The sequence below is a fragment of the Cupressus sempervirens genome, chromosome 9 (genome assembly GCF_028749045.1).
Source record: "Cupressus sempervirens isolate cs-2001-9-10 chromosome 9, ASM2874904v1, whole genome shotgun sequence".
Classification (NCBI taxonomy): Eukaryota; Viridiplantae; Streptophyta; class Pinopsida; order Cupressales; family Cupressaceae; genus Cupressus; species Cupressus sempervirens.
In genome coordinates, this window is record NC_143126.1 from 752,754,298 (window position 1) to 752,898,476 (window position 144,179).

General features: G+C 36.4%; 2 protein-coding genes across 6 annotated transcripts; both read left to right on the forward strand.

Annotated features, from left to right (window-relative positions):
• Positions 1-23,415: 23,415 nt before the first annotated feature.
• On the forward strand, positions 23,416-106,120 carry LOC149540869 (zinc finger CCCH domain-containing protein 12-like). 5 transcript variants are annotated; one of them, XM_089801934.1, is made up of 7 exons: positions 23,416-23,738; positions 29,288-29,451; positions 31,154-31,219; positions 31,675-31,794; positions 84,148-84,441; positions 84,678-85,010; positions 104,810-106,120. In XM_089801934.1, the coding sequence occupies exons 1-7, from the start codon at positions 23,654-23,656 to the stop codon at positions 105,155-105,157; spliced, it is 1,410 nt and encodes a 469-aa protein (XP_089658060.1). In that variant the 5' UTR covers positions 23,416-23,653; the 3' UTR covers positions 105,158-106,120. The 5 variants fall into 5 exon arrangements, with proteins under 5 accessions (XP_089658060.1, XP_089658061.1, XP_089658064.1 ...); XM_089801935.1 differs by having other exon boundaries at positions 31,675-31,740; XM_089801938.1 differs by lacking the exon at positions 104,810-106,120 and adding an exon at positions 86,220-86,637.
• Positions 59,646-76,874, forward strand: LOC149540870 (uncharacterized). Its single transcript, XM_089800301.1, has 9 exons — positions 59,646-59,939; positions 60,204-60,446; positions 60,635-60,694; positions 74,191-74,381; positions 74,527-74,825; positions 74,968-75,365; positions 75,471-75,694; positions 75,805-75,992; positions 76,089-76,874. The coding sequence occupies exons 1-9, from the start codon at positions 59,646-59,648 to the stop codon at positions 76,700-76,702; spliced, it is 2,511 nt and encodes an 836-aa protein (XP_089656427.1). The 3' UTR covers positions 76,703-76,874.
• Positions 106,121-144,179: the final 38,059 nt, after the last annotated feature.

Genomic DNA, 144,179 nt, shown 5'->3' on the forward strand with positions numbered 1-144,179 from the left:
CCATGCTCCTCATTTGGAAGATTACTGGGCAAACTGCCTTGATGAATTTGAAGTAAAAAAATAATTATGGTCCAGATTGATAGTCAATCAGATTGGTGTGTTTAAGGTAAATCTCAATACTCATGGGATAGAAGAAGATGAAGTTGAGGATGTGATCAACCCATTCTATGTTGAACAAGTTGAATACATACCCATCCCCAAGCTTGACTGGACTAAGAGGGAAGAGGATGACCTAATGTCCCATACTGTAGAAGTGTTGAGAAGAACCGAGAAGTGGTTAAAATCAAAGAATTCTGAATCAACCACTCTTTAAGTCCCAGAAAAACACTCAAAAGCTAAGCACAATAAAGTACAGTGCACACTTAAGGCCATTTCTAACCTTGATATTGCTGGCTCTATTGTAGTTTTTCCTAAAACTGAAGCTAAAGTCAAAGTTGAAGTAAACCCAAAGCCACTTCAACTTCAAGTTCAAGAAGAGGTACCAAAATTCAGAAGAGTAACTCGTTCTAGCACTAAAAAGGCAATGTTGAGCAAAGAAAAGGGAAGAGTCATATTTGACCTAGATCCTACCAAGGCAAAGGTAAGTTTGAAGCAGTCTCCCATTTCCATCATGGCCGATAATACCCCAGATCCTCAGAAGTCCCCTGATAATAGTGGTTCTTAATCTAATACCTTGGCCATAGCAAAAGTTTCTCCTCTCGTAGGTAAAGAACCTACTACCCCTAAATGGCTGGAAACCTCTATTGAGAAGAAAAGGAGCCTAGTACCCATATCCATGCCTATTGATGATCTGGTCAGCAAATGCCTAGGAAAGCCTTCAAAGGCTAAAAGGGCCAAAACTAAGTCTAGGCTGAACTTTGATAAGAACTTGAGACATTGGACAGCTAAACTACCCCCTGAAAAACTCTCTCCTCGGGACTATCAAATAACAACAATCAATCTTGGTAAGGGGAACCACATAGTTGACATGAAGGTTTTTGAAGCCTCAAATAAGAAGATAGCAGATAGAGTTTGGAAGGATGCTCAGGACAAGCAGGAAATGAATGAGGCAATAAAAAACATGGCACAATATATCAATGCCATCCTGCATCCAGAACCCAAACCACTAAGTGAGATGTCAGCAATGATGGATGTATCCTCTTTAGCCAATCAACAATTTCTTGACAATCTATAGAAGTGCAAAGCTATTGCAAAAACATCTGAAGAATGGCTACAATATATCCTAATAAAAACTAAGGAATAGGTTAGACTCTTGGGCAAGGCCTCAAAGGAAACTACCCCCATCATTAAAAAGGTCCAGTCCAATAATGAGAGTTTTGATAAGGAAAGAAATAATTGGGTGAAGATAATGCTTTGGATCAAAGAAATTCAGGGATTCAATTTACAAAAATTCCAAGCTGAATGCCCTGTCACTGGTCTTGATGAGAAAACCTTGTATGTGATAAAGGATTGCATTGAATGGAGAAATGAGGCACTAGCCCAAGCAATCAATGAGATCAAAGAAAACCTCGACAATCTCAGGCTCATGGATGAGATCATTCAAAGTGATCTGAAATGGTTCAGTAAACATTGTGCAGGAAAAGAAAGTGACTCTGTTGCCCCTATGGAAGAACTAGTAAGCGAAATCCAGAGAAAATTCCATGAGGTTCGAGACAAAAAGGTACCATGTAGGGAGGATTTCTCCAACATTTCTCATACTGAGGCTATGTTGATAATCAATCTAAAGCATTTGGAGATGCACGCCAAAAAGATGATGGAGCTGAAAAGAGAGAAAGAAATCTAGAAATAGAGGATGGCGTATGTCAGCTTACCTCATCAATCTATTATCTCTGCATTCATGACCACATATGAGACATGGAAAGTCACGAGGATTGTGGTCAAAGTAGACAGTTCCTCCTGACATGGCAAATGATCAATGGGCAGTTGTTTTTCTTTTTCCTGTTTATTTCTTTCTGTATTTTAGTTGATACAGTTGTATGAACTAAAGACTATTTACTCCTGGTGGGCTAATTTTGGATAACTATCCAACCTTATGCCTATATATATGTAATAGTTAATATTTGTAGGGGTTAATCTCTCCACAGACATAAACAAAAATACTTTTGTTTTGATACTCTATGCTTTTGGAATTTGAAATAGAGTATTTCAAATTTGCAGCAATTGGAGTAAAGTTTTATAATTTTATTTTGCTAAAGCTTCTTAGAGAAAATACTATTGTTTGCTTTGTGGTAATATACATTCTTGAGAACATGTGTTATGTATGGAGTTAAGTTGTGATCACTACATTCTTCTGAAATTATCTATTTTGAATCTTGAAAGTCATGGGAGGTAAAATCTCTATTGTTTTAAATACTTTTTTTTCATCTTTGCATTCAATCATGTACATGATCTTAGTCATTAAAATTAAATGGTTTTTTAGTATCAGTATTTATCTTGTATTTGTAAGATGATTTTGAACTTTTGAGTATTTTCAATAAAATACTCCCTGGAAGAATTTTCCCTCGACTAAGGAAGAACGATTATCTTTTCATGAAGGTTAGCTGCACCTAAATCAATATTGAATAAACATTTAAAGCAGAGAATTCCTAATCAAAGCATAGGAATTCAATTGGTTAGTTTTCATTTTTCTCCCTTGTTCAAATTGTCAAAGATTTTTGGGAAAAAAAAAACTGTTAACTAACACAAGGAATACTAACAAGTCAACTCTAAGGTTACCCTGGTAGTGTTTTAATACTCCGCCCCCTAGTAACTTTTTGTACTGGAATATCTTATTAATTCATTTTAGACCCATTTAATGAAATGTTATCACTTATTAAAATAACCTACAATGGGTTTCCCGCCGGTCTCTTTAGGGCCTCAACCTCCTTTGCAATCCACTTCCCAACCTGATATACAAAAAACCTTCCCTAAGCTCAGCAAAAGAAAAAGATCTCAAATGAATATAAACCACACATCAAATCTTAAACAAGCAACTAGATCATACTAAAATATTACTAATCATAATCATAGATTTCACACGTATGATCATCCTAAAAGGACTGATCCAAAATCAAGTACACATAACCAAATCCATATCATAACATGACATCATCAAAAATAAATCATTTAATCACTTCAGTCCTATACAAGCTACTGGGAAGCAATCAAGGATAACTAATCGAAGACTCAAAGGTTATATTAGGAAAGACACATCATCCACCTCAGTTCTACACAAGAACTGGAAAGCACAGCAAAATATTTGATCAAACTCATCATAGCACACACATGGCACATCACCATAGACAGGTATAAAAGATCATAATCAAAACATCAGTGTGACATCATAGAACAAAACTCCCAAGCCTTTGGTAAACATCACGACTACTCAAAGCTAAGTCAACCCAAGCCCAGCATCAGAAGATCACACGTCGCATACAATACATACAAAAGTGAATTACATACCCATTAGGTTTTTCAAGAACACACAATTTTAATTTTCACTTATAGATTTTTCAAGTTTTTAATTTCATTTTCAAAAGACAAAGATTAAATAACAACCAAGGTTTCAATTTTCTTTTCCAAGTATTATTGTTTATAGAGTTTTCAATTCCAAATAGGGTTCGCACTTTCATTTTCATTTCCAAATATTACAGTTGATAATGTTTCAGTTACAACCCCAAATCTAACACCAAAGAAATCATATATCATAACAAGTATAGATTCATAATTTATTCGGTTTGAAAACACACAAGTTTGAACTTTACAAATAGGTTCAATTCTTCTCATAAACAAAGTTTCACAATAATTAAGGTTTTTCGAGTTATCAAAAGATGTAATTAATTTCCTTTAATAATAGAATCCATTTCCACTTTTAAATTCAATAACCCAATTACCACTCATTTCTAAAAATAACAATGCCTCTATTAAATATTATAAAATAATTTAAATAATAATTATTAAATTATTAACAATAATAATTATCGATTTATTAATAAAACAATACAATTATTAATAAACATAATTACTAATTAATACTATAATAAAAATTGATTCAAATTCATTAAATAACATTTAATATTAATTTCATTAATTAATAATAATTATCAAACAATATAATTTACCATTTAAGGATCATTGATTTATAATTAACTTTAAATATTTAATAAATTATAAACATTAAAAATAATTATAAACATATTAAATTTAATATTAATAAAAAACTAAATTTAATCAATTTAATTAAATTAATTTTTTTATACAATTAAAAAAAAACCCAAGCATATTTTAAGGTCCGTCGGCTTGCCATCCATGGCGGCTGCCACAGGCAACTCTGCTACAACTACAGCAAAGTACTGCTACATCAGCAACAGTACCTATTGCGTGCGCATTAGGCTACTACTGACCACATGGCATGTAAGGCAGTTGGGGGCGGGAGGGGTGTGGGGGGTTTGGTGGCCTCACCCCTAATTAAAAATTTATTATTATTTTTAAATTTATTTATTTTTGTTTAAAAAAAAAAATTAAATTAAATACGACCCCCCCATAAATATCATTTTTTAATAAATTTTTCTTAATAAAACAAAACACCAACCCCCATGCAATTTTTAATATATTTAATAATATAATTACTTAGTAATTATAATATATGATCAATTTTACAATAGAATCCTGATATAGAAATTCGAACTAACCAGTCAAATTCTATAAAACAAAATTTGTTTTCTTTTCAAAACCCAAATCCCGATTTTAACAATCGGATTACAAATTTATAACATCTACCAACAAGGGTTTCTGATTCATATATAGATATATCTCAATCAAAGAATGATAGTTTGCATACAAGGTTTTTAAATTAAATCGTATACAACACAAAATGGAAATCAATTTCCTTTCACACAAGGGTTTCAAAACTAAAATTCATTCACAGATATTCTCAAGAAATGAAGAGCAATACTTCCAACTTGAGGGGTTTCAAATTCAATTCAATTCTGAAAATAGATTAGCAAACATAGAGAAGACAAAGAAACCAAAGAACAAGCATCTACTACACAAACCCACAAGATCCTACCTAGATCTGATGCTAAATAATTGACTGCACAAAACTCACAATCAATTTGCTTCCTTTCGAAAATCCTCTTCCTAGAAATCGGCTCCTCCAAACCTATGTAATTGCATAATGAGCTCTAGATCTCTGATAAAGAGTTCTCCTCTAAATTTGGGGCTCTAATTGTGCAATCCTGCGAGGGAACTTGTTGATCAATTTCTTTTTATATTTTATTATCTTTTACATCTTCATGCACACTTTTTGCAATTTAAAAATATCTTTATTAAATTAATTTTCTTTCTCTCTTCAATTAATTTGCAAGATGTTTTTAATATAATATTTATTAAATTTAACTAATAATATTATTTAGAGTTTATTATTAAAATAAAACTCCTAAATAAATTATTATTAAATTAAATAAATATAAGTACGCCAAAATTAGAACTTTAACTTTATCTTTAAATTAATTCTTTTATTTAATTAATTTCATAATTAATTAAATATAATTAAATATTGAGTTTTCTTTATAAAATTTCTATTAAATTAAATTATTAATTTATCTTTTAATTTGATTTAATTATAACAAAAAATCATCATAGACCCACAAAACCAAATATGACAACCCAACTAAAGACAAAGAACATAATCAAACTCTAGGGTCAAAGTCACGAATTCATGTCACTTGACAAATTCGAAAAGGTGAAACTAACTCAGATACTTCTTGTATGTTCCATGACAATTGGCTTAGGTTAGGATTTGGACTCAAGAGTTATCTCCCCACTCATACCATTGAAATACTACAATAGGGTACGCTCATCCTGGCAATTCAGGGAAGTCGATAACTGGTCCCTACAATTTGCATAAATCCCACACATGTACATAGTCATATATTCTAAACTAAACAAGCAGTGGTAGGAAGTGGTACATCATGTAGATCCTGACTAGTAGGTGACTACGACTCCCTCCCTCAACCACATTAGGAACATCAATCATAAAGTAAAACAAACACGTACACCATGCACATGCAAGTATGGGGTAAGTAACCATAGAAACTGCATATAATTAATCCACCTATCTAACCATCATGAGATAACTGAAATTACTAAACATACATATATCATCATTGAAAGGATAAACATTAGCACATAAAATAACTGAGTAACTCATCACATAATTAAACTAAGTATGAAATACATCTAATTTAACCTACTAACCAAGTATCGATAATCATAAAACACAATAAGAAAAGTCAACTAGGGGTAGGCATTATAGAATTATTATGAAGATATGGTATAAAGGAAAGATGTTTTCCTTGATTATAATAATATCAAGTATCGATTATGCATTGTATTTGTGAAGTGTGAAAAGGACCAGAGTGTTCATTGAATGCGTGCAAGTGATCCAAGGGATTATTGGATGCACAATTTGTGATCTGGTTACAAGATCAAAAGGAATAGAAGTTTGCTTGACAAGACAGAGATAGAGGAAGGAAGTACAATTTGGTTCTATTATCCTGCAAGGAATAATACAAAGATCATTTGGATAGTGAGTTCATGGTCTTGCCCTTGAAGTTGTTTGGATTGTGGGTCCAACTATCTTCCACAACTCCTAATAGGGTTGGCACAACTCCTAACTGAGCTGGAATCTCCTAACAAGGACTCAAATGTATTGAATGTATTCATAGACTCCTAATAGGGTCCATCCTCTAAAAAGGAATATTTATATTAGTACATCATCTTGTGGGTACGATCCCCATCGAGGTTTTCCCTATGATCAAGGATTTCCCTAGTTAACATATATGGTGTTATTGTGTATGAGTATCTTGTTGTGTTTTCAGATTACATTACCCATATGGTTAAGATTGTTTAAAGTTGGCATTGATGTTAATAGTTGTATAACTAATTCACCCCCCACCCTGCTCCACCACCATCTAAGTTATATCAGTGGATTATATATTCTAATAGGAAAAGTGTTATGCACATAGAAAAATATACAAACAAGAATTGAACCAAATTTGCATTGTGCACCTTTTGTCTTTCTTATGGCTCCCAAGTTTTCTATTAACTATTGGAGTTGTAACTCGACAAGGTCATAAGAGTGGTCCTTCTTAACTATCTTGTAGCCTAAATCCACAACTATACATGGTACAATGTTCAATCTACTTGTTTGAAAGAACTTATGTGCAATGACTCTAACTACAAATGCAATTAGGAGATCAATGATTGTATCTATGGTCATCCCTCTCTCATTTCACACTGCCCCTGTATTCTTTTCAAATGCCTTTGCATCACTCCTCATTGTCTTTATTATGTCCAAGGTAGGATACCCTGTTACCCTTTGAATAACTCTCTTTGTGATCTTGATAGGGTCATCTTCAAACCATACAGAGTTGTCATGTGTTTTGCTATGAACTATCTTAATCCACTCTATCTTGAATACGTTAGGAAAATCTAGGGCACAAGTTAATCCTTTTCTCTCTACAATTTTCTTTTCCTCTTTCAACACTCTATTTTCACAGAATTCTCCATACAGGTCTCTGATTCCCATATCTCCTATACTTCCTACCTTACAAGTTTAGCAATACCTTACATCTTGTATCATTAAAACTTATGGCAATATCATAGATAATGCGCCAAATGGGTCTCCTTTATATGCAATGTTAGGAATTACCTAGAAATGTCATTTATTAATCTCATTACTAATCAATTGAATATTAAAAACTTTCTTTCCTTCCTTAACCACAACAACAGAAGAGTTAGATGCCATAACAACTATCTAGGGTTTGCGTAAATTTAAACAACATAGCTTGGCACACAATAAATACCATGAAAAATATGATGTTTAGTGGCAAGTAGCAATTGAATCTAGTATGAAAATGCTTGAATCAATTTCTCCAATTTACCTTATGCTCTTTGTGCTCTCTTTAATCTTGAATGATTGCAAATGAGTCAAAAATCAACCATATAGCCCTTGAAACTTCACAATAAATTCTCAATGCTTACACAGCTATAAGCTCAGCTCCAATAGCAATTTTGACTCACTCGACTTCCATGTAATTCCTACCACGCTTAGCAACCACAATGAGCTTGGGTAACACTATCACCTTCGATAGCTTGACAACAACCAAACTTTCACTTGGCAATAACAATGAAACTTTTCATGCTCAGCAACAACATGAAAACTTATAGATTTCTTCTAAGTTCTAACCAATACTTTGCATCTTACTTCATTCATATATGATCTTTTCAAAAATGAATCCTTGGAATTGATGCATAATTGAACTTTGAAATATCAATCTCACAATACCTCTTGATTGCCTAGTTGGGGGTGGTGTGATCATTTGATCAATTGGATGAAGTGATCTCATCTGAACTCATTGTGCTACAATCTTCCTTTTTCTTTCCTGTCTTGTTCATCTGCACTTTGACTTCTTCAACATCAACCTTTCCTTTTCCTTTTTGAATTCACTACTAGGTGCTTTTGACCTTGTTGGATAATTTATGCTAATGTGACCAGTCTTCAAACAACTAAAACATGTAGTTTGACTCAACCATCTACTATAGTCATTTCTAAAATTTTCTCTAATGCATCTTTCAGCAATATGTCCATACTCTTGACAATAGTGACAACTATATCTTGTATTGTAATTCCAATTGCAGGATCTCTCAGTATGGTTTACCTTAGCTTGTTTGCTTGATGACTAGTTAGGATTGGATCTACACTCATGTGCTCTATGTCCATACTTCTTACAATTGTAGCAGTAATCTTCAGATCTTTGTGTGTTTGATGTCTTGGCTTGCATTCATGTGCCTAATGTCCTTGATTGTTGTACTTATGACAGTTACCCATGAATTTCTTCTTAGGGTTCTAATTTGCATTGTTACTCTTATAAACATTTGATGGATGACCTATCTTTCCACAATTATGACAAGTAGGTTTGTAGTTATTACCTTTTTTGCTTCTTTGTTCACCACTTTTAGATGATTCTCCTTCTTCATTGCTAGTGTAACCCAATCTAGTAGTATCACTATTGGATCTAGGAGACCTCATCAATTGCTCAAAACACTTGATGGCTTCACTAGGCTTGTTGAAACTTTCAACAAATTCTTTTTCTCTTTTCAGATCATTTCTTAGTTGTTCATTCTGCAATTTCAATGTTGTGATCTCAATATCCTTTCCATTCAATTCATGTTTGGAAATCATCATTTGATTCACTATTTTTAGTTGCATTTGAGCAATCCTATTCACCTTTGTTGTCTTCTCTTCCAGTCTATTAGTTAGTATCCTTTTGTCATCTTCAATCATGACTTTGTCTTTTTCAACTTTCTTTTTTTGCTTAGTCACCTCACATAGCAATATTGATTGGACTTCTTATTCTATCTTAAGAATTCTGACCTCTTTAGTTAGGGCACCATTCTTTTCCATCATATTTGCAACTACTACATCAAATTGACTTGATTTTCCATTTGCAATTAATTTAGTAGTGTCAATCTCTTGGTAATGTGCGTTATTCTCTTCAATAGCTATCTATTTCCTTCTCTTCACCAAGTGCTTTAAATCATCTCTTGCTTCATTTAGCTGATGTAGGGAAGGCTAGATCTCAATTTTTTGATTATCAATAGTCTTTTCCAACTTGTAGACTTCCATCTTCAAGATCTTTCCTCAAAGTTGCAAAGCTTTCCTTTTTAGAGAACAAGGCTTTGATACCAATTGTTGGAAATACAATCGGGAAAGTAAACTTTGAGAGGGGGGGTGGGGTGAATCAATCCTTCAAAACTTTAACCATAAAATCAGTCACCACAAATCCAACTCACAATCTGCATGCAAACTAAAATAGCTAGCTAAACATATTCATCCATAGCATAAAAGCAAATAATATTCAACATATATGACACGAGATATTTAGTTACCCAGAAACCCTCGAAAGAGAAGGTAAAGTGGGATGGGGATGACACCCACAAATCTTCACTACTACAGTTATAAAGTGTATCCGATGAAGGTTATAATGTTTGATCATAAACTATGATCTACCCTATGAAAGATTTTCCCTATTAAAGGCTTACAAGATTGTTAGATCTTACCCTGTTAAAGGATTTCAAAACCTGTCAGAATTGTGCCTAATTAAATGACTTAAACTTACAATGAAGTAAGAAACTTGTTAAATAATTTACAACAGCCTATTAGGACTACTCTGTTACGAGATTTAATTGATTCACTTGTTAGAATGTCTCAGCAATGATCCTGCGGTTAGCACTCTACTACTAGATAACAGATCACCTCTTTGCATGTATCCTTGATCCTCTTTGATCAGATGTCTCACTTTTGTCCTCTATTCTCTTTTAATTGATTCTGTAATGTATATCAATTCACAACTCCTTAGCCACCATGAATGCTTTGTTTGTGCATGCAAACTTCTCTCTCCGCACATACAATGTTTTAGGGTTTGTCTTCCTTAAGAAGACTTGGGTGACTTAGGGTTATATATGAATCTCACCCATTTTGTCGCTTAATCCATCCCTCTAACTGATTGGTTGTATGTATTGCATAGGGATCCTTAATATAGATTCATTCTTATTGTCTAGAATCACAAAATAATCCTTAAGTCGGCTCAAAAATGATTTACATAGAAGTTTGTGCCATTACACACAATTATGTCCAAAACTATTTTACTCGACACTTGGAGTCTTTGATGCTTGGCATCCACTGTATCTTCAATGTTGTAACTTGGCCTCTGAATGACTCGTTATTCGTTGATTACTTAGCATTTGAATCACTCGGCATCAACTATCTGCTCGACACTTGAGTGACTCGACACTTACTAGTTACTTGGCACATACTGTATATCTCGCTTGACATATACTATCTGACAAATTATGCTTAGCATACATTACTTGTTTGGCATGAACTAAGTTCTATCTTACAAATAAGTAAATTATCACTCATATGTCAAAACCAATCTAAGATGAACAGTCAACAAGTATGCAAGCCCTAGTATCACATGTATGAAGTTTTGTATAGACTGTGAGCCGACAGTGCCATTGTAATTGTAATTAATTAATTATCTTATTATAATTAATTGGGAAAGCCTCAAGCCCGCCTTAAGGAAATATTTTGAAGATATGGTATAAAGGAAAGATGTTTTCCTTGATTGTAATTTGTTGTGATCATTGTATGAAGTATGAAGTGCAAAAAGGAGTAAAGTGTTTGGTGAATGCAAGTAAGTGATCCAATGGATTATTGGATGAGAGATTTGTGCTCTAGTTACAAGCTCATAAGGAGCTAAGGTCTAGTTGACATGACATAGATAGAGGAAGTACAATTCACATATATTATTCTACAAGGGATAATACAAAAATCATTTGGACAATGGGTTTGTTGGTCTTATCCTTGAAGCTATTTGGGCAGTGGGTCCAGCTATCTTTCACAACTCCTAATAGGGTTGGAATCTCCTAACAGAGATTCAAAGTTTCCTAATAGGGACTGATATTTATGGAATGTTGTTATAGACTCCTAACAGGGTCCATCCTCTAACAAGGAATATTTATATTAGTACATCATCTTGTGGGTACCATCCCCACTAGGGTTTTCCCTCTAATCAAGGGTTTTCGTAGTTAACATATCTAGTGTTATTGTGAATGAGTATCTTGCTATGGTTTTTGATTATATTGATCATATGGTTAAAGTTTAATAAGGTTGATAATTGTGATAATAGTTGGATAAATGATTCAGCGCCCCCCTCCCCCCTAGTTATATTGGTAGACTAAATATTCTAACAGAAAGTTGGTTGTGGCATAAAAGGTTGTGTCATGTGAATTTCGATAACTAGGTCAACATAAGCAAGAACAAAAGAGTGAGAGGCATTCCAAGTCTAAAGAACTTGATATGGGCATGCGTAAAAATTGTCAAATTGGGAAGATGGGAAAGACAAGATTCAAAAGAAAGAACTATCATTTTGAAGAAGTTCTAGAGCTGGTTCATACAGATCTTTGTGGACCCATTGGCATAGAAAGCTACTATGGAGGTAAGTATTTTATTTTATTTGTTGATGATTATTCTAGGATGATGAAAATTGTGTACCTAAAAGATAAATCAAAAGCCTTTCAAAAATTCAAGTGGCATCTGGCTAGAGTGGAGAAAGAAATAGGAAAGAAACTAAAGTGTCTAAGGTCAGATAGAGGAGGAGAATTCATTTGAAATGAATTTAATGAAATATGCAATGAAAGAGGAATCAAAAGATAGGTATCTTCACCTAGTACACCTCAACGGAATGACATAGCAAAAAGAAGAAATAGATCCAATATGGATTGTGCAATAACATTGATGATAGAGAAAAATGTTGGAATCAAATATTGGAAGGAAGCAATCAGCACAATAGTCCATACCTTGAACCAAGTTTAGCTGAAGAAGTACTCAGATCAAACACCTTATGAATTATGGTATGGCTATAAACCTAATGTCTATCATTTCAAAGTACTTGGAAACAAATGTTATATCTTGAAAGAATCCAGGAAAGGAAAATTTGATGTGAAAAGTGATGAAGGAATATTCCTAGGATACTCCAACAAGAGCAAAGCATATAAATGTTTGAATATTTCTACTCATAAAGTCATAGAAAGTGCACATGTGAAAATTAATGAGTTTGCATAAAAGAGTAAAGAACAAAGCAGAAAAGAATATGAAAACTACAGAAACTTTGTCTACTATGAACCTAATACTATACTTGAGATTAAAGCAAATTCAATTGGAAATCAACGATCTTCACCACCCGAGTCCCCTAAATCTCCAATTCAACCCAAGTTGTAGCTAGTGCAAACCGAGTCATAATTAGAAGGACCCGAGTCACAATTAGAAGGACCTCAGTTTTAGCAAGTGAAAACCAAGTCACAGTCTGATAGACCTGAGTTACTAACAATGGGACCCGAGCATGATATTGAGCATGATGAACATAATAAAACAAGTTATAAATCCAAGGAGAAGGCACTTGTACTTTCTAGATACGTCAGAAGGCATCATGCACTTGAGCAAATCATTGGATATCAGTTAAAAGGCACAATAACAAGGAACAAATTAAAAGGTACATGTTTGCTTACTAAGTTTGAACCTAGAACTATTAAAGATGCATTAGACAATGAAAGCTGGATTGAGCAAATAAATGAAGAGATTATCAAATTGAAAGGAACAAAACTTGTACTCTTGTTCCTAGACCCAAGGACAAAAATGTAATTGGCACAAAATGGGTATTTAGAAACAAGTTGAATGAAAATGGAGAAGTTTCAAGAAACAAGGCAAGATTAGTATGCAAAGGTTATGCTCAAGAAGAAGGTATTGATTATGGAGAGACTTTTTCTCCTATTGCAAGACTAGAAGGTGTTAGAACACTACTTTCCTATGCTACACATAAAGTATTCAAAGTATATCAAATGGAGGTAAAGTCAACTTTCTTGAATGGAATCCTAGAAGAAGAAGTCTACATTAAGCAACCTAAAATTTTATAGATCCAAACAAAAGGGATATGGTTTTCAGACTACACAAAGCTTTATATGGTCTCAAACAAGCCCCTAGAGCCTAGTATGAAAAATTGCACAGTCATCTGGTAAAGATTGGTTTTCAAACGACAAATGACAACAACAATCTATTCATCAAGGAAGGACCAGATAAGAAGATAATGCTTGTAGAAATCTTTGTAGATGATACATTATTCACTGGATATGATGATTTATGCAAATCTTTTTCTAAGGAAATAAGTAAAGAATTTGAAATGTCAATGTTTGGAGAGATTAAATTCTTTGTTGGATTGCAAATTCAACAAAAGAAAGATGGTATCTACATTACTCAATAAAAGTGCATCAAGGAGATATTGAAGAAATTTGGAATGGAAGATTCCAAACCTAGAACACCTATGTCTATTGGACATAAGCTTTCAAAAAATGATGACTCGAAAGAGGTAGAATAGATTACATATAGATCAATGATTATAAAACTTTAGTGTGTGGTACACATAAGACTTGATATTGCATTAGCAGTTGGTATGGTGGCAAGGTTTTCTGCTAATCCAAAGGAAAATCATATGATGGCAATAAAAAGAATTATGAGGTATCTAAAACATACTAAAAATTATGGTTTGTGGTATAAGAAAGGAGGCAACTTTGAATTGAAAGCCTTCATTGATGTTGATTGGGCAAGAAGTATTGATGACAAGAAAAACACTAGTGGTGGAGCATTCTTTCTTGGAAAGAGGCTAGTGTCTTGGACAAGCAAGAAACATAATTGCATCTCTCAGTCTACATCAAAAGCAAAATATGTTGCAGCAACAATTAATTATTCCAACATCATTTGGTTCAAGAAACTGATGTTAGGTATGAAGGAAGAAATCAAGGACTTAATAGTTATCTTCTATGATAATACTAGTGCAATCAATATTTATAAGAATGTAGTGATGCATACCAAGAAAAAGCACATTGCAATAAAGTATAATTTTCTAAGAGAATTAGTGCAAGAAAATGAGGTGGGATTGGAATATGTGAATACAAATGAACAAATTTTAGACATATTCACCAAGCCATTACTCGAGGATTCATTTTTCTATCTAAGAAGTATGCTAGGGGTCATTCCCCTATTTGAAGCTCACTAATCAGATTTTCGTGATCCATCGACCAAACATTTTGAAGATTAGACAAGTTGATGTAGTATTGTTAGAGTAGATTGCATATGAATCAATACATCAGGTACATGGCATATACATTCATTGTTGTCTTTGGCATGAGATGTCAAAGAGGGAGAGTTTGATGTCATAATAGATTAGAAAGTTTGTATCAGCAAAGAAGGAGAGTTTGTTGTTAGAGGGAGAAATTGCAGTCAGAGAAATTAGATAGTCATTCCAAAGGAAGAGATTGATGTCAGAGGGAGTTCTTGCTAATAGATGAAGTTCTCATGGATGAGAATCAAAATGAAACTAAGGATATTTTCCTTACTTCTATTTTTCTCTAAAATTTCATTGTACTATGACATGTTATGTTGCCATTAATGCCAACGAGGGAGATTGTTTAAAACAATTATTCAATTATTTCTTGTCTTTGATGTTACACAAAATGTCAAGCCTTACCAAGTAAGTTAGTGTTTTTCAAGCTCACTCAAGTATTGAAGATAGTTTCCTGTGTATGCTGAGCATTCCAGTTACAACCAAGTTTAAAGTTAGTTCTTCCTGAGTTCACTTGGCATCGAAGGCAGATTGTGTGTTAATTGAGTGAATCACTTGATTACCAAAGGAAAGTTAGCATGGATCTTGTGTTAACTAAGTTCACTCGATTACCAAAGGAAAGTTATCATGGATCCTATGTTAACTAAGTTCACTCAATTACCAAAGGAAACTCAGTTTAGAATCAATCCTAACCAAGTTGGATCAATAAACGAAGAGTTTCTCTGAGTTGACTGAGTACTCAATTCTATATTAGTTGACTGACAACATATTAAGTCTGATAGATTTATTGGTTAATTCAAACCGACTTAATGGATGCAATTTCTTTCATTAGAAGTATATTCAAGTTGACTTGACAATATTATTCATATAAGTATAAGGTCAAGTTGAGGATTTAAGGATGTAAGCATGGGATTGAAGAAGATAAATTAAGGAAGCGAATTGGAAGGATATATGCAAGAGGACAGAGTATCCGAGTTGACCAAGCCACAAAGAGCATTCTGATCAAAGAGGACCAAGTAATCAAACCAAAACATAGATTTGAAATCAACAAAGACAGTTGCATCATTAATCAAGTCAAGTAACCGTTACTCTCTAATAATTGTAGTAGTGAAACAAGTCTCCTTGCAAAGTTAGCCTAACAAATATCTCGTAAATCCTCTAACAAGGTGGCATTTCTAGATTGAAGTATCTGAAGACCTCTAACAATGCCACTCCTAACAGGGTGAATTAAATCCTTTAATAGGGTCACACCTAATAGTGTATTTTGTAACCTTTAATCGGGTTAGCTCCTAACAGGGCTCACTTCAGAAGAGTGAAAAATAGTAACTAGTTGCAATTGGTGGTTTTCCCAAATTGGATTTCCACATAAAATTTTGGTGTCTAATGTGTTCATGTTATTTGCTTTATGTTTATGCAACTAAGTTAATTAAGGTTAATCACATTAATATCTTAAGATCTCTATGCTAACTGAGTGGTAATAATATATTCAACATTAATTGAGTTAAAGAAAAATATTAAGTGTTAACTGAGTTAAAGTATAATATTTAGTGTTAACTAAGTTATAGCAAGTTATTGGTTTTATATTGTGTTGAGATCTTAAAGGGACTTTTGGATATTTTTTGTTGTAACTGATTCACCCCTCCCCTCTTAGTTACTCCTTTCCATTTCCAACAACCTCAAGATCTGACCCCAACAAATATTGTATTTGGGCTACCACTTTTATTAAGAACATGCTAGTTGGATTTTGCTCCACATATGCTCCCAAATCCTCTCCAGAGAGATTCGTTCTATGGGATTGGATTTGTACCTCACTTCCTAATGTTGATTGGGTGATGGGTGGTGATTATAACATAGTGGAACAACCTTCTAATCACAATTGGGACTCCCTTTCCCATTTGTCTAACTCTAAATTTTAGGCTTGGACTTTAGCCCAAAACTCTCTTGGTGTGCATGACCCCCTTCATGATAAATTCAACCTCCAAATGCCTCATTGGTACACTTGGAGTAACTATAGTGAAGGATATTCAAGAAAATTGAGTAGGTTAGATCACTTTTATATTTCCTCAAGTTGTCCCATTCTTCCTTCTCATGCCAATGTTTTGGTGTATTTAGATCTCTCCACCACTCTCTCTAATCACCTTCCTATCTTCACCACCCTGATCTTCTTAGACAACTCCTCCATATCCAATGACCCTCCTTATAAAGTAAATGTTTCCCATATAAAAAAATATGAGTGTTTTAATGGTCTTTTATCTATTTGGAACATTGAACCAATACCTCAACAAACTAGCTAGATTAAATGCTGGGAAATAAAAATAGCAAGATGCACCTCTTTCCTTCATGAATAGGGTAGACAAGTGACAACTAAATGTTGTATACTTGGGAAGTCTCTTAAAGGATAGCTTGAACATTGGTGTTCATGTCTAGTGAACAATCCCATGATAGCTCTCTACAACAAACTATTATTAATGCAGAGAATATGTTGCACAAACTTGTTGTTTATAGAGGCAAAGGAACTCAAATTCGCTTGGCTTCAGTGGATCAAATATGGTGATAGATGGTCTAATTTTTTCTTTTAATACCTTCAACACAAACATAAAATAGAATACATTTCTACAATTAGGTTTGTTGATGACACTTTGCAAAGTAACCACTTTGAAATAATGTACATATTTTATGAACAATTCAAAAATCTTTTCATAGATGACTCTAAAGATGGAATTCTTCTCCCAATACTCAAAGATAGCATTGTTGAATGCATCCCAAAGAGAATAGACCCATAATATAATAGATATATTGATCATCTTCTGTATATAAAATAAATTAATGAAGCCTTCCATTGTTTGGCTTTGGAAAAAATCTTAGGAGTTTATGGTCCTCCTGTTGAATTCTATAGAGCTCTTTGGCCTTATATTCATGAGGACTTTTAATATATATACCTAGCCAGAGCTGAGATAGGTTCTTTGGGTTCTACTATTAATCAAATTTGATTAAGCTTATCCCCAAAGGAAAGGATGAAGATATTTTCAATGCATGGAGACCCATTATACTCCTCAACACATCTTACAAGATTATTGCCAAAGCACTAGCAAGAAGAATTAAATTTACAGCCCAAGAAATTATCCAACCCAAGTAGACATGCTTTCTTAGAGGAAGATTCATTTTAGATAATATGGTTCTTTCTTGGGAGATAAATGAATGGGCTAGACAAACAACCCAAGATGCACTAATTATCAAATTGGACTTCAACAAGGCCTATGATTGCATTCAGTGGACCTTTATTTTTAAAATGCTCAATTGGCTGGGGTTTGGGCCCAAACATTGTGCTCACATAAAAATTCTCTTTACGGATGCTAATGCCATAGTGGATGTTAATGGAGCTCTCTCTCTAGCATTTTCCATGTGAAAATCCATATGTAAAGGTTGCCCTCTTGCTCACTTGCTATATGTCCTTGTTGCTGATGCACTTGGATATCTTTTTCAACATGCACTCAATAATAAAATTGTCCATAGTATCAAGCTTCCTGAAAATGCAACTGTGCTCAACTCTCATTTTGTTTACGATAGTATACTTTTCATTCAAAATTCAACACAAGAAGTGGCCCATACCCTTGACATTTTGGAGTTATTTTGCTCAATTTTAGGATCTAAACTAGCCATGCATAAAATAGAGTTTTTCATGACATAAAAGGTAACCCTCACCTACCTTGGATTCCATAGGAGTGGAGAGAAGTTAAGCATAGAGTTATTACTAGATACCTTAGGGTTCTATTTAGAATTTGAGTTTCACTTAAATATATGTGGAAGTGGTTCTTATCCAAATTTGAAAGAAAGCTCTCGAATTGGACCAATAGATTCCTCTCCATGGCTGGTAGAATTCAAATTGCTAATAAAATCCTAATTGTTATTCATGTGTACATCCAATCTTGTTGGCTACCTTCTAACTTAGCCTTCTATAATCAGCTAACCCAACTAATTCATAATTTCCTTTGGGAAAAATGGGGAAACAAAAAAGGCCACCCCATTACTCCTTGGTCTCATTGTATTGAGACAAAATATAAAGGTGGTTTAGGCATTATTGATCCCTACACCCAAGGTATTTATCTTACTACCAAATGGATTGTTAAGGCCTTAGATGGGGATGCTCCTTGGAAGCATTTGGTTCACCGTCAGATACAAATTGCTTCAACTTATAGATCATGGCACTAGTGAATTGGATGAACAAGATTTTACTTGCTCCTCACTTCAAAACATGCAGTTCACCTCCTTTTAACTCCATTTGGAAAGCTTGATAGATGACTACTAAAAAGCTATCTTGGTAGTATCAATCCTAGTGTACCAGTCCAAGTTTTTCTTCTTCTTCTATTTTGTGAAACTATCTTGTTTAGCTTGATAATGCCCCCACTTGCTTTAAATAGATGCCTTAAAGGTAAACATTTGTTTAAGAAAGACATCCAAGTTTTTCAGGACCTTTGGGATTAGGTTGGTTTCAACTACAAAATATGGCTGTAACTTAGAGCTCAATACAAGTTATCTCCTACAAATAAATCTCATCTCCTGCACATTCAAAGATGTGTTCCTCTTGAGCTATTTGAACTTTTGTCAACCCCCTTCCATGATAATTTTCTTGCAAATTGGAAATGACCTCACAATCAAAACTTTCAAACCTTCCCTCTTACAACAATTTATAGACAAATCCTTTCAACCTGCTCCCTCTCAACCTATCTTAACTGTAAGAGGCATTGCAAGTTTTGTCAATCAAAATGGAACAAGCTAAGTGCACTTATTTGGTCATCCAAAGGTGAAGCTCAGGCTCAATTAATAGCTTGGAAGATTCTTCATGTGCAAACCCCAATTTGTGATCAACTCTCTTTTTTATCTCCAACCCCTTCGTGTCCTTTTTGTGGCAAAAATGAAACCATCAAGCATGCCTTCTGGCACTGTACTCATGTTCAACACTTGTGAGAATTCCTTTTCACTAACATTTTCTCTTTTTACTCCTCCTTGGCCATGGAGAGTTGCGTTGGTTGGGCTATCCAAACACCTAAACATCATATCTCAAACTTTTAGGCATGATATATATATATATATATATATATATATATATATATATATATATATATATATATATATATATATATATATATATATATATTGTTGGAAATATTCAAAAAATGATATGTTACTGAGAGGGGAGGGGTGAATCAATAACATCAAAACTTTTAAATCAATTCAACACTTTAACCATATATACTATTCTCAATTCATTCATCTAATCTACTGCATATATGAGAGAACAAACATTTATAACACATGTACATAGTGATTTGGTGACCCAGAAACCTTCCAAATAGAAAGTAAAACTGGGGTGGGGATGATACCCACAAAACTTCGTTACTGCAGTATGAAGTTAACCTGTTAAGGCTTACATTGACCACTTCTGGTGATCTGCCTTGTTAGGAGCAAAAAGGACTGCTAGGTCCACCTTGTTAGAGGATTTACAAACATACACTGAAGTATGCACTCTGTTAGGAGATTTATACAAAGACTGTTAAGTCTACCCTTTTTAAGGATTTATAAAACTGATTCACCTGTTAGGATGAAATAGTAGATCTACTTACAAACATGATTTGCTGAATAGATCCTTCAAGTATAGATCACCTATTGTGACTGATGAATCTTTACTACTCCTTGTAGACCTTGCTGAATATTCTGCTCTTCTGCTGATTCGCTTTCATTCTTCTCAAAACATTATATGTCTATCTTGATACATACATACCTTGTAAATGATATAATACATTACATATATACTATTCCAATAATTACAATTGCAAGGTCGGCTAAAATACAAGTGAACGAAATATTACTGAGTTAGCCAAACAGTAAATAACTCAGGTTCACTGAACTGACTCGGTGACCTTCTGATACACGACATCCACTGCATTACTCGACATCGTCATGCACTTGGTAGAAGTGAAGGCTCAGTCCATACTAATCACTTGATGTAGTTATAAACTTGGTAACCATTGGAGACTCAGTAGATATAGTATCACTCGGTAAAAACTGAATCCTTTGTTTACCTTGCTTTCACTCGGTAAACACTACACTTTCATTACTCGGTAAACATTGCGCTTCCATCACTCGGTAAACATTGCACTTTCATTACTGGGTAAACACTGAGCTTCCATCACTCGGTAAACACTGTGAAGCTCGGTGAACACTAGAATGCTCGGTGTGAACTGTGAAGCTCAGTTAACACTAGAATACTCAGTGTGAACTGTGAAGCTCGGTTAACACTAGAATGCTCAGTGTATACTGTAGATGCTCGGTGAGTGTAGGAAACTGAGTGCTGAGCTCGGTAGCTATACTAATATAGATAAGTGTTGTCACTAATGGCAATAATAACTTAATGCCAACACACACACACACACACACACAAATATATATATATATATATATATGTGTGTGTGTGTGTGTGTGTGTGTGTGGAAATTTCATTGCCTAGCAACCTTTTCCCACACCTTTTACACAATTCACTTGGAAACTATGATTATATGTGTGAATCTTGCCCCACGTCTTACTTTTTTGCAATCCTCAGTTCATACCATCATTGACCTTATGACCCCTTTACGTGAGATTCAAAGTCAATTCAATAATTTTGAAGCAAAAACGACAAGTTGATGGTAAACATAGTGGTATTATCGCTCTTCCAAATTGTTGATTTTATGTAGTGTGGTAGAATTGGATGTGGTCTTCTTCTCGACAGTCTTGGTGGGAGAAGGTTGATTACCCAGCTATAAGGCTACTTTATGACAAGATACATACAAGTGATCTTTGTTATCAGTAATTTGTCTCACTTCTTTGCAACGGTGGCTCCTTTTTTCTCCAATAGGCAGAAAGATGCTAATTTGAATTTATCAACAATTGATTATACTTTCTAGCTATTATTTTTGGTGGCTGTTATTTGTTATGCTATAATGAATCCTTATAGCTAAATGGTGTTATATAACATTGTTGTTGGTTGCTCATATTTAACCATTCATTGTAAAAATTGAATTGTTTTGTATCTTTTTATTCAATAAAAAAGGTGCATATGAACAAATGAGATATCAAATTACTTAAATGTCCTAAATCTAATGAAGAGAAAACAAGTCCATGTTAACAATATTTAGGATTGTCATATGGACAAAATAATTTGATTGAAAAATAGTTATGTCAAAGATTCAACATCACATAGGAGCATGAGGAAAAACACCATCTAGGTATTGCAATTAAAGGAATATTAAAATTTAATTCAACAATTAGGATCATTCTCATAAACTAAAGTATGAGACTTGTAGATGCAGTACAAACCCCAAGTAATATCTAGAAGAAAAAGCTTGTATTTTTGGTAGCAACAAGATAGTTGAAATTGCATTACACTTCACTATCGAACATGCAATGTATGAATATTTTTCAAATGTGGTATAAAAATAATTCAAAAGAAAGAACTTGTATTGTTGCAACAAGGTGATTGAAACTAAATGACACTTTATTATAGAGTTACAACATATGAAAATATTTGTATGTGATATGAAAACAATTTGAAAGTGGAAATTCTAGATGAGTTGTTTGAGGAGGCAAAACTTGATAGAACAACTAGTTTCTTTTAAAAGATTCAGAATAGAAGAGCTAACATTAAAATGGAATTGAACCTTTCTACGCTCAATGATATAGGGCAATTTGTTTATGGATCCATTGATAACTCATAGTAAAATGAGAATACCACGTACTCCTTGTAGAAGATACATAACTGCTCTACAACACGACATACATACCTTACCCCTTGCAAGATTTGAACTTGTAACCTCTCTTTAAGAGCACAACTATTGGATTTGAAAGAAACTTGAAAAATACATTAAAAACGTGACACTTGTTCCCTTAGATTCCTTGATCAAGTGAACTTCATTAAAGTTTCTCCTTCATTTATGCATTCATTTCCCATATTTTTGTGAAACTGAAGGCAAAGAATAATATGTGTCAATGTACCCTTTGTCCTCTGTTAAAGTTAAAAGATTCTTAAAGAGCCAACAAGAAATTGTCTTGCTAAGTGTAAGACAAAAGAGATGATATGATCAAAATTGATAATTGAAGAATAGAGTTTGTAGGAAATTTGGTGGAATGAAGTCTCTCAATCCTAGTTGAACAAGTTCAACCTAAGATTTGTGCTCCCATTTCAAACATCCTAAGAGTAAGATTTGTGCCCCTATATTGAACATCCTAAGATGACTTTGTAATGACTTTGTGATTGAAAAATCCCCCAAGAAAAAAGAATATGCAACACCAATGTCTAAACTTGAAAATAAAGAATTAAAAACTAGCAAAATCCTCGGAGTGCGTCCTCAGTATTCATTCCACAACACCCTTCCATAACGTCTGCCAAACCTTGAAGGTCCCACTGAAATCTCATCAGCCATCCTGAACCGTCGATGCATCGACGCATACCGACAAAGCATTGGGAGGACAGCTGTCTGTCAGCAATTGGCATCCGTTCCGAAAACCAGAGCGGTTTCGAGGACCCGCTTCCGTATCAGTCGGGTCCGCATTGGCGGCTTTTCCCACTACGTGTCGGAAGCTCATACGGGAATAAAATACTAAAGCGGTATTTTAAGGCCTGAGAGCAAAATAAAACAACAATAAACAATTTTTTTTTGCTGTATGAAAGCAAGGACAATTCAATTGCGGGGTTTTGAACAGAATTTTGCCAAACAACGATAAAATCTTTGCGTTTTAATATTCTTTGTGGTTTTTATAACATTCAACGAGTGAATCGGTCTAACGATTGATGCATCCATCGATTGATCGACATCGATGAGTTTCCGGAAGATTTTGGAAAGCTCAAATTTTGATTGTGCTTTGTTGATTGTTTGAATGAGTTGACGTGAGTTGATTGGATGGAATATTATGGAGTAAATTCTGCAATGCAGAGGATCGATACTGCTTCTGATTGGAATTCGCAGCCAGAGAGCAGCCTTGAGGGTATGAAATTTTGTGCTCATTGTCTAGTTTTTCGGGAAAAAATGTGTTTTTGTCGCCCTGAGTGTACTTGATAGGTGAAATTGATTAATCGGATGGATTTAGCTCATCAAAGTTGGTGTTTTTGTGTTACTTTAGTGAGAGATGTTAGTGCTGGATAGTTTTATCTGGGTCTGACCGAGAATTGGAATTCTGGAATGGTTTTCGTTTGGGTCCAGCTGTTTTCACTTAATTCCATTTGGGCTTATATTAGAATTGTAATGTATTTTGGAATGTTGACGTGAGTATAGCTGTTACTCGTACTTCTTTGATTGTTTTTGATTCAGTTAAAGCTGTAAGCTGTTTTCAGTTAATCCCATTTTGGGTTTAGATCAGAATTGTAATGTATTTTGAAACGTTCACGTGGGTTTTGCTGGTAATCGTACTTTTTGATTCGGCTGTAGATGTTTATTTAGCAACAATATCATGTGGATTCAGCTGATTGGGTCTACAGGACTGTAATCACGGTTATTATGTATTTGTTTTTCATTCGTGCGCATTTGATCAGCAATTCCGTGAATAGTTCTCAGCTGGGTTTAGTTGTTTTCGACATCTGAGGGTAGGAAATTTTGTTCATTGTTAAATTGATCAAGTTTTCCGTTTTGTGATAGCATAAGCTAATCGATGGCTTAGATTGTCAGTTGAGTTTAGATGATCAAAACCGTTCTTTTGTTTTACCTCTTTTGGGTTTTCGCCGATCGTTGAAATAAATGGACAATTCCTTTTCCGTTTCCCACACAATTCTGATCTCAATTACGATTTAGGGAAAGTTGTCATTTGGGTTGGGCTTGTTTTTAGACGATTTCACCTGGGTTTAGATCACAATATAGCGATTTGCGTTAAATCATCCAAGTGGGGTTAGCTCGTAGATGTCAGATTCGGGTATTTTTCGTTTTTAGGATTGAACAATAGTAAAAATGAAACGAAAGGATTTACCGGCTTTTATAGCTGTTTAATGGAAGTACGTACCTCACAGAATAGCATGATTTGGCTTTTAGGATTGAACTAATGCTAACAAATAAAATGCTCTGTGTTCAAATTTACTGGACTTTACCATTCTTTACGTCAAGGCTCCTAGATAAATAATGAAATCAAATTGAAAAATAACTCAAGGCGTCCTGTTTGGCCTTTTAGACGTGGATTCACTTTAATGAGTGAAATGATTCGCGTCTATTGACAAATGAGTGGTCTTTTGAATCTGGAGAAGCAATGCTGCACTTGAGCCTGCCAAATCTTGAGTCTGATCGATTAGTTTTCTCACTCCATAGGAGCTTCTTACCAATCGGTTCGAGTTTAATCCCAGATAACTGATTATTTTTAAAAACATATCTTCGAATAGTTCTCATTTTGTTTTAGCCGTTTTTAGATTCTTCGTTAAACTTGTCAATAATATTAATAACTTGAAGAATTGAGGTGGGTTTGACTGTTGCCCGTTATTTTCAAACATTTTTCTTTCGCGCTTAGCTCGCAATTATGGTTTTATATCAGTTGTCCTTTTGAAGCTTCAGCTGTGTTTAGGCGGGGGTTATATGTTGGAACTTCTTTATCATTTTTTTACTTGGGTTAGCTTATTGTTATGGTTTTTGACTCAAGAATAGCACCCCAGTAGGGTCTGAAGCTTTGTGGGAAGAACCATCACACTGTGCTAATACCCGCAACTCAGTTTTATTGTTATGTAACTTTTTCATCTGTGTTTATTGCCTATTTTTATATTCTTTCGCCAAAAGTTAAATAGTAATAGTGGCAGGTGGTAAATTTGATTTGGGATTGTCTAGATACTAGTTCTAAATTTCATTTGGATTTTGCAGCTAAGGAATAAATGTATGATGATTTAGCTAGTAATGGTAAAGCAATCATCAAGCTTATCTGACAATACAGATAATACATATAACTTCAGCTACCTAGGTTTAGGAAGCCCGACCTGCAAAAATCTGGGTAACAATATCAGTACCCATTTGATATAACATCAAGACAGGCTCTCCATGTACAGAAAGCAATGCATTACTTAAGATCGCAGATTTGCCACCTTCAATCTGCAACTGATCACCAAGGCCCAGCGGCATTGTCATGAAAAAAATTCTGAGGACATTTGCTGAACAATTGTTGATCCTTAGTTATGGGCACTTTTAGTTTTTGTATAAGCATGTGGCAGAAATCTAGCATATTAATGAGTTTGATTTGCTATTTTTTTCACTTCACGGAAATTAATTAGCTGCTGTTTTCTTTTTCTAATATTCTTCTTTTTATTTTGTTAAATTTTTATGCGAATGGAAAATTGTATTAAAAAGAAATTTAAATTATGTTACAGAAATAATGATTTCCATATGGTCGGAGCTATGAACAAAGTGAGAAGAAAGAAATTCTAGATCAGCTTCACCAAATCATATCTTGAAGAGAAATCCAAGGAGTCCATCAAATAAGCATAGTCCTGACTACTGATCAAAAGGGGGAGCCATATAAGTGAAGAAATACCATAGCACGAGCAGAAAGACTGTACAAAAGCTGCAAAGAGATAAACAATCACTAGACTGATCCACAACAGAGAAGAGAAGAGAAAATCAGGATTTGATTATTTTTAATGAGGAGCTGTGAGGCTTTGTTTGGAGAAAAATAACTCCATTCAGAGACATTTTGGTTATGGTTTTTCCTCAGAAGTTCACTTAGCAAGACAATCCCCAACCAAGTTCCATTTTTAAGGGGATATAAACAAAGGAAACAACTTCAAATTGACGAGCAAGCCTAAGAATCCGGTCAACTGAATTGCCAGTTGTCAAGAGGACTCAAAGATCTTAAGTTAGAAGAGAAGCCACGTCTAAGGAGTTTCTTCCACAAATAACTTTTTTCTATCCCATCTCACAAGCTTTTACTAGGGCCAATAGGATAGTCGGAGCCTCCATCTAATTATCAGTATTGATTGCCAAAGCAAAAAGAACAAAAATGAATAGACACATCTTGAGCCTAACCAACCTGTCTAACCCTTGCAACCATTGGAGTACTATGTGAAGAACCAATATTGTTATTTTTAGAGAAATTCGAAGTGGGGAGACAATTTATGAGACCTGTTTATTTTACTAGAAGCTTGTAGGATAGGGTGAGAAAAGTAAGAGGAAACAGTTTTAAGATGAAGCTCCAGGCAATTTGAAAGATGAAGATCAAGTGAGACAGTCCTTCATCAATAGAACACCTAGCACTGATGGCCTTCTGAATGGAATCCATGGCCTTTTAAAATATTTGTGAGATGAGATTTCAATGACTGTGGAAAATTTAATGATTATGCAAGCCAATCTGTTGGAGGATGAAAGTGGAACCAAGCTTCCAATCCAACTTGAGAAAGCTAGTTGAATGTGGCTGGCCCATGCTAGTTCAAAAATCAAACATGATAGTAGTATGAGTAACATGAGAAATGAGAAAGTTGCAATTCGGCCATGTGAATTCGTTCCAAATTTTAGTCCACCAAGGAAAATCCTTATTTTTCATTTCAAGGGACGAGTATTCCAAGAACATTGAATAATTTTTGCTAGGATCTTGGTTCCATCCAAATAGATCCACATCTTCAAGAGAACAGTAAAGCTAATTAATGATAATTGAAGGAAGGGTGGCCTAGGCTTTGAGAGGGCCTCTTTTGGCCAAAAACTCGAGTCTTTCTAATGCTAGATCAAAGAAATACCCAGCTCAATCCAAAAACACGAGTTTTTCTAATGCTAGATTAAAGAAATACCCAGCTCAATAGAGCTCTTGAAATCTACTAATTAAACCATCCAACCACCAGAAATACTTGGCTAAAAGTTGGAGTAGACGAAAAAAAGAGAGTAAAGGTGGCCAATGATCCCAAGAATCTTCCTAGAGCTTTTTGTAGATTGATAACTTCTTGAATCTTTGCAACACCCAACATATTTGTATCATCAACAAATTGAAGCTGGGATTGGGGGTCCATTTTTGATCAATTGTCTAGCCATGAATGTAACCGTTAGTGTTTTGGTTCTTGAGAAATTTGCTCAATCATTCAACCATGAGGATGAAAAGGTAGGGGGATAAAGGACCTCCTTGTCCTTGTCCTCTAGAAGTAGCAAAAAGGGAGGAAGGGATACCATTGACAAAAAGAGTAAAGGGAGAACTCACATAGCTCATCACTTATTCTATCCATTTAGAGTAGAAATAGAATGCCAAAAGAATGTTTTTGAGAAAAGACCACTTAACCATGTCATAATCTATAGACATATCTAGCTTGATAAACATGAATTTCTCCTTGAAGTAAGATATAGAGTGAATGACCTTAGACACCTCTTTATGAAGCCCTCTTGCTCTAGAAAGATGAGAAAATTCATATTTCACTTTAGATGATCCACAACAAATTTGGAATGATCTTGTAAGTAGAGAGCAAAAAGAGGAAATTGGTTAAAACAGCTTTTTGGGAATCAATGCCAAGACATTGGTATTAAGTGCTTTGAGTATTTGCTTGTTAGCTTGAGATTCTTGAACTATTTGTAAAAGATTATATCCCAAAATCCTTGAAAAAATTCAAGAAGGAAGCCATCTAGGCCAAGAATCTTACCCTACCTCATTTGGAAAACCACTTGCTCAATCTCTTTAAGAGAGATGAGACTCATAAGTATTTTATTCATATTTGCAGTAATATGAAAATCTTTGCAATCTAGAATCAATTGCTCATCCTCCCGGGCTAGAGGGCTACATTCTTGAAAAAGAGAGGAAAAATGGTGAACTTCCTCAACTCATGAAAGGATTACAGTTAACTCCCCTTGGTCAAAATGAAGTCCCCTTTTTTCCTTGCCTTGACATAATCGCGGAGAAAGAAGGTATTCTTGTCCCCCTCATTGGACCACTCAATTCCCTATAACCACTATTATGTATTCCTCAATTTTAAAGGTGATGGTATCCAAATCCTGAGTCCTCTTGTACTTGATTCTTCCTCTCATAAACATTTCCAAAATGTGATCTATTCCATTGTTTAAGATTATACTTTACTAATCAAAGTCTTTTGAAGGTGTATATAGTAGTTACTAAAGGGGGACTACCCATTTGACCACCATTATGCAATGCAAAAATGTATCACTGGGATGTATTGCATTCACAAATCATCTAATCTCTAAGATTTACTTTTCAATCATAGTCAAGTATATTTTAAAAATATTACTTGGGCTTTGTTAAACACTTTTTGTTTGTGCTGGGGTGACAATTGTAACTTCGAATAAATGTCATTTGGGTTATTTATTTTGAGAAATTTAATTTAGTTCTATGGATTGTAATGGTAACAAATTTTGACAGACTTGGTTTCATTCAGGTGTTGGTTGTACTTCATGATTTATATCATTTGGGTTAACTGTTTGATATGATTTTCATTTGATCAATAAGTTCATTTGGTTTTAGTTCATAATAATACAAATGCTGTTGGTAAGGGCAATTATGTTTAGTGGAAGAGTTTCAATTTGCTAAATCAATCTTAGCATTGGCCAATGTACTGAATTCTAATCTTGTTGGTTATCTGATTTCTGTAGAAGCAATGCGACAAATGAGCATGCAATCTCATGATACTTTGCAAAGAGGATCAGGTCCTTATCCAGAGAGACCAGGGCAGAGTGATTGTCCTTTTTACATGCGTAACAGAGTTTGTGGTTTTGGTATGAACTGCCGCTTCAACCATCCTCCCAACACTAATTTGGTATGCCCTTGCTTGATGCTTTTTCAGATTGATTTGAAAAGCAATTGGATCTTGTAATTTGTCTTCAGTGACTAGATGGATGATGAAATTCTCATTGATATTTGTCTCTCAAAACAAACTGCAAATAAGATGAGCTTTTTTGGACAATAGGTACATATCAGATCATTCCAGGCTTGTCTTGGAACAACACAAAAGCAGGGGAAAGTGACAACAGCCATCTTTCCCTTATTGACTGATACTGGTAATAGGACATACACATGGCATCTAATAGTACCAAGATAGCCAAAGGCAAATAGAACTTAGGAGAATTAAATAGGTCTCCTGCATATAAAAAAATCAGAAAGGCAAGGGAGTTTTCAACTAATTGCCAAAATGGTTGCCAAATCAAATCAAGTAGGCATTTAACTAGAATTGAATAATATAAACAAACAAATTACTGCTAGTTTCAAGTTTTCTCTTTGAGGAGGGACTCAGCATTTGCTTTGTTTGTACCAGTTCCTAGATAGTTTTTAGCAACAAATTCTATGAACAAGAAAAGAACAGACCAATTTGAAATATGATAAAAGTAAGACAATTGTTAATCATCCAAATGAGATTAGCTTTGTTCTCTTGCTATAAGCATGGGTTTATTTTCCATGTAATTAGTATCTTCGTCAGTGTTTTTTTATCCAGAACTTATTCTACATGTCAAAATAGCACACCCTTGCTGGAGTTTTATTCTTTGAAAATTGTGAAATTTATGTTGAAAGTAATACATGATAGTTTTCAGTGCTCACTATTGACATTGTATTTTTAGGAGATTTAGTACATCTTAGAGTTCACATTTTCTGGTTTGTTAGTAGTATATGTAATTTTTTTAAAGTTTTAACATAATATATGGGTTGTGGTGGATTATTAATGGATTGTTCAAGAATCTGTATGGAAAGCATTGGCCGTCTCATTTGGAGTTGATAAGCTGTCTAAGAGAGTGATTTACACTATTTTCATTTGCCCAGGGATGAACATACTGCTGGTCTTAAGGAATAATTTATCAAAGCTTGTTTTGATAAATATATTCTTTAATGCAATTTATAGTTTCATAACAGGCATACTGTTCTTAAGGGTGTTGAGCTTAATGTAAGAAGCACCATTTGGAATTCTTTACTAAATACTCCTTTAGATTGTAATTTAAAAATCTACTATAATAGAAGGAAGTGGCAAATAATTGAGTTTATTATATGCCATTAGAGCTTTAGTCTTTGTTTGCCATTTACTTTTGTCATTTCAATTAGATATCGTAAGGGAGTACCCTCCCAAATCTTGTGGAGCTTGAAACGTAGAGGAGTTCGTATGTACCCTTGTCAGTTAGACCAAATTGCTTAGGATTTTTGGTTGTAATGTCCACCCAAACGTTTAGCTTAGTTTTTAGCCCAAGCAGTAAGCTTTCAATGTTCATTTGTGTATCCTTGGGAATCATAAGGAACCATTTGGATCATCAACACATAGATCTCAGAATATTTATAGAACCAGTGGTAAAAAGGTTTCTTATAATGGATAACTAATAGAGCTTCATGCTTCATAATGAAACAAACAATAAAATTTGCTAAGGATAGACTAAATATGGGTCTCCTTTTAAAATGAATGCTATTTTTCAGTTGTTAGGAAAATGGGGATGAATGTGTTTAATGGTAATACCTATATTAACCACAATGTTAAATATCAGGGTGCTCTAGCTGTAAAAAACAAAGGGGAAGAATATCCTGAACGCCCTGGTCAGCCAGAATGTCAGGTAATAATTTGCTCACATTTGAGGCAAAATAAAATAATTGCTTTGTCATATTTTTTCAGCAAAAATGGTATGTTATGAATGAGTCTTTTGGTTCTTCTAATTCTTTATTGATGTATTTTAGACACCATGTCCGGTAAGAGGTTTTTCGATTATGTAAAAGTCAACAATGTTTTCAATACCCAATTCACAATGTTTCATGAATCATAACACATATTTGTTTAGGAAGTGATCTTTCTTGGCTGTAGATTTTTACCTTGTATTGATCATGTAGCTGGTGTGATTTAATTAGTTGTCATGTTTTGTATGTTCAGGTGTATAAAATGACCCAGTCCCAATTCAAGTTTTGTGTCAGTCAATTTTCTACCAAGTCGAGTCTTATGAATTTACTCATTTGTAGTTGTCAGATGTCATTCTCAAAATATGCCTATTTTTAATTAATAGATGTGTACTGGCAGTTTTTCTTAAAGACAGGAAGTTGCAAATTCGGCGCTACATGTAAATACCATCATCCAAGATACAAGGTGGGAACAGAAAATCAGGTTGCAGTAAATGTTCTTGGCTATCCATTAAACCCGGTTGGTATTGGTTATTCCTTGATTAACTCAATAATGTGGGCGGGAAAACTGTGGTTATGTTTCTTGCTCTTCATATTTTCCCTTGATTGAACTCTGGAATAGTCATAATTTTTTTCATTACAATTTAAATACAGTTACATTGCCTGTTGATCAGACAAAAATAGTTAGATGGTCATGTGTTTCAGTCATCAAGCTATCCAGTGCTTACTAAGGCCTGTAATACAATAAAAAATGGAGTTCATAATATGTAGCATTCAATATCTTACTTGCCTCCTCTCCACTCTCCTACCATGTAACTGACCACTTCTGGATCTTTCTCTACATTCATTCATTATTTGTACATTTTCATCTTAAATCCTATTTAGGAGAGAGTATTGCCGATTTGTTTTATGCATGGTGCTACTAGTTGAAGTAGCTCATGAACTAGCTTTGAATTTAAATGGTCTTACAGTGTTAATTAAACATTTGATGAGTAATTAAGCTTGAAATTCACAAGTAGCTAAAGAGAATCGACGCGAACCATATAACACAATTTTGTACCTGCAACCCTCAGTGTGGGGAAAACCAGTTAAGAGTGCCAATTGCACAGCTTGACTGCATTTCTTTATCAATACACACAATACAAAGAGATCTAAGGAGCACATCTCATGCTTTTTAATGTCTCCACTCTTCCTAATGCTGCTAAGGAAAGATTGTAAGATTATTGTCAACTGAGTGAACATTAAACATTAGCAACTGACTACTGGCTACTACCCACTTATACATTCATCAACTTAATTAATTATTCCTTTCAATCTTGCCTCTAGCTGCTTCTCGTGATTCTTCTTATGCATTCTTGGAGATTCCCCTTCAAATTCTAAAAGCTTTCCAGTTGCCGAAACAGGGAAGATAGCTTACTTTGAATGTTATTGAATTTTCTATTTGAAATGAGTGGAACTGCCAGAAACTGGAGGATTGAATCACCAAACATCAAACATTAGCAACTGACTACTGGCTACTACCCACTTATACATTCATCAACTTAATCAATTATTACTTTCAATCTTTCCTCTAGCTGCTTATTACGTGACTCTTCTTATGCATTGCTGGAGATGTCCCTTTGAAGTCTAAAAGATTTCCAGTTGCCTAAACAAGGAAGATACCTTACTTTGAATGTTATTGAATTTTCTATTTGAAATGAGTGGAAATGCCAGAAACTGCAGGATTGAATCACCATCACAAATTTACACATATGAAAAGGCAATGTCACACAGGGAAGAGTCATGGCATATGCAAAAGCTGCATGACAGTAATGTAAGGGGCAACCTGATGTAACTAGTGGGCTTTCCTCAGTGCTAATATAGTATATTGTTACTCATCAACTTGTTTCTTCTGCCTTCGTTATTTTTAATGTCTTCTTAGAGTCTTAAGAAGGTTGTTTTACTTTTACAATCCTAATGGATCACTCTTTCCGTTTTAAGTTTGTCTTTGGGTCCCATAAAATCTTAGCTGTTTTGAATTTCCAGCGCCTCTGCTTTTGTTTCTTTGCATCTTTTTGCAAAATTGGCTTTCTCATACCTTCCATTCCCCTAGCAAGGTGATGTTTTCACTTAAGTTCTTTTACCAACAAAATGTCCAAATTAGTAGGTAAGGCAATCCTCATTTATTGGAAATATCGCAAGGATCTATACATTCCAAAGAAATTATCCTTCAAATTTATGCTTGTTTCTCCTTCCCACTAAAGAAAAGCAGCAGCAATTCTTTCTCATTTAAAATGGTGAACAGACTTTCCTTTAATAGAGTTGGCTGTTCTAATTCTTTGAAAATGAGATTTGTTCTGTAGCCCCATCACGATTCTTCCTCTAATAGTGTTGATTCATGGCCCTGTGATGATGTGTGGTAACCTCTTGCCAGCTCCCTTATCGACATTTTAATGATGCTTCATCAATTGGTAGTTATGTTTATGCCTCCCTACTTCCAATGGGAGGAGTGACAAGATTCTCTTATTCCTCACTCCATGAAAAGTAAATAAAGACTGAGCTACATTTACAACTTTTAATGCACATGTACGACCTCCTTGCGATGTCAATTCACGTGCTATGATGGTCCCCATGTTCAAATTAGAACCATTTTTCTTACTGTAATTCATTGTTATAGTGGAAACATACATTTTGCAATATGTTATCCTGCTTAAATTTACATGACTTCTTTTTACATGGCTATCCCTTTTTCGTATCTCGTATGCAAAAATTTGCATTGACACAATAATAATGAGTTATAAAATATAGAATGTTCTGAATGAATATGGTTTGTATGCCAAGCACATCCATGATATTGTTAATGTTCATGCCTCTTCTTTTTTGGTGCCAATGATGTTCATAATATACTGCTTTCATATGATAAGTAGACTTGTAACCTATTGCGAACCATGTCCAATTTGCATACAACTGAAATTTGCACATTCCATCTAACTGTATCTATTGTAGCCTCCATTATATATGCTATGCGGCCACATACATGCATAAACAATATTCTAAAATCATTTGGATATCCATAGATATATACAACTGTATGATGTTACAATTAATTCTACATGTCAATGCTGCAGACATGGATTTGCTTATGTTCATGCTGCTACAATTATGCGATTCTGAAACACACACTTTTTCATGCTACAATCACTTTCCTATTACAACTATAACGAGAGATTCAAACCCTGATAATGAGATAAGCAAAATTTAATTTGCTACCCAAAATAATGATTCTTCTTAACACTAGAAATTGTTGCCCAACCTCATGCTATTGGTGCTTCTTTTCTTAAATGCTTTTCACATTTCCTACTTCCTTGCTATTTATAACAGGTGCCCATTAAATGAAAATGTTAATGGATGAAAGGATAAATGCTTTTGACACCATTTGCTTCTCTTTTAATTCCCAAGTGAATTTGTTTCTTAATGTTCACCTATAATGATTATAAAGCTAAAATGCTTCTATGTATAAGTAGTGGTGTTAGTCCTCTTTTCTCTTCCAACAAATGGTACAATAAAACAATTTGAAGTCATGTTCACAGTGCTACTCAGTTCAGGTGGTGCTTGTTCATATAATCTCAATGTAATTTATTGCTCTTTGTAAATCATGCAAGTGCTCAATCCAAGAATCAAATGACAGGCCCTCACTGCTGGTCTTTTGCTATGGTGATGAAATAAAATTGAGAGTTCTCTCCTTGCTTCTTGTGCTCTTGCTTATTGTAACATCCAATTTTTCCTAACCTTAAGTTCCCTTATATTTTAACAATCAAATAGGCTATAAATCATGTTCACATGAATGGGGTTAACAGTTTTAAAAGATTAACTGATTCTTGTGAAATGCCTTAACTAACAAATGATGATTACTTACTTTATTTGATTACAAATACAAATAAACAGTGCGAAAGAGAGATCATTAACTAACTGAAACATAAACTATCACTTCAGATAGCTAGAAAGAATAAATGAAACTGCATATCTATATTTACATATAGCTAGCTGATCTTGAAATCAAGTATAAAGGAAAAGTAAATACCAATCTAAGTCCGAACCATATTAGAATAAGGAAATGCAACCTGTACTATCTTGTGCAAGTCTTGGCTTTGGAGGAGATAAGAAGCATTGTCAAAGGCTTAACCTCCAACCATGTACCTAGTGTATCCCCTCTCACTCTCAGCTGAGAATGGCCTTACCCTGCACGGGATAGGCACAAGAACCACATCTTGTCCTGCCACTTGAGCATCCTGGTGTTAGAGTGTCAATTATACAACCGACTAGACCATGGAATCCTTCCGTTAGCCCATCCATCCGATAGTTAGCTATCCTGACCTCTAGTGCTCACAACAACAACATTTTCCACTAAACCTACCTTAGTCATTGATTTACATGGACACTATGTGCCCGATCACCCACCGCCTGACTTGACAACAAGACTATTGTTGGACTAACCGCCAACGTTCCCCTTCGGTATTCGTGACATGGCTTAACCACTTCCTATGTTCTATAAGTCTAGTGGTTGTATCGGTCATTGACACGTCAATCTTTTGGTGCAACGACAACTCTAGCTTGTAACAAGTGGTATTAGAGCTTGGTCACAGGTTCGAATCTCCTCGGGTAATGCTGACGGGGGGGATTGTTGGACTAACCGCCAATGTTTCCCTTTGGGATTTGTGACATGGCTTAACTGCCTCTTGTGTTCTATAAGTTTAGTGATTGTATCGGTCATTGATAGGTCAATCTTTTGGTGCAACGACAACTTTAGCTTGTAACAACTATACCCTATTGCTCACCATGAGCTGACTTGGTTTACAAATTTAGTTCTTTAAGTGTTCTTTATTGCTTAATTAATCACTAATTTCACTTCTTGACTTGCAGGGATATTCCACATTGCATTCTTCTTAGCCTACACCTTTCATCTTGAACTTGCTTGGTCATCCTTGATGATCCTTGGTGTGACTGTCCATTTTTTATGAATAATTCTTTATAGTAATAAGTTCTCTTTCCAACTAGGGTCTTACATTGATATTAAGGAAATAACATGGCTTACAAGTATATCATTATCGTACTATATTGGTACTTCATCTTGTGTTAGAGGCATACAATGTTACACCTCTGTACAAGAGCGTACAACTTGTGTCATTCTCAAATTGTTTAAAATTTGGAGAGAGATATTCGTATTGCAGATTGAAACATATATTTCAACTCCGCACTAGACAGATCGCATGCATTCTCAATCATTTGAGTTTGGCCATAAAATCCATCAAGTCGAAATTCTTATGAAAACATTTAGAAATCAAACATTCATGGATTTAATTCAAACTAGCAGAGCTTTCAAATATATTTAAGTAATATCATTCATAATTGGCTTGATTAAAGAGCTATATAAGCATGATAGTGCAATAGGAAATGCATTAAAGAATACGACGTGGCAAGTTGTTGGTGTAAGTAGGTGCGTCTAAATCCCCAAACTGTAGGCTACAATTGTTGGTTACTGGCCTTGGATAACACCTCTTAGAGTATGTTGCTGAATATTTACTGTCACTAATTATGTCCGTTGAGCATATAAGGAAAAAATGCCAATCCTTGAGCGGCTTTTTAAATTTTATTTTTTGAGCAATGCTTGTTTTAAAGTTATAATACCATCCAAGAGGAGTTACGTGCATGGTGTTGGTACACATATGGACCCACATTTTAAATTTTTAGTTTCAGGTCTTGAACCTCTTTGAACTACTTTGAACCTGGTTCAAAGTAGTTCAAAGCAGCTCAAAGTGGTTCAGAAAGGTTCATCCTGCAGGCTCATTGGTTGTCAAAGTTGAAGTGCAGATCCTAGTTTCCAATATGAGTTCAATTTTGATGTTTGAAGACTCAGCATCTGCAGATTTGCATAAACAAGCTCAAAGGTTCACATTGCCAAGTTTGAAATATAGTTCAATGCTTCGGGCATTCAGGTTTATATTGACTCCATCATTGATCAAGACCTCAAAGTTCATATGTTCAAAGTGCCCACTAATGTTCAGTTTTCAAGTTCAAAGTTCCAGCGTGTAGTTTCAAACACTCCAAATCCATGACAGAAAGCTTGAAGTTCTGGTTTAGACTCAAAGCCACATTCATTGTTTCAAAAGTGCAGGTCTTGAATATGGCATACAAAATAATGATGAAGAGCCTAGTGATTTGAAGATGGCTGGAATGCATTATAAATCCACCAAATTGATACAAGCAAAGATGAAAAATATAAGAGTCTTGCTGTCAACTTTATAATTCTGATTTTCTGACAGTCATATAGACACTTAAACAGTGACCTGTAACTTTTGACTGAGACATTATTTTCAAAATCACTTCGGTGAGAATGTGGAAAACTAGAATTGTGACAACATATCCGAGAATGAAAGAAATCCAACGGTGCAATAATTAGTTACGGCCCCCGCACCGAGACCCAATTTGACTGTCAAAAAAAATCCGCCCAGCAGCAAATTATTATTATTATGGACTGATTTATTCATTTCCCACTTGTCCAAATATGCTAAAATGACGTTTGATTTAGTGAAAAACCTTTAAAAGCTGAATGTCATAAAAGTCAAAGAAAAGCGATCAAAAGAAGATGCAAGTAAAGAATCGGACAGTTAAGTTTCAAAAATCAGTTTTTCTAAAAATTGAAAAAGATCAACAACAGCAGAGGAGATAAATAGGCTCCAGAAACATTGGAAAAAGGGGGGTTCCATTTTTTTGTTTTGCTTTGTTGTGAACTGGGTGCTACAGGATAGCTTTGGATTTAAATTGTAATGCAGGAAGGGAAGGAATATTTTTTCTGGATAGTGATTTTTATGTGTGTCAATCAGCAAGTCTATGCTGTTTTGTTGTGTTTAGAGGAGGAGAATTTAGTATATCAATACTTTGTGTTCACACGCTGATTTTCTAATCAATGTTAATCTTTGAGTTATCTTGATTATCTCTGAATACAGATTTGATACATGTAAATTGTTGCTACGATTACCTTTAGACTTTGGGCTTAGTTATTCGTACATCTGGAAAGAACCATTCATATTTATTTATGCTTTTCTTCTATAACGTAATGATTGGGCAAACGAACTTGGTGTCGTTTGCTGTTTGTTTCCATTCAATTAGTTAATTTCTTTGCATCTATATCGTGCTTACATATAGATGTTTGTAAACCTTCCGTGCTTTCTGGTTAAAAGCATCCATATTTAATTCATTGTATATCATATACGAGGAGCTGTGCTCGATAGAATTTAGAGGAAGGTTATTAATCCAATAATAACCTATCCAAGTGTTAGTGCTGATTGGTCTTCTTACTTGGGCATTTAGAGCGATTTTGTATATATTTCTTCGAAGGACAATCTGTTCACTAACAGAGTTTTGGCGACTCTACTGGGGAAGGAAATGAAGATCATTGCCTAACATTTGTTTCCTTAGTTTTGTGATTATCTTTGTATGCAGGAGATTGGCGACTCTATTATAAACTTTCAGAATCTTTGGTTTTAAAGAGTCCAGTGATTTTATTTTCAGAATTCGAGGTACCTCCCCTAGGATGGAGGTTGGCGGCTCTACTGAAGAAGGATACCTAGTGGCCTTCAGTTTATATCAAGAAATATTAAAAGATTGGGTTCTAGCAAGGAATGAAGATACCTCAAATATCTTCATCTTTATCCCACCTTTCAAAGATAAAACCATCAAAGATGTTACGAAAGAAATAACAAAGCAAGTGAGTTGGTTGAAGTCTTTCTATGGTGCTATTCTCATCAAGAAGAAACCCCATATACCATAGTCAATACGTGAGAAGAAGAAAAACAATGCTAAAGAGCTCGTAAATTCAAATGACAAGGTTTTACCACAATCTTTTTTTAGCCCGGAGGCTAGATCTCTCAAATCCATAGGTATGGAATGTCATCTAGATTCAAGTGGTCCAAATAATAAAGATTTCCAAAATAGTATTCAGAAGCATAAGACTTTTAGTCTCATTGAAAGAATGAATAATGATGATTCTTTGCATTCTGAAATATGTAATCAACAAATTAAAGAATCTATCATTCGTGATAATGAAGCCATAACATATTCTCCTTTTGGAACTTGTGTTGATAGTAAGATGACATATGCTGATGATAAAGATTTATCTCATTCTGAAAGTTCTTTTTACAATGTGAATGTTGAGATGAAACAGAAAAATAACCATGAACATGAGATGTCACAGTCACAAGAAAGATTAGCTATCAGAAAAGATGACCTTGCTGGGAAAACTCCACAATGTAGAAACGGGTTTGAACACGAAGACAGTTTGATAAATGAAGTAGATGGGATGCTTGGTGGGCACAATGGTGATGTGTTTTTTTCACAAAGTGAAGTAAGTATTCCTGTAAGGGCAGATTTTGTGCTTAATGAAACATCTTGCTTTGCTGAAATATGTCATTATATTGGGGGTTATGTAAAAAATGATAATCTTAGGAACATTTATTTCAAAGAGAATGTAACCTCCCTTGATGGTATTTCTAGACATCATCTCTTTCAGCTTGAAATTGGGAACCATTTAAAAGAAGATGTGCAAAAAGACCAAGAAAGAGTACAAGTGTATGGCATGATTTGGTTGTTTGGGAAGAGGTGGTCGGTGAACATTTTTATGCATGCATTTACCTTGAGGTCTAGTATTGAAGAGGTTTTTGGTAGACAATGGTTTGGAGTTGCTCCACTAAGGCACAACCTACTTCTTCGGAAAGGTTCCTACTTCTCCTAGTCGGTAAATGGATTTACATGAATTCTTCTTTCTGCTGGTTTCATGGAAGGTTCTCTTCCTACCTTTGTAAATATTGTAAATATGTTTTGGCGTGCATAGTGGTAGTTTGAATAATGTGCAAGCTTCGTGCTTGCTAGTAGTTTAGGTCTTTTGTTGGTATGCTTTGCCCTGCTTCCCTCCGCCCTCTCTGCAAGCAACTCCTGATTTTCTCTTCTTGCTGACTTTGTTGCCCAATAGATAAGGCACTTATCTTTTTCCAGAGATTGTTGGAGTTCTCTGATTCTGTATTAAAATTAGTCCCACAGTTCGAGCCCCTGTTGGTACACATATGGACCTACATTTTAAATTTTCAGTTTTAGGTCTTGAACCTCTTTGAACTACTTCGAACTTGGTTCAAAGTAGTTCGAAGCAGCTCAATGTGGTTTAGAAAGGTTCATCCTGCAAGTTCATTGGTTGTCAAAGTTGAAGTGCAGATTCTAGTTTCCAATATGAGTTCAATTTTGATGTTCGAAGACTTAGCATCTATAGATTTGCATAAACAAGCTCAAAGGTTCACATTGCCAAGATTGAAATACAGTTCAATGCTTCAGGCATTTAGGTTTATATTGACTCCATCATTGATCAAGACCTCAAAGTTCATATATTCAAAGTGCCCATCGATGTTCAGTTTTCAAGTTCAAAGTTCCAGCATGTAGTTTCAAACACTCCAAATCCATGATAGAAAGCTTGAAGTTCTGGTTTAGACTCAAAGCCACATTCATTTTTTTAGAAGTCCAGGTCTTGAATATGGCATACAAAATAATGATGAAGAGCCTAGTGATTTGAAGATGGTTGGAATGCATTATAAATCCACCAAATTGATACAAGCAAAAATGAAAAATATAAGACTTTCTGACAGTTATATAGACCCTTAAACAGTGATCTGTAACTTTTGACCGAGACATTATTTTCAAAATCGCTTCGGTGAGAATGTGGAAAACTAGGATTGTGACAACATATCCGAAAATGAAGGAAATCCAACGGTGCAGTAATTAGTTATGGCCCTCGCACTAAGACCCAATTTGACTGTCAAAAAAAATCCGCCCATCAGCAAATTATTATTATTATTATGGATTGATTTACTCATTTCCCACTTGTCCAAATATGCTAAAATGACATTTGATTTTGTGAAAAACCTTTAAAAGCTGAATGTCATAAAAGTCAAAGAAAAGCTATCAAAAGAAGATGAAAGGAAAGAGTCAGATAGTTAAGTTTCAAGAATCAGTTTTTCTAAAAATTGAAACAGATCAACAACAATAGAGGAGATAAATAGGTTACAGAACCATTGGAAAAAGGGGGGTTCCATTTTTTTGTTTTGTTTTGCTGTAGACTAGTGCTACAAGATAGCTTTGGATTTAAATTGTAATGTAGGAAGAGAAGGGGAATATTTTTTCCGGATAGTTATTTTTATGTGTGTCAATCAGCAAGTCTATGCTGTTTTGTTGTGTTTAGAGGAGGAGAATTTAGTATATCAATACTTTGTGTTCACATGCTGATTTTCTAATCAATGTTAATCTTTGAGTTATCTTGATTATCTCTGAATACAGATTTGATACATATAAATTGTTGCTACGATTACCTGTAGACTTTGGGCTTAGTTATTCGTACATCTGGAAAGAACCATTCATATTTATTTCTGCTTTTCTTCTATAATGTAATGATTGGGCAAATGAACTTGGTGTCGTTTGCTGTTTGTTTCCATTCAATTAGTTAATTTCTTTGCATCTATATTGTGCTTACATATAGATGTTTGTAAACCTTTCATGCTTTCTGGTTAAAAACATCCATATTTAATTCATTGTATATCATATACGGGGAGCTGTACCTGATAGAATTTAGAGGAAGGTTATCAATCCAATAATAACCTATCCAATTGTTAGTGCTCATTGGTCTTCTTACTTGGGCATTTAGAGTGATTTTGTATATATTTCTTCGAAGGACAATCTGTTCACTAACACATGGGTAACTTGAAAGGTGGCGGCATGAGTTATAATTTTGATTTGTAAATGCAAGGGTTGAAAATGAGAAGCCGATGGACTCTATGTAGTAATTCATTTTTTGACATAGGGACTAGGAATATAAAGTCCTTCCCATGATTCATTACAATAACACATATTATTTACACATGTTTGTACATGTTAATGCATATATATATATACACATGTTATATTTCAAATATGCATATTTTGCATATATGTTATCATTAAATATACGCATACATACATATACATAGATGTAACACGTACAATTATGCTTAAATAGTTATGGGTATCATTATAATAAATCATGTCCATGTAAAAAGAATTGCAGTCTTCCAATTCGCAATCAAGGTAACAATTGTTTTTACTTCACTTTAATGTTCAAGTGAATATTTATGTATTTTATTAAACTTGGCAACCTAGTTAGCTCATGGTGGACACCTGGTATACCCTTGCTTGCCTAGCCCGCTTTCCCATGACCATGGTGGTTTGAACTCATACCTATTGGCTTAGTGGTAGGTTGGTGGCCTCATGGCCTATTCCCTCTCTAACAATGCTTCGCCCCTTCGCCACATTCCTGCAAGAAGAATTAACATGGTGAAAGCATACATCGTTCAAAGAAAATCTAGTTATCATGGTTAATAACCAATTTGATTAACCATTTCCAAATCATGTAATAGCATAACAACTAACCAACATCTTCCATTTGACATGAACATATCAAGGAACCAATATTCCCTATTCTTTTGAGATCATAATGAGTAACAAATTTTAACCAACCATTTCAGATTAGTTTGAAACATTATTGACTAGTTAAATTTTCCAAAATTTCAAAATAGGGGACACAACACTTATGGCTTCCCATTTTTTGGCTTTTTCCATACTTCGAATCGAGGTTTAAATTTAGTTCCAGCATTGACCATCCCAATGCTCATAAACCTTTCAATGATTGAAACTATTCTTAAGTTTGCACATCCTAATGCGAACTATGTCTAATTTGTATAGGGCATCTCATCACCTTATTTCTTTTGTTTGCTTGATGAATGGATTCTTCCTACAAATCTTTCCTTAAGGGCCCATTTGGTAGCTGGAATTAGAATGAAATTGGCATTCGGAATTCTAAAAAAATTCTAATCTATTGTTTGGGTCTGCACAATCAGAATTGGAATTGGAAAAAAGTAGAATCCGGCATCCCCACTTGAACCTCAAAACAAGAATTCCAAATTCCTTCAAAATAATTGTTATTTGGAAATCTCGTTTTAATTCCCATTTTAAATCCCATTTGTTAAAAATGAGGATTTCAACTAAAGTAAAATTTAATTGAGTTTGACATCCAGATGCCCATTTGGGGGCACCTATTTTTGCACAAATTTTTGAAATTAAATTATTTAAAATGGGGGGGAAAATTTTCTGCTACTGTGATAATTGAGCTGATGATTTTGCATTTGAGCTTTATGTGTTTGTGAGAGTTCTCGAATCATTAGATCAAGAGTTTTCCATCTACAAAAACAGAATTGACTACTATAAATGCGATAATTCCATCCCTGGATGTAACACATACCATGATCCACTTAAAAAGGTTGATTGTATTATCTTGGAAATAATAAACTTGATTAGGGAATACTGGTCAGGCGGTCTGCAAGAAAGAGCAGAGAAACTAATGGAGATAATGATAGTGCAAGTTGTAGAAGGCTTCCCATGTATAACAATTACTGAGAATCATGTCAACCAAAAAGTTGCGTGTGTTATTTGCTTAACAAAATATGAAGCTACAGAAGAGCCATGCCATTTGCCTTGCAATGAAGGCCATCTATTTCACAGGAATTGCATTGCAGATTGGTTCAAAAGGAAAAATCATTGCCCTGTCTGCAAGATGCCCGCATATCGGCCAGAAAAGTCTGTTTACAGTGCAACCATGGGAATACTTGATTCCTTCTCGGACTGGCTTTGATTTCACCATTTACTCTAGTTTTATATGTTTGCTCAATATATGTATATCGTTGCTCTGCTTTTGTGTGTTTGCATTAGTGCACTTCACTATTGAGTGGAATATTTCAAGCCATCATGACTCATCAGTGCCTTCCATCTCCCGAATCCAAGCTGCTCTGAAGCACAAACTCTTAGTTTGAATGGTGATACTTATTTTACTCCCATGATTGTATATTGAATCAATGCTTGAACTTCTTTCACTTTATAACTGTGCATGTCCTCCTTTCTATTCAATGCAAAAATTATATTTATATATATAGCATTATTCATACCATCATCATTGCTGCTGGAGTGAATCAAAACTTTTAATAATATCCGGCCTTCACCAATTAGTATTGCTGTTGTGTCTGCTCATTCACTTTTTAACTCATACGGTTATTTTATCTAGTATTCCAATTCCACAATGTGCAAACGGAGGAAATCTGTATTCTCACGATGAATTTTTCAATATATTTGGATTTTCCCATGTTACACAATAACTTGGAGCTAGTACTTTTAGTAAGCTTTTCAAACTTGGTAAGGGTTCATTCATTCATTCATTAAATTGAAGATGTCATAGATGTAATATCTTCTCGAGAAAATAAATCTATGGGTACCAATCTCAAATCAAACAAACCCATCCAAAATGTAATGTTTGATGACAACTGGTTGAAGTTGGACAAGAAAGAAAAAGGAACCATTCATTTGTGCTTTGCAGATATTTGAGGTGATTATTGTGTACAAGCTATGGAGAAAAGTATGTGTTTTTCACCAAACTGAAAGTCTACATCTCAAAAGATGGTTATATTTTTGAAAATGAAAGATGATGATTCAGTTGCAAATCATGTAGATGCTTTTGATCTGGTTTTGAGTTAGCTTGTTTTAGTACATTTTAGGCTAGAAGAGGAATATAAACGCATCTTGCTACTTTGCTTTTCACTTGAAACTTGGGAAATGTTAATTGTGGCACAAAGGTCAAATTGGATAGTCTCATTGCTACTTTTTAAAGTAGATGAGAAGAAAATCTTTGAATGGTGATTTTGAGGATGGTGTGCTTTTCCCTATGCGGAAGGCCCCAAGAAAAGAGAGGAAAAAGGCTAAGAGGGAGATAAAGAAGTATAAAGCATTTGTATTTTTTACCTTTCTTGTTGCCTATATATTGAAGGTATAAGATGGTGGTTTCATACAATTGTTATAGGGACATAGGTGTTGTAGGAGTATAGCAGAATGCATAGTGTTTGTTGATTTATTCCTTATAAAGGTTTCTCCATGTAAATCATGTGTCTATACGGTTTGCTGATTTTATTGTTATTGCTGATTCATGCATCTACACAATATTATTTTATGGTAATTTTGGATGAAATTTGCATACACTTAGTAGAAAATATTATTGTATTAGCTTCAGTTTGTTTCTCAATAATATTTTGGAGGTAGAGAAAACTTTAGGAAATGAAACATAGTTTTCTTGTTCCAATAGTCAATAATGATCTCTTGAAAAATACTTTTGTGCAGTCATGCTCCCCCGGCTTCTATTATGGTCATTTTTTCAACCATGGAGTACATATCATAAATTTCGCTTGGATATGGTTGGCCGATATTCGCAATTGCACGCCTAATCATTCTCATGATGGGCTCAGTGAGACTCAGAAAATCCCATTCCAAAAAATCCCACCACTTATCATATAGGACAAATGCTATCACCTTTTTGACTCGTTATGTTTCATCACCACCATACATTCCAATTAGTGTTGATGATTGCAGTGCTCAATGCCTGGCACACTACATTATTTCTGTTAGCATGAATGCAGATGATACTCCTAAAGAGGAAATTGTTAGCATGTTTGAAAAAATGATTGAGTGCTTATGTGTTGCATTCATGACTTGGTTTGTCATTGATGTCAACATATTAGCTTTCTGGATGGTACAGTCAAAGTTGTAGAAAGAGTCTTGTTTAATGTGCTTAGAAGAGTATTTTAGGATATGTCTTTATAATATGTCTAAGTGTGCAGAAAGAAATATGAGGATTTGAGTTAGTTACAACAAATTTATGGAAGATTGGTTGTAGTTCAGTGTATAAGAAGCTATATGTTGATGTTTGATTTGTATCTTTTCGGGCAAGGTTAAAGCTTATTCAGCAGGCTTGGATTTTGATCAAAGACATGTTTGTGGTTATGTGTTTGAGGTAGTAGAATTAGTTGATCATTCTGTGAAGGTTGCTGAAGTGAAACATGTTGTATGTTACCTGTCAGGACGACTGTGTTATGTAATTGATATAATATGTATTGTAGCGCGTGGAACTTGATTGTAATATCTTATGATGGTCCTATATTACTCATTGTACATTGGGGAAGCCTGAAGGACAACTTAATTAATTGTTTTAGGACTTAGTATAAAGAAAAGATGTTTTCCTTAGTTGTAAGTGTGACAGTGCGTCTCATTGTGAAATTGTGAATGTATGCACACTTTGGATGCGAATTTGATGAGATCAGAGCAGAGGATGATGTTGATGATGGGTTCATAACTTCAAAGCTGTATTAGTCAGTTCATTTTTGGATGTGTTATCTTGAATTGTGAAGTGAAAACAATTTGGATGGTGGGTTTAATTAACTTCTTATCAACTCGTAACAGGGTTGGAATCTTCTAGCAGGGATTCAAAGTCTCCTAACAAGGGCTGTATGTACTGATTGTATTTGATTGACTCCTAATAGGATTTTATCCTTTCACAAGGAACTTTCTATATTAGTACATCATCTTGCGGGCATCATTCCCACCGGGGTTTTCCCTCTAATCAAGTGTTTCCTTAGGTAACAAATCTTGTGTCATTGTGCATGGTTTGTTGAAAACTTGCAATTAGAACAATTGTTGTTTTGTCATTGATGTCAAATCTACTAATAACACTATTGCTACCTAATCTAAATATCATACCTATTTGATTGATGAAGAGGATTTGAGAAATTGCTCATAACAATAGCCTTTAGAGGAAAGGTTGAGTTATGAAAAGAAAGCTACAATGCACATTTGATTAGTTAGACTTTGATAAGACAGTGATTGTTTATATCAAGAAAGTTAAGCTAAGTTGAGCAATAGAGTAAAAGGTTAAGGAATGTCGAGTGATGCTAGTGTCAACCGAGCTACAGTAATTGTGGAGCAAATCTAGTGTGGACCAAGCATCAATATCGACCAAGCAAGATAGTCAATGCCAAGCCAGAAGTTTTACAGTGACCGAGTGCTAGAATTTTGAGATTGGCGAGTAACAATGTTGAGAATGAATTTGAGGAAATCGTAATTCCTAGCCGACTCAGTTGATTTCTTGGGAGATGTAAACCGTGTTGAAGATAAGATTGATGAGTTGGATCATTAAATTCAAGCTGATGATTAGGTAAAGACCTAATAGACGGATTCTAGAGAAGTTTTTTAGAGGAAGATCAAGAAGGTGGACAAATACAATGAATCGTGTTGAACCTAATTGTAAACCCTAAGATCTACGGTGATGGAGGAAAACGACAAAGCAAGAATTACCTACTTAAAGAGGTATAGAGCCGAATTTAAAGCGTGTGAGGTGCATATAGGAGAAGGTTGATCAGAGACGCATAGGTGTGAATGTGAAGCTAAAGGAAATTGCTTGTGCAAATGCTGTTGATATTGATAAGTGAATCTAAGCAGATGGCTTAAGTTTTGTTGGAAAGAGAAGATTGATTGCTTGAAGGGTTGCCAAGTGAATCAAGAACAAAGATGACAATGGAGAGCTTATCAGTGAATTAGCACATGAACCGAACAGTGATTTGAACTTGCAAAGTGAGTTGTAATCATACAGATCAAAACCCTACTACTTTCTTTCTAATCATTATAAACAGTTTGTATTGAAATCTTTTTTACAGAGGTTGACTTGACAATCATTTGAAGGACTTAACACTCTATGTAAATCCTTTAACAAGGTGACATTCTAAATGCAACGATCAAAGTCCTTTGACAAGGTCACTACTAACAAGGTGATTAAATCCTCTAACCAGGTCACATTTAACAGTGTGTATTGTAAACCTTTAATAGGGTTGGCTCCTAACTGGGTTTGCTTCGAAAGTGTGAAAAAGTGGTGACGTATTGTTGGTGGTTTTTCCGAAATTGGTTTCCATGTAAAATTCTAGTATCAAACTTGTGTTGAGTGCTTTATATGTTTTACATTTGATAAAGTTTATATTCAACAAAGTATGTTATGTTTGAGACAGTAATTTTATCAATACAGTAGAGACCGAGCAACAATAGGATAAGCAGAATAGTGAGTGTTTTATGTTTAATTGTTCAAATGATACTTATGGACCTTGAGCAACTGATTCACCTCCCCCCCCCTCGGTTATTCTAAACATTTCTAACAATTGGGATCAGAGCTCAGTGCTTACAGATAAAAATTTGAAGGTACTTAAAGTTAAAGATCATGACTCACAGATGAGATGCTCCAAAGCTGAACAAGGAAAACTTTCTTGCATGGCAAACCTTGATGAGGTTGCATATATCTAGTATCATCAGTGATGCCACTATCAACTTTGTGGACAATGAGTATGTGAAGGTAACTACTCCTCTGATAGTTGAACAGCTGAAACAAAAGCAAGAACACAATCAAACAATGTAAGCTATATTGAGTTTGATGACTTAAAAGACTGTGATAGTGCAAAGAAGATGTGGGACAAATTGAAAACTATATATGGAGGTGATGATAATGTCTTGAGAACCAAATTAGAGGGCCTGGGAGGTAAATCTGATGACATGAGAATAATGGAAGGTGAGAATAAAATGTAATACTGCACAAGTGTCAAAAAAGTTGTTAATGCTATTCGTGATGCAAATAGAGAAATCAAAGATGAAATTGTGATAAGCAAGGTATTGAGGACTCTAATCCCTATATATGCCATTAGAGTTTTTGCAATTCAAGAACTGAGATGCACACCAAGTAACACTTTGACCTTGGAAGGTGTAATTTGTAGACTAACGACTTCTGAGATGTCTAACTTGATAACTACACATTCGCTACTATTGAATCTGTCTTTAAGTCACAAGTGGTTCTTAGCAAAAAGAAAGGAAAACATGTAAAGAGTGATAGTGATAGTTCTGATGAACTTGAAGCCCTTATTGCAAAATGATTTGTAAGAGGAAAAGGTAAATACAAAGGTAAGCTACCTATTATTGGTTTTTCATGCAACAAGGTTGGTCATATTGCTGCTAGGTGTCTTGACAGAGAGGAGAAGGATGAAAGGAAGGAAAGTAAGTACAAAGGAAGAAGAGATGACCAAGACTACAAGAGAAACAAGGATGACAAAGGTAAGAAATCTTGTTATATTGCTGAAGAAGAATCTGATAATGAATTTGAAAGTAATGATGATGAAGTTGTCTATGTTGCTATGAAAGAAGATTCTGATGAAGATGAGAAAATTGCATTGATCTCTTATGTAAACAAAAGTGATAGATAGATAATTGATAGTGGATATTAAAATCATATGACTGGTGACAAAGATAAATTTGAGGATATTGGTTTGTACAAAGGTGGATGTGTTAAATTTGGTAATGATATTCCATGTGTTGTAAAAGGTAAAGGTACTATTCAACTAACTAACAAGATAAAATGTGACAATGTTTATTGGGTTGAAGGACTTAACCATACTTTGTTGAGTGTTTCATAGCTGAACAAATCAGGTTACAGAGTTGAATTCCATAATGGAAAGACCAAGATACATGATGCTGATGATAAGCTGATTGGAAGTAGTGATCAGACAAGAGATAACTTGTTGTATCTAGATTTATCTAATAAGACATGTTTGTTTGTACAACAACAAGATGTTTGGTTATGGCACAAAATGCCATGTCATGTGAACTTTGACAATTTGTTGAATATCAGTAAAATGAAGAAAGTAAGAGGGTTGCCTAAAATGAAGAAGCCTGACAATGCTATGTGTAAACAATGTTAATTGGGAAAAATGACCAAGTCTAGTTTTAAGAGCAAAACATATACTTTTAGTGATATTTTGGAATTGATTCATACTGACTTGTGTACCAATTGATGTTCAAAGCTATTGTGGAGATAAGTTTTTCATTCTATTTGTTGATGATTACTCTAGGATGATGATTGTGATTTTCCTTAAAGCTAAATCTGATGCTTCTTTGTTATTCAAGGGGTATTTAGCCAGAGTTGTAAAAGAAACAGGGAAGAGTCTGAAGTGCTTGAGATCTAACAAAGGTGGTGAATTCATTTCAAATGAGGTCAATACATTCTGCAATGACAGAGGAATTAAAAGACAAATGTCATCACCAAGGACCCCTCATAATGGGATAGCTGAAGGAGAAACAAATCAATAATGGATTGTGCAAGAACATTGATGATGGAGAAGAGTGTATCAAAGAAGTATTGGAGAGAAGCTATTAGTACTGCTATCTATACCCTGAAGAGAGTACAAGTTAAGAAAGGTACAAATGCTACACCTTTTGAACTATGGTACGGATATGCTCCTAATGTGAAATATTTCAAAATCTTTGGAAATAGAAGCTATATACTGGAAGATAATATGAATGGCAAACTTGATGCAAAGAGTGATGAAGGTATATTCCTCAGATATTCCACCAAGGGCAAAGCTTACAAGTGTTTGAACTCTAATACTAACAAAGTTGTGGAAAGTGCAAATGTGAAAATTTGCAAAAAGAAGTGACATTGCATGTAAAGAACAACTTGAAGGCTATAGTACATTCATCGATATGGATGATGGTGCTCCCAACACTCCAAATGAACAAGAAAATCAAGCTCTAGTTTCCCAAAAAATAGGAAATGATGTAGTGCAACAAATTGCCGAGCAACAGAGAGTGTGTGTCCAACAGTAGAGAGTGGGTGCTGAACAATAGAGAGTGGGTGCTGAGCAATAGATTGAAGATGCCGAGTTGCAAACAAGCAATGCCGATCATTAGATAGAGAATGCCGAGCATGTAGAACATGTACCAGAACTTGAATAAGAAAGAGCTAATGAGCGTGAGATTCTTTTCCAAGATGAACTTGTAGAAGAACAAAGAAGGAAACCACCTGTGCTAGCAAAGTTTGTAAGAAGACATCACAAACCTGAATAAATTATTGGTGATGCTGAATCAAGTGTTATGAGAAGAAAAAGACTCAAAGATGACACATGCTTACTTTGTGAATTTGAGCCCAAAACAGTAAAAGATGCTTTAGTCAATGAAGATTGAATTTAGGCAATGAACGAGGAAATTGAACAGATTGAGAAGAACAATAATTGGACTTTAGTGCCAAGACCTAAAGACAAAAATGTTATTGAAACAAAGTGGGTTTTTAGAAAATGGTGAAATAACAAGAAATAAAGCAAGATTGGTATGCAAAGGATATGCTCGAGAAGGAGTTGATTATGGAGAAAATTTAGCTCCTGTGGCAAGACTTGAAGGAGTTAGAACTTTGCTTGCATATTCAGCCTACAAGAATTTTAAGGTATATCAAATGGATGTCAAATCTGCATTTTTTAATGGTATACTTGAAGTATACATTGAACAACTTGAAGGATTTGTAGATCCAGACAAGAAGAACATATAATGAAAATTGAACAAAGCTCTTTATGGATTGAAACAATCCCCAAGAGCATGGTATGAAAGACTACACAATTATTTGGTGAAGATTGGTTTTGAAAGGACAAATGATGACAATAATCTATAGTTGAAGAATTGTAAGAACAATGAAGTACTGTTATCTGAAATATTTGTTGATGACATTATATTTGGAGGAAGAGAAGCATTATGCAAATCATTTGTTGATGAAATGAAGAAGGAATTTGAAATGTCTATGTTTGGTGAAATCAAATTCTTTGTTGGATTACAAGTATGTCAAATAAAGTTTGGTATTTTCATTACACAATCCAAATACATCAAGGATATGCTATAGACTTTTGGAATGGAAGATTCAAGACTAGTGAGTACACCTATGTCTACAAGACATAAGCAATCTAAGAATGATGAATCTACTGATGTGAACTAGACATTATACAGATCCATAATTGGAAAATTCCAATATGTTCACATTAGGCCTGATATTGCTTTATCTGTTGGGATAGTTGCTAGATTTTCAACAAATCCTAAGGAGATTCACATGATGGCTTTGAAAAGGATAATGAGATATTTGAAATGTCAGAAGACTATGGATTGTACTGTAGGAAAGATTGATGACAGAAAAAACATTAGTGGAGGTGCATTCTTTCTAAGAAAGAGATTGGTGTCATGGACAAGCAAGAAACAAAATTGTATTTCCCAATCAACAGCTAAAGCCAAGTATGTGGCAATTGTGAACTGTTCAAACATTATGTGGACAAAGCAATTATTGAAAGGTATGAAAGAAGAAATTATAGATCCAGTAGCTAGCCATTGTGATAACACAATCGCTATTAGCATTTCAAATAATCCAGTGATGCACCTTAAGACAAAACACATTGCTATCAAGTATCACTACTTAAGCGAACTAGTTCAAGACAAAGAAGTGAAGTTAGAGTAGGTGCACATCAAAGAACAAATTGTTGACATATTCACAAAGGCCTTACCTAAAGATGCTCATGAATATCTTTGAGGTAAACTAGGGGTGATTCCCCTAAACAAAGCTACTTATGAAGACAAGGTGCATTGCATCAAATGTGCTAATCAGAATATCTTATACATTGATGCAACATGACTCTACTTTTGGAAATGCCTAAGGTAGATAGTCAAGTACAACATAACAGATTAGTCATAGACAGATGACAAAAATCAGCCAGACATGCAAAATCTACATAATTCAGATGTGTGAAGAAATTGAAGCTCAGAAAGCTTAGTATCTTTGGCATTGTTGTCAGAGGGAGAGATACACAAAGAGGGAGAATATACAAATATACAAAGAGGGAGAATATACAAAGAAAGAGAGATACAAAAGTCAGAGGAGAATATAAACAGAGGAAGAGATGTATCCAAGAGGGAGATCCATTATTTCAGAGGGAGAAAATCACTAAAGAGAATTAGAATGAAACTAAGGATATTGATCACTGATAGTGAAATCTTTTGGATTGTATGTTAACAAAGTTAGATACATTGAGATATTGGTAATATTGAGATGTTGCCATCAATGCCAAAGAGGCAGATTATTGGAGACTTACAATTGGAACAATTGTTGTTTTGACATTGATGTCAAATTTACTAATAAAGTATATTGCTACCTAATCTAAATGTCATATCTATTTGATTGATGAAGAGGATTTGAGAAATTGCTCATAACCGTAGCATCTAGAGGAAAGGTTGATTTATGAAAATGAAGCTACAATGAGCATTGATTAGTTAGACTTTGATAAGACATAGTGATTGTTTATATCAAAAAAGTTAAGTTAAGCCAAGCAATAGAGTAAAAGGTTAAAGAATGTCAAGTGATGCTAGTGTCAACTGAGCCACATTAAGTGCCAAGCAAATCTAGTGTTGATCGAGCATCAGTATCGATTGAACAAGATAGTCGATGCCGAGCCATAAGTTTTACAGTGTTTGAGTGTCAGAACTTAGTGATGACTAAGAGTCAGAATTTAGAGATTGCCAAGTAAAAGTGTTGAGAATGAATTTGAGGAAATTAGAATTCCTAGCCAACTGAGTTGATTTCTTGGGAGATGTAAGCCATGTTGAAGATACGATTGATGAGTTGGATCATTAAATTCAAAGTGAGGATTAGGTAAAGACCTAATAGACGGATTCAAGAGAAGTTTCTAAAGGAAGATCAAGAAGGTGGATAGATACAATGAATTGTGTTGAACCTGATCGTAAACCCTGAGATCTACGATGATTGTGAAAAATGACAAAGCAAGAATTACCTACTTAAAGAGGTCTAGAGCCGAACATAAAGCAAGTGTATGAGGTGTGTACAGAAGAAGGTTGATCAGAGATGCACAAGTGTGAATGCGAAGCTAAAGGAAATTGCTTGCGCAGATGCTGCTGATATTGATAAATGAATCTGAGCAGATGGTTTAAGTGTTGTTGGAAAGAGAATATTGATTGCTTGAAGGGTTGCCAAGCGAATCAAGAACATAGATGAAAATGGAGAGCTTATTAGTGAATCAACACATGAACCGAACAGTGATTTGAACTTGCAAAGTGAGTTGTAATCATACAGATCAAAACCTTACTATTTTCTTTCTAATCATTGTAAACAATTTGTATTGAAATTCCTTTTACAGAGTTTGACCTAACAGTCATTTGAAGGACTTAATAGTCTATGTAAATCCTTTAACAAGGTAACATTCTAAATGTGATTAAATCCTCTAACTAGCTCACATTTAACAATGTGTATTGTAAACTTTTAACAAGGTTGGCTACTAACAGAGCTCACTTTGAAAGAGTGAAAAAATGGTGACATGTTGCTAGTGGTTTTTCCCAAATTGGGTTTCCATGTAAAATTCTAGTGTCAAACTTGTGTTGAGTGCTTTATATGTTTTCATTTGATAAAGTTTATATTCAACAAAGTATGTTATGTTTGAGACAATAATTTTATCAATATAGTAGAGACTGAGCAACAATAGGATAAACAAAACAGTGACTATTTTATGTTTAATTGTTCAAATGGTACTTATGGACCTTAAGTAATTGATTTACACCCCCCCAGTTATTGTAGATGTGCATGGTTATCATCTTGTGGTTATTGTATGAATTAGTTATTTGTGTAAGTTTTGATAAAGATTATTTAAAGCACGTGATTGATTCACCCCCCTAGTTATATTGGTGGACTTTACTTTCTAACAATTGGAATCAGAGCATCAGGTCGTTGAAGAAAATGTATAATAGCTTAAGAAGATCAATGGCTACATTTAGGAAGGAAAGTCTAAAATTTGATGGAGTGAACTATGATAGTTGGAAGGAGAAAATGAAGACTCATTTGCTATGTATGGGAGTTGATTATTGAATGGTCACAAGGGAAAACAAGACAAGGATTGAGGAGAAAGATCCAGAAACATGTACTCAAGAGTAGAAAGAACTATTCATATACAACATGTATGCCAGAGAAGCATTGTTATCAACTCTTCCAGAATCAAAATATGCTGAGGTAAAAAATTTACAACTTGCACATGCTGTTTGGGTTAAATTACAAAGTCTATTTGAAGGTAATATATTTGCAAAGAAATCTAAACTTCAAAATTGGAAAGATATGTGTGTTAGTGCTAAGATGGAGGAAGATGAATCAAAATTGGAATGATATGTGTCAGTGCTAAGTTGTAGAAGGCAAAAAGGACTCATTGTCTAAACATTTTTAGGGGCAAGACCACCGAACTCACTGTCCAACTAGCCTCTATGTTGTCTCTTTCAGAATAATAGAAAATATAACTGATCTCAACAACTCAACTCTTGCTTTGTCCTCTCACCATGCCTTTTCCGAACCAAACACTTCTTAGATCTCAGTACTAGATCCACAAACTCGAATCATAATAATCCGTTTGATTGCTTACTCGCATTATACTTTGCATCCACAAAACACTTGATTAACTTACACTTACATTCATTCCATACTTATCACAAGAAAAATAACTTTCCTTTATACGAAGTCCTAAATATAATTCATTGAGTTTGCCTTGAGGCTTTCCCAATTACAATTACAATAGGACATCATTAAGATAATATGCTACATTACATCTTTTCATAATTACACAATACTGTCGGCTCACAGTATATACAACTTCTCATACATGCGACCTTGGACTTCATGCACTCACTCATGTCATCATCAAGATGTCTTCTTCCTTTGTCTAACTGTGCTCGACTAGATTTTGTCTTTGTTTATGAGATATAATCTAATCGTTAGAAACTACTACTCAGGAACTCTATCTACAAAATGTCTTCTATAAATCTCAAATAACTGCTACCCGTTTTTGACTTTCTGCATACGCACTAAACCACTTATTGTGGTCTCATAACGCACATCCCCCTAGTTTCAAAAACCTCTACGAGGCACCCAGTTAGGTACCTCGGTCATTTAGGACTCTCCTTTGGGTTAGGTCAAACCCTGGTCTCCGATCGGGCAGTGTTAGGCACAGAGAGAAAAAATCAAGTTTTAAGGTTTCAAAGTGCATAAAGTGAGCATATGTGCATGTGCGGTAAGTGCACAGATGTGCACTTTACCTCTGCGCATGTGCGCACCCTTGGAGGTGCACACTAAGGCCCCCAGGTCTATATAAACCCCCCGTCCTCTCTCTTTCCTCACTTGTTCTCATTCCTCCTCTTGCAATTGCACCTTCGCACCTTCCATAGGTCTGCTGCTGTGCTACTCTGCACCTCCAAACTCACACATTTTCTAAGGTATAAGCACCACAACTTTTGGAGGTGCACACAATGCACACCCTCAAGAGGTGTGCGCCTCCGCACCTAAAACTAAACCAAACTCTCCTTATAAGAAGATTGCACAAATTCACATGTGCATATGTGCACCCTGCGCATGTGTGCTACTATGCACATTGTGTTCAAGTGCAAAAACACAAGCGCACTAGCGCACCCTGCGTAGGTGTGCTAGTGTACATCTCAGGCACTTAAGGGGGTTTTGGTCATTTTCGTTATTTTTTGCTTAGTTTTTCATCAATCTAGGTCCTGATTGAGTGTCATTATGGTCTTCCAACATTAGAATACTAGTGTTTCTCCCCTTCTGTGTAGATACAATGGCATCATCATCATCCTTTATGGCGGCAAAGATGGCACCAAAGCCGGTGGCTTTCAAATACCAAGTAGCATCGAAGAAGTCTTGATTCCAAGACAAACACACGAATTTTCGAGACATTGAACTAGGCCACATTGATTGGGATGCTGTCCGAACCCTCTGCAACAAGCCTAGAAAGAGGTCAGCTATGGTATCAACTCTGATCCGGAGTGGTTTAGTGAACGCTGCTTCACATAGTTCAATCCTCCGAGTTGATCATGACATTAGCTCAACACTATGTACCTGAGGAAAAGATCGTGAAGAGACTGACAGGAGAGAGTTTGGATCTCAGGCCACGAAACATTGAAAATGTCTTCCACCTTCTACGGGTAGACCAATACCTCCAGATATCTTATGAAGGTGTAGACAGGTGGTATAGAGAAAATGAAACAGAGGCCAAGGAGTTGGTACAATCTAAGTACCTAATTGACAGGACACCCTTGGGCCGAAGAGCGAGAAAGGTAGATGACATGTGGATACATGATTGATGATATTGACTACTTGATAGTCCTCTTGAGTAGAGCTATAAGCCTTCTCGCAACAAGTCACCTGGAGACATGGATGGTACACTTCATCAAAACCATCATAACAGCCAAGATGCCTATTGATTGGGCCATTATCCCAAGGGAGAATCTAGAGGAGCAATTGATCTCGGTGAAGAATAACCCTGCTTCTATATGCCTTCATATATGGTGTATCTCTTGGCAACTAGGACCACAAACTATCCTGGATTGTATAGAAAGGGAAGCAGGCAAGACACAAATGATTGTCCCTATGTAGTATACTCGTAGCTAGTGAAGAAGCAACTCCCACTATAAAGTGTGGTATACAGAGTGGTCAATGATGGTTTCATATTCGCCATCATTAGATTCATAGAAGTGGATTATGCAAAGAGGATGTTAGTAGAGGCTGCAACAAGGATAATAGAAGTTGGTGCCTACTACATCCAGTTTAAGACTTTCTCCTATCTCTGGCTAGCTAGTACTCTTTTGTGTTTCAATAAGCTCCTGTGATATCCATTCGAGAGGCTCATACTGCTTGAGATAGCTTGCTAACTCATTTTTGCATATGATAGAGTGAGAAAACAACATAAGAAAACATGGGTATGGCCGATCATCATTGGAGCATTCGAAGTAAAGTAGAAGCAAGATATTGCTACATTCAATTCAGAATGGGATCAATATCCCTTCCACGTCCATATTTTGATAATATTGGGATGGTGCAACATCTAGTAGGGAAGAAATTTGTACGTGAAGAAACATTGGAAGATCATTGGATGAATGCAGTAGATGGCTACGATGTTCGTATTAGGGGCTATTGTAGAATGAGTCTACACCTCGCAGAAAAGGTGCTGAACATGGAGATTTCCCTAAACCCCTGGGACAAAGATGTCCCTGAGATAATGGATCCCTTATACAACAGGGATATGATCTATGATAGGCCCATCATGAATGCCAGAATTGGGCATGAGGAGAATGATGATATGAATCATCGGGGTGGACATGTAGTCGAACTTACAAGGGAATGGATCAAGAAACCATTTCGGATGAATCCAATTCCCTAGGCCATTCTTCTTCAGGCTACAACCTGACCAAAGAGAGGAAAAGGAACAAAAGTCACTGTACCGACCTACCTTGCTAAATCATTAGTGAAGCCGGAAACAGACACCAACATGAGCGAGAGGTCAAGTATTTTGAGACAGAGAAAGGCAAGAGTAAGAAGAGAAGGCAACCCCTAGGATAAGAAAGCAAGTGGTCGAGGCCCAAGCAGAACTAGCTGCCAAGGAAGCACAAGCCCGACAAGAGTTGGAACAAGCACAACAGGAACAACAGCAGGTGCAACCAGAAGAGCAAGGAGTCCCACCACCTCAAGCCTTAGAGGAAGAAGCCTCCTAGTCGGTGCCTAAGAGAGCCCGAACAGAAATGACGATGGTAGGAGTAAAAAGGAGAAGACTAAAGAAGAGGAGCACTCCCTCTCCATAGGTGCCAGAAACTATTGCAGAGGTGGAAGACGAGGAAGAAGGGGAACAAATTGAGTTTGCCCCTTTAAATAAAAGGACTCGCTTGGCTATTGCGGGCGAAGAAGAGAGGAGAAAAAGCTCAACTCAAACACCTTCATTTGTCCATAGGGAGCCTATCCAGGTTGAAACCTCAGAAGATGAACAACAAAAATGGGTAGCAAAAATGGAAGGTGAGGGAGTAGATATTTTTGACTTCTCGGATTTTGATTTTATGCCTGTAGGCACCAAGATGGCAAGTGAGAAAATAAGGGACACTCCTAGGAATGAGTAATTAGGAGAGGATAAGAATCAATTATCTCCTCTACCTCAAGGACCAGCCGGCGTTCCTCCTCCACTAGCATAGGACATAACAATGGTAGTAGATAAAGGATCAGTAGCTCCACCTCCGATGATTAAAGTAGAAACAAAGTCAAAATATAGAGGAAGGAGAATATGTATAGTTACATGCCAATGAAGTATCTGAAGAGGGACGGATAACAGAAGAAAGGCAACAAGTTCCTCTGGATACAGAGGCTAGGTCTTTAGCCCAACATAACACATAGGCTCTCTCTAAGATCTTCCTTGACACGAGACAACTTCAGAGAGGAGTAATAAGGGAAAGGAGCCTGCTTCAGAACCAACTTCAGCACAATACATGTCACCAATGGGGACTACACCGTCATGGTTGAAGAAGGAGGTTATGATCAGACAAAAGAGGCAGATGGAACTGACAGAAGAGGAGGGTATGACAAAATTAATAAAAGTGATGAAGAAGCCTGAGCCACCTAAGGGTGATGCTAGAACGCTTGCCTCCATAATGAAGAATCAAGATCAAGACCCTCTAGCACATATCGCCATTCTGCCTCCTCATGCCGACACTGAAGAATTGACTCCAAAAGATTACTAGATGAAGGTCATATTGGGAAAGCCCATTGTGGATATGACAAAGGTCTTGATTACTATAGGCCTCCAGCAAGTGTTTTTACACTTGGAGAGAGATGAGTTAGAGCTAATAATGCTGCAAAAGCAAAATGATTTGTTGAGAGGGTACCTAAACGAGGTGGTAGGGCCGATAGATTTTGCTAATCCTGAAATCGCTCTTGAAGCTGTGTTGGAAAAGAGGGAGGCAGGGCCACTAATGGATTCATTTTTGGACGCATGTCAGAAATGGGTTCACAATTTTGAGGAAAGGGGAGTGCAAGTAATACAAGGCAATTTGAACCTGTTGCACAACATCCAAACTAACACTGACAAATTGGTTTCCATTATTAACCAAAATTTTGGGCTAATGGATGAAGTGTGTACCCGGGCAAATGATTCATAAGCACTCAGATCTATAAAAGGGCAAAGGTACTGGATGTTGATGGAGATATACTTAGCAGAAGAGTTGGATAAATTAGATGATTGGATAGAAAAGATATCTCTGTGGAATAAAGTTATAGAGGAGTTGCATGATATTCAACAGATTAAGAATAAAGCTCAAGAGAAATTTTTGGAAGTGGATAAATACTACAACGCCACTAGTCTTGAGATTTTTGAAGATGAGTCAAAGACCAAGCTTTCCTCGGTACAAACTGTAGTCAAACAGTTCAGGGATACATTTGAAAATGTTTCGTCAAAAGATGATGTAAGGCAAACATTTAAAACTGAAGAAGTATTGTTGCAACTAGATACCAAGCTTGAGGATTTTATGGATACAAGAATAGAAGTAAGCAATTACTGACAAGTAGTTACAAATAATTATGATTCATTGGATTTACTAGAGGCTAACAAAGTGGTGGAAGTACTAGAGAAGTTCAAAAGCAAACATCGAAACACCATTTGGGTATGAAGGGGAAGAATACCCAGATGCTGGAAATTCAGTTTTGACACTTAGAATTTTTTTTGGTTTTTTAGGTCTTGTCACCAAGATGTGCACGTGCGAAGGTGCACTATTTGAAGGTGCGCTTTTCAGAGGTCTGCTGACAGTTTTGAAGAAGTAGTGCGCCAAGAATTAACTACCAATTGCTATTTTAGAGCATTCCATGCATCGGAAATGCATTTTGACGGCTCTTCAACTCCTAGAGACACCTAGAGAAGGCCTAGCTTCCATTTTTATAGCTCTCAATGACTCCTAGATCATGTCATGGCTTCTATCTTCTTATCTTCTTTTTCTTTTATTGTTTTAAGTCATGTAAATGTTCATGCACCCTTTAATTGATGTAAACAAGGGTGGGGACCTACTTAGCACCATTTAGAGGGTCAGTTTGTATATAATTAACTTTATTTTATTAGTTATTTAGCATCAGTTTGCATTAGAAGAGCTCTCACTCCTAACATAAAAAGAGTAGAGAATTGATTTTAAATACATAGATGTAATATGTACCTTAAGCTATTATTTTGATACAATAATACATGCTATTGGTGCTCTCATTTTGAGTGTATTTATTTTTGCCGGAGTCTGTTATTTTTGTGAATGCATTTTCATGAATAATAATGGAGCTAATGATTTTATTGCGTTGTTGTGATTGTGCGATCTTTTAGTTTTGGTGTTTGCCTTGTGTTAACGAATTCCATTGTTGTGACGAATTGGATAAAGGATCATCTTTTTGTTCTTGCATAGCGTCTTGTCTTGGGTGAGCACAGTTTTTGTGGCCTTGCGATTTGATGAAACATGAAACATCTTTTGATTATTATTGAAGTTCCCATCGACAATTGCATCAGCGGAGTTGAGGAAGCGCTGCTCCTAATTTCATCAGTTTCCTACCAAGATCCTTTTGATAATTTAATTTGCAAACGTGTTTGTTACTTTGACTTATGTCCATTAGGAATTTCCCTTTCAGTAATTTGCTTAAAATCTCTTGTTACTCTATCTTTGTTTTTTGCTTTTCAAAACACTTGGTTAAAATAGGAATTCATATAGTTGCATTGATAAATTGCATTTATCATAAAACAAAAATACAAAAATATAACTTCCTTTGTGTTTACATTTTCAGCAGGGTTGTGCAGATTGGTTAGTAGCAATAAAGGCTTCCTTGTGAACATACACATTTATCTTCAATTGAGCTACCCAATAGGTTGAAAAACAACCATCCGAAACCTTGGAGTTAGTCATTGATCGGCTTTTCAAGAGAGAGATGCGAAAGGATTTCTGCTGTTAAGCATCATGCAAAATGACAACTCAACACCATTGAATTAGGACACTCTGTAGAACATGTCCCCAACTGCACTTGATGTCATCTTCAATCCTTGATCTGTATGATCTCGATCTTTGTCTACTACTTTACCAATCTTCTTAGTATGTTGATATCAATGACAAATATAGTCATGAATGCAACATATAGTCATGCTATCAATTTCTCTAGTATTCCAGTAATGATAGGAAACTCCCCCATAGTGATATCATCAACATTCATGGTAACAATCTCCCCCTTTGGCATTGATGGCAACATAGATGAAAAACATCTAAATTTCAAGAATACAACTCTTCTGTTGCCGCTCTCATCTTTTCAAATCCTCTTCATTAACCAAATATAAATTTCTTAGGAACAATTCTTCGTCAGCTGCTGCTCCCCCATTGATATATTTCCCCATTCTATATGCTTGTCTTTCTCATGTACTTTCCCCCATTGACATCAATCTTTTCTTCATAATTGTCTCCCATTCTTAGGAGATGTTTTTCGTGAACTCTCTTCATTGACATCAATGACAAATGCATCATTAATGTTAATCTGCTATTTAATATCTTCAACCAACTCGTGTATAAAGACATTGTTCAAAACCAACTATCAAGAATCCTTAACGATTTTACTTCTCAAATGCTTCAAATTTTTCCTTATGAAATGCTACTCACATCATCCTAGTAAAGTCGTCAACAAGATTCATAAAGTATCTTTCACTGTAGAATCCTCTTGTCTTTGTAGGACCACTTAAATTTGTGTGAACAATCTCCAACTTTGCTGTTGTAGTAAACTTTTTGCTAGGACAAAAGCTTTTCTTTTGCTTAGCCATTGCACAGTCCTTGCACACAACGTTATTAGGTTTTACAATTTTAGGTAAATCTCTGTTAGCAAATGTTCTACTTGCTTTGACAATATTATCAAAATTTATATGACAACCTTTTATGCTACAATCAACTATTATCAACTTTAGCAACCAATTATGTCATCTCTGTATGATTCAGCTGAAAAAAATTACCTTTGGATCTTGTGCCAGTGCCAATCATCTTACCATTCTTATCCTTGATGATGCATGTCTTTTCTATGAACTGTAATTGATATCCCTTGTCAACCGACTACCCAACACTTAGAATATTATGTTTCAATCCATCAAAAAAATAAACATCATCTATGTTAGTTTTACCATCAAGAGTAATAGAATCTATTCCCTTAATATGACAAGCCGCATTGCTTCCAACTCTAACAACTCCTTCATCACAATTGTTGAACTTAACAAATTTATTCATATCACTAGTCATATGATGTGAGCAACCACTCTCTATGATCCAATCAACTTTCTTCTCAACTTGTGACACTAGGGCTTTTTCCTCTCTAACTTCTTTTTTAGGATTTTCTTCTTTTATAGCAACAAATCTTAACTCATCATCACTCACTCTGAACTCTTTCATTTGATTTATCATCATCATTTGCATACAAACATTCTCTGGGCTTTCTAGAGGTGAAATTATTTTTGTACTTCTTAACTCTTTTAGGACATTTACAAGCATAATGACCAAATTTATTACAAGTCCAACATTTAAAGATTTTTTTACCATCCAATTCTCTTCTCTCAAGGCAATTCCTTCTTCAATCTTTCTGTCTTCTTCAGATCTTGATTTACTGTTGTTAGCATAATCTCCACTAGGACTTGCACTCCTTGATATGGAAGGACGAACACTCAGCATGCTAAAGGCAGTCTGCATTCTAGGCAAATCCTTATTAACTCTCAAACATATGATCAATATAAAAAAACAACCATAAGAAGATACACATACACAATAACTATTACGAGGTAATTGGTAAATACTTGCTTATTAATAACAGAGATCGAAAGGTCAATTTATACAAAAGGAAGAGACGATGTTTCTTTAGGAAACGATTGTAAAGAATAGAAACATTCTATTCCAGAGAAAGCAAAAAACAAAAACAAACTAAAGCTAAAGATATTTACAAGATAACCATTAACTAATAATAGACGTCTTATCTATTATTGTAATACCCTCCCTTAATGGTTAATCTATCTAACACACCAAGCTGTCCTCTGAATTTGACAAACTTATCAGGACCAAGAGGCTTGGTGAGAATGTCTGCAGTCTGATCTGAGGTAGGAACATACTGCAGATCTATAGTCCCGTCTTCAACCAGCTGTCGTATGTAATGACAATGAACATCCACATGCTTGGTTCGTTCATGGAAGACTGGATTCCGTGCTAACTTGATAACGCCTTCGTTATCAACAAACAGAGTAGTTGGTCCTGCTGGTGACATCTGCATATCCCCAAGCATCCGACGAAGCTAGACAGCTTCACATCCTGCCTTAACAGTCCCTCTATATTCAGCCTCTGTAGAAGAGAGAGAAACTGCCTGCTGCTTCTTGCTGGTCCATGTGACTGCACCGGATCCCAAACTGAACACATATCCAGATGTTGACTTTTTATCATCAACAGAGCCTGCCCAATCTGAATCTGTGAACCCACTGAGTTTAGGATTAGAACTCCGAGAATACAGAAGTCCATAATCAGAAGTGCCCTTCACATAACGAAGCACACGCTTTGCTGCCATCCAATGATCAGCCTTAGGAGCTGTCATAAAGCGTGAAATATAGTTGACTACGAAGCTGATATCAGGCCTAGTAGCAGATAGGTAGATGAGGCTGCCTACTAGTTGCCTATACGTAGTATCATCAACGGAAGGAGAATCAGACTTGGCTGATAACTTGAGACCTTTCTCCATAGGTGTAGATGTAGGTTTGCAATCCTGCATTCGGAATTTGTCTAACAAGGCTCTGGCATATTTGGACTGAGAGATGAATATACCAGAAGACTGTTGCCAAACTTCAACACCTAAGCAATAATGCATGAGCCCAAGGTCAGTCATATCAAAAGACTGGCATAAGTGTTGTTTGATTTCCTGAATCAAAGATGCCGAACTGCCAGTGATGATCAGATCATCCACATAGATAACCAGAAGGATGATGTCACTGTCAGTAGTCTTGATGTACAGATTTGAGTCTGAAGAACTCCTCTTGAAGCCTTGATCATTGAGGTACGTATCAATCTTGATGTACCATGCCCGAGGGGCCTGCTTCAAACCATAGAGAGCTTTTACCAATCTGAGAACCTGATGGTCTTTACCAGCAACTTTGAAACCAGGAGGCTGCGTCATGTAGACCTCTTCATGGAGATCACCATTCAAGAAAGCACTCTTTACGTCCATCTGATGGACTTTCCAGCCAAACTGTGCTGCCATGGCTAAGACTAATCTGATGGTGCTCATCTTTGTAGTAGGAGCAAAGGTCTCCTCATAATCAATGCCCTGACGCTGAGAAAAGCCCTTTGCCACTAAACGAGCTTTGTACTTATCCAAAGTACCATCTGATTTGTATTTGATTTTGTAGACCCATTTGTAGCTAATGGGTTTCTTCCCTGGGGGAAGATCAGAAAGGACCCAAGTGTTGTTCTTCAGCAGGCTCTGGTGTTCAGATTGCATGGCCTGTTCCCACTCTGGAATTCCTTTAGTCTCGGAATATGTTTGAGGTTTAAACACACTGTGAATGTTGGCCATAAGAGCAAAGTTAACAGAATCTATAGTTTTGCTCTTTTTTCGAGTAGTTCTCCCATCAATGAGCTCATCATCATGAAGATCAGCAAGTGTCTTAGTCCACCACTTAGGCCGGAGAGGAGAATGACCAACAGTAGTAGTAGGAGATGCTTGATCAGCAGGATCTTGATCAGAAGAATCTGGATTAAACTCAGGTGAAACATCTTCAAAACGAGGTGATCCTGCAGGAGAAGCCAGAGGTGACTGTACAGGTATCACTGGCAGGACTGGAGCTGTAGGAGCTACTGGAGCCCTCCCATCAGGTGGACCTAATGGAAGCCGAACTCCCAAATCATGAACCTGCATAGGCTGGTCTGCTGGATCAGGAACAGGAGAAACAAGCATGAATGGTCCTCGCTGCTCATCAAAGACTACATCGCGGCTGTATATGAGACGAGATGTCTCAACATCAATAAGGCGGTAGGCTTTGTGAAGACTGCTATATCTAGCAAGCATCAGTTTCTGACTCTTGGCATCCAACTTGGTGCGTGAAGCATCAGGGATCCAAACAAAAGCAAGAGAGCCAAAAACCTTCAGGTGACTGATTCTGGGCTTGCGACCTGACCAGGCCTCTTCCGGAGTTTTACCTTTGACCGCCACTGTGGGTGACCGGTTCAACAGATAAACTGCAGTGTTAACAGCTTCTGCCCAAAAATGCTTCGGAACATGTCTGTGTTCGAGCATGGAACGAGCCATCTCGGTGATTGTCCTGTTCCGACGTTCAACTACACTGTTCTGTTGTGGCGTGTGGGGTGTGGTGAACTGGCGTTGGATGCCATGTGTATCCAAGAAGCTGGAGAAAACATTAGAACAAAATTCCCCCCCATTGTCTGATCTAAGAGTAATAATAGATTTCCCAGACTCTTTTTCAACTAAGGGTTTAAACTTCTGAAATACAATAAATGCATCGGATTTCTTTTTAAGGAAATACACCCACATTTTTCTACTGAAATCATCTACAAACAATAGAAAATACCTGTACCCAAGAACAGAAGGAGTGGCCATAGGGCCGCAGATATCAGCATGAACAAGCTGAAGTACTTGAGAAGCTCGCCAAGAATCGCCACTGGGGAAAGGTGTGCGATGTTGCTTCCCAGCCTGACATGCGTCACAAACTCCAAGGTGTTGGGTTTGAATCTCTGGCAAACCAAGAACAAGCTCATCCCGAGCAAGTTGTGAGAGATAATGCACATTTAAGTGCCCATATCGCTGATGCCAAAGTGTGCTGATGGAAGATCGCCGAGCAGCCATAGCTAAGTCCTGAGAATCACTAGAATCAGTAAGTCTGAAAAGACCATGATCCTCAAGACCAACTGCAATAGTAGACTTAGTCGCCCGATCATTGATGGTGCACTGATGTGAACTGAAGGTGATTGCCAAGTGTGGAGAATGTCGCAACAACTGACTGACCGAGAGTAGATTTAGTTCCATCCCTGGAACGTAGTACACATCAAGGAATATGAGCTTCCTCCCAACAGACTGAATTTGAATGTTGCCTTTACCAACAACCGTGTACTCTTCTCCACCACCAAAGATAACAGAATCTGAATAAGGCTGGTAGTCAGTAAACCAGTCTCTGCGGTGAGTGAAATGTCGAGAGGCACTTGAATCAATGTACTAGGCAGATGATTGTACATGATCTGCGGGTCTTTTAGCCATGAAGGCATGCATAAAAGGCAGATTTCGCCTGCTCAGTGTGCTCTGCACTGTTCGCTTTGGGTTGCAAACCTGATTGCTTAGACTGGGCAGCTAAGCGTTTCCGACATGCAACCTTCATGTGACCATACTTGTGGTAATAGTTGCATTGAATGTTCTTCTTTTTGGTACCATCGGATGCTGGAGCAGAAGACTTCTGCTGAGATGGTTGCTGAAACTTGCCCTTATCCTTCTGAAAGGATTTCGCAGCAAAGGCTTGCTTAGTGGAGGTGGAACTGGAGCTGCTACCGAACTGTTGTTTCCACCGATCTTGCTGAAGTAGCAGGGTTTAGAGATCAGTGAACTTTAGATCAACACCAGTAGATGTGATGTTGAGAGTCTCGATAAAATGCTCATAGGAATTTGGTAAACTCCGAAGAGTGATTACGACAATATCCTCTTCCTCCATCTTGCGACCGATGGCAAGTAACTGATCACGGATTTCCTGAATCCGATTCAGGTGTGCCTGGAGCGAGGTGCGCTCATCCATGACAATAGAAAATAGAGTGTTTTTCAGAAAGAAGGCTATGCTCTTGTCGGAAGTCTCATGAAGACCTTTTAGATGTGTCCAGATTTCGGCCGCTGTCTTGCCGGATGGAATCTGAGAAAGCTGGTCATCAGCTACGGATAGTTTGAGAAGCATTACTGCCTCTCGATTATTCAGATCCCATGTATCTTGATCAGGACCTGGAGAAGTCGGACGCTGCGTAACACCTAGAACAAGTTGATCAGTGTTTCGATATTCGAAGATTGCAATGATGCGTTGCTTCCAGGTTCCATAATTGTGACCATTGAATTTGGAATTATGCTCGAGCAGAATATTTGTCAGAGATGCCATGGCACGTTTTTCAATGAAAAATTGTGAAAATCTGTGAAGGCATGTTCTTCGAGGCAAAAATATGGAAGACCCAGAAGAATCAGAGAATGACCCAGAAGAGAGCTCGAAAAACCCAGAAGGAATCTGCTGTCATTTTTTGAATCCGCTGGCTCGAAAATCGAGGCACAAAAATCGAGGCATCCAGAAAAAACAGACAACAACCCAGTTGAGCTCTCGAAAAACCCACCAAGAATTTTCAAACAAATTTTTTTCGACCCCAAAAATTAGGGTTTCGAAAAAAAACGGCCCTAGCTGAAAAAAACTTGAAAAAACTTCAGATTTCTTGATGAAAAATGGTCGAATCTGCTTCCTAGAGCACGATGATAGACTGAGACGGCTAAGAGCATGAAGATTTGATACAGAAACATACAGATTTTCACCCCAAAAACGCGAGTCTTCAAAAAATGGCCACGATTTCCACGCGATTTGTAGACCCGTAATTCGGGAATTTCTCCAAGCAGAAAAACCCTAGGTGGGTTTTGGAGAAATTAGCTGAAATAATTTTGGAAAAATTTAAACAAATAATTTCAAGAAGAAATTATAAATTTTTCCGAAAAAATTTAAGTATTTAGCTCTGATACCATATTACGAGGTAATTGGTAAATACTTGCTTATTAATAACAGAGACCGAAAGGTCAATTTATACAAAAAAAAGAGACGATGTTTCCTTAGGAAACGATCGTAAAGAATAGAAACATTCTATTCCAGAGAAAGCAAAAAACGAAAGCAAACTAAAGCTAAAGATATTTACAAGATAACCATTAACTAATAATAGACGTCTTATCTATTATTGTAATAATAACACTAGATATGTTGGGAAACCCTTGATCAGAGGGGAAACCCCAGTAGGGATAGTACCCACAAAATGATGTACTAATATATAAGTTCCTTGTAAGAGGATGGACTTTGTTAGAAGCCAATGAATTACATTCAATACATATCAATCCCTGTTAGGAGACTTTGAATCCCTGTGAGGAGATTCCAACCTTGTTAGGAGTTGTAGGAGGCAATAGGACCCATTGTCTAAATAGCTTTAGGGGCAAGACTATTGAACTTATTGGCCAACTAGCCTCTAAATTATTCCTCTCAAAATAATAGAAAATATAGTTGATCTCAACAACTCAACCCTTGCTTTGTTCTCTCACCATGCCTTTTCCACACCAAACACTTCTCAGATCTCAATACTAGATCGGCAAACTCGCATCACAATAATCCCTTTGATCGCTTGCATTATACTTCACATTCACAAAACACTTGATCAACTTACACTTACATTCATTCCATACTTCATCATAAGGAAAATAAATTTCCTTTTATATCGAGTCCTCAAAATAATTCATTGAGTCGGCCTTGAGGCTTTCCCAATTACAATTACAATAGGGCCTCATTAAGATAATCTGCTACATTACATCTTTTTGTAATTCCATAATACCGTCAGCTCACAATATATACAACTTCTCACACATGTGACATCGGACTTCGTGCACTGGTTGACATCATCATCAGGATGTCTTCTTCCTCTGTCTAGCTGTGCTGAACCAGATTCTCTCTCTGTTTAGGAGATATAATCTAATCACCATAAACTACTTCTCAAGAACTCTGTTTACAAATTGTCTTCTGTAAATCTCAAATAATTGCTACTAGTCTTCGACTTTTTGCATGCACTCTTAACCACTAAATCAGGACACTTTGTAGATCATGTCCCCAAGTGCGCTTGATCTCATCTTCAATCCTCGATCCGTACAATCTTGATCTTTGTTTGCTACTCTGCCAATCTTCTCAATATGTTGACATCAATGACAAATATAGTCATGAATGCAACAAACAGTCATGCTATCAATCTCTATAGTGCTCCAACAATGCTAGGATACTCCCCTATAGGAATATCATCAACATTCATGCTAACAGATTATAGACTGGATGCTCTCATCATATGACAGGAGATATGAATAAATTTGTTGAGGTTAACAGGTATGATGGAGGAGTAGTTAGAGGTGGAAACAATGCACTTTGTCTCATTAAGGTAAAAGGATCAATTACTCTTGATGGGAAAACCAACATTGAGGATGTCTATTTTGTTGATGGATTGAAAAATAATATTTTGACTGTTGGACAAATCATTGGTAAGGGATATTAGTTGCAATTTAGTGAATAGGCTGGTGTGACCAAAGACAAAAATGGTAAATTGATTGGAATAGGTACAAGAACTAGAGGTAACGTTTTTCAATTGAATCCTACTGAATTGACATGTTTAGTTGCAAAAGTTGATGATAGTTGGTTATGGCATAAGAGATTTTGTCACATTAACTTTGACAACATTGTAAAGATGTGAAGGTAAGTACTACACATGCAGTAAGAGAATTGCCTAAGATTGTGAAACCTTCTAACATGGTTGTCAAGGAACGTGTTATGAAAAAACAAAAGAAGAGTTCATTTCAAGCAAGGTATTTACTACATCAATAAAGTTGGAGATTGTGCACACAAATTTGAGTGGTTCTACAAGATCTAGAGCATTCTATGGTAAAAGGTACTTTATGCTTTTCATTGATGATTTTACAAGAATGATGTGGGTAGCATTTCTTAGAAAGAAGTATGAAGCTTTTGAGAAGTCTGAAGTCATTCAAGAATAGAGTAGAGAATGAATGAGGATTGAAGATAATATGTTTAAGATCAGATAGAGGAGGAGAATTCATTTCAAATAAATTTAACATCTTTTGTGAGGATAATGGAATTAAAAGACAACTATCAGCCCCTAGGACACTACAACAGAATGGGATAGCAGTTTAGAGAAACAAATCAGTTTGTGAGACAGCTATAGCTATGATGTTTGAGATTAATGTGGTACATACCTTTTGGAGAGAAGCAATAAACACCACAGTGTACACAATGAACATGGTACAAATTAGGCAAGGTACTGGTAAGACCCCCTATTAACTATGGTTTGGACATACACTTACTCTGAAATACTATAGAATCTTTGGAACTAAGTGTTTATCAAAAGGGAAGATGATATTGGCAAGTTTGTCTTAGAAGTGATGAAGGTCTGTTTCTTGAATATTCTTTAAAGAGCAAGACATATAGATGTTCTAATCAAAGATTGAGAACCATTGTTGAAAGTGCTAATGTGAAAGTTGATGAGAAGTTTAGAATTCAAAAAATAATACTTGATTATGATTTAGATGAAGATACTAATCAAAGGCCTAACAATTAGAATGTTGAGCAGGAACTAGTTTATGAGACTGATAATGACTTGTAGGCAAAAAAACCAAGAGAAGAACCTAGAGTAGAAGTAAGAACAAAACAAAGAACACCTAAGTATATTGGAAGGAATTAGACTATAAGTATATTGGAAGGAATTAGACTATGAATCAAATCATTGGAAGTGCAAACAAGGGAGTGATGACAAGGAATATAGTGACTAAAGAATTATGTTTAATATCTCAAGTTGAACCTAAGATTGCAAATGAAGCTTGTAAGGATGAATTTTGGGTAAAGGCTATGAAAGAACTTGAGTAAATTAAAAAGAATAAGACATGGGAATTGGTCCCTAGGCCTAAAGGCAACAACATTAGTGACACAAAGTGGTTATTAAGGAACAATATGAATGAGCAAGGCGAAGTGGTAAGAAACAAAACAAGGTTAGTATGCAAAGGTTATTCACAACAAGAAGGAATTGGTTTTGAGGAAACTTTTGCCCCTAATGCTAGATTTGAAGCAATAAGAATGTTTTTTAAATATGCAGCTAACAAGGATTTTAAGGTTTATCAGATGGATGTTAAGTCAACTTTTCTTAATGGAGAACTTGAGGAAGAGGTTTACATTGAACAACCTGATGGTTTTCCATTGACAAAAGACAAAGACATGGTTTGTAGATTGAAGAAAGCATTGCATTGACTGAAGCAAACACCTAGAGCTTTTTATGCAAGATAGGATAAACATTTGCAGAATTTGGGATTCAAGAAAGGTAATGCAGACAATAACATGTACTTAAGGAAGAATGAAGATGGATTATTGATTATTGTAGAATTTGTTGATGACATTGTTTTTGAAGGAAATGACGAAGCCAGTGAGAAATTTTTGGAACAATGAAAAATGAATTTGAGATGAGTATGATTGGTGAGATGAAATATTTCTTGGGATTACAAATAATTTAGAGTAAAGATGACATTTTCATATCAAAAGCTAAATATCTTAAGGATTTGTTGAGAAGATTTGGATTGGTGTTAACCAGTCGTGCAAATTATCAAGGACAAGTCTCCAAGTGCAATATAAACAAGATACAGATTTATGATAGAAGGATTGCAATATTTGACTCATACAAGACCAAATATAGCTACTATTGGAAGTGTGGCAAGATTCTAGGCAGATCCTAAAGAGAGACACTTGACAACAGTAAAAAGGATATTTATATATTTGAAAGGAACATCAGATTATGGATTATGGTATGGCAGATCACACGACTTTAGGTTATGTGCATACACTGATGCAGATTGGGTAGGAAATGTAGATGACAGGAAAAGTACAAGTGGTGGAACATTCTTAGGAAGATTGATTTCATGGCTGAGCAAGAAACAAAATTGCACATCACAATCTACAACAAAAGTAGAGTATGTTGCAACAACAAACAACTATAATCAGATTATATGGATGCAGATGTTGCAAGACATTGGTATCGAATTTTAAGAACATATTATCATTCATTGTGATAATATGAGTACAATTAATATGTCAAAGAATCAAGTGTTACATTCAAAGACTAAGCACATTGCAATAAAGTATCACTTTTTAAGAGAGAAGGTAGCAAAGAAGAAATCAGATTGGAGTATGTTAGCACAAAGGAACAAATAACAAATATATTTACTAAACCTTTGGCTAAGGATACCTTTGAGTACTTGAGAGCATAGATGGAAAACTCGCCGAGTTTCCTAGCTCGGCGAGTTTTTAACCAGTTAACTCGCCGATTTAAAAACTCGGCAAACTGGTAAAAACTCGCCGAGTAATCGGCGAGTAGTCGGCAAAAACTCGGCGAGTTTTTCCTAAAAACTCGCGGTTTACTGGTGAACGCGGCCTGTGAGGATTTAAGCGGCAGTGAGTGTGTTTTTTCTCATTCTTTCTTGTATTTGCATTGTTTAGAACCTTGAGGAGTGAAGAGAAGAAGGTTTGGAGGCATTCTTGGCTGATTGCAAGTGATTCAAGGCGGATTTGAGTGGATTGTAGAGGATTCTAACCGATTTTAGAAGACAAATTTCTTTCCAGGTATGTTCATCTTATCATAGTTTGAAAACTTTTTATAGTTTTATAACAAATGTTCTTTTGTTTTTGTTGTTTTTTGTAAATGTTTTCAAATCATTTAAAATCATTTTGAATCATTTGAAACCCTAGCTTCTAAGGATATGGTTGAAGTTTGTTGTTTGCTAAGGATATGGTTCAAGTTTGAAGTTTGAATCATTTGAAACCCTAGCTTCTAAGTTCTAACTTTGTTTATTCATTTCTCTATATATTTATGTGTAGGGCAACGGTCAACCATTAAAAAAATGACAAACCCACAAGAAGAGTGGCCACAAACACCATGCCCATCTGGATATATAGGCACTCGACCTAAAAATGCAAGAGATAAGGCATGGCGGTATGCCTATGAAGCTCCAAATCCAAATGATATTGGGAAGGTGATATGCATTCCCTGTGAGAGAATTATTTCTGGAGGCATAAACCGCCTCAAATACCACCTTGCAGGCATAAAGAAACATGACTCAAATCCTTGTCTCAAGGTAACTGATGAAGAAAAAAGATTCATCCATGCCCTACTTGCAGCTGCTGAAGAGAAAAAATTGAATAGGGAGAGGGCAAAAATAGCTATGAGGGCAGCCATAGCTGAATCTGAAGGAGCTCCTTTTGATATGCAAGAGGAAGAAGAAGCACTTGAGAACATACCCGGATCTCTTCGTGGCCCACGGATCCGCAAACAAAATTTCTCTTTTACCGGTTCCACTTCTTCTACATCTCCTACTTCTTCATCATCACCATCTAGATCCCCATCAGGGAGAGGTGGTTATTTTGTGCCCAGGAACACACCTGGAGCACAGCCATCATTAGAGGGCACTGCATGGTTTAAGGAGGTGCATGAGCAAACTGATATTGCAGCAGCTGATTTTTGGTTTTTCAACAATATCTCAATGAATGCCGCTAATAGTCCCTATTGGGTCAATATGGTGAATGCAATGACAATATCAGGCAAAGGGTACAAGCCGCCTAATCGCAAGGATATGAGTGGAAGGTTAGTATTTTACTATTTAGTAATTGTAAATAATTGAGATTCACTTTAGTTCATTGTTATATTTTAAATCTTAATTGTTATAACTTATTTCCTAATTTTTTACTAACACTTAATTTTTATTTAATATTACACTTAAATTTTGTAGGTTGCTTGACAAAGCGGTTGGTAGGGCAAGATTGTTGATAGAAGACCAAAAGAAAGAGTGGAAGAAGTATGGCTGCACCATTTTATCTGATGGGTGGACAGATGGAAGAAGTAGAACCATTATTAACTTCTTGATTGCTTGCAAAGATGATGTGGTGTTTTGGAAATCTGTCGATGCCTCCAACAAAGTGAAAAATGCAGCCACATTGGCTTTAATGTTGGAGAATGTTGTCATGGAGGTGGGAATAGAGAATGTGGTGCAAATAATCACAGATAATGCAGCAGCATATGTGGCAGCAGGTAGATTTAATTTTTTATATTTGAATCAATATGAATCATGAATGTAATGCTATGGTATTATTCAATTTAGATTTGATGTAATTTGTAAATACTAAATATGGAAAGTTTGTTACTGATTATTGATTTTTTGCTAATCTTTTAGGTAGAATCCTCCAAGAGAGGCATCCCACACTTTTTTGGTCACCTTGTGCAGCACATGTCCTTGACCTTCTTTTGGAGGACATAGGAAAACTTGATTGGGTGAGTCCAGTTGTGGAAGATGCTAGGCGAGTCATGAAATATATCTATAATCACCCATGGGTTCTCAGTTTGATGAGAAAAGCCACTAAAGGCAAAGATTTGATGAGACCTGCTATGACAAGGTTTGCAACGGTCTTCTTGACGTTGCAAAGTATTCTTGACCACATATTGGCTTTGAAGCAAATGTTTGTGTGTGCTGATTGGGTTGCTTCACCTTACTCAAAGAAGCCCGAAGGAGAAGCTGTGGCACGAATAGTCTTTGATGATAGCTTTTTTGCAAAGGCTAAGGAGATTGTGGAGGTAACTTCATTATATTTTTAGACTTTTAGTTTATTCAAGTTTCATTTTCAATTCATAACTTACTATGTTATTAACTAATTTGTATTTTTCAAATTTCAAATGTAGATGTCTCTGCCCCTGGTTCTAGTCTTGCGCACATGTGATGGGCAGCAATCCCCAATGGGAGGTCTTTATGAGGCCATGGATAGGGCGAAAGAGGCTGTTAGAAGTTACTATCACGGGGACAGTCTCAGATTTGACCCCATTTGGGAAATAATTGATAGGAGATGGAACAATATGCTCCACCAACCTATTCATGCAGCAGGCTACTTCCTCAATCCCAAATTCAGGTATTATGATAATTGATTGTCCTTGAAGTTGGGATTTTAATAAGTCTTTATTTTACTTTACTTTTTAAGGTTGTGTAGTAAGACTTGATATCATTTTCTATTTGTTTTAGGGCTGATGATTCCTACTCAGATCCTAATGGAGAGGTCATGGAAGGTCTCTCTAAATGCATTGAGAGAATGATATCAAGTGAAGAGGAGAGAGACCTTATTGTGACCGAACAACAAATCTATGTGGAATCAAGGGGTCCTTTGTTCTCTTCTATGCTAGCAAAGAGAGCAAGATCTACTCAAGCACCAGGTAAAGCGTCAAACATTAAAACTTTTGCTAATTGATAAGTTGTGCTTCTAATTTTGTTTTTTATTGCTTTATAACTTTTTAAATTTTGTTTTGCAGATGCTTGGTGGGCAAGTTGGGGTGGCAATACCCCCAATTTAAGGAAATTTGCTCTCAGAGTCCTATCCCAACCTTGTAGCTCATCCCATTGTGAGCGCAATTGGAGCTTATTTGAGTCCATTCATACAAAGAAAAGAAACAGAATGACTCAAAAACGGCTTAATGACCTTGTTTATGTGCACTATAATCTTAAGTTGCGCATAAAAAAGTCACAACTCTTAGAACTACCTGGTCCGCTTGATCTAGATGAGATAGATCCTTATTCTGATTGGACAGCACAGGAGCCAAGTCCATTGTTTACACCAGATGAGATCGCTGATTTGGAGAGGCAGGCCATGGAGGGGGAGGTTGACACTGATTTTCAGTTCACTATGGATGACATTGAGGATGAGGACGAGGATGATGATGATTCAGGCGAGGATCAGACATTACCATTAGGAGGAGATGCATCCTCTTCCAGGACGCCGAGCCAGTCAGTAGGGACGTCGAGCGAGGGGGCACAGCCACAGAGTTCACAGTCACGCAGCTCACGCCCTATCCCAGTGCGGGGCACTTCTTCTAGGACTAGACCCCCTCGCTTTCCTGCTAGTGCAAGTGGAAAGAGGAAGATGTGATTGGCATTGTCACATTGTATTGATGTATTTAGACTTTTAGTATTTACTTCTAGTTTGACAGATTGAAACTATTTAGTAATTTACTATTTTGCTTCCTACCATGAGCATTCTGCATGAGAATGCAATTTTGTATGCATTATGCATTTATATATATCTAAACTTTGTTTCTTTCTTTTGTATTGTCTTTAATTAACTTATTAGATGCATCTTCTCATTAAATTTTGCAAAATAAATGTATTTTTAATTAAATTTCAGCGGTTTTTTAGGTTCCCGAGTTTTTCCCGAGTTTTTTTTTTAAATCGCCGAGTTTTTCCCGATTAAACTTTTGGGGGGCTTGGCGAGTTTTTGCATTTGGCGAGTTTTCCAACTATGCTTGAGAGGCATGCTTGGATTGCATTAGTCCAATATATTCAAAGCTTATTCTTACATCTGGACTGCATGCTCAGGGTTATGCCCCAAACTTTTTCAAAGTAGTTAATGCAGTATTTCACTAGTCCAATATATTCAAAGCTTATTTTTACATCTGGACTGCATGCTTGGTGATGCTTCCTTGGACAAAGATATTTTGAGAACTCTTGAGTATTGTTTAACAATGTCTTTTGGCACTTGGTGAGCTGTTTCAGATTGTTTTAGATATGATTCAACTTTGAGAATTGACATAATGACACCTTTGTCATTGATGTCAATGGGGGAGAGTAATACATGAAAAACCTTATTCATCTATGGGTGAGAGTAGCATGAGTGGGGGAGAGTACCATCATTGCATGTTGATGTATGTGGGGAGTATTGTATGTTGGAGAAATCAAATGAGGAAGAAATATGCTTTTGGTATTTTTGACACTGATGTTTTTCATCATATGTTGCCATCAATGTCGAAGGGAGATGTTGTTAGCATGAATGGTGATGATACTCCTAAAAGAGAGATTGTTAGCATGTTTGGAGAGATGATTAAGTGCTTATGTTTTGCATCTATGACTTGGTTTGTCATTGATGTCAAGATATTAGCTTTCTAGATGGAACAATCAGAGTTGCAAAAAGAGTTTTGTTTAGCATGGTCAAAGAATGTAGAGTTATGTTCAGCGGGATTAGCATAGTATATTAGGATATGTCTAAGTGGGCTTGGAAAGAATGAGGATTTGATTAGTTACAACAGATTTAGGAAAGATTGGTTGTAGGTCAGTGTACATGAAGCTATATGCTGATGTTTGAGCTGTATCTTTTTGGCGAGGTTAAAGTTTGTTCAGCTGGCTTCGATTTTGGTCAGAGACATTCGTGGTTATGTGTTTGAGGTAGTAGAATTGGTTTATCATTCTGTTGCTGAAGTGAAACGTGTCATATGTTCACTGTCAGGCCGACTGTGTTATGTAATTGATGTAATATGGATTGTAGCATGTGGAACTTAATTATAATATATTATGATGGTCCTATATTACTCATTGTACACTGAGGAAGCCTAAAGGATGACTCAGTTAATTGTTTTAGGACTCGGTATAAAGGAAAGATGTTTCCCTTGGTTGGAAGTGTGATAGTGCGTCTCATTGTGAAATTGTGAATATATGGGAACTTTGGATGCGAGCTTGATGAGATCAGGGCAAAGGATGATATTGATGATGTGTTGAGAACTTCACAGGAGCTGTATTGGCAAGATAAGTTGCTGAATTAGTCAGTTCATTTTTGGATATGTTATCCTGAATTGTTTAGTGAAAACAATTCTGAAGCAATTTGGACAGTGGACTCAATTGACTTCTTATCAGCTCCTAACATGGTTGAAGCAGCTCCTAACAGGGTTGGAATCTTTTAGCAAGGATTCAAAGTTTCCTAACAGGGACTATATATATTGATTGTATTTGATTGACTCCTAACAGGGTCTTAATATTAGAACATCATCTTGTGTGTAACATACACTTTTCCGGGGTCTTAATTAACAACTATCATATCAAAGAAATAATTTTTTTACTTCATTTTCATAGGAAGACAATTATATCAGGTATATTTATGTATATGAGGTTAACAATGACAATTAATTAAACAAAAAACTCATAACTAACATTTGAAAATACCATCAATGAATTTACTATGGAAATTAAAATCTACATACCATGGAATTCGATCCGAAAAATCAATGTAGGGATGCTTCTGCAATCACCTAGATTGGTCCACAAATATCAATTAGGGCATCAATTACCATTAGATCATTTAGGGCATCAGATACTACTGTATCAATTAGGGTTTCAGATACCACTGTACCATTTGGGGCTTCAGATACCACTGTATCATTTAGGGTATCAATTACCATTGGATCATTTAGGGCATTAGATACCACTATCATTTGGGTCATCAATACCACTATATCATTCCTTTTCTTTCGATTGCTTAACCGTGGCAGTAACATAAGGTTAGAAGATATGCTCTTAATCATTATTCTTATAAATAAAAGATTGAGATAACAATCCATTAGATAAATCTATCTCTCGCAAATAAATATATTCCACGTTCAGTTAGAAGATCAATCGATCTAACTAGTTGCCAGATATATTAACGATAAGAGTTGCTTTCATTTAAAGAAATAATTGTAATGATGATACAACTCAATTAATCTTACCTTCTACTTGAATATATATTATAAGAGTAAAAATCCCTGTTTCCGACAAACATTTGAATGTATAGCTTATCTTTATCTGATGCACATCCAACATCTTGTGGAGAGGGGAAGCATTGTCAGGGGCTTAACCACCCAACCTCGGACCATAACTTATCCCCCCATAATCTTTGACGAGAAAGGCCCTCCCTACCCGGAATAGACATGGAACACCTTGTCGGCCACTGAGCATCCTGGTATCTAATCACACCACTCGACTTGACAATAGGAGAATACAATAAACATGATCATGCATGCACTATTAAATGATTCCTTTAATATATATATATATATATATATATAAACATTGTTATGTCACATTTGATTCTATTTCATGTTATTGCAGATTTCTTTTTCTCACCTCTTCACCCTTTTTCATAGCTATACAGCCGGGTGAGTCCCAGGTGTTTGAATCTCAGTGAAACCCGCTCTTTTTGCGGATCCTCAATTGATAACAGAATATTATATGTTTCTAGCTTATCACTTTTTTGTGATCTGAGAAAAGTATCTATAAGCATTTCAGAATAATATCATTTAATTCTGACTTCCAATGACATAAATAAATATGAAGTCATGTCATGGATACTTGGCTTCAGCCCTATCCTAGAAATGGTCTATTTGATGATATTTAAGATATAAATTGTAGCTCACTGCTATATAATTAGAATGCAGCAACCGGTGATAAAGAAAACATATTGTAATACTTGCGTTTCAGTTAACCATATAACCTGATTATTTGGAAAGAAGATGAAGTCTTGCTGGACGTTTAATCAATCCGCCTCACTCTTTATAGGAGAGATTCATGAATGCTAATATTCAGTATGAACACTGCTCACGATTTCAGCAGAATTTAAGTATAACAAGGAAATTATGGTAGGGAAAACAACACAATGGTTACAATGTAGTATACTGCAGAGATATCAGTTGCTGGGAAACCGTGGTCAGGTGTATGAAAGAAGTCAGAAATAAACAAGGAAAATTGGGTGATAAACAAGGAAGTCGGGCGCTTGATCAGGAAAGTCGGGTGCTTGATAAAAAAAAATCTCATCTGCCTTTCTCTCAACTTCATAAATAAAAAGGTAATGTGACTCCTTGGCTTCCAAGAAGCCATAAAATAAAGGATATGTCTTGACTCTTGGATGCCAAACAAATGTGCGAAGTGTTAAATCAGTTTCAAACAAGAAAAGAATAAAAGGGATGGAAAAAGATTTGAAGGTGATAAATCAAAAATAAATATTATGGTTTATATTTATCTACGTACACGTAGATATATTTGTGAGTTTTCATCATTATATTATAAAGAAAATAATGTTATGGTGTCACTTTATATTTATATCTATGTGTACGTACATAGGTATATATTGTTGTCAGTGAACATATATTAAAATAATATGGTGAAAGATAATTCAAAATCCTTTGAGGTACATATTATATTTTAATTATATTATTTTATGTTTTAAATTATTTATTAAACAGCTCACGTGGTTTCATCGATTGTATACTGATATTCAAGTCACCAGATCTTCAACCATGGTGATTCACGATTCATACTCATTTGCCTAGTGATGGTGATGCTCCTATGCCCAATTCTTTAATGACAATGCTTCCACCCCTTCGACGTGCTTCCTACAAGGAAATTGTCCGCAGTTAAATCATATTATCATTTTAATCACAAATAATCATAATGGCTAACTGCCTTTTCAATTCCATGAATTCATAATAACTAATCAACTAACATGTTATCTTCATATGAACTTATAACGACCAACCATCTTACCATTTCACAAGATTATAACAAATTTAATTGTCAACTGACTTCATGTGAACCTCAACGGCTATATGAACATTTTAAATTAGGTCAAAAATTGGGATGTAACATTGTGAGCATTGTTCCCACCAGGGTTTTCCCTCTGATCAAGGTTATCCTTAGTTGACATATCTTGTGTCATTGTGCATGGTTATCAACTTGTGGTTATTGTAGCCATTGGTTATTTGTTTAAGTTTTGATAAAGATTATTTAAAGTACATAACTGATTCACCTCTCATTTCACGTGGTTCTTGTCTTTTCTTCTTGTTCAATTTTATCTTGAAGTCAATTTTCTTGTTTCAAGTCATTTTTTATTTGTGCTTGATACAATTTTGCAATTCAAAACATTATCATCGTATCTTCGTCTTACTTATACCCTTTGTTGCAACATATTGTGTACTCTTCCTTTGTCCTTGCAAGTTGTTGCTAAACCACAGTCTTGTCTCCTGAACTCTTAGATGTAATTTAGTTAAGGTTTTTACAATTGGTTTAGCACACAAGGCTGGCTTATTTATGCTTGTAGAGGATGCTCTATGTTTAATTGTGATTGAACTGGAGCTGTACTTGGATGAGTTACCTACCTGTAAGTCCGTTCATCAGATTTAAGTCAAATCCATGCTCAGTTTTCTTTTGCCAGATTTAATCCTGTGCTTCAAGCTTGCAAAATAGTCTGATGCAATAAACACCAAACTGAACATACAAGATTATAATTGTTCATGGATGAAATGGCTACATATAGCCTCAATTATTAAAAGTACATTCAATTAATCCTATAATATGATGTCTTCATCTCCAAACCTAATAGATTAACTTGATACCTTGATGTCTTGACACACAGTTAGGACAAATTAACTTGCCGATATCATATAACATACTTTTAAGAATCCCTCTTCATCTTTTTTGATGCTTACAACTTGATTCCAACACTAAATTATTCCAATTATAAATCTGTCCCTATTTTAGCTCTGGCATGATCAGAATGAGAAATTACCTATCTTCTTTTTGTACCATTCCGAGCTATGACTCATTTATCCCAAAAGCTTGTTAGACAAAATTATATGATAATACAAATTAAGTTACCTATTGCCTTTTTCAACCATGTCTTGTTTACTGCTTCCTCTACTGCACAAGGTCAAAATGACAAACTTGAGACTTTGTTTCCACCACAAAATCAAGAACCACTAGAAGGCTTAACTTTGCTACAATTGTTGGGGGATGATATGAAAAAGATGCAGTAGAAGAGTATCTGATTCTGTTGCTCAATCGCTCAACTCATAAATACCGAGTCTCTCACTCAATCATTCAAGTCATAAATATTGACAACTAGAATCTTTCCCTTGACATAACCCTTCAATATTTTCTCCATTATCTTGTACAGAGTAGAAAGCTTCCCCCTCTTGCAGTCTCGGACTCTAGAAAAAATAAGCTTTTTGAATTATAAATGAATGCCATCATGCTCCAACATACATAAGTAGCCAACTATTTTGAAAACATTTTTCCATCAAGCTGGCTGTCTTGTCAATACTTAAGTACTCTCATCAGTATGAAAAGAGTCATTCAGACCAAAACAATGGTCCAAGAATGTAAATAAAGAGTAAATGAGATGAACAACCTGGAAACATTTATCTCCAATAACAGAGAAGGGAGCCTTCGGAAGAAATAAAGTAATAGTTTTGAAAGCTTAAATATGGTAGGAAGAAAGAGCTTCTAAATTTTTAAGGATTTGGATTCAATCTGCTCCACATGAAAAGTAAGTCCAAATTCTTTAAAGCGCAAAAAAGGTTTTTCTTAAGTGTTGCTACGTTTCTGCTATAAATTCGAGGAAGAAAAGGAAAATAGAGTAGGAAAACCTTTGAATTTTTCCAAGAAATGGGATTCAATCTGTCCAACACAGAATGTTCCTGTGAATGGAAGCTAAAATTCTTCCATATGCTTACAGGGCCTGCTAAAGTGCTTTGATTTTATTGCTCCAAATTATGCTCTCCCCACACACAAATGAGAGTGAATGGGTGCCAAACAAGATGGATCTTTACTTTCAAAATGCAAAAGCCTAAAGATTCCCTCCTTGAATGATCAGAAATGGTCTCCTTGTGCAACAATTTTGAACTTCTGTAGATGCACAATTTTAACCCCTAATATTGAAATTTGATCTTGTATTTGTTGTTGCTAATGTTTTCTGAAGAACTTGAAATTGATCCGAGCTTTAAAATGCTAGTGTAAAGCTATGGGAAAAAACAGTGCAACAGATATTAACATCATTTTTTGAATTATAGAGATATTAAATACCAGGTTAATCTTATTTCCAATACCTTTCTTATAGCCTGATTCTGGGGTCATAGCTTCATTTGCATTAAAACGCATCCTTTATTTACTCTGTAGCTCTCGACATGTTCAAGGTTGATTCTTTCATTTAATTTAGTCACGTGTTATCTTGTTTGTTCATCTCTATGGGCAAAAATATATATGGATTTTTGGCTGATCTTGAAAGAAACACGTATGGAATACTATGGAATGTAAAAATTTGAAACACGTCCGCATAAAGATAAATATGGATTGTCTAAACAAATTAGACAACATCAAAATATGAGGGATCATTAAACAAAATCAGATCTATAGGCTCAAACATAAAGCAAGTGACAATTGTGATTCAGTTGCATCGTATATAAGATGTCTATAAGCAGAGTAATCAAATCGAGTTAAAGTGCCATTGTGTGGGCACTAAAATTAATATAGTGCTTTTGAATTCTTAAATGATTAAATCCTACACTATCGAATTTTAATCTTGTAACTTATATGCTAGTACTTAGAAATCCCTCCACAGATAATCGAGGTCACTGTTTCTAGATAACGCCTGTTTTAAGCAACTTGTTTTCTGGTCTTCGATTATCATTTGGCTTAGGGGGCTTTGCCCTTTGTTTTTGGAAATTTTTGTGTTTCCCAGTAGAATGAAATAATTTTGAAAGTTTAATATTGTCCTGATATTATTTTCTTACGTTGCAGACCGAGAAGGAATGCTCTCACTTTGTACGAACAGGACAGTGTAAGTATGGTACAAATTGTAAGTTTCATCACCCGCAACCAGTTGGGGCATCAGTGACAATACCCGGGTCTCCATTTTATCCATCTGTTCCTGCTTTATCAATGCCTACCCCTCAGCAATATGCAGGACTGTCACAATGGCCGATTCCTAGGACACCAATAATGTCCAACCCCTATCTGCAAGGCCCTTCTGGATATGTTCCTTTGATGCTTTCCCAGGGAATGCTACCAGTTCCTGGATGGAGCTCATACCCTGTAAGTACATGTTCTTGTCTTTTTCCTCCGTTGTTTGTCTAAACGTCTTATTGCACACATATACGTATGGTCTCTTATTTCAAAGTAGTACTAATTGATTAGGTTCTAGGATATAATTTAGCTGTTGTATTATGGACACAATTTAGTTTTTATTATGAATATTATGGAGAACATTTTTAATAATCAATGATACTAAGCTAATCAGTACTTTCTCCTAATCTGTACACATGCCACAGGTAGAACCAGGGACAATCACATCGCCTGATGGTTTGAATCTTGGATCTGGAACTGGTTTGTTTTATGGACCTAGACACCAAATGGATTCAATGAGCCCCAGTTCGTCGGGAATGTTTTCTCCATATTCATCCCGACCTGCGGCTACATGGTTTCCATCAAATAGCGCACAAGCTGAGCATGTCTTTCCAGAGAGACCTGGTCAAACAGAATGCCAGTTTTATATGAGAACGGGCAGCTGCAGATTTGGTTCAACATGTAAATACCATCATCCCAGGGACAGGCATGCTTCGACAAGCTGTGCACTTAACCCCGTGGGCTTACCATCGCGCCCGGTACTCATTATTTTATTTCTTTTCTTTCTTCGCATCGTCTATTATATATATGAAATCTGTTCAACATTAGAAGGTCCTTTCTTTTATATGTTGGACATATTTCTGCTTCATGTGTAGATGGTTCGATACAAGCTGGTAACATGTACCTTGTTTTCTGCCAGAAAATGGATTAGTATCACCTCTTTTCTTTTTCCCTGATCCCATGTATTTTATATGTAGTTCACAGTCGTTTATCTAGATATAGATTCATATTCCTTGAAAATAAATAAACATGACCTGGAAGTGAAATATCTCGAATAAACAGTGTGGCACGGCACCTTCTAGAGTATCTGGAGAAAATTCCTCTAACCTTTAAGAATTCCTTCAATCATCAGCAAAAGTATACGTAGTTACTTTTTTAGTTTATGCTATCCTTTGAAAGCTGCTTGGAACGCAAAAGCAAACAGCCGTCAGAGTGTTGCTTTTACCAGATTGTTCCAATTACTGCTTTATCTACATATGCATTATTAGTAATTATCCTTGCCATCTTTCGCATCCTTGAACCATTGTGTAGGAACCTTATTTAATCATTTAAAAGTCCACAAGAAATATTTGACTTTAGCCTTTGGGTCCAGCCCCAAGGAGAGTACAATTTGACAATTTCCAACGGTCAGGAATATTTTGAATATCAAAACTCCAATCTTAAATACAATTATATAGCCCCTTCCCAACATCTAGGTAACGATTTTAACACAAAGGAAACCTCAATGATAACCTTGTGTAGATACCAAGTTTTAGTCTTGTTGATTTGAAACGTCAGTTGTTTCTTGTAACTGCTAGGGACAAAATAATATTCCCTTTTTCCCCTTTCACATTAAAATTCAAAATTTGGCCTCCTAAAAGAAAGAATCACTTGTCGACATAATAGCTTTTATGTGTGTAAGTTGGTTACATATCCAGGCTTGAGATATATAATTCCTCCATGCAAAAATTAAGTTTGGTACTTGCTTTCTTGCTTGCTGTTGGACTGGAAAAATATTTAGGATTTTTTGAGTTTTAGATTTACCGAAGTTTCATTGGTGGTCTCATTTTTATATTTCAAAGTCTTCAGCTATGATATTTTGAATCAGCTTTTTTAATCTGTTTCCATTTTTGTTTGATTATTTTTCAAATCTTGCAATGTGAAATTTATTCTTTAGTAGAAAACTAATGAATTTTTTTCAACTGCAGCAGAGTTCTCTTCGCTACTTAATTAAGGCCACAGATATGCGTAGTTGTTATTCTCAATTGAACAAACATATCTTGTTTAGCACATGACTCTGATTAGCTTCCATAGGCATTGTGCCTTTAAGGGCATGGAACTATTCTGGAAGATCCAAATTAGGTTGCAAATGCCATTGAATGATCATGTGAGCTGGGTGCCAAATTATTTTTTGTGATCCTAGTATTGATCATTGAACAAATCATGATATAAAATGTTTAGTGAATTTTGAGTTTTTCAGATATGGCAACATAACCGTCCTTTATTTTTCAATTCAATGATGGCATTGAAACACAATTAGCACAAGGTTGCAGAGGAAATAAATGTATGAGCGTGTTGTAAGAACCACAGATAAATTTTGAAGAAGTATTATTGTGTTCATGTTTTGATATTAATCAGCAGCAAAAACTAGGTTGCTGATCCTTAGAGAACCACTGGCTACAGACACATCACACTAATAGCAGAAATACATCAAAAGGAGCTTAGAATGGAGCTATCAAAGAAGGTAAGCATAGGCTGTAGTCAGATAGCCTATAAACATTGAGGCTACCACCAGAGTACAGAGCAGAACCTTTATAAACAGAACGACCCAAAATCCTATTCCTGCAGCCAAGTTCAGTAATATAAGTATTTTAACAAACAAGCAATCCACAAAAGTCCCAATGGGGTAGGAGTCGCAGCCCCGACCAGCCACGAATTAAGCATCATGGAGGGTCTGATGTTGCAGCCTGATTGGTGCAGCACATATGTCCAATCTTTGGTAAGAAATTTGAACAAATCTTTATAGTTGCCTTCGTCCTGCCCATCATTGCCGAGCATCTTGTGCTGTAACAGGCAAGAGAAGTTGCAGAGTTGTGCATCACTCAGAGGCTAAATGTGGAAATGCTTCCCTATTTCTTGCCACCTCACTCAACTTGTGCTTCAGTCTTTCCACCTTCCTCTGTAGGTTAGCCAAATCTGATGTAGAAGTTGCAGTTGAGCTAGTCAGGATTCAATTTTTGTCATTTGACAACCTGTTGATATCAGGATCAGTAGGCCCCTCCTTTACCCAATCAGAAGTGTGATTTGAGCTGTTGGAGGTAGATTTGTTCGAGCTACCAATAGCGTTAGCATGCAAATCTTCACACTCCATAGTTTTGGTCCTCTCACTCCCCTTTTTCAGGTTTTTGATTTCCATGCTCAGTGTTATCCTCCAATTCATAATCAACCAGGAGCTTTTTACACTTATTATTGTGTTCATGTTGTAATTCAGTGGCAAGAGGCATTTAGGAATACAATGTGATTTAGAAATTTTACAGAACTATGAGCCTGGATGCTTAATGATGGCAATTGCAGTGCTGGAATCAACCAACTCTACAATTCATTGGCAAAGGGAGAAACTAATGGCTACAAATGAACTTACTGCCTAAATACGTGGACATTGCTGCAAGTAGAGAAACAATGCACAGACACAGACACATTCAATGCACTTCCCATGACGTGTACATTTAAGCATCCCACACATGGCCCAACTAGTTTTGCAAGCAAGAAACACTCCAATGATACAACCCAAAATTACATACGCATCAGCTCTTTAATGAAGAAAACTTAAAAGAAACCTTTTTCCATTTCATCAACAGAAAATACTCATGATTTGCATTCATTTACTTGGGATCACAACACTTGAACACAAATAAAAATAGTTTATTTTACCTCTAATACTCCCTTGAATTTACAGACTTCCTTTTGGATGATGGTCATCTCTTACCTCCCATGTAATTCTCTCGTCTCGTGCTTAGTTTGTTTCTATACTATTCTTTTCTTAAATCTGATCCGTGTCCCTTTTCTTGCATGGGTTTTCCCTTTCTTATTTGCACAGGAGGACAAAATTAAGACATCTAAATGGTCTCTCTCTCTCTCTCTCTCACACACAAACACACACACACACACACACACATGCACAGAGAGTTGGCTGATTGCTTATTCTGCTTCCTTCTTCTGGTACCTCTTTTCTGTCTCTTGAATTCCTTAAAACAGGTCATTTTAAAAATCTGCCTTCCTCTTTGAGTCCCAAAAACCTGTCTAAAATGCTGTGCACGTCACTTGTAGAACTCAAAGAAATCTACTTCTCCCACTCATTTACATCTTTATATGCTGGCTGCTCATAAATGTGCTTGGGAATCCGTCAAATGGCTTTTCCAAGCCAAATGGTTAGCAGATTTTGACCTTTAGGATTGAAAGCAAAGGAAATGGATACTGTTTTGTGTATTAAGAGAATGTTCATGATAAGTCGTGTTGTCACGAAAGAAAGAGTCATCAACCACTTCAAGAAGATGAAGTATTACTGTATTCATCAGAAAACATATCATTGTGAACTACATGGGGAATAAAATCCCCATTTGAAGTTGAACAAGGCATGCTCTGTATTGACATATCACCAGTGCTAGAATTCCTACAATTGTTTTAAAGCTTATTACAAGGATATTCCTCAAAGCCAAAGGTAATCTAAGAATAGAACGTATATCAGTAGGCATCAGTGTCATATGTAGCGATGGTAAAAAATGTGCATATAAATTACTGGATTCCACAAGAAAAGGTGAATTGAAAGAGGCACATGGAAAATAATGTATATATGTAAAAGAAAATCTACCATGAGATGGGGAAAGAATATCCTCTAGGCATATCATCATGCTCATGCATGTTGCTATCGTTAGCCATACAAAAAGTAGAAGCTACTTAAGGCTTACAGACAAGTGAAACAAGTGTATGTTAGCGGAAAGTAAAAGTAGTAAGGAAAAACAGATATGATGGAAAAAAAACCTCCATAGAAAAGCCATTTCGACAGATATGATAAAATGATACAGCTGCATGAATGAGAAGAACTGTGTGTCACAAATGATAGGAAAATGTCAACATCATAAATGTATGCATGTAGATTAGCAAGAGTACATGACCTATCTGGATCTGTAAGGTATAGTCCAAGGGTGGGTGGATGGGAAATATATATACCATGTAGAGGTGAATCGAAATCTTCAAGGCAAAATCTGCAATATAACAGTATAACATCTTTGTGAGTGGTGGTGGGAGAGGGACAATGCTAATATAAAAGTAGAGGTGAATTGAAATCTTCAAGGCAAAATCTGCAATATAACATCTTAGTGAGTGCCCCATGAAAGGCCAAATAGTTTTCACAAAGTTAAAGGTGCAAGCAGTATGTACTGGCAGGCACCATGTAGCAAGCAACTCAGCCGTGTCCCCAGTGTAAGTGGTGGAGGTGGCAGAAGTGGTGGTGTTGGGGGACATTTCCCTCAAGTCCCCAAAACTCAGAAATGTCCCTGTACAAGGGGGTGTGAGGTTTCGTGGGGGGAATGCATCTCCATGGAATGCTCACAAGAGAAATCAAATCTGAAGTCCTTGCAAAAGAAAATAAACCCTGTGTCATGTAAGAAGTGATAGGTTTATCAAAAAAATGTAAAGGAATAAGGTGTCTTCCAAAAGTAGTCTAGGATAATAAATAAATGCATACTATTTAAGCATAATTAATTTTGGGGCTCATTCCATAGACATGCAAAAAAAGACTTGAAAAATTAATGAGAAAAGATGCACTTAGGTTTGGGAACAACAATGAAGAAATACTGCTTATATCATCTTAAATTCATGTGCCAAAATAGAAAGAATAATATTCTGTGTGGAATATGCTTTGATGATAGTAGTACAGTCTCAAAATTTAGCGTGGTTGAAACCTGAGTGCCTTGACTGGAGCAATATGGGAATGATCTGATGGATGGGGATAAACCTGGATGTTTAATATCTGCAACAGGAATATTGAGTAATATTTGATTGAATTGCTTGCAGCACATATTTCAATTCTTAGTAGTCAAATCCTCTGTCACCAATCAGGATTAGATTACCAGAAAAATCAGATATATTTGCAACAATTCTATACAAATACCTAATGAAATATCAACTACAAATACAAAGTAGTTATCACAGCAAACAAGCAATCAACATATTGTATATGGCATTCAACAAGCCGCCTATCAAATACAAGGAAATGGTGCTGAGGTAGCTCTAAAAAATTAGTGAATCTAACACTGAAATGATTGCCAGATAACAGTAAATTCAGAACCTCGAATCCTTCATCACGCAGCCTTGAATCCTCAGTTAAAACGAAGCTCAAGTGCAATCTTTGAATGAGATCACCCAAATCTAAATCAGGGGTTTCTGTCTGCTTATCCAATAATGAAAATCAAGGAGATCCCATTCTCCAATCTCTGATGTTAGATGAACTAATTGCCCAATCTGTTTGAGGGGATGAATTGATAAAACCAGCTTACCTCCTTTGGCAAAAGGCTTTGCTTACATGATCACCTCGAGTGCTTAAATTCAGCCCCCCATCTCCCCCCCCTCACCCCCCGACCCCCGCAAAAAATAGGAACTTTTTTTAATCAAAATTATCTTCCCATGCCACGGATTCAATAAAAGATTTTTTAGTTACAAGAGACATCCACTACCCACTTTCTAGAAGTACTTGGAGTGTTCACATTATGAAGACATCAAAAGCATAATACTCTTGAAGATTATATAAGTTCATTTTTATCAAAATTATCTTCCCATGCCACAGATTCAATAAAAGATTTTTTAGTTACAAGAGACACCCACTACCCACTTTCTAGAAGTACTTTGAGTGTTCACATTATGAAGACATCAAAAGCATAATAATCTTGAAGGTTATTTAAGTTCATTTCCCTGGTCTTATTTCTCTATGCCCATGGGAAATGTAAAATGGGCTTACAGAACATCATAGGAACTTATTGAAAATGGGGACATGACAGGATACATGGGAATGAATTGACAGAGCGGAGATTTCTGAAAATTGAAAACTGGGTTGCCCCAAAACTCTAATCTTTGGTCTTCTTGCAAGGATGGTGGTCTTTAAAACACCTTTGGTGTGATTGCCAGATTGTTAGCCTCAAAATCTACTGTGTCAAACCCCATAGATGGACCGTGTTTATGGTTTTGAATGATTAATTGTAGATGACATTCACAAGAGTGCGGATGGCCCATATGTTTTTAATGTCATGTTAATTTTGTTAAGGAATATAAGATCTGCGATAGAGTGTAAGTGTAACTGATAACAATTTTATTTCTGATTTATCAACTGAATTAACTTATGTATGCAGACTTGAGTTTATATCTGTACTACTCTTCTTATCGATATTCAAACTGATAACTGATATTATTTCTCAGAATGTATTTGCAGAATTATCAATGTTCACAATGCATTTGCTGTGCTCAATGAGTCACAGAGATCACAATGTACTGTGACTTAAATACTAAATGAATCACCGAAGATATCAAATGCAGTAGATAGTAATATGCTGTGTGGATGATATGCTCTCCACAGCATTCAATTCATATTATATATTGAATGGAATAGTCATGTCCCCCGTAGAAACATGGCTTTATGTGGCATGTGCCACGCAGGGTCCTGTCCCTACATGGACATGACTGTTTTCAAATAATCACACACTAACATATGTGAGCAACCCCCGACAATGATAAATGCTGAACACCATAATCAAAGGTTCGATCAATATTAATATGGCCGGATCAATATTATCGATAAAGCCCTATCACTATTGTTATCAAGGGCCAAATGGGTATTATGATCAAGGCCCGATCAGGGTTCTGTCTTTGTTAAGACATATCCATGATAATGAGATTCAATCTGATCTGACAGATATCAATACAGTAAATCATTTCCATCCAATTTGAATATATATATATATATATATATATATATATATATATATATATATATATATATATATATATATATATATATATATATATATATATATATATATATATATATAAGTACTAGATGTAAGAACATTCATACATATACAATTTCCATTTGACTTAGTATATGCTTTAATTCGACTGAAGCTATATCTTTAACACTCCTCTTAGCAAGGGAGGATTGAATCATCATAATTATGTCATTACAGCAATATTCTCTTGATGTGTACACTAGCATCAGCCTCAAGATGCCTAAGAGAATATGTCGTATCCTAGAAGGATATGGATTATCTGATTTCCGGCATGCTCTGGGATAGAAAATGAATGTAGTTTATCAGATAATGTTCATGGCCTCAAGGATAACTAAATGTAGTCTACCATAACTGATATCATGATCTCCGACTCAATTTGGGACTTTAATCTAATGTAGTCTATCATGATTCATTTATTATCATGTACTCCGGCATGCTCCAAGACAACAACTTAATGTTGTCAATCATGATGCTTTCGTTATCATAATTTCCGGCACATTCCAAGACAGCAACTTAATGTAGTCTATGATAGCAGGTCAAACTATTGTTAAGATCTATTACAATAATAGATAAGTCGTCTATTATTAGTTAATGGTTATCTATTGTAAATATCTAATTAGCTTTAGTTTGCTTTCTCTAGAATAGAATGTTTCTATTCTTTACGATGGAAACATCGTTTCATTCTTTTGTATAAATTGACCATCTGGTCTTTGTTAATAACAAGCAAGTATTTTACCAATTATTTCCATAATATGGTATTAGAGCAAGGTTGAATTTTTTTGAAAATAATAATTTCTTATTGAAATTATCTAAACCTTATTTTTGAAATTATATTTTCCCTAAATAATTTTGCTTCGTTACACCTAGTTTAGGCTAGGGTTTGGATGAAATGGCTTAGTCTGTAAATCACGAGTTTCTTTTTAGTCTGTAACTCGCGTGATAGGACAAATTGCAGGTTTTGTTCTCTGCAACTCGACTAAAAAATCACATCTTCAAATCATGGCTTGTCTTGGATACAAATCACAATTTTCTTCTGCTACGACTCTAGTCCTTTTTCTAACTCGCGATTGGAACAAAAATCGTGGCTTCAGCTTGCACCCGTGCAATTTTCTTCCAACTTACGGCTCTGCCTTTTACAAAAACGACTACTCTTGCCACATTTGCCATTATTTGGATGTCAAACAAGGTTTTCCAAGCACTGTCGTAGTCTGTAATCCTGCTTTGGGAAGTAGATCAGCCATTTTTTTCCAAGAAAACCACCAGTCTTTTTGCAAATCTGACCTTCTAAGCTGTCGGCTAGGGTTTTGCACGAAACCCTATATTTTGAGCTTGGAAATTATTTTTGCTTGCAAATCCTTGGTGGGTTTTTTGAGAGCTCAGCTGGGTTGTCCGTTTATCTGGGTGCCTCGATTTTCGAGCTAGTGGATCCAAAAAATGACAACATATTCCTTTTGGGTTTTTGAGCTCTCTTTTGGGTCCCTCTCTGATTTTTGTCTTCCATTTTTTCCTTGAAGAACGTGCTTTCACAGATTTTCACAGTTTTTCTTCGAAAAGTGTGTCATGGCATCTCTGACAAACATTCTGCTCGAGCATAACTCCAAATTCAATGGTTGAAATTATGGCACTTGGAAGCAGCGGATCATCGCAATTTTTGAATATTGGAACACTGATCAACTTGTTCTGGGTGTTATGAAGCATTCGACTTCTCCGGGCCTTGATCAAGATACATGGTATCTGAATAATTGAGAGGTAGTGATGCTTCTCAAATTATTTGTGGCTGATGATCAACTTTCTTAGATTTCATCTGGCAAGACAACTGCAGAGATCTGGACACATCTCAAAGGTCTTCATGAGACCTTTGACAAAAGCAGAGCCTTCTGTTTGAAAAACACTTTATTTTCTATTGTCATAGATGAGTTCACCTCAGTCCAGGCACACCTGAATTAGATTCAGGAAATCTATGATCAATTACTTGCCATTGGTCGCAAGATGGAGGAAGAGGATATTGTGGTTATCACTCTTCAGAGTTTACCAAAATCCTATGAGCATTTTATCGAGACTCAACATCACATCTTCTGGGGTTGATTTGAAGTTCACTGATCTCTGCACACTGTTGCTTCAGCAAGATCGATGGAAACAATAGTTCGGTAGCAGCTCCAGTTCCACCTCCATAGAGCAAGCCTTTGTTGCGAAATCCTTTCAGAAGGATAAATCCAAGTTTCAACAACCATCTCAGTAGAAGTCTTTTGCTCCAACATTAGATGGTTCTCGAAAGAAGAACATTCAATGCAACTACTGCCACAAGTTTGGACACATGAAGGTTGAATGTCGGAAATGCTTAGCCGCATAGTCTAAGCAATCAGGTTCGCAGCCCAAAGCAAACAATGTAGAGCACACTGAGCAGGCGGAATTCGCCTCTTACGCCTTCATGGTTTAAAGACTTACAGTTCATGTGAATTCGTCTACCTGGTACATTGATTCAGGTACCTCTTGTCATTTCACTCACTGCAGAGACTGGTTTACTGACTACTAGCCTTATTCAAACTCTGTTATTTTTGGTGGCGGCGAGAGTACACGGTTGTCGGTAAAGGCAACATTCAGATTCAATCTGTTTGGAGGAATCTCATATTCCTTGATGTGTATTATGTTCCAGGGATGGAACTAAATCTACTCTCAGTCAGTCAATTGCTACGACATTCTCCACACTTGGTAGTCACGTTCAGTTCACATCAATACATAGTCACTGATCGGACGACTAAGTCTACTGTTGCAGTGGGTCTTGAGGATTATGGTCTTTTTAGACTTACTAATTCTGGCGATTCTCAGGACTTAGCTATGGCTGCTCGGTGGTCTTCTATTAGCACACTTTGGCATCAGTGATATGGGCACTTAAATGTGCATTATCTCTCACAGCTTGCTCGGGATGAGCTTGTTCTTGGCTTGCCAGATATTTAGACCCAAGAGCTTGGAGTTTGTGATGCATGCCAGGTTGGGAAGCAACATTGCACACTTTTCACTAGTGGCGACTCATGGTGAGCTTCTCAGGTACTTCATCTTGTACATGCCGATATCTAGGGCCCTATGGCCACTCCTGTTCTTGGGTCCAAGTTTTTTCTAGAGGATTTTAGTAGAAAAATGTGGGTATATTTCCTTAAAAAGAAATCAGATGCATTTCCTGTATTTCAGAAATTTAAACCTTTAGTTGAAAAAGAGTCTAGGAAATCTATTATTACTCTTAGATCAGACAATGGGGGGAATTTTGCTCTAATGTTTTCTCTAGCTTCTTGGATACACATGGCGTCAAAGGCCAGTTAACCACACCCCACACTCCACAACAGAACAGTGTAGTTGAACGTTGGAACAGGACAATCACCGAGATGGCTCGATCCATGCTCGAACACATACATGTTCCAAAGCAGTTTTGGGTAGAAGTAGTTAACATTGTAGTTTATATGTTGAACCTGTCACCCATAGTGGCGATCAAAGGTAAAACTCCGGAAGAGGCCTAGTCAGGTCGCAAGCCTAGAATCAGTCACCTGAAGGTTTTTGGCTCTCTTGCTTTTGTTCGGATCCTTGATGTGTCATGCACCAAGTTGGATGCCAAGAGTCAAAAACTCATGCTTGCTAGATATAGAGTCTTCACAAAGCCTACCGCTTGATCAATGTAGAGACATCTCATCTCATATACAGGCGTGATGTAGTCTTTGATGAGCAACAAGGACCTTTCATGCCTGTTTCTCCCGTTCTTGATCTAGCAGACCAGCCTATGTAGGCTCATGATTTGGGAGTTTGACTTCCATTAGGTCCACCTGATGGGAGGGCTCCAGTAGCTCCAGTTATACCAGTGATACCTGTACAGACACCTCCGACTTCTCCTACAAGATCACCTCTCTTTGTAGATGCTTCGCATGAGTTTGATCCAGATTCTTCTGATGAGGATCCTGTTGATCAAGCATCTCCTGGTACTCATGTTGGTCATTCTACTATCCGGCCTAAGTGGTGGGCTAAGACACTTGCTGATCTTCGTGATGATGAGCTCATTGATGGGAGAACTGCTCGAAAAAAGAGCAAACCTACAGATATTGTTAACTTTGCTCTCATGGCCAACATTCACAGTTTGTTTAAACCTCATACATATTCCGAGGCTAAAGGAATTCTAGAGTGGGAATAGGCCATGACATTTGAACACCAGAGCCTGCTGAAGAACAACACTTAGGTCCTTTCTGATCTTCCACCAGGGAATAAACCCATTGGCTGCAAATGGGTCTACAAAATCAAATACAAATCGGATGGTTCTTTGGATAAGTACAAAGCTCATTTAATGGCACAGGGCTTTTCTTAGCGTCAGGGCATTGATTATGAGGAGACCTTTGCTCCTACTCCAAAGATGAGCACCATCAAATTAGTCCTAGCCATGGTAGTGCTAGCCATGGCAGCATAGTTTGGTTGGAAGGTCCATCAGATGGACGTCAAGAATGCTTTTCTGAATGGTGATCTCCATGAAGAGGTCTAGATGACGTAGCCTCCTCGTTTCAAGGTTGCTGGTAAAGACCATTCGGTTCTCAGAGTGGTAAAAGCTCTCTATGGCTTGAAGTAGGCCCCTCGGGCATGGTACATAAAAATTGATAAGTACCTCAGTGATCAAGGCTTCAAAAGGAGTTTTTCAAATTCAAATCTGTACATCAAGACTACTGATAGTGACATCATCTTTTTGGTTATTTATGTGAATGATTTGATCATCATTGGCAGTTCAACATTTTTGATTCAGGGAATCAAACATAATTTATGCCAGTCTTTTGATATGATTGATCTTGGGCTCATGCTTTATTGCCTAGGTGTTGAAGTTTGGCAATAGTCTTCTGGTATATTCATCTCTCAGTCCAAATATGCTAGGGCCCTGTTAGATAAATTCCGTATGGAGGATTGCAAACCTGCATCTACACCTATGGAGAAAGGTCTCAAGTTATCAACAAAGTCTGATTCTCCTTCCGTTGATGATACTGCATACAAGCAACTAGTAGGTAGCCTCATCTACCTCTCCCTCTCTGCTACTAGGCCTGATATTAGCTTCACAATCAGCTATATTTCATGCTTTATGATAGCTCCTAAGGCTAATCATTGGATGGCAACAAAGTGTGTGCTTCGTTATGTAAAGGGCACTTCAGATTATAGACTTATATACTTGCAAAGTTCTAATCCTAAACTCAGTGGGTTCATAGATTCAGATTGGGCAGGCTCTGTTGATGATAAAAAGTCAACATTTGGATATGTGTTCAGTTTGGGATTCGGTGCAGTCACACGGACCAGTAAAAAGCAGTAGGCAATTTCTCTCGCCTCTATAGAGGCCGAATACAAAAGGAGTGTTAAGGCAGGATGTGAAGTTGTTTGACTTCGTCAGATGTTTGGGGATATGCAGATGTCGATGTCACCAGTAGGATTGACTACTTTGTTTATTGATAACAAAAGCGTTATCAAGTTTGCATGAAATCCAGTCTTCCATGAACGAACCAAGCATGTGGATGTTCCCTATCATTATATATGACAATTGGTTGAGGACGAGACTATAGATTTGTAGTATGTTCCTATCACAGATCAAACTGCAGACATTCTCACCAAGCCTCTTGGTCCTGATAAGTTTGTCAAATTCAGAGGATAGCTTGGTGTTTTAGATAGATTAACCATTAAGGGAGGGTATTACAATTATAGATAATTTGTTTATTATTAGTTAATGGTTATCTATTGTAAATATCTAATTAGCTCTAGTTTGCTTTTGTTTTTTGCTTTCTCTAGAATAGAATGTTTCTATTCTTTATGATCGTTTCCTAAGGAAACATCATTTCATTCTTTTGTATAAATTGACCGTCTGGTCTCTATTAATAACAAGCAAGTTTTTACCAATTACTTCCATAATAAGATCATCACCTTACAACAGTGACCTTACAAATATATCAATGAAAGATTGTCACCTTTCTTGACATAATACACATATGCACAATAGTAACACTTTTAACATTTAAAATATAAATAAATATATTTTAAATTTAACCATGACTGAGACTCAATCTTAGAAATTACAATTACATTTTAGTCATACCACGTTTACCTCTGAAGTATTACACTTTAAATTTTGCAAGAGATTTGGTAAATATGTTAGCAGTCTGCTCTTTAGTGCTGATATATACCAACTTGATAACATTTCTATGTACCATATCTTTGATGTAGTGATAGGGGATTTTCTATGTGCTTGGCTCTATTATGGAAAACTAGACTCACTGATTGTTTAATGCAACTTTGATTATCACAATGTATAATTGTGGGATTCAGGGACTTCCCAAATAGTCCAACCAATAACTTTCTTAACCACATTGCTTCTTGAGCTCCCATAGAGGCAGCTATGTATTTTTCTTCAATGGAACTTTGAGAAATTGCAAGTTGCTTCTTGCTAAACCAAAATATCATAGCAGATCCAAGGCTAAAACAACACCTTGTAGTGCTTTTACGATCGGTAGAGATGCCGACCCAGTCAGAATGTAAATACCTTTGAAGTTGTATCTCAACATTGTCATATTTTAGACCAAGTCCAATGGTACCACACAAGTATCTCAAAATGTGCTTGGCTGCCATGAGATAATCTTCTTAGGTTCACATATGAATTGACTTTATGCATTTGTTGCATAACAAATATCAGGGTGAGTATTCACCAAGTACATTAGAGATTCGATTATCTTCTTGTAGTACGTGGGATCTATAGGTTTAGAGTTAGATGCTTCACTTTTGAGCTTATGAAAGTTTGTCTCTGCAGGTGTAGATAATGATTTACAATCCATCATGCCAAATTTTTTCAATATGTCAATAGTATATTTGCCTTGGTTTAGGAAAATGTAGTTTTCCTTTTGCTTCTTTTTTCCATACTTATAATCCCAAAAAGTAGTGTAAAAGACCTAGATCTTTCATTTCATATTTAGATGTAAGGTCTTGTTTACACTTTGTAATAAGGTAATCTTCCCCTGTTATTAGAAGATCATCAACCTGAAGAACAAGTATTAGCATATTACCTTTTGATACTTTGAAGTATATATTAGGATCTGCTTCATTCCTGGAGTACCCTAGTTTGATAACATAACTGCCTATCCTCTCATACCATGTTTTGGGGCTTGTTTAAGGCCATAGAGAGTTTTTTGTAATTTACATACATGTGTGTTCTTGTCATGGATTACAAAACCTTCTAGTTGTTCTAGATATACTTTATCAATAACACCATTTAAAAATGTCGTCTTTACATCCATTTGATGTATCTTCCACCCTTTAAATGCAACAATGACAATAATGGTTTTGACGGATGTATATCAAGCAACAAGGGCGAATGTTTCTTCATAATCAATTCTAGCCTTCTGAGAGAACCTTGTGGCAACAAATCTAACTTTGTGTTTTTCAATACTACCATCAGGTGCCTGTTTGATTTTGAATAACCATTTAGAGGAGACAACATATTTGTAGTTAGGTCTTGGTACAATATCCCAAACATCATTTTTTAATATGGATCTCAATCATGACATCTTTCTAGGCTTGGGATTTTAAGGCTTAAACATTTAAAGGTTTTGATTTAGTGGGCTCATTTATATGTGTGACATAGCATGAGTGACTTATTGTTTTCTTACTTTCTCTAAAGTTTTCATTAGGGGCTACATTGTTTTCTTCAATCATTTTCTTCGCCCATAGTGGTCTTTTCTTGTTGGGTGGATTTAGATCATTCTCAGGATTAGATGATGTGGGCTGATGATCTTCTAAACAATACTCCCTCTTAATCATTGATTTTTCATCGAACTCTGAGATCGGTTCATCATTTGGTTCTTCTATATTTTCATCTCTATTGATTTCAATTGTTCTTGACCTTGATATGTATACCCTGTAAGCTTTGGAAGATTCACTATAACCCACAAATATACCTTTCCTTCCTGAGGGTTTTAATTTAGTCCTCTTCTCTTTAGGAACATGAATATATACAAGACATCCAAAAGATTCTTAAGTGGCTTAGATCTAGTTTGCTTCTTGTGAAGATTTCTCTAGGTGTAATATTTTCTAGAATTGAATGAGGGCATTTGTTTTGAATGTACATTGCCATATTTGAGGCTTTAACTCAAAATGTTATGTGAAGATTTTGATCATACATTGTGGCTTTAGCTGCTTGAATAATGGTTCTATTTTTCCTTTCTGCTGCTTCATTTTGTTGAGGATTATATGGTACTGTATACTCCTTAATCCCAATAGATGTGCATAATTCTTTAAAATTTTTGGAAATATATTCTCCTCCATTGTTAGATCTTTGAATTTTAATTTTCGTTCCAGTTTGATTTTTGACTAAAGTTCTAAATTCTTTGAATTTTGATGGAGCTTCATTTGATTACTTTAGTTTTAGGAAATAAATTCAAGTTTTCTTGGAATAGTCATTGACAAAAATGACGTAATACAAGTATCCCCCAAGGAAGGAACAAACATTGGTCCTCATAAAACTCATAAATCAGTATGTATAAGTTCAAGTACAATCTCTGATTTATGTTCACTATGAGGAAAATATGTTTTGGAGTTCTTTCCCAATGTACATCCCTTGCATGGTCCATTATATTTAGATTTTAGATTAGGTATGCCTTTAACAATCTTTTCTATGGAGGGTAGAGCACAAAAATGAAGGTGAACCGACCTTCTGTGCCAAATTTCATTAGTTTTTACAACATCATGATTTAGAGCTAGATTTTGAGAGTTACAAAGTTTATACAAGCTTTCATCTCCAAATCCTATAGAGATTGCATTCTTAATATTTGAATTCTTAGGCCAAGATAGGACTTTATCTTCTTGGAAGGTGACACAATATCCTTGATTTGCTAGGCCAGAAATAGAGACTAAGTTTCTCTTGATGCCTGGTACAAATAGAACATCTTTTAGTTGTAGTGTAACTCCAGATTTCAGTTGAATTGAATAGGTCCCAATTCCTTTCATAGGATAAGTGGAGTTATCCCCTATTGTAACTTCTTTAGTTGAGTGTCCTTCAAAGGTTTCAAACTAATCTCTGAATCCAATTGTGTGTTTAGATGCTCTGCTATCAATTATCCAGATATTCTTATTAGTGTTAAGCTCACTCGATAAGGCTAGGAAGAATAGTGATTTTTCAGGTTTTTTTTTTTTGGACAATACATGTGAGTATGTCCAAATTTGTCACATTTGTAGCATTGAATTTTTGACATATCTCTTTTCTTATAGTTTTGATTTTTCTTTCCTCTTTTTCTTTTGAAATGTCTCTTCTTTTTATTGTTTGTGTTTGTCTGTAGAGCTTGAATTGCCTCCTCTTTTTTAGGAGTGATACCTCGCATAATCAACCTTGATTCTTCCTGAGTGCAGTCATTCTTAAGTTGATCAAATTTTGGTAGAATAGGCCGTGCACTAATTCCTTGAGTGAAGGATTCCTAGGTAGTTGGCAACACTTTAAGGGCTATTAATGATAATTCCTGGTCATCTACGTTATTTCCGATAGTTGAAAGTTGATCTTTCAATTCTGAAATTCTCATGAAATATGATGCAACTGTTTCTCCTTTATTCATCTTGATATGAAGAAGTTGTTTCAAGGTAAGCAATCTGCTAGTATTATTGATTTCATACGTATTTTGAATAGTCACAAACATCTCATATGTGTTTGTTAATTTTGATATAATTGGAAGAATGTGATCTTTTAGAGCATCTATTATAATTTTTATGACTATTATTTTGCCTTTTCGATATTGTTTTTTCTAGCTCACTATCAGGCATGGTTTTGACTCCTTCCACATATTGCTCTAATTGAAGTTCTCTAAGAACAATCATAATTCATTTTCTCCATGATACGAAGTTTGATGCTTCTTCAAGTCTGTCCTCAAGGCTGACACCGTTCACCATGATTGCAATTTTTAAATGGATTTTGATATAATTCAGAATTTGAGAGGTAAGTTTCACTATCTGTATTTAAACTCTATCAACTAGGCTCTGATACCATGTTAAGGAATATAAGACCTGTGATAGAGTGTAACTGATAACAAGTTTATTTCTGATTTATCAATGGAATTATCTTATGTATGCAGACTTGAGTTTATTTCTCTAGCACTGTTTTTATTGATATTCAAACTGATAAGTGATATTATTTCTCAGAATATATTTGCAGAATTATCAATGTTCACAATGTATTTGCTGTGCTCAACGAGTCACATAGATCACAATGTAAGGTGACATAAATACTAAATGAATTGTTGAAGATATCGAATGCAGTGGATAGTAATATGCTGTGTGAATGATATGTTCTCCACAGCATTCAATTCATATTGTATATTGAATGGAATAGTCATGTCCCCGTAGATACATTACTCTATGTGGCATGTGCCACGTAGGGTCATGTCCCTACCTGGACATGACTGTTCACAAATAATCACACACTAACAAACGTATGTTAGCAACCCTCGATAATGATAAATGCCGAACACCATAATCACAGGTTTGATCAATATTAATATAGCCTGATCAATATTATTGATAAGGCCTGATCAGGGTCCTGTCTTTGTTAAGACATATCCACGATATTGAGATTCAATTTGATCTGACAGATATCAAAACGGTAAATCAGTTTCATCCAATTTGAATATCAGTACATATAATCAATAACAGATGTAAGAATATTCATACATATACATTAATATATACAATTGCCATTTGACTTACTATATGCTTCAATTTGACTGAAGCTGTATCTATAACAATTTTGAAGTTCCAAATTCAAATGCTCATGGACTGATTACTTGTTCTTTGACCATATAAATTTCCTCTATTTTTCCATCTTGAAATTATGGGCAAATTGATTTTCTTTAAATATCAGAACTTAGCAACAATTGACATAAGTATGTGTTGAGTCAGTTCACTATGGCTAGGGAAAAGAGGCAGGAAAGTTGAAATTTAAAAGTCTGTTCAGTTCTAATTAATGTTCAGTTCTGCAATCCTTGGGTATTGAAGCAGGTCAATTCTACATCATGTGAAAATGGATCAGGTAGGGAAAATGATCAGTGGAAGGCACGAATAAAATGTGCAGAAGTGGATGCGAATATGGTTGGAATAAATGGCTCTCAGCTGCACATGCAGGTCTCAGCTTTAGACCTCCAGTGCAGGTGAAGGAGAATTAGGTGGGCTATGTTACAGGGTGGAAATTTGTCTGCTAGACATGTGTCCTATATGGAGGACAGGTTGGATTCGGCTGGAATGTAGATGACCAGGAATTAGTAGCAAGGTTAAAAAAAATTGCAAATATTTGTCAAAAAAATAAAAATCTAAAATTACAATGATAATTAAAAACACACAGATAATGAAGCATTGAAGAAGCTATACCACTTATCATAGTACAACAAGAGTTGGAATTAAAAATTTAGTAGATGTAGTCTGTTGATATCAGCACCCAACAAAACTATACAGAATTGTAGACAATAACAAGAAAACTAGCATTGTTGTAGCACATAGAGGCTGCAAATGAATTTAGGATGAGTATTTTGGGAGCTGCAGAAGGCAACGGAATTGTGATTGAATCATAAACTTAAAGAAGGAATTTTGCAGTATAAAGAACTAAAATCATTTCAGGCCATTCTAGAAACCAAATCAACCCAGCTTGATAATTCTAATCCATTACTAATGACATCTTAACAAGTCATCATAATTTTTCTTTGACAGTATATAATAGTTTGTTAAATGTTTCTCTGGTTCTGTTTATTGCCTCCCCTTGAGTTTCTCATTAGATTCATGTAAGCCAGGTTCCCATCTTATGTTTGAGCTATCCTTTCTGAGTTCTGTTTATTACTAAGCAAGCATTCAATTATCTGTTTGGTAAGGAGGACAAACCCATTAATGGTAACTAAGGGCAACACTTGAATAGCCTATCTACATGAGATGAAATCAATAAAACTTGTTATATAAATTTGTAATCAATTATAATATTTTCAGTGCTTTAGTTCTCAGTTCTAAAGGAAATTTTTGCACTGTACACTGTTTGTGTAAGGCCTACTATTACCATCATTCCATATGAATATATAATTAGTACCACTAATGGTTCTTAATGCACTTTACTTGACAGTTTTTGAGGACCCTTTGTTAATGCATCTTATTTTATTTCCCAAACAAGTTACATCAATTTGAAAACAGTTTTACAGGTTAATTCTCTTCCTAGAAAGGCTAGAAAAGTTATTTGAGGGACTAATTAAGAGGCAATATGTCCGAAGCTAGAATTTTTTTTTGTTTTTAATATTTGTCTCTCCCCTGAGCCGAGACAGGAAGGGACCTTCACTTCTTTGGGAATCCAATCTCAGTCGGCCAAACAGTCCAAAAAGTTTTTTGCTGTCATTGATCATTCATGAATAATGAATCTAGGAATAGTGTCTATCACATTGATTGTGTAAAAGTACATCAAATTCCGAGATAATCCAATATTTTATATCATTACTTATTCTTTATGTTTTCTATAGCTTTCTCAATATTAGAAAACATTTCCAGCTTTTGTTATGTAAATCATTTAGCAGGATTTAAATCATGACATGCCAAAATATTTGATATAGTTGTACAATGTATGTATTTAGCAACTGTGATCTCTTTTTAATAGTTTGTCCTTACTGTCCAGTGCCATTCTTCCTTTATATTTTTCTTAGGAGTTTATCATGACTTAAAGTTCTATATTTCTATGTGCATAACAGGGGGTTCCAATATGCTCTTTCTACGCACATCGTGGATATTGCAAATATGGACCAACTTGCAAATTTGATCATCCTTTTGGGACTATCAGTTATAGCCCATCTGCATCCTCTCTAACTGATATGCCTGTGGCTCCTTATCCATTAGGCTCCTCATCAGCCACTCTTGCCCCATCGTCATCATCTTCAGATTTAAGGCCAGAGGCTGCCGTTGGGTCATCCAAAGAGACAATTTCTACATCACAAGCTGCTCCCCTGTCTTCAACTGGTGATGTTTTAGGGTCAGGAGCACCAGCTACAACGTCAAGCAGCTTAGCAGGTTCCACTTTTTCAGGGATTGATCAAAAGTGATTGCTTCAAATGAGTCAAACCAGGTGCCTATCCTTCCTATTACGAGAGATGATGCATTAACCCTTTCAAGCTGAAATAACCTATAAGCAGTTCCTACTGGTTGCAACCGGAGCCTTAATTTTATGTTCATTGTGATCTGAATCTTCTCCTATTGCATTATCATCCTAAGTTTATCATGGTAATGTCAATGAAATCTCAATGAAACAAAATTCTTTATCCCTGTTATTTTTTTTCACTGAAAGATTGTGGTTAGATGTTGGTTGGGAATAAGCCTCTTTGAACTTGTTTCTGTGTTATTTTTGGACTCCTAGCTTTTGTGTCGATTTTTTTGATCTTCCCTCTCATATTTCAAGTACCAACCCCTCAGTCCAGTTCTATGAGGCTTAATCCTCATACTGTTCCGAAGTATAAAAATTTTGGTCTGTGCTTGACAGCACTTTATTTCATCTTGTTCACATATTTATACATTTGTCAATCTTGCCATTGAAATGACAGGCCTTGCTTAGAATCCATCTGATGTTTCTTGGGTCATTCGTTCATTTGAATACCTGGCTCTCACATTTTGATAATTATAGGGACTCTGAAGAGTGCTGCAAAAATGGGGTAAATTCTCACGGCAGTTGTTAGCAGAGCATACCGAACTTCCAGTGCTTAGTTAATTTCATTCAATTTTTTGAAGCATATAGTCCGCTTATATTTTGCAGTTCACTGGAATGGCTTGTAGAGAATGTATATACCTGAACTCTGAGATCCATCACGATCTTTAGCAAGGGTTATTTTTTGTATTCTGAAGCAGCACATTGCTTCGGTCATAACTCTTTACATTTTGGCATTTGTAATGCGTCAAAATTAGTTTTTATAAGCTTCATTTTTGAAGATATATTTACAGAGCTTTAAATGTGGAGGCTTGGAATAATGTGAATTCATGAGAATAAAGAGTTATATTCATAATTTTATGTTGAAGTTATTGATACCAGATCTTAAACTGAGTTTTTTTTTCCAAATTTTCAAATTCAATCAAAAAGTACCTCCTATGCAATTTTTAACTTGTCTTACTAGGAAATTTAGAAAAAAAAGCATTATGAAAAAAGAGACAAATCATATAATACACCATCATATTTTAAATTATTGTTGAACAGTTCATGTACTGTAAGAATAAAAGCTGTTGTAACCATAAATTTTGAGAAATTAAATTTTATTATAGATACTAAGAGGTAGATTTATCTTTCCTATAAAATAAAGAAAGCTAGAGGAAGTCTATGAAATTATATGTAATATATTTAACTTATATTTAAATTAGACAAATATCATTTTAAAGATTTGCTAGAAAATTTGGATAGAATATTTTGTTAGCCATCCTTAAATTTTTAAATCAGCTATAATCATTAGCTAGCTGCTCCTTTAATCCTTTCCAAGGGTGTTGCTGAATATTTTGTGTTTGCCTCTACCTCTATGTTACTAGAGATGGACTTGGTAGTAGATTTTACATGCCGTTAATGGATTTTCTACATAACTTACCAGGAAACATACAAAGTATAAATAGGCACATTGAGCTCTTTCAAATGATAGTCTCTTTTATTGTAACACAAGGCACTAGATTGGTAAAATATGATAGTGTGATAAGGACAGAGGACTTGATAAACTTCACAAGAACTGATTTTGTCACAACTATATATTTAATAATTCTTGCAGAAGAGGGAAAATGAGATACTTTATACCCTTGTCATAATATACAATCTATTGCATGAATGCTAAATGCTTGAGGGAAAAAATATAATTAGATGCATACAAACATCATTGCTTCTTGTATGAAGGGAAAACCAAGTGTGGATGTAGGAAAGCTTGTCATTCCAAAGAATAATCGATAGGAAGAAATCTCAAAATGTATACTCTCCAAAATTTTCTTGGGTGTTACCATGTTAATGTTGAAGGTTGCAACTACCAAGTTGTGTTCTAAGCCACATCGATGAAGATGCCACTCTAAAATCTACTAGAGATGAATGCATTGTAGAATCCTGTTATGCCTTGCATACACGTCCCTACATTTTGTAAGCAAAAAGTTGGGTCCCCTCTTTTTGCTTTCCAATCTTGCCTTGCTTGAGGTAAGTTCCTTTGGTTTGTTTGGTTTCTTGGCCTTCGGGCTTCTGCATTTCTTGTCTAGGATACAGATCCCTTCAGTGATGAAAAGGGAAGTAATGATCTTGGTCTTCTTGAAAGGCTCCTCTCATATTAAATGGGAACTTTTTCTCGTGTCTTCGATGATAGAGGAAATTTTTATGGTCTAATGGCTAGACACGTGGCAATGCTCATTAATGAAAGACAAGTACAATTAACGCACCCTTTAAACTACCATGATCAAGATATTATTTAAGGCACATAAAGGGGTTAATTGTCACTTTGCTTGATAATCATAATTGTGCTCTGCAAGTCAAGTTGTCGTTAGCGTTGTCACCCTATCTGGAAGTGGTTTTGGTTGTGCCAGTTTGTGAAATTGCCTTGGGTTTTGAAATTAGCTCCGGTTCATGTACAAAGTAGGACGAACTTTGGTGCCACGGTGTTCTTCGTTTTCAACTCTTAGTTTGGTATTCCCATTTGGCCCTTGTCGCGTCTCTTGTTTTGTAGGTCGTGTTTGCCTGGTTGCTTTTCTATTGTGGGTTCTTTTTTCCGGTTTCCTCATTCCTTTGTGTTTTGTTGTTTTTGCTTTCGCCTTTTGGCCTTTTGGCGTGTGGTTTTTGTTGTCGGTCTACTCGCGCTCCTGTTTGCTCTTTTTTCCAGTTTTTTGTCATGTGGAAGAAGTCGCTTCGACTCCACCCGTCATGTTGTTGGACTAGTTTTGTAGCTTGTTAGTGTGATGAACTTAACAGTAGGAAATTGGTTTATGGTGGAAAGTTTATCTCACTGAGGGGAGGCATAAGTAGTCTCTTCTTCGGTGTTTTTGGTTTGATGGTGCGAGTTCCTTGTTCCTGGTTTTTTAAGCACTTGCTCCATCAGAGGATGGTCTCTACCACTTGGGTGCTCTCTAGTATTACGTTTTGATCTGGGTTTTGGTGTGAGATAGGATCTCATTGGTCGAGTTTTTCCTTACTTGGCCAAGGAAGTTATAGGTATACCTCTGCGGGTGCTTGAGTGGTAAGGTTTTTGGCTTTGAAATATGAAATGTATGGACAAAATGTCACTATTGCATGCACACGTGTGACCTCAACCATGGTAGAATGAGCGGTGGCTTGCTTTAGATTGCGCTAGTGGCTCTACAACATTCTAGGTGGTGGTAGGTAGTGGTTTGCCGCTCCTCTCGCCAGCTTGGGTGAAACATTCTCCCTCGGGTTGAGTGTCGTGTCATTCATGATGTATTTGTTGGTATTTTAAAATTTAAATCATTGTCACATCAAAAGTACTTAGCATTAAATAACTCCATGTGTTACATGAGTGGATGTTGAATAGTGGTCTTGTCAATAGTATAAGGACAACTCAACATCATGAGCCACGTTACCATAATTTAGGTCCGGCTAGCATACTTCTTAGGTTTTCGACGTAAGAGAAAAATAAGGCAACTTTGGGCCTCAAAAATTGTTTTTGTATTTGACATTTATGAAATTGCAGGTTTTAAGGATTCAGGGATTCTTCACCTCATTATCGGTGAGATACCATATTTATGTTCCAAAGGTATGGCTTCCCAGTACCTTTGCTTTTATCTTTTTTATCAATTGAAATACTTGTTCTAGATTTCAGGTAGGGATAACTTTAAGAAACCTCCTTTTAGAGAAAAAAGTATAAAATTTTGGTAAATTGAACATTAGTTTAGGGGGAAAAAATTATTTTCAATTGGAGAATTTTTATTTAGTAGGGAATTTATTTTATTTTATTGGCGATTGTTTTTCAATCATATGAAAATCTTATAAAATCCTGGCGAATCTTTTATTGTTCATGAAAATTGTGGAAAAAAGTTCACATACCTAGAAACAATGATTTTATTATTTTAATTATATGGAGCTTAATTAATTATCAAACTTAGGTTAAATTTAGCCCACTTTTATTATTGAATGTTGGTTTGGGGGAAGCACCCCTATTATTTTTAACCATTGGATGATCCTAAATCAATGGCCTAAATCCTATTTCAAACCAAACTTTTAAAAGGATACTAGGTTTTAAAGAAAGTTCCCAAAGTAAAAACACGCATCCCCAATCAAATCTATTTTTTGGCAAAGTGAGAAAGGATAAAAAGCTTCATGACAAGTCTTTAAAATAGAGACACATGTCAAATCTATATACTTAAATCTGTACTGTAACTTAAATTTTTACAAAATATTAGTGAATATGACCATTAATTAAGACAAGCCTTGAAAATTGTAGGTGAAAATATTTAGTTTACTACATAGAAAAATTAGATTCCATTGGCGAATTCATCACTAAATTATAAATACTAATATAATACTATTGGTGATTAACCTAAAGCATGGGACCCAATTTTGGTAAAGTGTAGGCGACATGGACACCCCAAAAGTGCAAAAACATTAGCCAAATCTAGGGTCCTCGATGATTGATATTAGCCAATTGGCGAATAGTAGCCACTAAAACTATCCTTCATTGCAGGTTTCGTTTCTTCTCCCCAAGTGGCATGTTTGTCCTTTTACAAGGATTGGAAGGAAGAGAACTCCTAGAATCCCATAAATCTTAAAGCTTGATAAATAATATGTTGTTTAAAAAGAAGGATTAGAATACTAATGAATGTTTGGTCTCCAAAGGTACTGATGGGTAGTGACTTTGGAGGATCGACAAAATTGTTTGGGTATCATGGTTGGAAAAAGACTGGTGCAAATATTGGAAAAGGGAGACCACCCAATAAAAATGGTATCTTCGAACGAAGACAAGAACACAATTTTCTAGTGGGTCTAGGTCGGCCAGATCCTGAGATCCAAACCATGGAAGCATCAACTGTCTACATAGAAGGCGAACTTTTCGAAAAACAGAAGCCTGGAAGCAATGAGGTAGCAAAGGAAGAGGCTCTTACACAAGTGACACAGTGCGAAGGCGGACTCAACACACTTATCTTCTTGGCTCGATGAGGCCTCCCCTTCTATTTTCGGCCCCTTTGGTGTCATAAGAAGGGAGGGTGTACAAGAGACTCCCCTACAAGCAAGATTTTGAGCATGCAGAGTTCCTTTTGGCCAACTTCAATACTTGCTTAGTGGTAGTTTCACTTGCTTCTCAGGGCACCATAACTCTATAAAATGGAAGACTAGGTCCGAGGATTTCTTCTCTTTGTGGCTTGGTCGGGTGAGCTTGCATTACGTGGTCGTTGATAGTCGATGTTGCGTGCTCAAAGGGTTTTTGAACTTCAGTCCTTTTGAGGCACAAACTAATCTGTAGAGATTCCTCTCAGATCTTGCCTTTCGTCGTTGTAGACACCTAAAAACCTTTAGAAAATAAAGTATTTTTATTTTCTGAAAAATTTCTGATGACATCATCATTTATTAATTAATTAATTTATTTTTATGCCATTAAATCCCTTTATCTTAATTAAAAATATTTAATTAAGGAATCCCTCCCAAAAATGTTTAAATCTTATTTAAACATTATTTCCGTATTTATTAATTATTTAATTAATAAATTGACCAAAAAACCCAAAATAAATAAAAAAATTATTTTTTGCCCAAAACTTGGCCAATTTCCTTAAGACCACTAACTTCTTCCAAAATCTTCTAATCCTTCTTTAATTTTGATTAAAGGCTAATCCCATCATTTTCTACCCCTAATCCCAACTCAAAATACTTAATTAAGATTAAATATTAATCCTCATGTTTATTAAAAAAGTTTTAATAAATATCTCCTCAACCCAAACCTTTGAAATAAATAAAACTTTATTTATTTTTTAAAAATCTAATTTATCCTCATCCTAAGAAGTTCTAGACTCTTCTAGAAAGTCTTCATCCTCATCTTAGGAAGTTCTAGACTATTCTAGAAAGTCTTTATCCTCATCCAAAGTCTAGACTCTTCTAGAAGATGTCTTTAAACCTAATCCTAATCCCCTCCTAACCTTGTCACATTCCCTAAACATGGGTTAAGACTTACTAACCCAAGCCAAAGTTAACAAATATCTCCTCCTTCACCCACCCTCATTAAATGCCATCCACTTGCCTATCCCTAAGCTAATCCTAAACCATCCTAATCCATCCTCTAATCATTTGCACAATCCTAAGCAAACTTAAAACCTTCCTAATCAAGTCCAAGTCGAAATTCCTCTCATCTCCTTCAAAATATCCCAACCATAAAACTTTATGAAGCCCACTAGGCCATAAATGACTCTTTCAAGCCCTTTTATTGCTCTTACAAGCCATTATGAGGGTCTTTATGAAGATTTTATCCCTTGAGCCTCCTTTGTTGACTCATCCTTCCCCTTTCCTCCATCCTTTCACCCTGTGACATGTGTCACTCCCTGATTGGCTGTAAAGAAGCACTATCCATGTGCTCTCCTCTCATGCAATCTGAGCCCTCCATGAGCTTTTTCTCATCCTTGCATCTTAGCCCTCAATCCCTCAAGCCTCTTGCCTATAAATTGGATCCTTCCCCTTTGCAAAACAACACAATCCATGAAGTAGAGTTATAATGCCATTTTACATCAAAACCATACACTCACACCCAAATTCCAACTCCATTTGAAGCCCTTTTTGAAGCATAAGCTTGAGCATACATCTTATCTATTTAGACAAAGCCACTCAACAAGAGAGCTTCTTATTGAGAGAGCCCATTAATGGCTCATATTCTTAATTGAGAGCTCATCTTAGTCTATCTTGAAGTTTATGAATTTTTTTTTAGTTTGTAGAAGCTTTATTTAAATTTGGTTTCTATTAGCATACTAACATTGCTCATATACATTTTGGCACGCTCGGTGGGACCCGCATGGGTCATCTTCATTAGCTTTTTTAGTCAAGTTTTCTTTGTCATTTGCTAATTTTGGCTAATTTTGCTTGTTTTTGTGATTGGTAGGATTGTATAAATTGGTTTTGTAGGTCCACATGAGCATGAAAAAGGCAAAGGAACTCATAATCTATCTCATAGTGTTTGCAAATTTTTCAAGCTTATAGGTGGACAAAGCACTTGGAATTCTTCTTCCTCTTCTTGTCTATATTCTTCTTATTCCATCTACTACTTCTTCTTTTTGTGGGAGATTTTGGCCATTTTTTTTGAAGGAAGCAAAATCATACACACTTCTTTTTAGTGCTTAAAATGAACCCCTAAATCATATTTAAATCCATTAAAAAACTAAAAATTTGCAAAAAAAAAAAAGAAGCCTTTTAACAAGTGAAACTAAACCAATTCAATTATTTGCATCCTTGCAACATCAAGGTTTTAGATGCATTCATGCAAAGTTAGGAACACTTCATTTTTGAAAATTTAAAAAGAACTTCAAGTTTCCATTTCAAAAGGTTCAAAATCAATACTAAGTGCACACTAAAATCTAAATCAAACTCAAAGCATCAATCAAGGATAAAATAAACCTCATTTGCAAATATTTTAAAGTTCTTTTAAAAATCTCATGAAAACTAAGAGTCCTAAATGGTTGCCAAAATTTTTCCTAAAAGCTTTGTTATTTGTTCCAAACATATGTCTTATTGCAAAATCTTGAATGTTGCTTAGGTTTTTCATGCATCAAAACAACCTAGGAATATCATTTTTGGGCTTAAAATATGCAAACTAGAACACAAAATCTTGAATGAAAACCAAAGTCCAAAGAGTCATTTTCACTTTTGAGTCCAAAACAATCTTGAATGATCTAAGGTTAAAACAAAACACTTCACAGTTTTTAAAACAACACACAAAATCTCAATCTTGAATGCTCAAAGGAAAAAACTTGAATGTTTAATCAGTTGTCTTTGAATGCATGTTGCTAAACACACTCTTGAATTCCATGGATTAAAATCAAATTTTCCTTGAATGCATGATTAAAACAATAAATCCAATTTTTAATGCCAAGGATCAATTAACCATTGCAATATCAAACACTTCATTTGGAGCTTCTAAAATTGAACAAAACAAATCTCTTTTCCACATGCAATTTAGGTAAAGTTTGATTTTTGGACATTTAAGAAACTTTGTTAAGTTAAATACAAATTTGCAAAAATCAATTTGAGTAGTTCCTTGGACTCACCTCTTTTCTAATCACCCATCAATTCAACCATTGGTTGCAATCTCAGCGCCATTTATGGGGATGGGTCTACTTGAAAAAGGTGTTAAATGTTCCACAATCTAACTCACTCACTTGATATTTGAACGTTTGCTTTAACTTTATCAAAAATTTTAAATAACCAAAACTCTAGATTAAATCGATCACACTTCAAGTTTGGGCACTAAAATTGAACAACTATTGACGTGGAGGGCCTCCGGGCGCGCGCTTGACAAATCGAGTCTCACACATCTTTGCTTTGGGCTTAAAAAAAAATCACACCAACTATTGAATGCTTTAAAGAAAATTAATTGATACTTGACGTGGAGGGCCTCCGGGTGTGCAAGTCTGCTTTTGTTGACCCTAACTCTTCTTCTTGTTTGCATTCTTTGATCGATTTACTTTTGTTGTGGCTTCAAGTTGGAATTGAACATTGTCTCTTAAACATGAGTGCTTGCAAAGTCTAGATTAACACACATAAGAGTCAGTTGGTAAAAGAACAAGCGTATTTTTTTTTAGCCCAAGGTCATCCAAGTCTTCTCTCCCCTTGTCGTCTTTCGAGGCCATCTTGGGTGCACAAGATTAGGATCCAAAACTTTGTTTCTTTTTAGGAGGCCTGCTTGGGGATTTCATCACCCCTTGGACGAGCTCAACTCCAGCGTTCTGGCGGAGTATAAGAATCGGGAGGTGAATCGAAAGACACCTCTCTTGGAATCAAAATTTTTGTCACTCGGGCTAAGCCTCAAGGAACTTTATACCCTTGAGAAGTGAAAGAGGAGAAGTGGGTTACTGATCCTCTCAGCTGTGTGACATCTTGTTGGTTTCATCTACGGATTTGGGCCTCACGTACCTTTGGGTATATCGAGGACTCCCTAGCTAAACCAACTGTCAGCCTTGTAGACAACCATCTACAGTGTTAATGTGTTTGAAGTGATTGATCGAAACATTTGTAAAACATACACACTCCTCAACGAAAGTATCACATTCTGAGAATCAAAAACTTCTATCTGGTTGTTCCTATCTATTGCTTGCTCTTTATTTGTTGAATGAATGTTTTCCAAACTTGGTCAATCCTAGCTTAGGGTACACTTAGCGTAGTCACTGCCTATTCCAGATGTTGAACAAGTTGAAGCAAAATAACTGAGGTCTCTCAAAGCCAAGCAGATTCAAGAATTGATGTCAGAGCAACCCAAACGCAAACAGAAGTTCTACAAAGTTAAACTCAAACCATCTCAGGCATACCAAGAACTTTCAGCCAAGAGAAAAGAACTAACACCAAGTCCTCGAATTGCCAAACTCCACAAAGTAGAGGATAAAGCTGCCGACGAAGCACTTCAAGAGGCCTGGTTAGAGCGCACCATCAAATTTAGCCAACATCTAGGAGTTAATCCTGCTTATGCCTTACCAACACACCTTCTTGGATAAGCTTCACCTTAGAGTCATCTTTGTAGAAAAGTTAGCCATCTTAGGTTATCCCCTTAAGCATTATTAGCTCATCCATCTCATTTAGGACCAAACCATCTAGACAGCAATCCAAAATCTTCACATCCAAGCCTTCAAAAATTGTTGTCACCTTGCTAAAAGTTTGCCATTCCTAAAATCTTTCAAAACCACCAATCTCACCAAGGTTATCCCTTTGACAAAGCTTTGTCTAGGGTAATCTAGCTTTGCCACTTGTTATCCCTCATCACCTTGAGCTAAAGGTTGGGATCCACAAGTGGTCAATCTCGTGTTCTTCCTAAAGGATCATCAGTCTATCCTTAAGTTGACACAATCACCATCAAGCTTGCACATAGGAAAAAAAACCTTTTGTGCTTTGGCAACATATCTTTGAAGTTAGAATCCCCAACCTAATCCTCCTTAGGTTTTGTCATACAGCTTTGCCTCAACCTAGGAAATCATTTGCATAGAAAAGCCTTCCTCCCTTTTGCATCCACCAACATTTGTTGCATCTCATCCCTAGGAGCATTTTTCATGCCACCCATCACTCGCTTAGCCAAGAAGAAAGAAAAAATGGAGCCCTATCATTTGGATCGAACAACCTCACCCCCCTTGAGCACTTAGCCATCCTTCAGCCTAGAGAAAGCTATTCCATCATCTACTGACATTGAAGCTTTCATGAACCAACCAGAAAATGCAGTATTGGTAAACGCCATTATAGACAAGAACAAAGAGACAATCATGGCTAATTTTTGAAGGGACAATGTAGGAACCTTTGACTTTGGAAGACCCCCTCCATTATCAGATCCATCTCACCCGTTGTTTGGGCAGCTTCCACCAGCCATAGTCTCTTATGATCCAAATTATCCTCAATATATGCCAAAAGAAGAGCCTCCAACCAATCCATATGATCCAACAGACCCAAACATACCATCATCCATCTAAGTTGAAATCTCCATGCCGCAAGCCAACCTAGCCACCACCACTCCATCCTTGGTTCATACCTCTCCACTCCAAACCTCCTTTACCCAAAACACCTCACCGTTCACGCCCTTCACTATTGCTGCTGCTGCTCCCCAACCCAGCCTTCCAAATCCACCCATCTTCCAAATCAGTGCTAGCATCTTTGGGCAACCTCAGCAATATACAATAGTGATGCCGCCCATGGGGCCAAGTAATCAACCTTTCATCACCCCCAGCTTGTTCACCATAGCCCAAAGTACAATCTCATCATTTCCATTAGGTCTTGGGAGCTCAGTGCCATCAACCACAAATCCACAAGCTACTACCCTCACTCCACAAAGCTATCAAACCCCACAAGCTACTACCAATGTTCTACCCAGCTCTCAAGTGATCCAAGCTCCCGCCACCACTCTACCAAGCTTTCAAATCCAGCCACCAAGCTATCAAACCCCATCAATTCCATTTCCTAGCTTTCAATTCCCACCACCTCCACCACCACCACCTCCACCACCAACTAATCCATTACCTCCTATTACCAACTACTTTTCAATGCCACTTCTAAGAGGTAACCCAGCAATCCAGCCAACCACCAATTATTTGCAGGTACCATCCTAAATGGGGGCACAACCCACATACCTTGGTCAAACCCCACAAGCCCCCCAATCCTTTCCCCAAGCTTCAAAACCATCTTATACCTTACCTCCACAAAGGAATTCATTTATCCCATAGCCAGCTTATGTTCCTTAATCGCAACCTCAAATCCCATATCAACAGCAAGCCTCGCAGCACATGTAGCACTATGTGCCACCTCCTCCTCAGCAAATTGTCATCCACCATGCAGCTGCCCAAACAATGTACAATCCCTATAAGAAAATCCCTCATAGCCATCCATATTCAGTGGCCCCATCTAGTGCATACCTACTTCAAGGAACTCCTACATTGGGGGCACCCCAGCCATCACCCATTAATTCAGAATGGGAAGCCATGAAAACAGCTTTGAAGAACATCCAAGAGGGAAATGATCCAAAAACTTTCAAGTTTGAGAATGTGTGCCCTTACCCATTTGACAGAGCCATTACCATGACACCATTCCCCAAGCATTTTGAGACGCCCAAATTTGACAAATTTAGAGGAAAAGGAGACCCCGTCACACATATCAAAGAATTTTACATGCACTGCCAAGAAGTGGCATACGATGACGTCTTCCTCTTGCGTCTCTTTCCCAAAAGCTTGGTCGGACTAGCTCTTGAATGGTTTTATAGAATCCCCTATGGCACAATTAAAATTTTTGCTGAATTATCTGAGGCATTTGTAGCCCAATATGCCCATCTTGTTGAAACAGAGCTATCAGTAGTTGATCTTGTCCACACCAAGCAAAAAGGTGGAGAAAGCCTTTCCGAATATCTGCAAAGATGGCAAACCCTTACCACCCGCATTTCTTGCACCTTGCTAGAGCGCCATTTGGTGAAAATGTTTATTGATAATGCCCATCCTACCTTGGCTCACCACATGACCATGAACTGTTTATAGACCTACAAAGATATCAAAGAGAAAGGAATGATCCTTGAGAAAGGACTCATTAAAGATGGTGTGGTCAAGATTTACAAGGAAGCCAACCAAAATCAATCACATTCCAATGACAAGTCTAGGTATTGGAACAAAAACAAGCATGTTGCAACAGATGGCGTCACTGACACCAGACATGTGAATATTGTTGGTCCTTCTCACAACCAGTCCAACCCACCCTATCAACCAAACAATCAACAAGCTATCAACTACCAACAACAGAATAACCACAGCTATCAAAACCACAATCCAATACCAAAATTTCAAGGGTCTAGCAATCAAGCTAATGCCATCAATGTAGCTGCAAGACAAAAGCCCAGATTCCAACCTACACCTAGAAACTATACACCCCTTGGTGAGCCATTGGATGTCATTTTTGAGAACTTAGTCAAGGAAAACCTCATCAAATTTCCTCCTACTCAGCAAATTGACCCAAGCCAATCTAAAGCTGCATGGTACAAAGACAATGAGTACTGCAAATTTCATAGGGTAAAAGGTCACACTACCCTCAGATGCATGAAACTGAAAGACTATGTGTAGGACCTCATTGATCGGAAGGAAATCACTGTTGGTGCCCAAACCTCTCCCAATGCAGGCTTACAGATCTATCAAAATGCTTTTCCTCCTCACAACAATCAAAATCCTGGAAAAGCACCTATCTAAACCAACAACAACACCAACAACCGTCAGCCAAACCAACAGCATGGGAAGAACAATGACCACACTTCATCCTATATAGACTATGATAGCCTTATAGGTTGTATATCCAAGAAAGAGCCTTCTGTCAATGTTATCAATATCCAAGGACTAAACAATGAGTGTGTAGTCACCACTCGAAGAGCCTGATTTAACATCGCAGGCCCACCCGTTTCACCAGCACCATCAGCTCCATAAAAAAGCCAGTACAATATCTTGGAACACCTTGGGAACATGCCAACCCAAATCTCCATTTTAGACCTTCTTCGCACTAGTCCTGTGTACAAGAACATCCTTGACAGTGCTCTCATAGAATCCCGTGTCCCTTCTGATATCAATGCTACTGATTTTCGTAATCTTGTTGGACACCTTTCATCCTCATGTGCCCTATCATTCAAACCCACCAACATACCCGTGGTCGAGCTAGATCACACCCTTCCGCTTCGCATAGCCATCATGGTATCCAATTTTGCTGTGAAAAGAGTAATGATAGATAATGGATCAGCCTTGAATATTTGCACCCTAAAATTCATAAAACAAGCTGGGTATACTGAGGCAGATATCATCAGTGAGGTTATCACCATCAAGGCTTATGACAACTTGGAAAGAACCACAGAAGGAACTATTTTGCTGCCAATCAAGGTTGGGCCAGTCATCCGAGAAACACTCTGCCATGTTATTGATCTAAACCTACCATTCAACATCCTCCTCGGTCGCCCATGGATTCATGCCATGAAAGCCGTTCCATCCACTTACCATCAGTGCGTCAAATTTTCGCATCAAGGCACTGAGGTAACCATCCATGCCGATCCAGAACCCTTTGCTTACTGCAATGCGGTTGAAGCTTCATATACAAACCATTGCCCTGGAATTGATATCGGCACATCCATCGCCAGCTCATCCCACACTTGTAATGACCCGAAAACCATCCTCGCCTCTACCCTGTCTACCATGAAGATCAATAACAAGGGTTGTGGAGAGTATAGTCTGTCAGATGCATTTTCTGTCTGGGCACTCCCACTTGATCCACATGCCCATGGACGACTGACATATCACAAATCTAAGGAGATTCCACCTCCTCGATACAAATAGTTTGGCCCAACAACCTTTGTATCCTCAAAAATCCCTCTTCATGAGGAGCTCACTCTAGATATCAACAATTGGTTACATAAGGATGCACCTCAAAGAAATCAGGCACGCCTTGATTACTTCAACCAAAAATATCCCCAAGAACATAAGCTCATCACTGACAAATGGAACTATCAAGGTGGTGGTCTAGGACCATAAGAAAGAGGCATGCAGTGCCCCATTGATGCATACAAGTGGGAATCGAAGTCAGGTCTTGGCTTTGGCATACCCACAACTGGGGACACCAATACAGACGGTCACGCTTATTCGAACATTCACTGCGACCTTGTCAAAATCGAAGACATTCCTGAGGAAGTTGAAAAGAGAGCCTACGATGATATCCTAGACCAAATCTCCCTCGGAGACTTTGTTCTCCAAGAACTATCCATCCACCTCATTGACCTACCACTTGCCCATCCACAACTCATAGATTGGGACCAACCAAGCGTCATACACATTGATGAGTTCACATCAAAGGAAGTGCTTCTGAGATTCATGGGAGCTGAAACACCTCACAAGAAAAAGAAGCTAGATTCTGCCTATATCTACAAGCTAGATCCCAAGGGGTATTTTGGAGAAAATCCCCAACCTAGTTCCGATACACCCAAAACTAGAACTAAGGTGAATTTGAGACTAGCTAAGGCAGCGAAGAGAACCCCTCAGCAAGAACATCCAGAGCCACAAGCAGAACATGAGGATTTAGCATTACCTCCTCAAGATAATCGACTAGAGATATCTTCTATTCTAATTGAGGATACTAGGGAAGTCAACATCGGTTCTTCAGAGATCCCTAGGCTTGTTCACATTGCTGCATCCCTATCACAAGACCAAGCTGATCTCCTCTTTGAGGTTTTAAGAGAGAACATTGGCTGATTTGCATGGTCATATCAGGACATGCCAGGGCTTGATCCAAAGCTTGTAGTTCATCATCTTGCAATCAATCCACAAATCAAGCCCGTCAGACAAAAGCTTAGAAAAATGCACCCCAAGGTGGCATTACTGGTCAAAGATGAGTTAGAAAGAATGTTAGCTGCTAAGGTTATCCGACCTATCGACTATTCAGAGTGGATCTCCAACATGGTCCCCGTCACTAAGCCTTCTGGTGACATCAGAATCTGTACTGATTTCAGAGATCTTAACAAAGCTTGTCCAAAAGATGATTTCCCCTTGCCCAACATAGATATGATTGTAGATCTTATAGCTGGACATGAAATTTTGTCCCTCATGGATGGATTTTCTGGGTATAATCAAATCAAGATTGCAGAAGAGGATCAGCATAAGACAACATTCACTACCCCTTGGGGAACCTTTTGCTACAACATGATGCCTTTTGGCCTAAAGAATGCTGGGGCTACCTATTAAAGAGCTATGACAACCATTTTTCATGATCTCATCCATAGCATTTTGGAGGATTATGTGGATGATATCTTGGTCAAGTCTCATACCTTCATGGATCATCTTGCTGACCTGGAGAAAGTCTTTGATAGGTTAGCCAAATATCATCTCATGCTGAATCCCAAGAAATGTGTCTTTGGGGTCACATCTGGCAAGCTTCTAGGCTTTATAGTTTCTAAACGAGGTATAAAGATCAACCCCAAGAAGGTCAAGGCTATCTTAGACATGCCTCCTCCCCAGACACTGCGACAACTTCGTTCTCTTCAGGGAAAGCTTCAATCTGTTCGACGCTTCATCTCCCAGCTTGCAGATAAGTGTACACCATTTTCACATTTACTAAAGAAGGATGAGAACTTCAAGTGGGATCCTTTATGTCAGCGCAGCTTCGACCATCTCAAGCAGTATCTCATCAATCCCCCTATCTTGGTTCCACCAGTTCCTGGTCGTCCCCTGGTTTTGTACATATCAGCAACACCTACTGCTCTAGGGGAACTTCTAGCACAGCTCGATGACTACAGTAGAGAAAGAGCCATCTACTACATCAGTAGAACCCTAGTTGGTTATGAACTCAATTACACTCCTATGGAAAAATCTTGTTTGGCAGTTGTTTTCTCAACTCAAAAGCTTCACCATTACATGCTAAGTCATGCCATCCAACTAGTCTCCAAGATTGACCCTCTCAAGTATATGCTCTCCAGAATAGCACTTACAGGCCATTTGGCCAAATGGGTTATGCTCCTTAGCGAATTTGACATCCAGTATGTGGACAAAAAGGCAATCAAAGGGCAAGCTACAACAGATCACCTAGCTGATGCACCTCTAATAGATGCTTATCCTTTGATCACAGAATTTTCAGATGAGAATATCTGTCTAATTGAAGAACAACCCCCATGGAAACTTTATTTTGATGGCTCATACACATCTCATGGATCAGGGGCAGGAATATTGTTGGTCACACCTCAAGGAGATTACATTTCAAAAGCCTTCAAGCTACAATTCCCTAGCACCAACAATATAGCTGAATATGAGGCCCTCGTAGCAGGATTAAAGATAGCTGTAGAATGGAACATTGCTGAGCTACAAATCTTTGACAATTCTCAGCTCATCATCAAGCAAGCCCTAAATGAATATCAAACCAAAGATGAAAAGCTATTACCCTACAAAGAGCTAATTGATCAGCTAACCCAGCATTTTACAAGGCTTCAGTTTACACAAGTGCCTCGAATATAGAACAAAGCAGCAGATGCTATGGCTACTATAGGCTCGCTCTTGGAAATTCCCCAAGCAGCTACACAGTATGAGTTTTTAGTGGAGCAGCTCCTCACACCCGCCTATGCGAATGAGGATTCAAACCGTGTTTGTATCTTGGTTGGTCTCCAATCCCCTTGGTACTATGAGATTCACGCTTACCTTAATGATGGCATCATATCCCCCTCACCTCACACGTACCCAATGCCAGAACCTCATCCAAAAATCATCATGCTATGTTATCATAGCCAATACCCTATATCGTCGGGGTTATCATGATACTCTCTCTCGATGTTTAGACCAAAACGAGGTCGCGATGGTGTTAAAGGAAGTACATTCTGGACTTTGCAGTGCCCACACGAGTGGTATTGTCCTAGCGCGAGAAATCCTTAGAGCAAGCTACTATTGGCCTACCATTGAAGAAGACTCCTGTGACTTTGTCAGAAAGTGTCTCCCATGTCAGCAGCATGCAAATCTTGTGCACGCTCCAGCACAAGATCTACAACCTATTGCACCACCTTGGCCTTTTGCTTGTTGGGGCCTTGATCTAGTTGGAACTATCACACCCCTCTCATCTGATGGACATAAATGGATAATAACAGCTATAGACTATTTCACTAAATGGGTGGAAGCAGTCCCCCTAGTCTCAGCTACAGGAGTTCAGGTCTCCAAGTTCATCTTGTACCACATTGTTTGCCGCTTCGGCATCCCATCCACCATCTTCACCAACCACCAAGGTAACTTTGAAAACCTCAACATGGAAGAATTATGCACTTCCCTCCACATCCATCACCACTTTTATAGCCCATATTTCCCACAAGGTAATGGCCAGGCAGAGGCAACTAACAAAACCCTCCTCAAAATCCTAAAGAAAGTTGTCAATGATTCCAGCCGTGATTGGCACCTACAAATAAATCCAGCCCTATGGGCCTATCAAACTTCCTTTCATACATCCATAGGAACAACTCCATACTCCCTAGTCTATGGTGCCGAAGTGGTACTACCTATAGAGGTTAAACTTCCCTCCTTGCGCATATCTTTGCATGGGCAAATATTAGATGAAGAATACAGAGTAGCTCGGCTCACCCAGCTAGATCTCTTAGATGAGAAGCGACAACAAGCCTATGATCATCTCATAGTCTATCAAACTCATCTCAAAAGGAATTTCAACAAGAAGGTGCTTCCACGACACGTTCAGCCAGGTGACATGGTCCTCAAAGAAAACATGAAAGTCCAAGAAGATCGAGAAAAGAAAGGCAAGTTTGAACCTACATGGCTTGGTCCTTATGTTGTCACTGCTTCCTTTCGCTCCAGAGCCTATCAGCTATCTACATCGGAAGGAGAACTCTTGAATGATCCTACTAACATCATTCATCTCAAGAAGTTCTATGCTTGAAGATCCTTGGTATATCCAACTTTTGAAAAATACAAAAAAAAATAGTAAAGAGAAATAAGCGTCCAATGGTGAAAATTTGGCAATTCAAGCGCCTTGGATAGGTACCTTGGTGAAAACCTAGTAATTCAAGCACCTTGTGTACTAAGACTAATCCATTATCTATCACTATCCTATCCCTCATCCATTCACCCACCATCCCATAAAACACCTGCTTGCTCCCTTGGTGTTCCAACCAAATATCCAAAATCTAATGGAGCTTGTAAATACCTCCTGTACAGCTTGTAAAATCTTGTACCTCAGCTTGTAAAATCTTGTACCAAAGCTTGTATTATACTCTGTAAATCTTGTACCATACCTTGTATATCTGAATCTTGTCCAAAGTTTGTACCATATTCTAGCCTGTAAATAATCTTGTATCCTAGCTTGTATACTATCACGTGCACACACAAAACCCCATTTTCACTTAAGCTTTTTGCAAACCATCTACCTATCCACCTATCACCTATTATAGATATTCCATCCTTCACAAACATTTCCATCTCACAAAAACCAAAACATGAACAAACTTGTACATTTGTAACATATCTTGGTCCATCAGCTTGTACATCCTCTTTAGCTTAGTACCATTGTATCTATCTAGCATTCGTGTCAGTTCGTCCTTGATCAACATCTTGCACCCATCGCACAGCCTGGTTAGCTATTCCAATGTATCCTTTAGCTAGATTTCCTGTCACCAAAGTGTTATCTTTCTTAGTTCAGCTTGCCAGACGCATCACTCATCCAAATCCACCAGCATAGGTGCTCTTCGATAGGTCCTTGTAGGATATAGCTTTCCTCATGTCTGATCTTGGTCTGTTAGTACCTCGTCCTACCCATCTCATTGGCAAACAGTTCTCTTTTGGATTTTTGCTTTCTTTTGATTTGGACTCTTCCCTGTTGGGTCTTGAAATATCTTTTTAAGCAATCTCCTTGTTCCCTCCTCAAGGTTGCCATGATCTTCTATATCATGGTATACTGCGAATGGGGCAATCAGAGCATAAGGTCTTGATCAAGTCTTTTGTTTGTTTTTCTTTTCTGCTTGCTGCTTCCTCTGGGATTCATGTGTGATACTGGGGCAATCCTTGCGTGTTTGTTTTGAGTCAGTTTGTCAGTCCTCTGGACAGTTGGTGAAAAGGCCTTGATGTTCTTGGTAACCTTGGCAATTAACCAAGAGTCCTATAGAAAATCTAGTGCTCAACTACATGGTGGTACTTCTCTTTGAAGTATCCTCCCGCTCAAAAAGATTCAATGGTTTTCCCTCATCTCCATTATCCCCCATCCATATCTAGCATCCATCTCTCCTACCCCAGCTTATGCATTAGTATCTCTTTGAATCACTCCTCACCTTTAGCTTTAGGGATCCACAATCCTAGTCTTAGGGATCCACCAATCCAATCAATCCACCAAGCCTCATCTTTCAAGATCCACAATCCTAGTCCTAGGGATCTCCGAAACCCATCTTCCACCAATCTGACTCTTTGAAATCCTGTTGCACCAGCTTTATAATCCCCTCATCCTTCTCCCTATCTTGGATTCCTTTTTATAGCACTCTGCTCCTTCATCCTCTGCAATCCCTGAGAACTTAAGCTTGCTTCCTCTTGTGCCTCTAATTCTCCGTTTATCATTCTCCCATAGTGAGAGTTTGAGCTAACTAAACCTCTTCTCTTAAACCAATCTGAGTCTTCTTGCTCATCTTGGATTCTTGTACTTTTCAAGAAGTTGTCGAGCCTCGCTTTCTCTCCCCGCCGCCTTCTTGAGGGGGCATCTTGCAGTCCATTCTCTCCTCTTCTTCTCTAGCCTTGGGCATCTTATTTTCTTATCTTTGATGCCATGCCACTTGCGGCATCACATCAAAGAGGGGCAAAATGTAGACACCTAAAAACCTTTAGAAAATAAAGTATTTTTATTTTTTGAAATTTTTTTAATGACATAACATTTATTAATTAATTAATTTATTTTTATGCCATTAAATCCCTTTATCTTAATTAAAAATATTTAATTAAGGAATCCCTCCCAAAAATGTTTAAATCTTATTTAAACATTATTTCCTTATTTATTAATTATTTAATTAATAAATTGACCAAAAAACCCAAAATAAATAAAAAATTTATTTCTTGCCCAAAACTTGGCCAATTTCTTTAAGGCCACTAACCTCTTCCAAAATCTTCTAATCCTTCTTTAATTTTGATTAAAGGCTAATCCCATCATTTCCTACCCCTAATCCCAAATCAAAATATTTAATTAAGATTAAATATTAATCCTCATGTTTATTAAAAAAGTTTTAATAAATATCTCCTCAACCCAAACCCTTGAAATAAATAAAACTTTATTTATTTTCTAAAAATCTAATTTATCCTCATCCTAAGAAGTTCTAGACTCTTCTAGAAAGTCTTCATCCTCATCCTAGGAAGTTCTAGACTATTCTAGAAAGTCTTTATCCTCATCCAAAGTCTAGACTCTTCTAGAAGATGTCTTTAAACCTAATCCTAATCCCCTCCTAACCTTGTCACATTCCCTAAACATGGGTTAAGACTTACTAACCCAAGCCAAAGTTAACAAATATCTCCTCCTTCACCCATCCTCATTAAATGCCATCCACTTGCCTATCCCTAAGCTAATCCTAAACCATCCTAATCCATCCTCTAATCATTTGCACAATCTTAAGCAAGCTTAAAACCTTCCTAATCAAGCCCAAGTCGAAATTCCTCTCATCTCCTTCAAAATATCCCAACCATAAAACTTTATGAAGCCCACTAGGCCATAAATGACTCTTCCAAGCCATTTTATTGCTCTTACAAGCCATTATGAGGGTCTTTATGAAGATTTTATCCCTTGAACCTCGTTTGTTGACTCATCCTTCCCCTTTCCTCCATCCTTTCACCTTGTGACATGTGTCACTCCCTGATTGGCTGTAAGGAAGCACAATCCATGTGCTCTCCTCTCATGCAATCTGAGCCCTCTATGAGCTTTTTCCCATCCTTGCATCTTAGCCTGCAATCCCTCAAGCCTCTTGCCTATAAATTGAATTCTTCCCTTTTGCAAAACAACACAATCCATGAAGTAAAGTCATAATGCCATTTTAAGAAGCCATTTTACATCAAAAACATACACTCACACCCAAATTCCAACTCCATTTGAAGCCATTTTTGAAGCATTAAGCTTGAGCATACATCCTATCTATTTAGACAAAGCCACTCAACAAGAGAGCTTCTTATTGAGAGAGCCCATTAATGGCTCATATTCTCAATTGAGAGTTCATCTTAGTCTATCTTGAAGTTTATGAATTTTGTTTAGTTTGTAGAAGCTTTATTTAAATTTGGTTTCTATTAGCATACTAACATTGTTCATATACAACCGTCAACTTGTCTGACATACCTCTTAATGACTTGGTGGGCAGTTAATGCTAGGAGATAAGGAATATCCTTTGTCAATTGCATGTTTCCCCCCACACCCGATGCATTTAAGGTTGTGAGAAAAGTGGAGTGCTCTTATCCATCCGCAAACATCTCGAGGAGATAACCGAAAGAGATGTGACCAAAAAAACATGTACAGATCGATGCTTACAGATCAAATTTTCTTTGGGAAATCCCTTTCCTTGTTCCCTGCTTCTTTCTGTCCTCCTTTCATGGCTTTTTAAATGTAATTGCCTCTTTCACAAGTTGTCATTGTGTGAAGATGTTAGGAGATTCAGTAACTTTTAGAAATAAAGGCAATAGGTGAATTAGTTAGGGCAAGAAGTTAGTTTCCCGCCAAGATCGTAGGAAGTAATCTATACATAAAATAATTGCTGACTTTCCTAGGGTTAGTAAAATTGATGAATTTATCTTCCATTTCATTGTAACACCATTTTTATAAATGAAGCAATATCATCTTTTCTGCAATTTGACTTCCTTGGAGCTTTGTTTGACACAGTGCTTGCTAGTATTCTAAGTTGCTATTAGAGTAGACAGATCCTGGAGTGATTGCTATGGGATTCATTTATCTTCAAAAGCAGTGAGAGTTTTTTATTTTGTTGCTATTATGTTCCTTGGCTTGGATAAAACTAAATGATCTTGTTTACTTCGGTACTATTCATTTGCAACACTTGGTAATGTAAGATGATTGATCAAGCATGTATTTAAGTTATCCTACTACCTAGGCATGTATTGTTGACAATAACGATGCAAAAGTAGACTATAAATTAAATCTCTAACTCTGTAGGCTCTTTACTTTCTGTTATTTTTTTTATGTACCCTCCTTTGGTTTTGTCCTTTGATACTTATCGAATTCAATTCACAAGACTCTATGCTGAAATCCTATGCACACAAAGACTAGCCAAAGAGCATGCTTGACTTTTTATAAATACAATCACCACCCTCATCCAACTTTTCCCATTACTCACACGGTCAAGACCTGACTTACATCAACTTCAGAGCAAGGAGTTCCTCTCTCTATTCTTTCAGGAAAAATCTGGTTGAACATTCTAGTTCGGTGACAATTATTACTCTATTGGCAGTGGGTGAAACAAAGTTCTATCAATAGATAAATGATGCTAGAAAGAGGGCACCCTTGGGCCTCTGCGTTAATCATTTGTGTCACGTTAGTGAGTCTTGGCATTGGTCAATTTTGGCTTTAGGTTTGAAGACTCTGACTGGGCTCAATTGGAATGACAGTTCAGGGAGTATCATAGCCCCCAAACTTTGTGCCGACTTGGATCATTCTCCGCAATACACCTCCAATGGTTGCAGTCATCAGCTGTTCCCATAGAGTTTGAAGAACTCAAACCTATAGTTCAAAATAAGAAGGGTAAGGCCACCAAACCAAACCTACGACCACTACTCAGAGTGTAACTGTGTCCCAATTACCACTAGGGACAATGGCTATTCCACAATGGTTAGCATTTCTTGGAGGACAATTGTCACCCTTGACTTTCCCTATGATGCACAACGTGCCATTGCATGTTGAGAAACTCTGCCTGAAATACAAACATTTGGGTCCTTAGACGATGGAAGAACATATCTAGTCATTCAAGGATAGTTTGGTTCAGAATAATGTAGAACATGAAGATGTTGCTTGTCACCTATTCCCATTGACTCTCAGGCCCAATGAGTTGAATTGGTACTTAAATCTGCTTGCTAATTCCATCAACAGATGGGTCGATATGGAAAAAAATTTCCTCTCGGTGTTCCAGTCTGGGAACGACCCCAAATTATGCTATGATTAGTTCATTGGTATTCGAAAAGAACAAAATGATCCTTTGCCAATATTTAATAATTGATTCCAATGTGCTCTAAAGTGGTGTCTGGATGCTTTTTCCCTCACACTAGAGATGGCTGTGTTGGGTGGATATTTTGCAACCGACAATTTTGGGTAAAAATTTAGTCGCAAAATAGGATGACTAGCCACAGCGTGTCAGACAGAGTCTCTCCTACCTTAAAGGGAAGGCTCCCCCTTCTCACTATTCCTTGGATCAACTCAAGGTAAGCAAGAAATTGAGAGATTTATAAACTGGATGTTACTATTACCCTTTCTTCTTAACTTTCAAGAAAGAATCCACTTATTCGTAAGGTGAATAATGGGCAAGGTGAATCTCTAATTACACTTCTATCACGAGCTGAAAATAGTGATACCGATAAATTTTAACTAACTCAAAGGCTAGCCAAAACATACCAGTTTGGCTCTAAGTCCTGTTGTACTTCTATGTGGTAAAATTTTTACAATTAGGGCACAAAGACTCCTAAAAGTAATAACAATCTAACTATTTTGCGAATTAAGATAAAAATACAAGCCACAGACAAAGCTCCTAGCTATGGATTTTCACAATTGTTCTTAGTCAAAGCTCGGGCTTCAATTGTTTTTTAACTCTTTATGCTCTTTTATTGAATACACAATAATAACATGAATCAAGACAATAGGCACAAATTATAGTCAAAGCTTCTAATTTGTTCTATCACAATTGCTTTCAGTCAAAGCTTCGAATCCAATTGCTTCTTTTATTCACTTTTCTCCCAAATTCATACTACACAATCAAAGTTATGCTTGCACAAATGTGGCAGAGCTTTCTTGCATACAACAAAATATAATTTTTACAATGAGGGGGCACTCTTTTATATAGGCATAGGAGTTGAGAAAAAGGTGGAAGAAAAAGTGGGAGCAACTCAACCAACTTTGACTAAGTCTAACTATAAAAACTAAAGGGTTACATGCAACTGCACATGCAACTCGCATTACATCTTTTACATACACATGTAACTCGCATTACATGTACTTACATATTTTCATGTAATGCATCTTCTCCAACTACAAACATGAAAGAAGAAGAAAGAAGACGGAAGAGAAAAGAACAATTCTGAAAGGCCTTGTACTTGATGATGCAATCCTAGATGATAACAGGATTGAGAGTTCCTGTACCTTGTACTGTTGCATTCATGTTGATAACCATAGTGTTGCGTCTTTTGACAACCTCTAGCTCTTTTTGATGAATTGTCCATTATCATGTGGAAACTTGATGTGATCCATCTTTTCTCGCTCAAGTTGTTGTGAATTCTCCTTTGTAGATCAACACAAATTGGAGTCTTTGACACTTTAAAAACCTTCTTGACGATGTTCAGATGTACACTCGAAACAACTTTCCATCAACACCTTTAACTCTTTTTTTTTTTTTGAAGTAAAGTGCTTGGTGCATGGGAATGTGTGTAAATGAAAATTGCTGATTTTCAAAAAGTGACTTGGGCTTTCAAGATGTCATTACACGAAAAATGGATTACATGTAAATGCAACATGTAACGGAAGGTAGAGGGTGAAATGAGATGCAAGTGTGAGTGAAAGATACGCTTTACATACATATGCGGATGAAGGCTAAGATGAAAAGCATGGAAAGATACAGAAACATGTATTTACTCATGGAGGTGTGAATGCATATGGAGAGGAGAAAATTGTTAGAGTAAATAATTAATTATTAATTATTTATTCTATTTGCTTAAGCTTACTTAGGTCATGCATTTATTTAATATTTTATATTTAATGCATGTAGTGGTTAGTTGTTGACAACTCGGGAGTTTGCTCCTTTTTTAGCATATTCCACTTTTTTGTGGATATGTGCTGAGTTGTCATTCTTATCTTCTACAATCTTCCAGTGTGTTCTAGAAGATTCCTGGAGCTCTTTATATTTGGGCTCCCTCTTTGTATTTTTTATCAAATCATAACATCATTTCTTATTGTAAATACATTTCTTCTTGTGTTTGCATTATGATGGCTCTCATGTCCGTTTAGGGTTTTTTTCCCGTGCTCCATGCTCTTCCCTTCTATGGCTTCTCTTTGACAGGTTTCACATGCAGGTGATCTTGGCGTCTTCGGAGTTGACTTTCCTGAACTCCAACATGGTATCAGAGCCTTCCTGCTGCAGCTTTGTTGAAGAAATTTTGAAGCCATGATTTGAAGTCACAAACCCTAATTTGTTTGTGTATTTTTTCTTCAAATCAGGTGGTCAGCAAATTTTCAGAGCACTTTGGGCCCAAACAGACATCACCATTGGATCCGGAAGGCCGTTTGCAGTCAGGATTCATATAAAACTTGTCATTTTTGGACACAGGGCAATTTTGGCAATTTTTTGAGGCCTCCACTGTCGCTGTCGTACGGATCGTACGGACGCAGGGCTTGAGAAAAAAAAATAAAAAATTTTGGGGTGCACCGCCGCCGCGCCACCTGCGCGCAGCTCGCAGCGGCCACAGCAGGCAGCGCCGCCCGCGCTCCACCGCGGCCCGACCGCCTCCCGTCCGCCAGCGGCTCATCCTTTGGCGCCGCCCTGCGGCCACCTCCTCCGACGGCGATTCCTGGTTCTGCCACCTCAGCTCCGACTGCGGCCACCTCCGCCTCTCTGCTGAGTCACCAGCTACAGTCACCGCCCGCGTGGCATTTCTGCCAGTCCGCGCCTGACACGTGGCACGGGTGCCACGTCAGCCTGTCCACCACGTGGCACTTTTTTGCAGCGACGGGTGACAGGCCGTCAAATTTAATGCCCTATATTGCTGACGTCACCATGAGGTCAGCGCTGCATCAGCCCTTGCATGCACCTCTCCCGATTTGCTTTTGGACCTACCTTTGGTTTTTTGGCCATAACTTTTGCATACAGAGGTATTTTTTCGATCCGAAAGAAGCGCCAGAAAGCTGGTTCCGAGACGGAGATTTTGGTACAGGTATTTTTTGGTTTTGATGCATTTTTATTGCCCTTTTTTTCTGTTGAAGTCCAAAGCCCTGTTTTTGACTCCGGCATGCATATCTTTTGCGTCCCATGTCTGTTTTTGGAAAATTTTATATTTTTGGAAAGCTGGTTTTCTCATATTTTTAGAAATGTAGTCCTTTTTCTTTGTTTTTGGCCTCTTCTCTTTCTATCATAGTTTTGGTGTTTTAGCTCTATGGTGGATATTTTGAGTGTTTTAAGCCCGAGGATCGTTTTTCTGGCATGGTTTGCTTTCTTTTCGGCTGTACTTTCTTTTGGTTCAGCTCTTTTTTAGTTTTGATCATTGTAGCTCATTTTGAAGCATTTTTTATTCTCGCACTGAGATAAATTATCACTTTTGTATTTCGGGAGTCATGAACATTGTTTTGAGTCAGGTGTACTTGCACTATTTTCATAAAGCACCATGGGGGGGATTATTTGTTTGTTGTTTTAGGCATTCTCCCTTTGTCAAGTGAGTGTCCCTTCCACGACATTAGCCCCATGCAGAGTCAGTTAGATCGTGTCTTTATCAGTGTCTGTACCTCTTTCCCTCTCTCCTCGTTCTTGGTTCGTTTGCAGGAGATTTTGGCCCACCTTCTCAGTTGCTTGTCATCACACCTCGTTTGCATTAAGGGGGGGTTTATGTTGTTGTTCTAATGCATCCATGGTTCGATGGTTCAATAGTGTGAACTATGTATTCAGTGGTTGATCCTATGTACAAGGCGATTGCAGTGGCTGGCTACCTATGCATTTCGGTGAGATGGATCATCTACCATATAGACATGCTCAGTTCATGCCTTCTTCTTCCATGGAGGTTCTTCAGATAAGCAGTTTGGAAGATTTTGCGGCTTCTTCATGATCACTCTTTGTTCCTATTTTAGGGGACAATTTCCCTAGTTGGAGACTTCTTCAGCTCTTCACTGGGTTCTTACCTCTTTTTGGGGGAGGGTTTTTCCCATGTGGTTTTCTCTCTTTCCTCGCTTACAGAGGTTGCATTCTTCTTGCATTGTACATGGGTACCTAACATGGCCTCGTTGCCGGGACCCATTATGCATTCATCTTAGCTTTGTGAGCTTAAGGCATTTCCCTAAGTTGCACTTAAGGGGGGGTGTTAGAGTAAATAATTAATTATTAATTATTTATTCTATTTGCTTAAGCTTACTTAGGTCATGCATTTATTTAATATTTTATATTTAATGCATGTAGTGGTTAGTTGTTGACAACTCGGGAGTTTGCTCCTTTTTTAGCATATTCCACTTTTTTGTGGATATGTGCTGAGTTGTCATTCTTATCTTCTACAACCTTCCAGTGTGTCCTAGAAGATTCCTGGAGCTCTTTATATTCGGGCTCCCTCTTTGTATTTTTTATCAAATCATAACATCATTTCTTATTGTAAATACATTTCTTTTTGTGTTTGCATTATGATGGCTCTCATGTCCGTTTAGGGTTTTTTGCCCGTGCTCCATGCTCTTCCCTTCTATGGCTTCTCTTTGACAAGTTTCGCATGCAGGTGATCTTGGCGTCTTCGGAGTTGGCTTTCCTCAACTCCAACAAAAATGACATCTTTTTGATTTTACAAAAAGTGACTTTTAGTCAAAATTGGACTTTTTGGATACAATTACATGTAAGGCATTTCGTGTAATCGTGTCGTGTGAATGGAAGTGAAAAATGAGATGGATGAAAATGGAAATGGAAAATGGGATTATATGCATGTGAATGGCGAATGAGGTGAAAAATATGCAATCATATTTGTCGGATGAGATGTGAGGTGTAATGACATGGAAATGGAATATGAAAAATGATAATGCTTTTGCATGTAGTGAAGGAAAAAAACTTGCAACTTCTCCAAAATGGAGAAAAATCGGCAATAAGCACACAAAACCAAAAAAAAAAAAAAACATACCTTTGAAAATAACTCAAAACATGCCAAGATGCAATGCACTCCAAAGATGAAATTTAAATTTGGAACTTGGGGAAGAACCAAAAATATCAAAATGAAGGAAAATTTCATATTTAAAGGAAAAATGCACTTTAAAAGACGAAGATTCTTACAAATGGCATCCATTCAATGATTTCATGCATAAAATTAGCAAGGATAAGCATGAATTAAAATGTAAGAAAGAAGAGGTCCACTTACATGATGAATATGTGCCAAAAATGAAGGAAAATATGCTCTAAAATAGCAAGTTTTATAGTCTTAAGACCAATTCTCCCTTAATTCCAAATTTTCAAACAACCTTTTGATTTTTTCCGCACTTGCATATAATGGACATTCAATGGTCGGATTTGACATGAAAGTGCCAAATAAATGGTCTCCAGAAATAATATCATGCATTTAAAACTCAAAAACAATCCCTTTTGATCAAATGTATGGGCTCAAAATGCAATTTTTTGAGTTTTTTGAATAAAAATATGACTTTTTTATTCAAAAATCTGAGCCGTTTTTGCAAAAGCATGACTAAAAAATGCATGTTTTAAAATCATTTTTGACTTGTGAATGCAAAAACAACTTCCCCAAATGGATATACATGGATCAAAATGCAAAAAAGTGGCTTCAAAATGCAAAAAAGTGGATTAAAACCCCAATTTTTCGAGCAATTTAAGCAAAAACGTGTTTCTCCAAGCAAAAAACGTGACTTCCAAACAAAACGATTTGATGTTTAAACACAAAAATGTTGATCACTATGTGATGTAATCAGCAAATAGGGCCAAAACGATTTGATTCCATACAAAAATGTGATCAAACTTTGAAGATTTATGGAGTTTTATACAAACAACGTGCCCTAGCTTGGGAGTTTCAAACATGTTTTTGGGTGCAATAACTTGATTTTTGATGAGGGCAAAATGATCACCTCTCCAAAACATGATGAATGCAACTGATTTCATTCAAATTCATGGAGAAAATCAAAAGTTATGATCAAAATAAGAAGTTTTTGGAGCAAGAACATGTTTTCTTCACATAATAGGACATTTTTATGTTCATTACATATTTTAAAGCATGTAGGAAGGCAAAATAGGACCTTTTTGAGTCCAATGCATGTTTTAAAATATGTCTTGAGATATAATCTCACTTTTTGAAGCCCATTGCATATTTTAAAATGTGCAAGTCTCCAAAATCTCACTTTTTGGAGTCACTTACATATTTTATAAACATATCTCACATTTTTCATGCACAAGCATGGAAACTCAACTTTTCATGTCATTGCATCAAAAAGGTCCAGTTTTACTAGCTTTTGATGTAATGACTTGAAAAAAGTCCTCAAAATAAATTTTTATATGCATTAGCATAAAAAGTTTTCACTTTTGATAGATTTTTATATGCATTTGCACATAAAAAGTCCATTTTGAAGCATTCAAGTTATGTATTTCACTTAATTTTATAAAAATGTCATCAATATGGGTCGAAAATAACATTTATGCATCATATTAATCAATATAATACATAAACATTATATTAAAGTGACATTTATATAAGTATTTGACTTAAAAATAAAAAATTTAAAAAGTAACTATATAGTTCTATAGTCACTTTAAGTGAAAAATTAAAAAGTAACTCAACTTAAAATTATAACATAAAGTGCACTATAGTCACTTTAAGTTATAAATTTAAATGAAAAGTAACTTCAAAACATAACAAAAAGTGAGTAAAATGTTATATTTTCAAAAAGTGAATGTCAAAATGAAAATATAACATCATATTTTTAATTTGTGCTGTTGCACCTAAAATGTCCACTTTTGAGACACTAAATGATCATATCTCTTGACTGACAACTCCGATTGACCTCTAGGTTAGACCGAATCGAAGGGGAAAATGAAAGGCATAAGATGAGTGAAACTAAAAAATTAAAATCAAACAAACAGAAACTCAAAAGAAAAGAACGAACTGTGAAGGCTTTAAAAATCAAGCAAAGGCTCGACAAAAAAAAAACAAAAAAGACTTGACAAAGGCCTTCAATAAAAAGATTCATTGTATTAATTGGTACCGATTGGTTGATCAATACTAACCAATTAAATAATGAAATAAATTCAAAGAAATGCGAAACTAATTTGAAAAAGTTTCACACTGTTACCTACATTTTGTGGTGTCAAAATGTAGGACAACAGGCTAGAAGGACATATTTGGATGCTATTCCTCAAGTTGTGTCTACATTCATTGTACAAATTGTACTCAAGTAGATTCAGATACCTTGGCTAAAGTTTATGCATTGGCCTTAGAAGTCTCCACCCACCTTACAAACTGCCCCTTTGACACTTAAGCTATGCCATGCCAACCCCAGTTTGAAGTGGCTCCTCATCCAGGTAGTTATAACATGATTCCCATGAAGAGGTTACCGACCTATCCTGCCTCCCATTATACTTATGTGCCATAGGCCATTGCTACTTAACCTTTAGAATATTCTCAATGGATTCAACCGACGGTACCTCAAGTGCCTAGGACTTCATACCCTACCCCAGCCCCACAAGCCACTCCATCATACAAAGTCCCCTACCTTTTTATTCCCACACCCATGAGGGAAGACTGCCCTCACCAATTCAACAAGTATGCAGGTGCAGTCTTCCCAAACACTTGATCAAATCACACATCTTGCAACTACCATGGAATCCTTCTAGAGGATTATCACTGGTATGGCTAATGAGACAAGTCACTTGAAAATAGACAAGACTGCAATGGTGAATCAATAGTCTGCTCCCCCAAAGCAAGGGAATATCTTTTCGGGGCAAAGAGGTTCTTTTAACTTTGGTGCCCAAGGTAACAACAATAAAAACTATGGAGGAAGAGGAACACGAAGCAATAGACCACAAGGAGATTCCAATAAGGAGAACACCCAAGGAAAAAGCAATTCAAGAGGTGGATACAGAGGAAGGAGAGAAATGGCAGAGGCAGAAATGGTGGAAGGAACACTGGGCAAATCAAATGCTACACTTGTAACTAGATGGGTCACTATACTAACAACTCACCTGAGAAGTAGAATAACCAAGGAGAGAGAAGAACAAATCTTGTCCAAGAAAATGATGATGAAAGTGTAAGAGACTGTACTAGTGAAGAATGTGCTACTCTCATGATGAAGAGGACATTGATTCAAGCACCCATGCTAGTGGAGCCTCCTTAGAGAAAGAATCTCTTCAGGACCAACTTCAAAAGTCATGGAAAGGTATGCAAAGTAATCATTGATTCTGGTTCTATTGAAAATGGAAACGGTAGATAAATTAAATTTGGAGAAAATACCCCACCCAAATCCCTCCCATGTATCTTGGTTGACAAAAGGGAAACACACACTTCTAAATGAACATGCTTGGGTAGAATTTTCAATCAAAGACTACAAGGATAGAGTCCTTTGTGATGTTGTGGACATGGATGACTGTAACCTTTTTCTAGGGAGTCCATGGTAGTATGACCTTAAAGCCAAGCATGATGGTGTCATAGATAAGTATCAAATTAATCAAAATGGTCATAAGTATAAACTACTCCCTCTCCCTAATCCTCACCAAGAGAAGACTAAAGAACTATTAGTCATAATGGCAAGAGAGAAGGAAATGGCAGACACTATCCAAGACTCTGAGATAGGGTATGACCTAGTCCTCAGCCCTAAGATGAAGCCAATCTCTAAAGAAGTGCCCAAGGAAACATATGGTCTACTACAAAAGTACAAAGGAATAATTGCAGGGGACACACCATATGAACTCCCACCATTAAGAGACATATCACATGAGATAAACTTCATACCAGGTGCTTCTCTCCCAACAAGGCTACTTATAAACTCACTCCTAATCAGAATGCAAAGGTGTCCAGACAAATTAGTGATTTGTTGGAAAAATGACTCATACAAAAGAGTCTCAGCCCTTGTGCAGTCACTAGTGTATTGGCCCCTAAAAAGGATGGCAAATGGAGACTTTGCACTGACTTTAGGGCAATGAACAAAATAACTATAAGGTACAGGTTCCCTATACCCAGAATTGAAGATCTATTAGACCAACTTGGTGGAGCATGCTACTTTTCAAAAATAGACCTTAAATTAGGCTATCATCAGATAAGGATTAGGCTTGGAGATGAGTGGGAAAAAAATATTTAAAACCACTGGAGGATTGTATGAATGGTTTGTCATGCTATTTGGTCTCAACAATGCCCCTAGCACCTTCATGAGATTGATGAATGAAGTGCTTCATGACTTCATAGGTAAGTTTGTAGTGGTCTATCTAGATGACATACTAATCTTCAACAACACCAAAGAAGAACATATGAAACACTTGGAACAAGTCCTTCAAAGGCTACATGAAAATAAGTTAGCAATCAATCTTGAAAAATGTACATTTATGTAGACAGTTGACATTCTTGGGCTTTGTCATTGCTTGGCCAAAGAAAGGGATCAAAATCCTATAGCAATGGACTACTTAACTGAATATTGGACATCTCAAGTGGTTCTTACCCAACTCTTTCAGACTCATTTAATTTATCAACCAGGGACGTAAACTTGAAATGGTGTTTACAAAATATATGCTTCAAACTTATCTCAACTTAAGAACTACTCAAAGGAAATTCAAATGCTTAAGCTACAAGAGATTTAAGCTAAAGATGAGAATCAAATCTATTTTAACAAAACATGAAAATATAGTTGAGAATTGCTTCAACTGCCTATGCTACATGGACAGTCCACTAATTGTGTTACTAGTGGCTGCAGGAACAATAGAGTCTACCTTGGTTCTATTTACTGAATGTAAATCCTATGCTAACTAATTAGTTCACTTCTTGTGTGAGCCCACACAGAGAAGTGAAGTAGAATAACTTAGAGATGAAAATTTAAAATGTTCCTTTTATTCATAACAATGATAAAATGAACATACTAATGAACTACAAGCTTGTATTCAATAATCAACAACTTCTTCTATTGAAAAATGACTAAAACTTAACACCCCTGGAACACAGACTTCTAGTTATTTAAGAACACAAATTAGGAATATAATTCCTAGATTTAAGACTCATCAACTAGTGAAGAAAATGATGACATTGATTATTCCAATAGGTGCATTAATTCTGGCACCAAAAAGAACGGTAATCTAGGAGCTCACGACCCCTGAATTTCCTCTGCTTAGGGTTGGTCTAATAACACAAGTAACCACTTTGACTCCCGCTTGGTTGAGTTGATCTTTCTTTTATATCTGCAAAATATTAGTGCTTCCAAAGCAATAACATACATCAAGACTTATTCAAAACATGCTATATCAATTAGTTTATCCTATGTCAGATTACTATAGAAGAACTACCCTACCTTAAGGAAGAAAAAACATCATTCTCACTATTTTGTAATTAAATGACATATCTTTCCACAATATATTCATTTTGATCCTTAAAAGTAATTATGCACACATTTGTCTAAAATCATCATTAGTATCATGTTCTTGAACATCAAAGTCTTTAGAAAGTTTGCGAATTAAACTAAAAATGCAATGACAAAGTAGACCATATTTTGGTCTCATCATTCCCTCCAACTGAAACTTTGACTTGTCCTCAAGAAAAAATAAAATTTTTCACCCTTGCAGCCATCTTGAAATATGAAGCAATAGTTTTCCTTTTACGTCTTGTAGTAATGTTCCAATAAAAACCTTTATTCTTCTTGTACCTTTCCCATCTGCAAAGTTCTTTTGTCATATCAACTATCTCTAAATCTTGCTGATTAGCAAGCAATGGGGACAATAATAGTGGAGGTTGAAAAGTTAAAGGGATCCAATCATTTTTCCTTTCTTCCCCCAACTTGATATACTAGGGTGCTCATTGAGTAGCCATGAAAAAATTCAATGAAGAATGAGGTTCTTTCTTTTGTAGGTCTTTATTCAATCCTATCCATCACCATTCATTCCCTTGCTTTGCTGATGGGAGATTTGTTTTTGCTATAGCTTTATATTCTTGATAGACTGCATCCCTTAAAGAAGGAATAATCTGGCTTCTACATTTTGAGTAAGAAATTTTCATCCATTCATAATACATAGTTCTAACATCCTTGACTTCAGGCCTGAGAAGAAGTGGAGTCTCATATTCTAATTCTCTAAACTGGTGGGTTTGGTGTTCTCTGCCCTGAGTTGAATATCACTCACATAAGGTAGAGGGTTCCAATCTCTGTTGTTAGGGACTACTAAAATATGTAAAAGGAGTTCATAGAGCAAATTTTTGATAGCTATAGGGGCAATATAGAAGGCTTGAAAGAAATCATGAGGAATATACAATGTTAAACTCTTACCTTGTATTACACAGGTCATATGATAATTGATAAATTTTTCTTTCAAAAAGAGAGCATAAATAGGGGAAGGAGAGCGACAAGACATTAATTTACAAATCATGGTAGTGACCTTTGTAAGTTTACCACTTAATTGCTCAATCTCCTCATCATTTTCATTCAAATTCTGAGTTTGATTGAAAATAGTTTTTTCTAAGTGCTCTCTCTCTGTCTCTCTGTCTCTCTCTATTTTCCATTCTTCCCTCTCTTGAATTAACTAGTTAGATAATTGTGAAATAATGTTTAAAATTGAATAGTGGAACCAGGACAGAAAGTGACATGTGTCTCAGATGAAGGATCAATAGGATTAGTATGTTGGGTTGTAGATGCTAAAGCATCAAGTCTTTAAGAGAGAATTTGTTCAACAACAGTATTAACTATATCAAAGTTTATTCCCACATCTTCTTCATGAAAATTTTCCCTTTGAGGTGGAGGAGAATCTGAAACTCCAATAGATACATTGTCATCATTGTTTGAATCTATAGAATTGATGGGTGGCTAGGTAGAGGATGCTCCTATTACTGTAGGTACCCGTTCTACACTTTCACCTTCTTCAATGATGATCTTATCTTTATTAGAAGAGGATTGTGTTTTAGCCACTTTTTTCAGACACAAGGGATTGCAAAAGCACACCCTTATTAGGTTTTATAGATGATTGGCTACTTCGAGTTCTATACTTGAAGGGTACTTATGTTGCCTCTGAAGCTGCAGGAAGTTTTGAAGATGTACCCTGTACATTCCCTTTCTTCTTCTTATGAACCCTAGGAGCTGTAGGAGAGTCAATAATTGGGGAAATTTTAACTTTTCCCTTACCCTTATTAGATTTTGGACCTGACCTAGAGGCAGAAGCCATGGGAGTAGAAATTGACGTTCTCTATGACCTCCTAGGTCTAGTTGAGGAGGAGCCTGGAGTCAGGTTTACATGGTTTTCCTGAGGTTCTCTTTCTTTTCAACTTGCTCCATAGGTTTCCTAACAGGGTTTTGCACTTTCTTTTCAACAAAATCAATCCAAGATATCCCAAGTTGTTCCCTAAGGGCTTTTTCTATGACAAGCTTAATAAAATAGTGGTGTGAAACATCCTTCGAGGTTCCTTTTTGTACTGTAGCAACTCTTTTTAACAGAATGTGATACATTAAACGAGGAACATTCAAAGGGAAATCATCATGTCATAGGCAACTCAAAAATTTGAAATGTATGGTATGCAAATATGAATGTCTCTCCTCACAAGTAGAATATTTCACAACATAGATAACGCATTCGTTAAGTGGTTGTGGTAAAGATGTGTAGATTGCACCTTGTTTTCGATCTATCTAAAGCTGTGGGACTATGTGTATTGCAAAATGGCCTCTAATCGATACTACATCGAATGCATTTGAAAACTGTTCTCTTGCCAGCGACAATTCCATTATATCCACTACAATTTTAGGTGAAAATAGATTCCTTACTCCTCTAACTGTAGCAAAACCATCCCTCAACATTTGAAAGAATTTTGAGGCAAGCTCCTCATTCCATGCAGACAATTTGAACATGCAATTCGTCTACCCCTTGGCTTGAAATATAGGCAGGCAAACTGGGTCTCCCAACAATGTTGTATGGTTAGCTGGTTCTCTTCTTAACAAGGCATCCCCCATTGCTCCTTTGAAGTGATTACAAGAGTAATTTCAAAAATGGAAAAACTTGCAACAAGAAAAGAAAACAAGTGATTATACTTATTTTAAGCAGTAGATGTTTTTGGCATTAAAGATCACTTATTTCTGCATTAAGTATGTCCTTATTGATTCACACAAATGTGTGACATAAAGATAGTGATCACATCACATTATTCTCTTTATCACATGATGGCATATAAAGAATAATGAACATTTAATGATCACAAAAAAAGAGAGAGATAATAATACCCCTCCCCCCAATTAAATTAGGCAATAGCTTTCGCAATTGTTAGTGACAAAGGTAACTAAAAATAGAACAACACATTAAGAAAAATTTCAAACTTGAGTATGTGTATGAACTTGTTAAGTTGCACCATTATTTGATACCATCATGCGAGTTGATGAAGGGTGAGGTGAGGTGGAAGATGAGAAAAAGTGAAGTGAGGTGGAATTATTTTGGAGAAAATACTTTCACAAAGAAAGTAGTTTATTATGATGAGCGAAATGTTTTTAGAGGGAGGATGGCAAATGAGCAAGAGACTCATCTGCAGTTGCTACAAGAATTGTAGGATCAGAAGATGATTGGAATTGCTGTAGGAAATCTTCATGATTAGACGACTTATGGTAGAGTTTAAGCAGTGTCTATTAACAAGTAATTTGAAGCAAACATGATCAATGGTAGAGAGCTGTATTGCACTATTGTTGAACACAAAAATGATTTCATATGGTCCTAGCCAGCGCGTTTGGAATTTTCCTGGAGTTTGAAGATAATGGGAATCATATAGGAGGGCCCAGTCTCCAATATAAAACTTCTTGTCACGAATAAACTTATCATGCTATTTTTTCGTTGCTATTGGATTATCTCAATATTTTACAGAGTATATTTATGGTATTCATCAAGGGCATTTAGCTACAGTAACTTGTCTTCTTAAGCTTTGGAAAGATCAACATTTAGCTCTAAAGAAACTTTTAGAGTCTTGTGTTCAAATTCGATAGGCATGGAAGTAGATTTACCATAGAGTAATTCAAATGGGGTAAATCTAGTTGTGCTCTTCCATGTAGTCCTGTAAGCCCAAATTGCATTAGGAAGCCTAGTAACCCAGTCCCTCTTCTGAATAGCAACTGTTTTAGTGAAGATGACTTCTATTTCTCTATTTTTGATTTCTATCTAACCATTAGCTTGAGGATGGTATGGGGAAGATGTACCATGATGGATCATGTACTTCTTCATGAGTTCTGTAATCAAGTTTGATATGAATTGAGCTCCTTGATCCGTGACAATTTCTCTAGGTACTCCAAATCTGGTGAATATGCATTCATATAGAAAATTTTCTACTTTGTGATCTCGTGCATGTGCCATAGCTTGTGCTTCAACCCATTTAGTTGCATAATCAATACATACTAAGATGTATGATTTACCATGAGAAGAGGGCTCTATTGGACCAACAAAATCAATACCCCATTTGTCAAAAGGTGTGACTACCACTTGTGGCTGTAGGGGCATTTCATTAGTTTTAGTGGGCCTTCCCATGCGTTGGTATTGATCACATCGTCTTGTATACTTTGCTGCATCTTTGTGAAGAGTAGGCCAGTAGTATCTAGTTGTTAAAATCTTATAGGCTATTCTTTTTGCTGCAAATTGACCCCCACATGGTTCATCATGGCATGCCCGTAGGATGTCATAAGTTTCATCTTCCCTTACACATCGGTAGGTTACTTGATCTAGTCTAGTGTAGAACATTAATCTAGCTATCCATGAGAAATTGAAACTCTTTTCCACTAGGAGACGACATTGCTTGGGTGAAAAGTGTGGTGGTGTTCTTCCTATAGCAAGGTAATTTGCTATATATGTGAACCATGGGCTATAACTTTCTATTGAAAATAAATACTTTTTAGGAAAGCTATCATCTATGGCTAGAGGATCATCAGATACTTGAAGTTGTGATAGAAAATATGCTACTACATTGGCTCGGCCTAGTATATCTATTATCTTCATATTGAACTCCTGGATGAGGAGTAGTCAACGTGCTAATCTACCAGAAATAATAGGTTTTATCAATTATTTTATAGTAGAGTGGTTAGTGTAGACAAAAACCTCATAGCTTGTAATAGAATGTCAAAATTAATTAAGCGCATACACAACAACAAGCAATTCTTTTTCAGTGATGGTATAATTCAACTTAGCACCTTGCAAATTCTTACTAATATAGTAAATGACGTGCTCAATAATACCTTCTTTTTGTCCAAGAATTGCCCCTAAAGCAGTGTCAAATGCATTAGTACGAATGTGGAAGGGTAGCTTCCAATCAGGTCCTCTAAGAATAGGTTTCGTCAAAACATCCTTCAATTGCTGGAATGTTGTTTCACAATCTTTTGTCCACTCAAATTCAACTTGCTTTTTCAAAACATCTTTCAATTGCTGGAATGCTGTTTCACAATCTTTTGTCCACTCAAATTCAACTTGCTTTCAAAGTAGATTATACAAAGGAGCAACAAGCTTACTAAAATCTTTGATGAATCTCCTATAGTATCTGACATGTCCAAGAAAACTTCTAACATCTGTTTGCTTGGTTGGTGTTGGAAAATTAGTAATGACAAAAATCTTTGTAGGATAGACTTGAATTACAAAACAGGAAAGGTAGTGCCCAAGAACAACTCCTTCTTCCATCATGAAATAACACTTCTCACTATTAAGAGAAAGGTTGTATTCTTGACACCTTTTTAATACCTTTTCCAAGTTGGCATGAGCTTGCTCAAATGTGTCACCATAAGTAGTGAAATCATCCATATAGATTCAAGACCATCAACAACTATCTTAGAAAATATGCTAAGTACTACTCGCTGAAAATGTTTAGGTGCATTACATAATCCAAATG

Bases quoted from the DNA above. Each gene is read 5' to 3' on its own strand.
- LOC149540869 (XM_089801934.1), top strand. From the start codon at position 23,654: ATGGAATATTATGGAGTAAATTCTGCAATGCAGAGGATCGATACTGCT. The intron at 31,220-31,674 runs GTAATAATTTGC...GTGTACTGGCAG, and splicing joins CTGGTCAGCCAGAATGTCAG to TTTTTCTTAAAGACAGGAAG. The intron at 85,011-104,809 runs GTACTCATTATT...TGTGCATAACAG, and splicing joins TGGGCTTACCATCGCGCCCG to GGGGTTCCAATATGCTCTTT.
- LOC149540870 (XM_089800301.1), top strand. From the start codon at position 59,646: ATGAAGGTCATATTGGGAAAGCCCATTGTGGATATGACAAAGGTCTTG. The intron at 60,447-60,634 runs GTAAGCAATTAC...TTGGTTTTTTAG, and splicing joins TTATGGATACAAGAATAGAA to GTCTTGTCACCAAGATGTGC. The intron at 74,382-74,526 runs GTTAGTATTTTA...TAAATTTTGTAG, and splicing joins CGCAAGGATATGAGTGGAAG to GTTGCTTGACAAAGCGGTTG.